The sequence below is a fragment of the Dasypus novemcinctus genome, chromosome 21 (assembly GCF_030445035.2).
Source record: "Dasypus novemcinctus isolate mDasNov1 chromosome 21, mDasNov1.1.hap2, whole genome shotgun sequence".
Lineage (NCBI taxonomy): Eukaryota > Metazoa > Chordata > Mammalia > Cingulata > Dasypodidae > Dasypus > Dasypus novemcinctus.
This window is the reverse complement of record NC_080693.1, coordinates 12454563-12598741: the sequence shown is the minus strand read 5'-3', so window position 1 is coordinate 12598741 and position 144179 is coordinate 12454563. Positions and strand designations below refer to the sequence as shown.

General features: G+C 41.4%; 1 long non-coding RNA gene across 11 annotated transcripts; it reads right to left on the bottom strand.

Annotated features, from left to right (window-relative positions):
- Window positions 1-32705: 32705 nt before the first annotated feature.
- Window positions 32706-100801, bottom strand: LOC139437120 (uncharacterized). Of its 11 annotated transcripts, none has more exons than XR_011646753.1 (8): window positions 100178-100796; window positions 98140-98237; window positions 53180-53397; window positions 52146-52523; window positions 49168-49336; window positions 48576-48666; window positions 48206-48301; window positions 32706-43437 (listed from the first exon to the last, which is right to left on the bottom strand). It is a non-coding gene; the product is annotated as an uncharacterized lncRNA (long non-coding RNA). The 11 variants fall into 11 exon arrangements; XR_011646755.1 differs by having other exon boundaries at window positions 32706-43421; XR_011646751.1 differs by lacking the exon at window positions 48206-48301 and having other exon boundaries at window positions 48576-49069; window positions 100178-100801.
- Window positions 100802-144179: the final 43378 nt, after the last annotated feature.

Genomic DNA, 144179 nt, shown 5'->3' with positions numbered 1-144179 from the left:
ATCTACAACATCCCCTTCAACCAAATTCAAACCAAGAGCAATGCCCTAACTCTCTTTGATTCTATGAAGGCTGAGGGGGGTGAGGAAGCTGCAGAAGAAAAGTTTGAAGGCAACAGGATGGTTCATGAGGTTTAAGGAAAGAAGCAGTCTCATAATATCAATGTGCTTGCACTTTGCAAGTGCAAGGTGAAGCAGCAGATGCTGTAAAAGCTGCAGCAAGTTATCTAGCTAGGATAATTGTTGAAGGTGGCGGCCCTTAAACAACAGAATTTCAGTGCAGACAAAACAGGCTTCTATTAGAAGGTGCTGCCCTCTGGGACTTTGACAGCGAGGGAGCAGTCGGTGTTTGGCTTCAAACACTGAAGGACAGGCTGAATCTCTAGTTAAGGGCTAATGCCAGGGGAGGTTTTAAGTTGTCCATTATGCAGGGATTATTTTATTGGACACTAGAGAATGTGATCTGTATGTCCCCGTAACTGATCACAAATAAATTGAGGAGAGTGCCCTGTGCTGAAAGTCCATAGAGGAGAGCGCAACAAGTGCTGTCCTCTCTGCATGCTTTGTGAATAGCCAGGGACATTGTCCTGCATGGCAAGCACCTGTAATGTGACTGAGGGACAGTACCACGCAAATCCATATCTGAATATGACTAAGTCTACTAATCACCTTCTGTGGCTGTTTGAGATTATTTTATGAATCCCAAAGACAGAAAGATTATGTTTGGAAACTCATCTATTCCTCTGGGTGTCATATCCTTTCATTGCCTTAAATTCAGTTGAGGGGCCTTTGATTGGATTACTAGATAGGTTTGGATTATGGCTTTATCATTAATTAATTTTTTATTTTTAAAGACGCTTTAGATTACATAAATGTTACATGAAAAATATAAGGAATTTCCGTATGCCCCCCTCTCTTCCCCTTCCGCACTTTCCCACATCAACAACACCCCTTATTATGTGGCATATTTGTTAAAATTGATGAGCACATATTGAAGCATTGCTACTAATTGTGGATTACAGTTTACATTAAAGTTTACACTCTGTCCAACACTATTTTGTAGGTTATGACAAAATATACAATGACCCATGTCTGTCACTACAATGTCATGCAGGACAACTCCAGTGTCCTCAAAATGCCCCATATTCCACCTATTCTTCCCTCTACCATCCTTCAGAGCCTCTGGTGACCACTGGCTTTATATCAATGATAAGAGTTCTTCCATTGCTAGAAGTCTATAGTAGAATAATAATAAGTCTACTCCAGTCCATTGTTCATTGCCCAGTCCTGAGGATTCTGGAATGGTGATACCCACTCTGCCTCCAATTGAGAGGGGGCTTAGGTCCCATGGGGCAGATGGATGGAACTATCTTGCTTGGAATTGCACTCTCTGTTCCTCAGGATGGGCATTGTCCATCATTATCTCCTTGTTAGTTGTCCTGGGTGAGTCCAATGAACTGAAGAGTAGGTGTTGCAACTCTGCTGAAATTCAGGGCTCAACTGGCACCTGGGCAGATCAAATATTTAAGTCTCTGGGACATATATTTATCAAGTATAGTGCTAATTATAGGCTCTAGTAAAAGGGGCAGAAGAGCCAGATGTAGAGAAACTATAAATGAGTCTAACTCTGTTACATGGTGGAGCATAAATTCCAAAGTAAGGCCCACTGACTGGGTGTTGAATTCCTCAGCTATCTTCCCTGTTTATAGTTTATGGATATCTCTAGAGCCCTCAGGAGCCCTGCTATATGAGGCACTGTTTGCTGTGGCAGTTAATGAGATCCTGCTGAGATGCACATAAGCATAACCTCTGGAATGACCTCCCGACTCACTTTGAAGTCTCTTAGCTATAAAAACTCATTTATATTTACCATTTCCCCCTTTTGGCCAAGATCTTTTTCCAGATGCATTGCTAGCTGGCACTTGGTAGTAATGCCTCAGTGCCAGGGAGGCTCACTCTGGGAGTCAGGTCCCATGCTGGCCCTGGCTGGGAGGTAATGAGTTTTATGCTGATTTTGGATTAGAGAGAGGTCACATTTGAGCAACAAGGAGGCTTTCAGGAGGTAACTCTTAGGCAGTATATAATACTAGGCTAAGGTTCAATTTCAGTAGAAAAGGTTCATAAATACAATCATCAATATCAAGGGCCTGGCATAACGGTCTCTCTTCCCTCATTAGGCACTGCCCTTGCATTCAGGGGATTCTTGCTGTCCTATTAGAGAATGTATTAGAATTCCCCAGGATGGGAATTCAATACTCTTTCAGTTATTGTGTGTATCTCCACCCACTGAGACAATGCCCCATGATCACTTGAACATATTCATATGCCTTTGAGGCATGTACTTTAGGGTTTTTTATTGGACTAAGTCAGTGAGGCATTTCTCAGGTTGAGTCCCTGCTCCCTTGCAGGGTCTGATGAAAATTGACTCATATGGATAGACAGACAGGGGGAAAAGGAAGCCATTGTGTATGATCCTGCTGTGTAAGGGTGGGGAGCACTTAAGCACAAAGCCACCAAGAGGCTGGGCCCACAGAGCAGCTTAAGAGGAGACCAGTCCTGCTATATGCCTGTTGGCTTGCAACTGAAATTAGGAAGAAAGCTGAGCAGCTGAGCCTGAGAGAAGACGCCTGGAGGGGAAAGAGAAACTTGGCCATTGATTGGCAGCCATCTTGCTTCACCACATGGCAACATGCCAAGATCAACAGTGAGAAAGTGTCTCTGATGGTGTCCCAGTTTGGATTGTTCATGGCCTTGGAACTGTAAGTTTTTACCCCAAATAAATCCCCTTCATAAAAGCCAACAGATTTCTGGTACTTTGCCTTGGCAGCCCTTTGGCAAACTAAGATAACTTCTTAGGTATTTTCTGCAATAGTCTGGGTTATTTTCCAATGTTAAGCTATACCATTGAGAGTATGTGAGTTCCGTAAATGTGATTCCATTTTAAAGAAACTTATTGTCTGGCATCCTTGCACCCTTACTTCAAGGCCAAATCCTGTATTTAGTTTTGGAATCAGATTTTTTATGGGATAAAATGTGTGCAAACAAGAAAATTGGCCATTTGTTATAAACAGGATTTGTACACAGAGCATAAAGCTTTCATTCCCTTTATGACTGAATGGAATACACATAAGAACCAGAGCCAAATTTGAAACCACTAGTTGATGATGAAAAATCTACAAAATATAAGGTAAATGGGTTCCTGAATCACTATCCAGGGGAAGAACAATAATTAAATTAACTTGGACATTGAAAGCCCTCATTGAAATGTTACAATAAAAAAAAAATAAATTTGTGTGATGTTCAAACAACTGATATTTCATGTTTTAATGTTATAGCAGCTAACTTTACCATAACTGGCAGAAGTCTGTAACAAAGATATATAATGCAGTAAATTTTCCAGAGAAACTTATGTTCAAAATCTGGAAAAAGCAAATACCTCCTGGAAATTTGAAAATAAATGGAAAAACAGAAATCATAAGTTTATATGGGTAATAAATATAAGCTGTGTCCTATTTATATTTTTTTGGGTACTTAAATATGCATGATATATTTGAAGTATATTCTTATGATTTTAGCTTCAGTTGTTGTTTTGCAGCAGGTATACCAATAGCAATGTGGTATACATTGCTTTCCTTTGGGTAACAAATTATAATATAATTGAATAGAAAGTGTCATGATTTTCACTTCCTTCAATTTTTTATTTCTTTGGGAGTTGTTGCTTGAGACAAAAGCATCCTTTAGTTGCTCCTCTGGCAATCCCCCAGGCACACCAGCTATAGCAGTTTGATATTGTTTATGAATTCCAAAAATAGATATTGGATTTAGAAGTTTCACTTTTACTTGATTAAATAATGATTAAGGCTTTGATTGGGCCTCGTCAGTAGAATGCTGAGTCCCCGCCCCCCTCAGTGGGCATGGACTTACAGAAAAACCCCACCACAGAGAAGGGAAGTTTTGAGCTGGAGCCCCAGGAAATAAATACACAGGAGAAGAACACAGAGAAGGTGATATGTGAGGAAACAGAGAAGGCTCCATTAGACACAGCAAAGTTCTGGGGAAGAGAGATGAGCCATTTGCCTGATGGTCTACAGCTGACCTTGTGGAGAGACGCAAGCCTGAGCCCAGAGAGAATTGAAACCCAGGAAGAGAGAGACCTCAAGAACCTATGGCCTACAGCAGATATTGGAGGAAGCTGGGACCACAGAGCCTTAAGAGGAAGAGGAAGGCAGAACGGCAGCCCTCTTGCTCCAACACTTGGCAATAGACTTTGGTCAGGGAAGTAACTTATGCCTTATGGCCTGGTAATTGTGAGCATTTACTCCAAATAAATACCAACAGATTTCTGATATTTTTGCATCAGCACCCCTTTGGCTAAGATACCAGCTCTATTCCTTCTGCCACAGATAGCAGCTGAGTTCCAGGAATTACCTCTAGACAGTTCTCAAATAGGGACAAGACTATTTGGATTCTCAGCTTTCATTTCTGCTCCAGATGTCTGTGACTGCGATGAAGACCAGGGCTTACTTGATCCAGGAGGATCCCATCCCAAAGCTGCACTGGTAGTCCTCTGTGCCCAGCATTTGGAAGGTTTGCTGGAGAAACTGATGGTGCAATTGTGTCTTCTGGACTTTGATCTCGTCCTTTCCAAGGAAACAGGGAAGCAGGAGGTATGGACGCAGCAGAACCAGCGGCGCCATCCCCACACAGGTGCATGCTGGAGAATTTCCGTGACTGCGCAGGCCCGTGGGAGTGGGCGCTCGTCCTCCAGGGAGCGCCAAGCGTGCTGCACTACGCCCGCCCCCGCGGCAGAGGGCGCACTCGCCGCCCTTCCTGCACGGTGGGAGCCGGCCAGCCTCCAGCCCCGCGGCCCGGGCGCCGCCAGTGCAGTGCGGACGGGAGCTGGGAGCCGGGCCTCGGGGCAGGGGCTCGCGGCCCTGGGCGCTGGGCGCTGGGCGCAGGCAGCGAGCAGCCAGGTTCCTGCTCGCGCTCTGCTGACCGCTGGCCTGGCCAGCGTGTCTCCCAGGGCGTTTTTCCCTTCAAGGACTAGCACAGAATCGTCATTTCTGGCCTGTTCCCGCGTCTTTCTTTACTTTTTCCTGTAATATTTTAGTAAGACTTATTTTGCGATAAAAGCTATTCATTGAGGAGTTTCATGGGTTGTTGCAGGAAATTTTACAGATTCAGGATGGTTCCTGGGGAAAATATTCCGGGAAGGGTTCAAAGAGCAACCGAATTGCTTCCAGGACCGAAATATACCAAATATTGGGACATGGTTTCCGCCCCACAAAACCACAACCACGGAGGGGAAAGAGGAATGTGAGCCCCCGAATATGTGCTTTTATTAAATTATTTAATCATTAAAATTTCCAACATTAAAGAAGGTGAAAAGATACCGGAAGAGTTAAGAATAGCTCTATTCTAACTCACAACATTATTTTAAATTTAAATGTTTTATTTATCCACGAACCAGAATTTATTATAATTTTATTTTCCTTCCTATGGAAGTTAACTTATCCATAGTATGTTAAAAATATAATTTTTAGCTTATCTCATTTTCAATCGAGAGACTTGCCATGTTTGCCATTTTATCGTGGCCCAGAGACGGTGTTAAACAACTTTTAATAAATTGCAGCTTACTGTAATTCCTTTTGCAGGACCCCAATGTTTATGGCATTGTTAAAATAAATAGGTACACGTGACTTCACATTTTTAAAAAATTTGTCTTTTTTTTTTTTTCAAGGTTACATTAAAAAAATATGAGGTTCCCATATACCCCCCCACCCCCTCACCCCACTCTTCCCACAACAACAACCTCCTCCAACGTCATGGGACATTCACTGCACTTGGTGAATACATCTCCAAGCACTGCTGCACCATATGACCAATGGTCCACACTATAGTCTACACTTCCCACCAGGCCATGGGAGGACATACAATGTCCAGTAACTGTCCCTGCAGTACCACCCCGGACAACTCCAAGTCCTGAAAATGCCCCCACATCACATCTCTTCTTCCCACTCCCCACCCTCAGCAGCTACCATGACCACTTTCTCCATCTCAATGCTACATTTACTTCCATTACTAATCACAATAGTTCCAAAATAGAATATTAGTAAGTCCACTCTGATCCATACTCTATTCCTCCATTCTGTGAACCCTGGGATGGTTATGTCCACTCCACCTGTGTATTGAGAGCTTAGATTCCACTTGGATGATGGATGCAGTTCTCCTGTTTGCAGCTGTAGGCACTCTTGGCTCCCCGGTGTGGTGGTTGACCTTCTTCACCTCCCTGTTTGCTGGCCGGGGCAAGTCCAACAAACCAGAGAGTAGGAGTTGCAAGTTTGTTGAGGCTCAGGGCCTGGCCATCACATGAACAGTCCAGAGATTCAGGTACCCTGAGTATACACTAAACCCCAGCACCAACCACAGGTCTGGTAAAAGTGATAGGAGAGGCCCATGAACAAAGATCACATCTGAGTCCAACTCAGTCACACTCAGGAACACAAACTCCAAAGTAGGGCCAAATGACATGGCACTGAAGTCCATCTGCCATGACCATAGAACCTGTGGGTCTCTGTAGCCCTCAGAAGAACTAATACCTGGGGTTGTATATACTTCAGCTGTCTCTGGGACTCTGCTGAGGTGTGCATTAAGGGCAACCCCTCTGATGATCTCCCGGCTCTTTTTTGGAGACTCATAGCCATATAAACTCATTTGTCCTTTCCATTTCCCCCTTTTATTCAAGGTCAAAAACCATTTTTAACTCCTGATATTACATGTAGGCTGAGATATTCTGCCGGTCTGAGTTGACCCTTTTATTCAAAGTCGTTCTCCAGTCACATCATCAGCTGGTACTTGGTAGTAATCCCTCGGTGCCAGGGAGGCTCATCTTTGGGAGTCATGTCCCACACTGGGAGGAAGGCAATGCATTTACATGCTGAGTTTGGCTTCAAGACTGGCCACATCTGAGCAACATGGAGGCTCCCAGGAGGTAATTCTTAGGCACCCTGCAGCTCCAGGCCTAGTTCTTATTTCAGGCACTCAGGTTCACAAGCATAATCATTAGCATAAAGGGCTCATTGTTGGGCCATCCTTCCTTATCGGTCTTAGCCATTGCACTTGGGGGATTGTTGCTGTTCCATTAGGGAATGCGACAGAGCTACCCGGGCTAGGAACTCAGCACTCCCCCAGCTGTAGTTCCCAACTGTAACCACTATGAAAATGTCCAAACTTTTTTATGCACTCTGCACATATGCCCTGGAGAACTCCCTCCCAACCATGCACCTCCCACCAGTAACACCCCACACCAGTATTCCTCCCCCACCACCATTGAACCCCTCTGTGGCCCAAAACCTCCCTGAAAATGAAGCCCAATATAATGCCAGGTTCCTTTAATAGTAAAATGGAATATTGAGATGGGTTTAAAGGTTAGGTATAGAATACATACTAATTTAGAAAAATTAAAGTAAAAATAAATTGGGGTATCAAAAATTAAAAAATGAAAAAGCTTTGTTTTTGATGTTTTGCCTTCCATGACTGCAATAAGCGTTGCCCTGTATGCACATTGGCAAGGCAACTTCTTCCATCTCTTCCTCAGTGTCTACGTACTTTCTTTTCCTTTTTTTTCTAATTATTAAGCTTGTCTTCACAAAAGTTTTAGACCACAGTAATTCATATATACAATATACAGTACTCCCACATATTCAACATCTGACACTTTGTCTCTTCCACAGCAATTATCTTTTTACATATTCATAGTATATTTACTACAAATGATGTATAGATATTGAGACAATAGCTTTCAAACAAGGTTACACTTGGGTTTACATTGTGGCTTATATTTTAGACTATACAATTTTCTAAAATTTTAGTTATCTTATGTTTTACATTATGATTTACAATTTAGCCTATAGGCCCCTATATATTTTTGGTGTAATTTAACATGTCCTATATCCATCCTTGCATAATCTTGTGGAATACTTCCATTGCCCTACAGTTATATTGATTCCATCTATTCAATACCTCTCTCCCCCTCCACTCAGGGCCCACAGTGACAATCACTCTTCATTGCTTGAAGGGCCATGTTCAGAGATACTTGCAACAATGTTGAGGGCTTGACATGCTCGACTGCCCTAATGCATTGGGAGCCACCATTTCTCTTGAGAGATACAATTCCCTCTATTTGAGAACTTCAGTCCTCCCCCGGTTGTGGGTATACCTTCACTCTCATTGTATGGGTGTCCATCCAATGATATAACCCACTATGACAAAATGAGTACTCATACACTCCCTAGAAGCCTGTCCTGTGTCAGATTCTCCCCTTCAAGCATCTTAAACAGGTAGCCTTCCTTATTATATTTTTGAAAAAGTTTTCTCAACATTATACTCTCCACCACATACCTGACAATCTCCTATATTCATATGTTCCCCCTCCCTCCCCCCAATTTCTTGGGTCATATTACCCATCCACCCATCCCTCAAGCCCACAAAGCCCCACCCAAAGGTAACCCTATGCCCCCATTTTATCCCTTCCCTGTACACATACTTACCTCCAGCTATCATAGATTTCACCCATGTAGATGTCAGCTTACATCCTTCCTCTACCCACTGATTTCCTGTAAGCCTATCATCCAGTTTCTAGCTCTCTGAGCAGCTTGGTTTACTTATTTCATATCATTGAGGTCATGTAGTATTTGTCCTTCAGTGCCTGGGTTGCTTCACTCAACATAAGGTTCTCAAGAAGATTCATCCATGTTATCACATGTGTTTGTAGTGTATTCGTTCTTAAAGCTGAGTGGTATTCCATTGTATGTATATACCACATTTAATTTATCCATTCATCTGTTGACGGGCATTTGGGTTGATTCCATCTTTTGGCAATAGTGAGCAATGTTGCTATGAACATTGGGATTTCACGTTTTTTTGTTACAAGATTGAAGCAAGCTGGGAAATGGATGTGGCTCAACCAATTGGGCTCCTGTCTACCATATAGGAGGTCCAGGGTTTGATGCTCAGGGCCTCCTGGTGAGGGCAAGCTGGCCCACACTGGCCCAGGTGGAGTGCCGGCCCACAATGGAATGCCTCCTTGTGCAGGAGTGCCCCCCTGTGTGAGAATGCCACCCAGTGTGGGAAAGCTGCTCTGTGCAGGAGTGCTGGCCAATGGGGAGAGCTGGCGCAGCAAGATGACTTTTTAAATATCAAGTATGGCATGCTGTGTAGAACCATTTCAGATGTAATGTCTACAGAACTTAAATTGTCAAGGCATGTAAGATCTGTGTCAGTGCGTGCCTTTTGTAAATCAGATGTGTTTATTAAAGTAAATTTTCTCTTAAGAAGTCAAAATCTGAAGACAGTTTAGATTTGCTTAGGGTTACTAGAATTGGAATTAGGAAGTCAACAATCTCTATTTTTTGGTAATATATCACTTTCCATTTATAATAGATACTTTCTATATATTGATTCAACATTTCCAATTCTTTATTTCTTTTTGGGGGGTTGTTTTTCAATGTAAAAATACATATCTATGCCTTGCTAACGTCTTAATTCCTCTAACATACTTTAAAAATCCCGTTCTGCATCAGGGTGGACACAATATGACTGGCCTTCTAATAAGCATTCTGTTTTACATATAGTAAAGCTATTCCATGAGAGTGCAAGAATCACTCATTGCACTTGGATCAAAATATTATTTCCATCCTTATGAGTTGCATAGAAAATTTGCATCTAATTGCACCTGAATATTACTGATGTCAGCATATTGTAGTTCCTCATTTGATATTATACCCATCAGTATTTGATATGTGTTGCAAATCTATGTGGGAAGTGGCCTGATTGCATTCGAAGCCCATCGGGGTTGTTAGCTCCCAGCGGGAAAGATCTGTGAACCTTGCTCCCAGACGTGGAGGCTGCTCTTCTCCACTCTGGAGGAGAGCCATGCAGTTCCAAGTCATTGCTAAGCTCATACTCTCATACACCCGCAGTTAATGTGTACGGCCAACACGGTCCCTCTGTAGCCGACGGGCTCTGCTGTGACCACAGACACATCCTGGCCCTCAGGACTGTTCTGGATTCTTGGGCTGGAGCATCCTCTACATCCTTGGAGACGGAACATGCGTATTGAGGGCTCGGCACTTTACGTGCGTGGAGGCAGTGCTGAGACGAGCGTGTGCGTTAAGAAGGGTGCCAGGTCTGTGTGCATCTCCACGTTCTTGTCAGACGTGTTGTAGCATTGGGGATGGGGGAAGGGAGATGGTTCCCTACCCATTCCGAGAGGAGGGGAGTGTGTGTTTTTGTGGTCCATGTGAGAAGCATTTGGAGTGAACCATTCTTGGAGTTATAGAAGGCACAGGTAAGTGGAGAGTAGAGGCAAGGGTCTCGTGTGTGGTGAAGGGCGTCTTTCTGAAGATATGGAAAACCTTCCTGAAAATATGCATCTCTGTGTTTTTGGCTGCATAAGTTGTGAGCTTATAACATGGCCTCTGTCATTAAACAGTCAAATATCTTCTTTCCTGAAATAGAGATCTTGCTACATCATCCACAGAAAGCCCATTTAATTTGAGAAGAAAAGAATACATAACAAATGTGTGAATTGACCAACAGGGTAAAACGGTAGGTTTTTGGGGGCCTTGGTCACATCAAACAAACAGTTCTTTAAGAATTGCCTGAACAGAAGGGGTTCACTGCCATGACAGATGGCCCTTCTTTGGAGCTGGTGTTTCTGCGTGATGGAAATGGACTCAGAGGGGATCTCTTTTCACAAGACTTGCATGCTACTTTATTGGAATTGTAGTTGGTGCTGGGTTTAAGATATATGTAGGGGATTTGAATCTCTGGACTGATAATATGACACCCAGGCCCAGAGCCTCAACAGACTTCAGCTCCTACACTTTGACTTATTGGACTTACTCCACTCAGCTAACATGGAGTTGAAGAAGGTCAACCACCACAACATGGAGCCTAGAGTGTCTACAACTAGAAGCGGGAAGAGTGCATCCAGTACCCATGTGGAATCTAAGCCCTCACTTGACATAGGTGTGCAATGGACACAACCAATCCAATGTCCACAGAGAAAATGTGGAATGGGTGTGGGAACGGTAGCCATGGGGGCTGCTGGGTGTGGGGAACGGGAGGAAGAGATGAGATGTGGAGGCGTTTTCGGGACGTGGAGTTGTCCTGGATAGTGCTTCACGGACAATTACGGGACACTGTAGATCCCCCCAGGGCCCACTGGATGGAACGTGAGAGAGTCTGGGCTATGATATGGACCATTGACTGTGGGGTGCAGTGATGCTCAGAGATGAACTTACCAGGTGCAATGGATGTATCACGATGATGGGAGAGAGTGTTGCTGTGGGGGGAGTGGGGGGCGGGGGCGGTGGGGTTGAATGGGACCTCATATATATTTTTTAATGTAATTAAAAATAATAAATAAATATTAAAATAAAATAAAATAAAATAAAATAAAATGACAAGGAAAAAAAAAAAGAATTGCCTGAAAATCAAGTGAATTGCTCAAGGAATTTTATGATAAAGAGAAATCCTGCAGGAAACTCAGAAACATTTATTTTTTAAATTTTTTTATTTTTTAAAAGATTTATTTATTTATTTATTTATTTATCTTCCCCCACCCCGGTTGTCTGTCTGTTCTCTGTGTTTATTTGCTGCATCGTCGTCTTTGTCCGCTTCTGTTGGTGTCAGCGGCACGGGAATCTGTGTTTCTTTTTGTTGCGTCATCTTGTGTGTCAGCTCTCTGTGTGCGCGGTGCCATTCCTGGGCAGGCTGCACTTTCTTTCGCGCTGGGCAGCTCTCCTTACCGGGTGCACTCCTTGCACGTGGGGCTCCCCTACACGGGAGACACCCCTGCGTGGCACAGCACTCCTTTGTGCGCATCAGCACTGCGCATGGGCCAGTTCCACACGAGTCAAGGAGGCCCGGGGTTTGAACCACGGACCTCCCATGTGGTAGGCGGATGCCCTAACCACTGGGCCAAGTCTGCCACCTCAGAAACATTTAGATTGGTAACTTTACAATGGCACCTCATATTAAATATTCTGTCATCTAGGGACAGATTTCCCTAGAGAGACACATGTCAAAATATATTTGTTAGGGAAAAGGAATCTTTACAGTAACAGGTCAACATTCAATCAAGGTATTAGAAGAGGGAAGTGGATGTGGCACAAGCAAATAGGGTCCCGTCTGCCATATAGGAGGTCCAGGGTTTGATGCCCAGGGCCTCCTGGTAAAGACACGCTGGCCTGTGCGGTGAACTGGCCCATGCAGAGTGCTGGCCTGCGTGGAGTGCTGCCCCGTGCAGGAGTGCTGGCCCAGGCAGAGAGCTGGCGCAGCAAGATGATGCAATAAAAATAGATGCAGAGGAGAGACAGTAAGAGATGCAGCAGACCAGGGAGCTGAGGTGGTGCAAGAGAATGATCACCTCTCTCCCATTCCAGAAGGTCCCAGGATCAGTTCCTGGAGCCACCTAATGAGAATAAAAGCAGACACAGAAGAACACACAGTGAATGGACACAGAAGGCAGACAATGGGGGGTGGGGGGTGGGAGAAATGAATAAAAAAAAATCTTTAAAAAAAAGTTATTGGAAGAGTAATGTGCCAAGCCCCAAGTTGCCAAAAGGAATAGGATTTTAGAATTTAAACAGAATTAAAATAAGTAAGTTCCATGTAACAAAAATAAAAAAACATAAGAGAAGCTGAAGATTAGAAAATACTCATATTTGAAACATCTTGTTAGCAGAACGCTCTGGGTTCTGGCCTGTAGGTCTCAGCTGCATTGTGTAGAAGAGTTTAAGGACACACCATAGGGTAGGCAAGGGAGTAAAGAGTTTGTTTTTTGTTTTTTGTTTTTACTTTTTCCCTTTATTTTATTTTTCAAATTCTACTCAATTTATTCATTTTTAAAAAAAATATTACATTAAAAAATATGAGGTACCCATTCACCCCCACCGCCCCCACCCCACCACTCCCCCCACAGTAACACTCTCCCCCATCATCATGACACATCCATTGCATCTGGTGAGTACATCTCTGGGCATCGCTGCACCCCATGTCCTGTGGTCCACACCATAGCCCACACTCTCCCACGTTCCATCCAGTGGGCCATGGGAGGACATACAATGTCCAGCAATTGTCTCTGCAGCACCACCCAGGACAACTCCAAGTCCCGAAAATGCCTCCACTTCTCTCTCTTCCTCCCATTCCCCGCACCCAGCATCCACCACAGCCACTTTTTCCACACCAATGCCACATTTTTTTGATTACTAGCCACAATAGTTCATAAATAGAATATCATTAAGTCCACTCTAATCCTTAGAGTATTCCTCCTTCCTGTGGACCTTGGCTTGGTTGTGTCCATTCCACATCTATGTCAAGAGGGGGCTTAGATTCCACATGGATACTGGATGAAATCCTCCTGCTTTCAGTTGTAGGCACTCTAGGCTCCAGGGTGTGGTGGTTGACATTCTTCAACTCCAAGTTAGCTGAGTGGGGTAAGTCCAATAAATCAGAGTGTAGGAGCTGAAGTCTGTTGAGGCTCAGGGCCTGGCTATCATATTGTCAGTCCAGAGATTCAAATCCCCTAGCTATATCTTAAACCCCAGCATCAACTACAATTCCAGTAAAGTAGCATGAAAGGCTTGTGAAAAGAGATCACATCTGAGTCCAGCTCTATCACATAGAAACACCAGCTCCAAAGAAGGGCCAACTGACATGGCAGTGAACTCCATCTGCCATGACCATAGAACCTGTGGGTCTCTTTAGCCCTCAAAAGAACCAATACCTGGGGTTGTATCTACTTTATCTATCTCTGAGACTCTGCTCAGGTGTGCATAAGGGCAATCCTTCTGACAACCTCCAGACACTTTTTTAGAGACTCATAGCCATATAAACTCATCTGTCCTTTTCCATTTCCACCTTTCTTTAGGTCAAACAGCATTTTTAACTCCTGTTATTATATGTAGACAGGGATATTCTGCTGGTCCACATTGAACCTTTAATTCAAGGTCATTTTCTAGTTACATCATCAGCCGGTACTTGGTAGTGATCCCTTGGTGCCAGGGAGGCTCATCCCCGGGTGTCATGTCCCACGCTGGGGGGAAGGCATTGCATTACATGCTGAGTTTGGCTTCGAGACTGACCATATTTGAGTAACATGGAGGCTGTCAGGAGGGAACTCTTAGGCACAGTGCTGCTCTAGGCCTTGTTCTTATTTCAGGTGTATAGGCTCACAAGCATAGTCATTAGTGTCAGGGGCTCACTGTTGGACCCTCATTCCTTCCTGGTCCTTGCCATTGCACCTGGGGGACTGCCGCTGCTCCCCTAGGGGCCATGACAGAGCCCCCCCTGGCCAGGAACCCAGTACCCCCCCAGCTGTTGTTTTTAATTGTTTCCCCTATGAGTATATCCAAACATTTCCATGCACCCTGGACACATGCCCTGTATAACTCCCTGTCAACCATATGTCCCCTGCAGTAACATCTCATACCAGTATTCCTCCGCTGCCATTGTTGAACCACTCTGTGATCCAAAACTTCCTGAACAGTGAAGCCCAATATAATGTCAGGTTCCCTTAATAGTAAAATGGAATATGGCGATGAGTTTAAAGGTTAGATGTAGAATACATATTGATTTGGAAAAATTCTACATCCTATCTTTTTCTTTTCTTTTTTCCTAATTATTGAGCTTCTCTTCACAAGAGCCCTAGATCACAGTAATTCATATATACAATATACAGTACTCTCACATTTCCATTATAAAACCTTTTCCCTTACACAGCGGTAATCTTTTAACTTATTCATATCATATTTACTGAAACTGATGTACAGATATTGAGACAATAGCTTTCAAACAAGGTAACGTTTGTGTTTACATTGTGGTTTATACTTTAGGCTATACAGTTTTCTAAATTTTTTAGTTATCCTATGTTTTACATTATGGCTTACATTATTAGTCTGTCATCCCCTATATGTTTTTGGTGTAATATTACATGTTTTATATCCATCCTTGTGTACTCTTATGAAACACTTCTTTTGCCCTCACATTTACTTTGGTTCCATCTATTCAATATCTATTTCCCCCTCCCCCTGGGGCCCACAGTGACAGTCAATCTTCATTTCTTGAGGAGTCATGTTCAGAGATACTTGGAACAGTGTTGAGGGCTTGACTTGCTCAACTGCCCTAATGCCCTGGGAGCCACCCTTTCTCTTGAGAGATACAGTTCCCTCTATTTGATGGCATTAGTCCTCCCCAGGATGTGGTCTACCTTCACTCTCATTATATGGGTCTCTACCCAATGGTATAACCCACTCTGGCAAATGAGCACTCAGATATTCCCTAGGAGTCTGTTCTGCATCAGATTATCCCCTTTGAGTATCTTAAACAGGTAACTTTCCTAATTATATTTTGAAAAGGTTTTCTCAGCATTATACTCTCAACCAACACCTGACAATCTCCTATGTTTCTATGTTGCCCCACCCTCCCCCCAATTTCTTGGGCAATGTTACCCATCCGCCCATCCCTAGCCCCCCTCAAACCTGCAAGGCCCCACCCAAAGGTAACTCTATGCCCCCATTTTATCCCTTCCTTGTACACATACTTACCTCCAGCTTATCATAGATTTCACCCATGTAGATGTCAGTTTACATCCTTCCTCTACCCCCTGATTTCCTGTAAACCTATCTTCCAGTCTCTAGCTCTCTGAGGCAGCTTATTTCATATCATTGAGGTCATGTAGTATTTATCCTTCAATGCCTGGGTTGCTTCACTCAACATAAGGTTCTCAAGATTCATCCATGTTATCATGTGTGTTTGTAGTGTATTTGTTCTTAAAGCCAAGTAGTATTACACTGTATGTATATACCACATTTTATTGATCCACTCATCTGTTGATGGGCATTTGGGTTGATTCCAACTTTTGGCGATAGTGAACAATGCTGCTATGAACATTGGTGTGCATATATCAGTTTGTGTCCTTGTTTTCAGTTCTGCTGGGTATATACCAAGCAGTGGAATTGCTGGGTCATATGGCAAATCTATGGTTAGTTTTTTGAGAAACCGCCAAACTGTCCTCCAGAATGGCTGGATCCTTCTTCATTCCCACCAGCAGTGGATGAGTGCTCCCATTTCTTCACATCCTCTCCAGCATTTGTATTCTTCTGTTTTTTTCATAGCTGCCAATCTTATGGGAGTAAGATGGTATCTCATTGTAGTTTTGATTTGCATTTCCCTGATAGCTAAATATTTGGAGCATTTTTTCATGTGCTTTTTAGCCATTTGTATTTCTTCTTTGGAAAAGTGTCTGTTTAAATCTTTTTCCCATTTTTAAAATGGGTTATCTTTTTATTTTCAAGATATAGGAGTTCTTTATATATGCAAGTTATAAGTCTCTTATCGGATATATGGTTGCCAAATATTTTCTCCCATTGTGTAGGCTCCCTTTTCACTTTCTTGTCAAACTCCTTTGAGGTGCAGAAGGCTTTAATTTTGAGGAAGTCCCATTTATCTATTTGTTCTTTTGCTGCTCGTGCTTTTGGTGTGATGTTCATGAAGCCATTTCCTATTACAAGGTCTTGTAGATATTTCCCTACACTGCTTTCCAAGGTCTTTATGGTCTTGGCTCTTATATTTAGGTCTTTGAACCATCTTGAGTTGATCTTTGTATAAGGTGTGAGATGGCAATCCTTTTTCATTCTTCTACATACGGCTATCCAGTTCTCCAGGCACCATTTGTTGAATAGGCCATTCTCTCCCAGTTGAGTGGGTTTGGTGGCTTTATTGAATATTATATGGCTATATATATGAGGTTCTATATCAGAACTTTCAATTTGATTCCATTGGTCTCTGTGTCTCTCCTTATGCCAATACCATGCTGCTTTCACTACTGTAGCTTTGTAGTATATTTTGAAGTCAGGTAGTGTGATTCCTCCAATTTCGTTTTTCTTTTTCATAATGTCTTTGGCTATTCGGGGCCTCTTTCCTTTCCAAATAAATTTCATAGTTAGTTTTTCTAGTTCCTTAAAGAAGGCTGTGTTGATTTTTATTGGGATTGCATTGAATGTGTAGATCAGTTTTGGTAGGCTAGACATCTTAATAATATTTAGTCTTCCTATCCATGAACAGGGAATATTCTTCCATTTATTTAGGTCTTCTTTGGTTTCCTTCAAGTCTTGTATAGTTCTCGGTGTATAAGTTTTTTTACATCTTTAGTTAAATTTATTCCTAAATATTTGATTTTTTAATTTACTATTGTGAATGGTATTTGTTTCTTGATTTCCTCCTGATCTTGCTCATTATTGGTGTACAAAAATGCTACTGATTTTTGCGCATTGATCTTATAACCTGCGACTTTACTAAACTCATTTATGAGTTCTAGAAGCTTTGTTGTAGGCCTCTCAGGGTTTTCTATGTATAGGATCATGTCACCTGCAAATAATGAAATTTTGACTTCTTCCTTTCCAATTTGAATGCCTTTTATATCTGGTTCTTGCCTCAGTGCTCGAGCAAGTACTTCTAAGACAATGTTAAATAGAAGGGGAGAGAGTGGGCATCCTTGTCTTGTTCCTGAGTTTAGAGGGAAGGATTTTAGGATTTCTCCATTGTAAACGATGTTGGCTGTAGGTTTTTCATATATACTCTTTTTCATGTTCAAAAAATTTCCTTGTATTCTGATCTTTTGGAGTGCTTTTATCAAGAAAGGGTGCTGTATTTTGTCAAATGCTTTTTCTGCATCTATAGATATAATCATGTGATTTTTTCCCTTCAATCTGTTTATATGGTGTGTTACCTTGATTGATTTTTTTATGTTGAACCATCCTTGCATACCTGGAATGAATCCCACTTGGTCATGGTGTATAATTCATTTAATGTGTTGTTCAATACGATTAGCAAGTATTTTGTTAGGTATTTTTGCATCTAGATTTATTAGAGAAATTGGTCTGTAATTTTCCTTTCTTGTGGTGTCTTTGTTTGGCTTTGGTACTAGGGTAATGTTGGCATCATAGAAGGAGTTCGGCAATGTTCCTTCTGTTTCGATTTTTTGGAATAGTTTCAGCAGGATTGGTGTTAGTTCTTTCTGGAATGTTTTGTAGAATTCACCTGTGAAGCCATCTGGCCCTGGGCTCTTCTTAGTTGGGAGGTTTTTAATGACTGAGTCTATCTCTTTACTTGTGATTGGTTTGTTGAGATCATCAATTTCTTCTTTCATCAATATAGGCTGCTTATGTGTTTCTAGGAATTTGTCCATTTCCTCTGAATTGTCATTTTTGTTGGAATCTAGTTTTTCAAAGTATCCTCTTATGATAGTCTTTATTTCTGTGGGGTCAGTGGTGATATCTCCTTTCTCATTTCTTATTTTGTGTATTTTCATCTTCTCTCTTTTTTTCTTTGTTAGTCTCACTAAAGGTTTGTCAATTTTATTGATCTTCTCAAAAAACCAGCTCTTGGTCTTGTTTATCTTTTCAAGTGCTTTCTTATTTTCTATTTCATTTAGTTCTGTTCTTATCTTTGTTATTTCCATCCTTCTTCTTCCTGTTGGATTACTTTGTTGTTTTTTTTCTAATTTCTCCAAATGTGCAGTTAGTTCTTCAATTTTTGGTCTTTCTTCTTTTTTGATGTATGTATTTATGGCTATAAATTTCCCTCTCAGTACTGCTTTTGCTGCATCCCATAAATTTTGGTATGTTGTGTTATCATTATCATTTGTTTCAAGGTAGTCATCAATTTCTTTTGAGATTTCCTCTTTGACCCACTGTTTAAGAGTGTGCTGTTTAATTTCCATATCTTGGTGTGAAATCTGGGCCTCTGGCCCTTGCAGATTTCCAGCTTCACTCCACTGTGGTCAGAGATATTATTTTGTATGATTTCGATCTTTCTGAATTCATTAAGCCTTTCTTTGTGGCCTAGCATATGGTCTATCTTGGAGAATGATCCATGTGCCCTTGAGAAAAATGTATATCCTGCTGTGTTTGGGTGTAATGATCTGTATATGTCTATTAGATCCAGCTCCTCTAATATACTGTTCAAATATTTTGTTTCTTTAGTGATTCTCTTTTGAGATGTTCTGTCAAGAGTTGATAGTGGTGTATTAAAATCCCCCACTATAATTGTAGATGCATCTATTCTTTCACTTAATTTTTCCAGCGTTTGCCTAACACATTTAGAGGCGCCCTTGTTTGAAGCATAAATATTTATGATTGTTCATTCTTCTTGAGAGATTGTCCCTTTCACTAATATGTAGTATCCTTCTTTGTCTCTCACAATTGTTTCACATTTAAAGTCTATTTTGTCTGATATTAATATAGCTACTCCTGCCTTTTTTTGGTTATTGTTTGCTTGTAAGATTGTTTTCCAACCATTCACTTTCAGCCTCCATGAATCTCTGGGTCTAAGATGTGTCTCTTGTAGACAGCATATAGATGGGTCATATTTCATTATCCAATATTCCAGTCTGAATCTTTTGATAGGTGAGTTTAATCCATTGACATTCAGTGTTATTTCTTTCAAGGAATTATTTGTGTTAGGCATTGTTAGGTATATATATATATTTTTTCTGTTGTACAATTTTTTTTTAAATTTATTTTTATTTATTTTTTATTTATTTTGTAAAAATATTACATTAAAAAAATATGAGGTCCCATTCGACCCCACTACCCCCACCGCACCCCTCCCCCCCCCAGCAACACTCACTCCCATCATCATGACACATCCATTGCATTTGGTAAGTACATCTCTGGGTATCTCTGCACCTCATGGTCATTGGTCCACATCATGGCTCACACTCTCCCCCATTCCATTGTGTTAGGCATATTTTGATTGGACTTGTGTTTGTCATATTTTGTTTGTTTTTTCTTCTCTTTTTGTCTTTTTTGTTGCTCTTACACTCTCCTCCAACTCTGCCCTCTCCTGTTTTTTCCTTTCTTCCTGCAGAACTCCCTTTAGAATTTTTTGACAAGGAAGTTTCTTGTTGGCATACTCTTTTCAATTTCTGTTTATCTGTGAATATTTTGAACTCTCCATCATTTTTTGAATGCTAGTTTAGCTGGATAGAGTATTCTTGGTTGGAAATTTTTTCCTTTAGTACCTTGACTATATCATACCACTGCCTTCTTGCCTCCATGGTTTCAGATGAGAAATCAGCTCTTAATCTTATGGAGCTTCTCTTGTATGTGATGGTTTTCTTTTCTCTTGCTGCTTTTAGAATTTTCTCTTTGTCTTGAGCATTGAATAATTTGACAAATATATGTCTTGGGGTGGGCCTGTTGGGGTTTATGATGTTTGGTGTGCATTGTGCTTCTTGGATATGTACATCTGTCTCTTTCAGTAGATTTGGGAAGTTTTCAGCCATTATTTCCTGCAACACTCCTTCTGACCTCTTTCCCTTCTCTTCTCCTTCTGGGATGTCTATAATACTTATGTTTGTGCCTTTTGCATTGTCATTCAGGTCCCTAAGTCCTAGCTGGATTTTTTCTATCTTTTTATTGATCAATTCTACTATCTGTTTGATTTCCGATGTACTGTCTTCCACATCGCTAATTCTCTGCTCTGCTTCTTCTAATCTGCTGCTATTTGCTGCGAGTGTATTTTTGATTTCTTTAACTGTGGTGTTCATTCCCATCATATCTGTTATCTTTTTGCGTATGTCTGCAATTTCCCTTCGAAGTGTTGTCTTCATATTGTTAACCTCTTCCTTTACTTCATTAAATTTGTCTGTGATATATGTTCTGAGATCTTTAATTATTTGTGTGAAGTTCTGCCCCCCTTCCTTGTTTTTAGTTTGTTCATTTGATTCAGCCATGTTTTCCTGATTATTGATTTGGTTTGTAGATTTTTGTTGCTGTCTGGTCATCATTGTATCTTGACAGGTTTAATCAGTTTCTTATCTTCTTTGTCTAGTCTTGGGGATTAATTAGCTGTTGTTCTTGCGTAAGTGCTATGTCTTCTCTTTGTCACTTTGTTCTTCTTATTCTAATTTCTTGTTGCTGGCTGAGTTCACTTTGAAGGAAAATATTAGGGCCAGGGAAAGGCAATTGTGTAAAAAAGGAAAATGTGTAAAGTAGTATTGGTAATAAATGTTTAACAGAGCAACAATATGAGATCTGGGAGGATGGATATTAGATTCATGTAAGTTGTGTAGAGTTATAGCAGTAAGTAGAGTACCTATAATGAGGTAGTCGACTGAATATGGGAGGAATATGGTATGAATTAAAAAGGTAGTGTTTCCATGAGAGAGGGAAAGAGAAAAGAAAGGCAATAGTTTCAAGAGTGGATAAAAGACAGAAAACAAAAAAGGTATTAGAAATTAAGAGTTAGACAATTTGGGGATCAAAGAAAGGGAGGTGGAATATAGGAGAGACAGTAGATGATGGAGGATATCAAGATGTGGGGGAAAGGGGATAGAGTAGGTAGCCAAAATCAATTCACACAGAAATGAGGCAATGGAGGATGAGGAAATCCAGAAATGTGAGGTGTTCCCTGTAGCACCTATTGTATAATTAAGATAAAATAAAATAAGAAGAAAATGAGGGACAAGAGAGAAAAAAAAAAGAGAGAAGGAAGAAAGAAAGAAAGAAAAAGAGGGGGTAAAGGGAGGGGAACAAGTAAGGAAAAGAAAAAAAGATATAGAACAACAACAACAGCAACAACAACAAAAAAAACCCTAAATTACTGGAAAAAAGAAAAAGACCTTGGGGGATACAATCAGACCTGGCAGCCTCAAATCTGGTTAACAGGGAGCCTGGGAGCACCGCAGTGCAACACAGCCTGCAGGGATCCCCGCAGCTGGGTGCCAGCCCTATGGGGGAGGTCACATCCACAAACTCTGACCTATGTGTCAGAACCCCACAATTCACCCTCTCACTAGGGTCTCTTCTATAGTTGTATCACCAATTCGACTTCAGGACACCTCCCACCCTGTAAGCCCCTGAAACAGCCATCTGGGGGCACCTACACTGCAGCCAATTTAATGACGCTGCAGATCAGCAGCCAGGCCCAGGGGGCGGGGCTCCAGTCGGAAGCGCCGATATCAGTGTCCGAACCCAAAATTCCCACGCTTCACAAAATATTCCCCTAATTGGCTTCCAGACGTCTCCCACCCTGCCAGCCCCTGAAACAACCTCCTGGTGACGTCTCTTTATTGGATTTAAGGCTGCCGCAGATCGGCAGCCGGCCTTGGGGGCGGGGCTTTAGTTGGAAGCGCTATTATTCGTGTCCGCAATCAAAAACTCCCCCCCTTGCACAAAACTCCTGTCTCCCCAAAGCCGTCTGTGAAGGCCTCCTGCCCTGTTAGCCCCCCAATAGCCCGCTCAGGGCTCATGAATTCCCCAGTACCGCAGAGCCTCCAGGAATCACAGCCCCGGTGCCCCTGCTGCGGTCTGCCCACCCAGCGAGGGAGCGTCCCGTGCGCAGCCCCCACCTCCGTGTAAGAGAGCCTCAATTTTATCTTATACATGAATTTTTTCTGTTACCTTCTCACCAAATCGATGTCCAGACACCTCCTGCCCTGCAAAATCCCGAAACAGCCTGGTCCCGAAGAATTTCCAATGCTGCTGAGCCGCTTCTTTGCAGGAGAGACTATAAGGTGCACTCACTCAGACACCATCTTGCCCCGCCCTCTCAAGAGTTTGTTAAGACACAAGAAAAGTAGAGAAGTACACAGTTGGAGACATGGGCTGTGGGCGTGGCACAGGTGAGTTGCACACCTGAGCCCCACGTTAGGCCTTCAAGACCCTTCCTCCTCCCCTTTCCTAATGTTGGGGAGGGGCCCAGCTGTGTGCTCTTCTGATTGGTTGCCTTATAGTCCCCACCTGTCAGCTCTCGGGAACAAGAGGAGGCCTGTTTTGAGGTATCCGAGGCTTCCCCTTAACCCTGGAAAGAGTTCCAAATGGGACCCCACGGCCAGGGTCTTGTGGGGTCTTTCTGGCTTTGTCCTTCAGCAGAAGGCTTCCCCTCAGGGTTCTGGGCGGGCTCTTGCAGCCGTGTGTGTTCTGCCAGCTGTGCTCTCTGCTGGGTCCCAGCTGTGACTCAGGTCTCAGGTGTGGCTTGTCTTCCCTCTTTCCTTATGCTAACCTGCCTCAATATCTCAGAAAACATGAACTGCTGGGAATGTTCGCATCCCAGAATGGAAGCAGGAAATTCTTGTGGACCACACAGTGTGGATATCATGTTATCATCCTATGAAAACTTGTGAGCCCTTGACACTTCCAGCCAGGAGCTGGATCTAAGTATATGTGAGACTAGATTTTATAAAGAATTTCAGTGTTTAACTTCATATAGAAGAGGATCGTTAATTTATGAGTTGCAGCTGTATCCAGTGATCGCTGAGGAAAAATCAATCATGATAACTCACGGCTCCTGCATCTTGAAGGGCCCATTGGGTTAAATATTTTAGTTTAAAAAAGCACATGAAAACTCATTTCCTAAAAAAAATAGTAAAACAAACTAAAGAAAACAGAATCCAAAGCAGACACAGCATGTGGATTTTCCGCAGTGTCGAATGTCTGTAAACACAAACTTTAAGCGTTCTAATAAATAGTCAAATTTCCCCCCCAAAAAGAAAAAAAGAGGTGCTCAAGGAAACACCTATTTATCTCTACGTGCATTGGCTACATCTGTATTTAGAGAGAGGAAAATGTCAACTTTCTGGGTAGCATGGAAATGCAGGCGTTTTAAAAAAGAGGAAATAATGAAAAAGTACCTGGCTTGAACTCCTGACAGTGATCAACGTTAGAAAGAAGGAGAAATCATAGTTGGCTGAATGATGAAAGAAGATGTATGTACTAGTCTTTGGAGGGGGTTGGAGATCTCAGATCAAGTGTCTCCACCACCATGGACTCTGACCCCTACGTGGATATGAGCATGTCCAGGTGTGTGAACCAAGCTCTGTAACAGCTGGTGAAGTCTGAAGAGCTGTGAAGATTCCTACCTTTGCAGCACATGTAAAGAAAGGGGTGTGTATCCAGAGCACTGACTTTCCACAATGCGCCATAGCCCCTGATCCACGTCCTGAAACGCTTCTCAGATGTCAAAGGCCACAAAATTGCATAGGACATGGAGCATGCAGAGTGCCTCAACATGCGGGCATGTACATCTCAGCCAGATGGCGCAGTGCTGGTGTGTGGTCTCTACGCCCTGCTGGTCCATGCCAGGCAGACTTGTCACATTGGGCGTTACCTCTGTTACATCAAAGCTGGGACAGCCAGTCACATCAGACGGATGACGCCATGGTTTCAGCCCACGATGTGTCTTCTACCCTGAGCCCGCAAGCCTCTGTCCTCCTTTACACCGAAAGAGGGAATTGCAAGGAGACAGTGAGCGTGTGCTGCTAGATGTGGAGCCCACAGCCCTTAGGGCAGGGGACGCAGGTGACGGAGTGATGCAAGCAGTGCCCACAGGTGACTTCTTGATCCAAGAATCTGCAGAGCAGTGGAATTTCCTCTAAGAATAAAAGTGACCAAAGCCTGAATAGAACCTCAGGAGTTCAAATCCCCCTTGCCTACCAATGCTGTGGGGATCCACGAGCCAGAACACAAAGCAGAGAGAGAAAACAGCTACCATGAACCGCAACGACCCAGGCAGGGGCAGGGCACGTTGGTGGCGACAGACTTTGGCAAAACCCCTTGCTCAGGGAGGAGCTGAGAAGTTGCAAGAAGAGAAAGAAGGAGGGCAAGATGGCACTCGACAGGTGGCGGTGGTCTCAGTAAAAATATTGTGACCCACTCGGACGTGCGTGTGCAAATGCGCACTCAGACACACACAGACGCACGCTCCGTGCGGTGATTCAAAGTCCGTTCGCGCTCTGCCGCTGCACCCAGCCCCTCCCCCTCCACCCATCGAGGGCTTGGAGGTGATTGGCAGCTCCCACTCCCTGGGAAGGGGTGCAGTGGCCCCCAAGTGGGCTAACGGGATTTGCAGGGCGGGAGGCCTTCACGAACCCCAGGACGCGCTCCTGGGCTGGGAGCGGGAGGCGCGCTGTGTGAAGAGGGGTGCTGGCGCACGCAGGGTCCCGGGCGCCCGGCCGGGAAGGCATGGGGGTCCGTCTAAGCGCACAGGACTCAGATCTGTGGCTGCAGGCCAAGGCGGGCAGCGCCCGGGGAACTGGCACCCAAGCCATCTTCCAGTCAGTGCAGCAAGACGGACCCAAGGGACCCGGTGAGGCGGGTCCGGTCTTTGTGGCCAGCAAGTGTCCGCCTCACATACTGGTGTCACCTGGAGCTCAGAAAAGCGAAAGGCCTGCGATGCGCCCTCAGGGGTGCCTGCCCAAGCCGCCGCGGGCAGCGGGATGCAGCTGCATCACGCCGGGCAAGGGCGCCCCTCCGCCCCGCGCTGGCCCAGCCTCATCCCCGCGCCCCTCAGACCACCCAGGGGAGGGCGGTTGGCGCGACGAGAAGGTGCCCTCCCCGGGGTTCCGCGGCTCTCCCGCCTGCTCACCGGGGGTCTTGAAATTTCCCTGAGGCACCCCCGGTGGCCCCATGAGGACTGTGCCGTGGCCAGGGGCGCCCTCTCCAAATCCTCCCGGGCCTGACTGGTCTTCAACCCTCAGTGGGACGAGGAAAGATTTGGGGCCTGAAGGTCCCACGCCTGAGGCCCAGGTGGGAATGTGGCCGGCACGGGGCGACCGTCGCCGCCCACCCGCGGCGGCCCAGGCTGGTGCTGGTGGGTGGAGGGGGACTGGGGCGTGCCATCCCCCCTGGAGACACAGCCAATGCCCCGGAGAGGGTCGCGCCGCGCCCCCGTGTACCTGCTGTCCCGCTCCTCAAGGAACGGCTTCGCGCTGATGCCTGGGGATGCCCAGACGCCGGTGCCCGGGCTGCCGGCCGTTGCAGAGCACCGGGTCCAGGGCAGGACTCCATCCAGGCGGCTGTGGCTGGAGAGCCGAGGGGGTTATACAAGCGCGGCTGCCTGCTGGGCCAGACAGCCGAGGCGCACTTCACGGGAAGGATCTGGATCGCGGGTGGCAAGGGCGCCCTGCACCAACAGAGGTGAACATAGAGATAGGTCCCAGCTTCCCTGCCCAGGACTGCCAGGGTGTCCTGGAAGGTTCCAGGCTGTCCTTTGTGATGCTGCCAAAGAGTGCCATCAGCTGGCAGACCAAGGAAGTGCATGTGAGAAAATTAAAAGTAAGTAAGAGAAGCTTTTTCTGGCCTTCACAGTCTATCTGGCCAAGGCCCTAGGAAGCAGGTCTGCAACTCATTACCGGGTCCAGAGACCAGTTTTGAACAGCTAACAGGAAGAAACCTAACAATCCAAATTGAACCAAGACTCAAGAGCAGCGGTAAAACACAGCCTCCTGCCACTAAATCCTTAAAAAGAGAGAGAAATTGAGCATCTGAGTAAACTACCATCCTAACCAGATGCCCAGACAACAGCAAAAAATTCCAATTCATACTAAGAAAATGGAAGGCAAGGTCCAAGAAAAGGAATATATCAACACTGCAGAAGAGATGTAGGATTTGAAAGAACAACTAATGAAATGCATACAAATTTCCAAAATCAAATGAATGAGTTGGCAGACAATATGGCTAAACAGATAAACAATATCAAAAGAAGACAATGAATGAGCACAAAGAAGAATTTGAAAAATCGGAATAGAAGAGTAGCAGAGCCTATAGGAATGAAAGACAAAATAGGTGAGATCAAAACACTTTAGAGGCATACAATAGCAGCCTCTGGAAGAAAGAAGAACAGCTGGAATTGAAGAGGGAAAAGAATGGGAAAAATTGAGCAGGGGCTCAGGGATTGAATGACAACATGAAACACAACAACATGTGTGTTATGGGAGTTCCAGAATGAGAAAAGAAGGAAAAAGGGGCAGAAAGTTTATTTGAGGAAATAATAGATGAAAATTTCCTAACTCTCATGAAAGAAATGAACTTACATGCCCAAGAAGCTCACTGTACCCCCATCAGAATAAATCCAAATAGACCTACCCCAAGACACATACGACTCAGAGTGTCAAATGTCAAAACTAAAGAGAAAATTCTGAAAGCAGCAAACCATCTATGGGACGCCCAGTAAGACTTAATGTGGATTTCTCATCAGAAACCATGGAGGCAAGAAGGCAGTGGTATGATACAATTACGATATCAAAGAGAAAAACTGCCAGAGATTATTTATCCAGTAAAAAATTTTTTTTAAATATGAAGGTGAGTTTAAGATATTCACAAACAAATAGAAACTAAGAGAGTTCATTAAAAAAGTATCCACCTTTGCAGGAAATATTAAAGGAAGCTTTAGAGCCTGGAGGAAAAAGAAAGGAGAGAGGGGCTTGTAAGAGAGTATAGAGGAAAGACTAGCAGAAAGGATAACCAAAATAATAAAAAGACAGATGAAAATATGATATAACATATGAAAACCAAGGAATAAAATGGTGGAAGTAAATAATACATTTACAGTTATATAACTGAATGTGAATGAATTAAACTCCCCTATCCAAGATATAGGCCCACAAAATGGATAAAAAAACATGAGCCTTCCATATGCTGCTTACAAGAGTCTCAACTTAAACCCAAGGATACAAACCAGATGAAAGTAGAAGGTTGGGAAAAGATACTCCACCCAAATAGTTACCAAAAAAAAGCAGGGGTAGCTACACTAATATCTAACAAAAATCTTAAATACCAAAAAAAGTTATAAGATAGAGAATGTCATTATATGTTAATAAAAGGGACAATCCACCAGGAAGATATAACAGTCATAAATGTCTATGCATCTAACTAAGGTGCCCCAAAATACATAAGGCAAACTCTGGCAAAACTGAAGGGAGAAATAGACATCTCTACAACAATCGTTGGAGATGTTAACACCTAACTCACATCATTGTATAGTACAATTAGATAGAAGATCAACAAGAAACAGAGTACTTGAACAATGTGATAAACAAGTTACACCTAACAGACATACAGAACGTTGCATCCAATGTTAGCAGGCTGTACATTCCTCTCAAGTGCCCATGGCTCTTTCTCCACGATAGGCCACATGTTAGAGCACAATGCAGTTCTCAATAAATACAAAAAGATTGAAATTATACACAGGACCTTTTCAGATCATGATAGAATAAAACTGAAAATCAATAATAGACAGGAAAGAGGTATTCATAAATGCATGGAAGCTAAAAAACATGTTCCTAAATAATCAGTGGGTGAAAGAAATAATTGCAAGTGAAAGCAATAATTATATTGAGACAAATGAAAACAAGAACACAACTTATCCAAATTGATGGGATACGGTGAAGGCAGTCTTGAGAGGGAAATTTTTAGCTCTAAATTCCTGTATTAAACAAGAAGAAAGAGCAAAACTCAAAGATTTAACTGAAATGGAGAAACTAGGGAAAAAACAAACAAACAAGAAAACAATCCCAAAGCAAGTGGAAGAAAAGAAATAATAAAGATTAGAGCAGGAATAAATCAAATTGAGAACAACAACAAAAAAACCCTGAAATCTAGTTCTTTGAGAAAGTCAATCAAATTGACAAATCCCTACCAGGATTAACAAAGAAAAAAGAGAGAAGATGCAAATAAATACAATCAGAAATGAAAGAGGGGAAGTTACGACTGACCCCACAGAAACAAAATGAATGATAAGAGGATATTATGAGATACTGTATGCCAATAAACTAAACAACTTATATGAAATGGACAAATTACTAGAAATGCACAAACAACCTACATTGATGTTACAAGAAATGCAAGAACTTAACAAACCAATCACATTTAAAGAGATCGAATCCATCATCCAAAATCTCCCAACAAAGAAAAGTCCAGGAGCAGATGGATTCATAAGTGAATTCTACCAAGCATTTTGAAAAGAATTAACACAAATCCTGTTTCAATTCTTCCAAACAATTGAAGAGGAGGTAAAATTACCCAACATATTTTATGAAGCCAAAATCATCCTGATACCAAAGCCCAGATGAAGACACTACAAGAAAAGAAAATTACAGACAAATCTCTCTAAAGAACATAGGTGCAAAAGTTCTCAACAAAATACTTGTAAACCAAATCCAACAGCATATGAAAAGACTTATACGTCATGGCCAAGTGGGATTTATTCCTACTATGCAAGTCGTTTCAACATAAGAAAATCAATCAAAATAATACACACATTAACAAATTGAAGTATAAAACCACATGATCATCTTAATCAATGCAGAAAAGGCATTCGACAAAATCCAGCATTCTTTGTTGATAAAAACTGTTTCAAAAAATAGTAATAGGAGGAAATTTCCCCAATAGGATAAAAGGTATACATGAAAAACCCACAGCCAAAGTTGTACTCAATGGAGAAAGGTCGAAAGCTTTCCCTCTAAAATCAGGAAAAAGACAAGGTTGCCCACTGTCACCCTTGTTTTTCAACATTGTATTAAAAGTTCATATCTTTTCATTAGATATGAAAAAAAAGTAAAGCATCCAAATAGAAAATGAGAACATAAAGCTCTCACTATTTACACATAACATGCTCTTATATTTAGAAAATTCTGAAATGTCTACAACAAAGCCACTTGAGCTTTGCAAAGTGGCAGTATACAAAAGAAACATCAAACAGTTTTTGCACACTAGTATTGAACAATCTGGGGAGGAATTCAGGGAAAAAATTCCATTTACAATAGCAACAAAAAGACTCAAATACCTAGGTGTCAATTTATCCAAAGAAGTACAGGGCCTATATACAGGAAACTACAAAACAATGCTAAAAGAAATCAGTGAAGACCTAAACAAATGGAGAGACATTCTGTGATCATGACATCATGAAGATGTCAACCCTACCCAAAATGATTTATTGATTCAGTGCAGCACCAATAAAAATTCCAACAGCCTATGTTACAGAAAGAAAAGGCAATTACTCAAAGTCATTTTGTAGAGAAAGTCCACCTGGATAGCCAAAAGCATCCTGAAAAAGAAGAGCAACATGGGAGGCATTTCACTGCCGAGCCTGAAACATATTACAAAGGTACAGTGGTCAAAACACCATGGTACTGGCACAAAGACAGACACATCAAGAGTGGAATAGAATTGAGAGTACAGAAATAAACCTCATCTCTATGGTCAACTGGCTTTTTTTTCTCTCTTCCCCTCTCCCTCCCCCTCTCCCTCCCCCTCCATTACCCTACTGTTTTTGCTGTCTGTGTCCATTTGCTGTGTGATCTTCTGTATCTGTTTCTCCTTTTGTCTTCTCTTCTCATCTTTCTCCTCTAGGATTCACTGGGATTTGATCCTGGGGATCTTGAATGTGGATAGAGGTTCCCTGTCAATTGCACCACCTCAGTTCCTGGTCTTTGTGGCACTTCACGTTGACTCTGCCCTTCCTCTCTTTCGTTGTGTTGTCACCTTGCTGCGTGACTCACTTGTGTGGGCACTGGTTTACCACATGGGCACTAAGCTCGCCACACGGGGACTGGCTCAGTACACGGGCACTCATGCAGGCCCTTGGCTCACCATGTGGGCAATGGTCACTGTGTGGGCACTGGCTCACCACATGGGCACTCCACATGGGCACTCGGCTCACCATGGGGGCACTTGGCTCACCACGTGGGCACTTGGCTCACCATGCAGGCACTTGTGTGGGCACTCGGCTCACAATGGGGGCACTCAGCTCACCACGTGGGCACTTGGCTCACCATGCAGGCACTTGTGTGGGCACTCGGCTCACAATGGGGGCACTCGGCTCACTGTGCAGGTACCCACATGGACACTCACTGTGAGGCACTCAGCTCACCAGGAGGGCACTTGGCTCACCATGGGGGCACTCAGCTCACCACGTGGGCACTTGGCTCACCATGGGGGCACTCAGCTCACCACGTGGGCACTTGGCTCACCATGGGGGCACTCAGCTCACCACGTGGGCACTTGGCTCACCATGGGGGCACTCAGCTCACCACGTGGGCACTTGGCTCACCATGGGGGCACTCAGCTCACCATGTGGGCACTTGGCTCACCATGCAGGCACTTGTGTGGGCACTCAGCTCACAATGGGGGCACTCGGCTCACTGTGCAGGTACCCACATGGACACTCACTGTGAGGCACTCAGCTCACCAGGAGGGCACTTGGCTCACCGTGTGGGCACTCAGCTCACCACGTGGCCACTGGCTTGCCATGAACACATGCGTTCTCTTCTTTTTCACCAGAAGCCCAGGCATCAAACCCGGGTCCTCCCATATGGTAGGCAGAGGCCTTATCACTTGAGCCACATGTTCTTCCCATGGTCAAATGATTCTTGACAAACCTACCAAGTCCATGTTCATGGGATAAAACAGTTTTTCCAAAAAATGGTGCTGAGAGAACTGGATATCTATACTCAAAAGAATGAAAGAGGGCCCCTATCTCACTCACTATACAAGAATCAACTCAAAAGTTAGTCAAAGACCCAAATAGATAAGCCAGGACCACAAAACTACTAGAAGAAAATGCAGGGAAACATCTTAAAGATCTTCCAGTAGGTCGTGATTTCTTGGACCTTCCACCCAAAATGCAAGTAACAGAAGAAAAAAAACAAATAATTGGACCTCCTTAAAATTAAATACTTTTGCACCTCATAGGACTTTGTCAAAAGGGTGAAAAGGCAGCTGATTCAGTGGGAGAAAGTATTTGGAAATTACATGTCTAATACAGGTTCAATAGCCATATATTTAAAGTGATGCTACAACTAAATAAAAAGACAAATGATTAAAAGATGGGCAAAAGATTTGAATAGAAATTTGCCCAAAGAAGAAATACAAATGGCAAAACAAAGAAAAAGAAAAAAGTTCAACATTATTAATGATTAGGAAACTGCCAATCAAAACTATAATGAGTTCACACCTATTGGATTGGCCAGTACTAAAAAGACAGACAACTACATGAGTTGGAGAGGATGTGGAGAGGTAGGGACACTTATTGACTGTTGGTGGGAATGCAAAGGGGCCCAGCCCCTGTGGTGGACTGTTTGGCAGTTCCTGAAGAAGTAGAATATAGATTTGCCATGAGACCCTGCAATACAACTACTGAGTATATGCTGAAAAGCCCTGGGAGCAGTGACACAGAGAGACACACCAATATTCATAGCAGAATTATTCATTATGCCCCTCATCCTTCAATGCTTCTGCCAGTTTCCCTCACTACTCAGATACCCACTCCTCAGAGCTTGCCTGTCTTCCACTTCATGAGTCCCCTTTTCTCCCAAAACTTCACCCCCCAGCTTCCCTACTTATGCTTCTCTATCACCCTTAACATTTCCTGACATGCCGTGTGTTCTCTTCATTTTCCTGTTGAATCTTCCATTCTTTCCTAAATTATCAGCTCCACAGTGACAAGGATTTACCTATCATCACTGATCCAGCCCCACAACAACCCCAGGTTTCTCTATTTTGGGGAGAAATAGAGAAAACTATTGGTTCGTTTATGTCATGTGGATGCCTCAAATGCTGAGTGTCACTTGCTGCTTTCCTCAGTAGTCATTATAAGCCTCCAGTTTTTGCTCACTGTCTCCCACAGCATGACTATATATGACTAGAATTATCACCTTAGGGATGCCAGCTGTTTCTCTGGGAAAGGAGATCCATGCTGCTCCCTCAGCGTTCCTTTGAGGTGTGTCATTTAAATGGAAAGCAGCAGTGAGAGATAGTTTGGGATGGGGAGTGGAGATTTTTTGATATTGTCCAAGAGGGATTTCTTCCTGCTCAGAGACTCATACTGCAGCACTCTCACATGGGAATAAAAACCTCTCCAAGTGAAGATATCACTTTTAAATTTTTATTCTTTATTCTTTTCAAATATACTATTGAATTATATAATATTCTTTGTAGGTATACTGTATATCTTCTTCCCAAGGAAGAAAATTCTTTTATTTTTATTTTACATCTATTAAAAATTTGAGTAAAATTTACATTTACTTATAACTTAGGTTTCTTGTTAAATACTCTTGTAAGTTTATATTGTTAAAAGAGTCATTACTGAACTACATATATGTTCAACTTATGTATATAGTAGATATTATATAAATGAGAAAAATAAAAGTTTATACTCATAACATCAACACAAAAATTATAATGTGAATATATGAACAGATTAATAAAGAAATAAATGAACATACATAAACATATACAGAAGTCCCTTAAGCAGTCTCTTAAGTATATTAACAATCTCATCAGTAGAGTAGCTTCTTTCATGTTAAGTTTCTGTCAAGAGAAAGTCCCATATTTCCTGTATCCCTCAAGTCCAAACTCTGCATGACTGAAGGAGGAATTGACTATGGAAGAAATCACTTGTATGTCTAGGAGGTAAATAGAGAAACTCCAGTCCATGGAGGAAGTTCCGTTGCTCCACTGCTCTCAAAAACTCTCTGACGGAAGAATTGGAGAGGGTCATTCCTGCCTGGTGGCTCTGCAGGCATGAGGGGAGCAGAAGCTCAGTGCTGCTTGAAGACCGACCCAGGCCCACTGCTGGAGGAGGGACCATCAGGGAGGGGAAGGGATCCCAAACACACTGAGTGTGGAAAAGCACCTGGTGCTCTGGTGGTCCTCAGGACCTCTTCTTGTGCCTTCAGTGTTTTCAGCAACTTCTTCATCTCTTCTTCTTGTCTGGAACATCTGGATCTCTCTTCCTGTAGTTCTAGGACCACTGAAGTTAATTCCTCCATCAACACTGCTGTCGTTCCCTTAGCCTTTCTGTAGGTGTCAATAAGGCTGGGCATTTTTAAAGTCACTTTCTGTAGCCTAGCTTCCTCTAAAGATGACTTAGTCTCTGCATATCTCCTGTTAGCAGCACTCATCTTATCAAGAAGTTGACATTTCTTGACCATCAGGGTAGCTAGTGTGTCCGCAAGCTGTTTTTCACGTTTTATGTAAAGTCGGCTTCTAACAGACTGCTCAAGTCTGAACAGGAGGAGACACACCAGAAGGCTGAAGAAGGATTGAAATGCCCCCGAGTCCCCCTGGAGGCTGTGGAATGTGAGGTGTGGAGTAGTGCCATTGCGCTCCATCACCACCTCTCCAAGCTTCCCTAGGATCGTCCAAAAGACAAGCTCCACAGAGCCTACAGGCCCTCTGGGGCACTGATGCCACCACAGGACTCTGGCCAGTAACCTTGTATCCACAACAACCCCAGAGAACTACCCAACATTCTGCCTGGAACCCACAAGCAACTGACAGCCCAACTGCTCATCAGTGAGTGGTCAGTGGGGGAAAGATACTGAAAACAAAATGTGCTTTTCTCCATTATATTATTTTAAGTATATTTTCTATTATCTTTCTTTTTTAAAAAGATACACAGATTACACACAATGTTACATTGAAAAAAATAAGAGGATGACAATTTTCCTCTTAGAGAACTGATATTACATATATGTTAAATCAGATTTATCTTCACTTATTTTTAAAAATCAAATGCAGCTTCTCACAATTTCTAAATTATAAACAAAATATTGAAAACAATAAGGGAAACAAAGTTTAAAAACAGACACATACAGTTTCCCTATAGTGGGAAGGTTGAGTAAAACATTGCCCCTCTGTGACTCATCTTAAAGAAAGACTTTTACTCAGAGGCAAGCACTTCTGATCAAGGAGTAAGTTTCCCACTGCCTCTGCAGGCCCAGATCTTCAAGTGTTTCTGGTCTCAATTGCAAAGTGAAGGAAAATGTCTACAAAACATCTACAATCTAAAATTCAAAATATGGCTAATTAAAATCAAATTTCGGTACCAGTTTAAATATATTCAGCTTCAGCTTTTTCCTTTTCTTAAAAGGATCATTTAAAAAAATACATTTTTTAAAAGATATATAAATCACACAAAATGTTACCATAAAAAATACCAGGTTTCCATATACCCCAATCCCCACACCCCCTACTCCTCCCACATCAACAACTTCTTTCATTAGTATTGTACATTGATTGCATTTGATGAATACATTTTGGAGCACTGCTACACAGCATAGATTATAGTTTACATTATACTGTACACTCTCGCCCAGTCCATTCAGTGGATGAGTAATGTCCTGCATCTGTTCCTGCAATATCATTCAGGACAACTCCAAGTCCCAATAATGCCCCCATACCACACCTCTTTTTCCCCCTCCCTGCCTTCAGCAGCTCTCATGGCCACTGTCTCCACATCGATGATATAATTTCTTGCATTGCAAGAGTCACAATAATTCTATTGTTGAATACCAGTAAATCCACTCTAATCCAAATTTAATTCTTCCCTCCTGAGGACCTAGGAATGGCAATGCCCACTCCACCTCTAAATTGAGAGGGGACTTAATCACGTATGGCTGGTGGATGGGATTTTCATGCTTGTACTTGTAGACTCTCTCTGTTCCTTTTTGTGGTGGTTGACCATCCTCACCTCCTTGTTAGCTGACCTGGATATATCAAACAGGAGAGTATGTTTTGCAACTCTGCTGAGGCTCAGGGCCCAGCTGGTACATGAAAATGCCAGAGATTCAAGTCTCCTGGGCATATACGAACTCCAATGCCAACCACAGGTTCAAAAAAAGGGACAGAATAGACATGTGTAGAGAAGTCACATCTGAGTCCAACTCCATCTCATGCAGGAGCACAAATTCCAATGTAGGGCCCACTGGCAAGGCACTGAACTCCACAGAAATCAGCCATGAATGTAGGATGTGGGTATCTTCAAAGCCTTTAGGAGCACCACTACTTGGAGTTGTATCTACTTTGGCTTTCTCTGAGATCCTGCTGAGATGTGCATAAGGGTGAGCCCTCTGATGACCTCCTGACTCGTAGCCATATAAACTCATCTGTCTTTACCATTCCCCCTTTTATTCAAGGTCTTTTTTCTGGCCGCATCACCAGCTGGTGCTTGGTAGTAATCCTTAGGCACCAATGAGGCTCATCTTCTGGAGTCATGTCCCATGCTGGGGGGAAGGTAATGCATTTGCATGCTGAGTTTGGCTTAGAGAGTGGCCACATTTGAGCAACATGGAGGCTCTCAGGAGGTAAGTCTTAGGCACCCTGCAGCTCTAGGCCAAGTTGAAATTTCAAGCACACAGATGCATAAGCATACTTATCAGTATCAAGAGCCCATCATTGGATCATCCTTCTTCACTGGTCTTTGCCCTTTCACTTGGAGGATTGTTCCTGTGCCATTGGGGAATGCAACAGAGCTCCCCAGGATGGAAACTCAGCACTCCCTCAGTTGTTGTGTGAAACTACTGACTATGTCAATACCCAACGAACATTGGAACATGTCTATATACCCTATATGCATGTCCTGGAGAACTACCTCCCACCCATGCATCTCCCATCAATGATACCCCACATCAGTGCTCCTCCCCTGCCATAGCTGAAACCCCTCTGTGATCCAAAACTTCTTTAAAAATGAAGTCTAATATATTGCAAATTCAATTAATAGGAAAATGAAATAGTAATGATAGGTTTAAAGACTAGAAGCAAAAAACATAATAATTTAGAAAAATTAAAATAAAGTGAAAAATAAATTGGGGTATTAAAAAAGTGAAAAATTTCATAAATTTTTTTTTGACGTTTTGCCTTTCATCACTATAATAGGTGTTCTCCTGTATGTACAATGACAGGGCAATCTCTTCCCTTCCTTCCTCAGTGCCTTTCACCTATTTATTTTTTATTTTATTTTTATATAATGTCTTCAAACAGTTTTAGATCACCGTAAAGTCACAAATACAATATAGGGGACTCCCATACACCCAACATTAAACCTACTTCCCCCTTCCCCAGCAAATATCTTTTTACATGTGGATGCTATATTTGCTACAGCTGATGTACAGATATTGAAACATAGATATGGACCACGGTTCCATTATGGTTTACATTGTATTTTACATTTTAGACTATACACTTTCATGAATTTTTGGTGAAATTTAACATGGCCTATATCCATCATTGCACAATCCTGTGGAACACTTCCACTGCCCCTCCCTTGTTACCCCCATTTCCATCTATTTTATTCCTCTCTCCTCCTCCCCTCAGGGCTCACAGTGACAACCAAGCTTCACTGCTTAAAGGACAAGATTCATAGATACTTGCAACAATGCTCACGGTTTGACACACTTCTGCCCTTCCCCACTGAGAGCCACCCATGCTCTTGAGACACACCCTCCCCTCTGTTTGAGAACATCAGACCTCCCCAAGATGGGGGTACAACTTATTGTATGGGTCTCCATCCACTGATATAACACCTATGACAAGATGAGCACTCACACCCTCCCTAGAAGCCTGCCCCAGGTGCACCCTGTGCCAGATGCCCTCTGTCAAACACCTTATGCAAGTAACCCTTCCTTATTATAATTTCTAAAGAGTTTTCTCAACATTATAATTTCAGCCATGACAATCTCCCATGTTCCTCTGCTCCCCCCCAAACCTGCCACCCAATTCCATGGACCATCTGACCCATCCTCTCAACCCTAGCCCCCTCAAGCCTGCAAAGTCCAACCAATGGTATCCCTATGCCCCTGTCTAGTACCTTCACTGTACAACTACTTACCTCCACTTTATCATAGATTTCGCCCATGTAGGCAACAGCTCACTACCTTCTTCTCCTCCTTATTTTCTGTAAGCCTATCTTCAAGTCTCTAGCTCTCTGAGGCAGCTTGATTTGCTTAATTCATATCAGAGAGGTCATGTAGCATTTGTCCTTTAATGCCTGACTTGCTTCACTCAAAATAAGGGCCTCAAGATTCATACATGTGATCCCATGTGTTAGTACTGTATTCCTTCTTACAGATGAGTAGTATTCCATTGTGTGTATATACCACATTTTGTTTATCCAGTGATCTGCTGATAGGCATTTGGGTTGATTCCAACTTTTGGCAATAGTGAATAATGCTGCTATGAACATTGGTGTGCGTATATCTCTTTGTGTCCTTGTTTACAGTTCTTCTGGGTATATACCCAGCAGTCGTATTGCTGGGTCATATGGGAAATCTATAGCTAGTTTGTTGAGGAACCACCAAACCATCCTCCACAAAGGCTGGATCCTTCTACATTTCCACCAGCAGTGGATTAGAGTTCCCATTCCTCCACATCCTCTCCAACACGGTAGTCCTCTGTTTTTTTAATAGATGCCAGTCTAATGGGTGAAAGATGGTATCTCATTGTAGTTTTGATTTGCATTTCCCTAATAGCTAGTGATGTTGAGCATCTTTTCATGTGCTTTCTAGCCAGTTTATTTCTTCTTTGGAGAAGGATCTGGTCAAATCTCTTTCTGACTTTTTAAATGAGTTGTTTGCCTCTTCATTTTTGAGATATAGGATTTCTTTATATATGCTGGATATTAGGCTCCTATCAGATAGATGGTTACCAAATATTTTCTCCCATTGGCGAGACTGTCTTTTCACTTTCTTGATAAATTCCTTTGAGGTGCAAAAGGTTTTAATTTTGAACAGGTGATTTACCTACTTTTTCTTTCACTGCTCATGCTTTGGGTATGAAGTTCCTGAAGCCATTTCCTATTACAAGGTCCTGTAGATGCTTCCCTACATTGTCTCCCAAGGTTCTTATGCAAGTTTGGGTTAATTCTTTCCAGAATGTTTGGTAGAATTCACCTGTGAAGCCATCTGGCCCTGGGCTCTTCTTAGTTGGGAGGTTTTTAATGACTGATTCTATCTCTTTGTTTGTGATTGGTTAGTTGAGATCATCAATTTCTTCTTTGGTCAATGTAGGCTGCTTATATATTTCTAGGAATTTGCCCATTTCCTCCAAATTGTCCTTGTTGGCATATAGTTTTTCAAAGTATCCTCTTACATTACTCTTTATTTCTGTGAGGTCAGTGGTGATATCCCCTTTCTCATTTCTTATTTTCTGTGTTTACATCTTCTCTCTTTTTTCCTTTGTTAGTCTAGGTAAGGTTTTGTCAATTTTATTGATATTCTCAAATAACCAGCTCTTTGTTTTATTTTTTCCAGTGCTTTCTTAGTATCTAGTTCATTCAGTTCTGAATTTATTTCTTTCTTCTTCCTTTGGGGTTAGTTTGTTGTTTTTTCACTAATTCCTCCAAGTGTGGAGTGTTAGGTCTTTGATTTTAGCTCTTTCTCCTTTTTTGATATATGAATTTATGGCTAGAATTTCCCACTCGGTACAGCTTTTGCTGCATCCCATAAATTTTGATACGTTGTGTTGTCATTTTCATTAGCTATAAGGCAGTTACTGATTTCTTTTGAGATTTCTTCCTTGGCTCACTGTATATCTATAAGTGTGTTGCTTAACTTCCATATCTTTGTGCATGATCTGGTTCTCTGGTCCTTGCAGATTTCCAGGTTCATTCCATTGTGGTCAGAGAAGTTGTTTTGTATGATTTCTGAGTCTTCCTGAATTCATTGAGACATTCTCTGTGGCCAAAAAGTTGTCTGAGTTGGAGAATGATCCATGTATGCTTGAGAAGAATGTATATCCTGCTGTATTTGGGTGTAGTGTTCTGTCTATGTCTATTAGGTCCAGATCCTCTAATATATTATTCAAAGTCTTTGTTTCTTCATTGATTCTCTGTTGAGATGTTCTGTCTAATGGTGATAATGGTGCATAAATGTCCCCCATTATAATTGTACAGGCATCTATTCCTCCTCTTAGTTTTTCCAGTGTTTGCCTCATATATTTGAGGTGCCCTGGTTAGGTGCATAAATGTTTATGATTGTTCTTTCTTCTTGAAAGATTACTTCTTTTACAAACATATAGTGTCCATCTTTGTCTCTCACAATCATTTTGCCTTTGAAGTCTATTTTGTCCAATATTAGTACAGCTACTCCTGCCCTTTTTTGTTATTGTTTGTTTGTGATATTGTTTTCTAGCCATTCACTTTCAACCTCCTTGAATCCTTGGGTCTAAGGAGGGATTCTTGTAGATAGCATATGGATGGGTCATATTTCCTTATCCATTTTGCAAATCTGTGTCTATTGACTGGTGAGTTTAATCCAGTAACGTTTAGTGTCATTACTCTCAAGAAATTACTTGCATTAGCCATATTTTCTTTGGATTTATGTCATATGTTCTTTTTATTTCTCTTATTGTCTTTTTAGTTGTCCTTATGCTCTCCTCCAACCCTGTCTCTACTATTTTTTTTCCTTTTAACCTGTAGATCTCCTTTTAATATTTCTTGAAGGGCAGGCTTCTTATTGGCATGTGCTCTTAGCTTCTGCTTATCTGTGAACACTTTGAACTCTCCATCATTTTTGAATGCCAGCTTTGCTGGATAGAGTATTCTTGGCTGGAAATTTTTTTCTGTTCATACCTTGACTATGTCATACCACTGCCTTCTTGCCTCTATGGTTTCAGATGAGAAATCAGCACTTAATCTTATTGAGCTAACCTTGTATGTGATGGTTCTCTTTTCTCTTGCAGACGTCCATATTTTCTCTTTGTCTTGAATACTGGATAATTTGACAAGTATATGTCTTGGAGTAGGCCTGTTGGGATTTATAATGTTTGGGATGTGCTGCACTTCCTGGACATGTACAACCATCTCCCTCAATAGGTTTGGGAAGTTTTCACCCATTGTTTCCTCCAATACCTCTTATGTCCCCTTTTCCTTTTCTTCTCCTTCTGGGATGCCTGTAATGCGTATGTTTGCTTGTTTAGTGTTGTCATTCAAATCACTAAATCCCTGTTAGATTTTTTCTATCTTTTTATCCATCAGTTCTGGTGTCTGTTTTGATTTCAGATTTTCTGTCTTCCACATCTCTAATTCTTTCCTCTGCCTCTTCAAATCTATTGTCTGCTGAGAGTATATTTTTGATTTCTTGGTTTGTGCCATTCATCACCATCCTATCTGTTATCTTTTATATATGTTTACAGTTTCTTCAGTATGCTCTCCAAGTGTTTTATTAAAATCCTTAATCTCTTCCATCACTTCATTAATTTGTTCCATGATATTTGTTTGGTCAGCTTTGATTAGTTGTTCAATGTTCTGCTCCTCTTCCTGGTTTTTAGTTTGTTCATTGGACTAGGCCATGTCCTCCTGATTATTGGTTATGTTTTTTAATTTTTTATTGCTGTCTGGTCATCATTTTATCTTGATGGGGTTGTTCAATTGGTCAGCTTTTCACTCTAGCCTTGGGTTTTATTTAGTTGCTATTTTTGTGTCTTTGTTAAGTTTTCTCTTTGACACTTTTTGTTCTTTTTCTATTTCCTTGTTGTTGTCTAAGTTCTCTCAAAGGAAACAGATTAGGGCCAGGAAAAGTAAAAGAGGTATTAAAGGAAAATGTATAATAGTAAAATTTAGCAAAATAACCATATAAAACCTAGGAGACTTAGTAGTAAACTCATGGAAGCATGTAGAGTTATAGGAATTAAAAGTGGAGTACCTATAATGAAATGGGAAAGTGAATAAGGAGAAGAATATAGTATAAATTATAAAGGCACCATGATGAGGAGAGAGGGAAAAAGAAAAGAAATGGTAAAAACAGAAAGTCCTTTTTCTGAACCCTGGGAGCCTGCAAGCCCCCTAAAAGAAGACAGAGAGATGGTGGAAAACCATGGTGTCTGCAGGTCCTGAGGCCAGAGGAAAGGGAGAGTAGGATGCCATCTAGGATTCCAGACCCACAAATGTCTGGGGTTTTTAAAGAATGGGACAGAAATAATGAAGGGCAGTTATTCCAAATATACTTGTGTATTCCACAACAGGAGCAGCTGCCTACACCATAATATACAGGGTACAGGGAATGTACATGAATGAGCATTAAAATGCCACTGCTCCTCTCAGAGCTGAGCCACTTGTGAGTTTGACCCAGTGACCAACTCTGTGGTCCTCCTCAAAGTATGAAGGCCCAGGACTGTTCTTGATAATTACACTTTAAAACCCATTTTACCGAGTATTAGGTAGAAATGACACTAAACAACTATGTGGGGAAAGTATATATATATTTATATTATGTGCATGTATATATGAGTGTATATATAGGTGTTTGTATTGTATATAAATAAATAAATAAGAGTATATGCATATATATGTGTGCCTTGTATGCACAAAGAGAGGGATAAAAATCCACAAAAAAGCTACTAGAATTGGGAAGTAGATTTGGCTTAGCTGATAGTGCACCCGCCTACCACATGGGAGGGCCAGGGTTCAAACCCCGGGCCTCCTGACCCGTGTGGAGCTGGCCCATGCGCAGTGCTGATGTGCACAAGGAGTGCCGTGCCACGCAGGGGTGTCCCCTGTGTAGGGGAGCCCCATGGAAGGAGTGCACCCTGTAAAGAGAGCCGCCCCATGCAAAAAAAGTGCAGCCTGCCCAGGAATGGCACCGCACACACAGGTGAGCTGACACAACAAGATGACGCAACAGAAAGACACAGATTCCCAGTGCCACTGACAAGAATGCAAGAAGACACAGAAGAACACACAGCAAATGGACACAGAGAACAGACAATGGAGGTAGGGGGGAAGGAGAGAGGAAAGAAAAACTACTATAATTAATAGACAAGTTATCAAAGTGGCGGCATGCAAGATTAATACGTGAAAATCACTAGCGTTTCTATACACTACTTATGGGCTATCTGAGGAGAAAACCAGAAAAAAATTTCATTTATTATAGCAACTAAAACCATCAAATATTTAGGAATAAACTTAACCAAGTACTCAGAAAACTACAAAACATTACTAAAAGAAACTGAAGAAGAATTAAATAAATGGCAGGGCATTCTGTATTCATGCCTTGGAAAACTAAATATCATTAGGGTGCCAATTCTACCCAAACTGATTTACAGATTCAACACAATCCCAATAAGAACCCCAAAACTCTTTTTTGAGGAAATCAAAAAGCCAATAAGTGAATTTATTTGGAAGGGCAAAGGGTCCAGAATAGCCAAAAATGTCTTAAAATGGACCAATTTTTATTGATCTCTTTCTCCTGGTTGTTCCTCCCAAGAATATCCTTTTCCCATTATTGCAATGTTCCACCTCACTCATTAGTAACTTCCTGGAAAAGACTATGGCTTTAGGCATTTTGTGGAATTACCCCATAAGAAATTTATTTGACCAAGGTGCCAGATATAAGACATGATATGTAAACTTGCTTGATTATGTTGTGCTGAAAAAAAAACAAGTTCATAAAGGGAGTGCAGAGCTAGCTACTGTATTAATGCAGGAGCAGCACCAAGAGGTTTCTGCTCAAAAGTTCGAGTTGTGGGAGCAGCTTATATGTCTGCTTGAGAAGAAGGGAAGGGATGGGGGGATGGGGAGAGATAAGGGGGCATGTTTACCTTGAATGTGCTGTCCATGCTTTCCATGCTCCCTGTACATTACAAGGCTGTGGGGCTCTTTGAATGGGGTGTCCTTGGGGCCGTGTGGTAATCAGCAGGCAGGATACTGAAGTAAGATTGTGGCCCTCTGGTGAGGATCAGCAGGCCTTGCTGGTGTCAGCTTGACTTCTCCTCAGGCTAGGGCTGGGGATTTTATCAGTACTGCAAAGGATTGTGGGTATGCCAGCTCACTTCAGTTAACCTCCATTTCTTCTTTATAACTCCCTGGATAAAATGGAGGCTCAATAAATCAAGATGGTTAGTAAAATCATTAATCGTGCCAATTTCACAATTATAAATTTATAGCATTGCTTTAACACTACCTGGAATTTCATGAAACCATTCAAACTGAATTTCATAGGTACATGGACATTATTGGCAGCAGAGGGAGCCAGGCTGGTTTGTAAGGGAATAAAAAGGCTTGCCCCAGAAAACTCTTACTCAGGGTCTACCCTAGAGAGTATTTCCTATACTTGGGTTTGGTGAAAATTGCAATACAATAGATATATACTAAGATGCGTTACCCTCAAGCACTTGCCCCCCAAATCCACACGAGTCAAAACTCTCCAGTGCCACAAATGAGCTGTCCTAATAGTCCCTCTGACACTAAGACCCTAGCATCACTGATCTGGGGATGAGTAATAGATGTATGGAATATTACATAGAAATGAAAAGAAAAACAGGTGGCCATGTCTAAGAATTATCCCAGTAAATTAAACAGAATGCCCAGGGACTGGATGTCGTGCCTGAATCCCCTTGCTGTTTAGAGGCCAGGGTGTTAGAGGATGCATAGCCCTAGATTATTATGGACTCTGAAGAAGGGTCTGTGGCTTCACTAACACATCCTGCTTTGTGTGGGGAGACAGCACTGATCAAGTTCATCTTGGTCTGGATCAGCAGGGACCATGGTGCCATTCTACTGACTAAACAGAGAGAGCAAATCAAAGTTTTCAGCTGTTCAAATTTGATTTTCCTTGCTTTTCCCATCCTAAAGGGGCAGACTTGCTGTGACTAGGATTGGGAATCCCAGTTTTATTTTTTCCATCCCTGCCTCCTAAAATCCTAGTTTTATACTGGATTCTTGGTTGGTAGAATGCTTTACACTTCACTGGCTCCAAACTCAGGAATTACAAAATAAGTACAACCTTGATCATAATACAGCAGGGAACCAAGGGATGCACAGTTGTAGAAATGGACAGAGAGGTCCCCGTGGATCCTGTGGTTTTACTTTTTCGCAGCAGAGAAGGACCATTGGTACAACGAGCCAGAACAGTATGAGAAACCTTCCCTCCCAGAGACAATAGAGTTGTCATTTCAGAAGAAAGTGCCTTTCCCTACTGGTCTGTGGCTGCATTGTCAAGAACTCAGGTGCCAGCTCTCTTACTTGGGTTCCACTGAGTTTGTTAATCCACTAGGCAGCAAAATATGAAGAAGAAAAACTAAGCCATGAAACCTCCTCTGATCCTCTCTTCATTCTACTTCCTGCCCTGCTGTTCCTCCTTTACAAACTGAAGTCCAGTTCCCATTCCTCATTTCCTTCTGTCTTTCCTGTACAAAATTCACCACTTTTACCCATAAATAAATCTTTTAACATCATTAATGAGCTCCCCATAAATATATTCAATGAGTGTGTTTGCCTTTATATGGAACTAAGAAGAACTGGACCTTGACTTCCTCTGAGGAACTTCTTCCAAGAATTCTCTGACATCTCAGTATTCAAGTAATTCTGATCACTTTTTCCCAAATTCTCCTAAAGGTACTTCTTAAATATATTTTTGAAACATCTCAGTAATCTGTTCTAAGCTTGTGACAGTTTGAAGCTTTTTTGTGAATCCCATGAAAGATTATGTTCTTGGAACTAATCCATTCCTGTGGGTGCAGAACCCTGTGATTGGACTGGATTCACTGGGGGGGGGGGGGGGGTCTTTGTTGTTGTTGTGTTAAGATTTATTTATTTATTTCCCCTTCCCTCCTCCCACAGTTGTCTGCTTTCTGTGTCCATTTGCCGTGTGTTCTTCTGTGTTTGCTTGTATTCTCATCAGCGCACTGGGAATCTGTGTCTCTTTTTTTGTTCCGTAATCTTGCTGCATTGACTTTCTGTGTGTGGCACCACTCCTGGGCAGGTTGCACTTTTTTCACATGGGGCAGCTCTCCATGCAGGGTACACTCCTTGTGGGAGTGGGGCTCCCACTATGCGGGGGACACTCCTGTGTGGCACGGCACTCCTTGTGCGCATCAGTACTGTGCATGGGCCAGCTCACCATGTGGGTCAGGAGGCCCTGGGTTTGAAACCTGGACCTCCCATGTGGTAGGTGGATGCTCTATCTGTTGAGCCAAATCCACTTTCCACTGGGGGGTCTTTGACTCTTCAGTGAGGCTTAACCAGGGTGCTTCTAGGCCCTCTTAGTGGAGTCTTTTATAAATGGGAGAAACATGCAGAGGCACACAGAGAAAAACATCTTCCATTTACTGTCATTTGACAGAGGACTCCAGGATTGCCTACAGCCCAGAAAGACAGAGAAACCACAAGAGTCTGAGAGAGAGGCTGAGGCTGGACTCAGTAGAGCAGCCCTGAGTGAAGAGCTGTAGCCCAGCAGAGATGACCCATATGCCTGGTTGCCCCAGCTGAGCTGGGGAGAACCTGAGCCTGGAGGAGAAAGCAGAGTCCAGTGGCCTTTAGCCCTGACACGTGGCAGGAGTACTGGATCTGCTAGCAGCCAACTTTTTGAGAGATGGCATCTCTGATGATGACTTGATCTGGATATTTTCACAGCACTGGAAATGTACGATTTTACCCTAATAAATTCCCATTACAAATGCCAAACCATTTCTGGTATTTTTGCATTGGCACCCATTAGCAAACTAAAGCAACATTTCCTATCTCCTCTTTTGATACACTTTACTACTCTCTGGCCCATTTTTTTCTACTGATGACATTTCCATCACTTCCATCTCTACAACTATCATCTGGAGTTTATTTCTCAAATTTTATCTCTGTGTGCCTGTATGTTATAAAAATACAAACTTAAACATAAGAAACTCTCTTCCTTTGAACATAAGGGAAGAAACTACCTTCAGACTCCCAGCTTAGTATTTACTTTAGAAAACCAACACTTGTAAGCAATGCCTCCTTCTTTGTCCTTTAGAAATGTATATAAAGCAGATTTCCCCACAACACAGGGTCTCCTCAAGGAAGGAAGCCATTTGAATAGAATGCAATCAAAATATCTCCCATTTTATGGTAAAGGAGGAGTATAAATCCTGGAGGTAGTGGTGGGGACTGTTCCTGTCTCCAAATTGTGAACCTACCTCTCACCTGAAGATAAAGAAATAGCTTGAGAATGTGTATGTAAATATGTATCTTCTTAGCTACACACAAACCATGAGGTTTCTTTCTGTCTTTGCAAATTCTTGTGGATTGACTGTGATGCATCCTGTTCTGGTTTAATGCTTTAATCAATAAATGCTTTATGCAATTTATTTAATGCTTTATTCAATAATAAAAGTGCTTTTCTTTCTCTTCTACTTTTGTGGACAGGTTTTCTGGGTTGAGAGATTATTTTATTTTTATTTCTTTTTCCCCAACAGTTACAGGCACCTAAATTAAAATATAACAATGAAAATGACCGATTTTCTCGGCATCCAGGAATTAATGTTTGAAATTCCCAGTCAGCACTGAAACTGCTTGACAGAGTCCTTTTGACCCGTGTGCATAATTCCAATGCAGTGACACGAGGATGTCAAGAAAATAGTTTACTAGCAAAGGCCAGCCCATTGCAGACCTGAGGACATTAATTTCCTCAAATCAGTCTCTGCAAGCTGAAAGCTGGGCTGAGCATTATGTGATTTTGTGGGGCTGGTTTAATATATTGAGGCTGATTAAGTGAGATTGGGTGAGGTAGGAGGAGGTCTTAGCTGAGCATATGCTGTTTAAAACATACTGAATTGGAGAATCTGTTAAAGTCGTTCATTGTATTAAATTAAGAAGAGAGTGTGAAAGCCTTTCATTCTGATAATGTTTTTTCCCCTATTTCTAAGTTTAATTTTCTCAGTGTTTTGTGTTTGCATTGGGAATATATTTATAGTCTCAAAATATATGTTATGATGTGATTTGAAATTATATAAAAAAAGAACATACTTGGTCATACATTGCATGTAAGAAAATGGAGGTGCAATGGTAGCTGTAAGTGTTTTTTACTATTTTAATGAAGGAAAGTTAACTTTTAGGTCAGGCTTCTCTTAAGTGCACATGTTCCTGCTGACAGAACCAGTTTATTCCAGTTATAAAGTGCAAGATAAAATCAAGGTATATTCTGGATCTTGGATTAGATCATCTAATCATCTCCTTACTATATATAAGATGAGAAAAGTTTCCTACCAATATACATAAAGGGGATGGTGTTTTTTTTTTTTAAGATTTATATATGTATTTATTTATTTCTCTCCCCGCCTCGCCCCTGGTTGTTTGTTCTCTGTGTCTATTTGCTGTGTTGTCTTCTTTGTCTGCTTCTGTTGTTAGTGGCATGGGAAACTGTGTTTCTTTTTGTTGCATCATCCTGTTGTATCAGCTCTCCGTGTGTGTGGCACCACTCCTGGGCAGGCTGCACTTTCTTTCGCATTGGGCGGCTCTCCTTACGGGGTGCACTCCTTGCGCGTGGGGTTCCCCTACGCGGGGGACACCCCTGCGTGGCAGGGCACTCCTTGCGCGCATCAGCACTGCGCGTGGGCCAGCTCCACACGGGTCAAGGAGGCCCGGGGTTTGAACCATGGACCTCCCATGTGGTAGACGGACACCCTAACCACTGGGGTAATTCCGCCGCCAGGGGATGGTGTTTTTAAACCAAGAAAAAAGAAACTTCCGTAGGAAATCAGTAGGAAAGGTTACTTCTGTCAGGACTTAGTCAAGCAATAGCTTCAGCACAACACAAACACAACTGAGCATCGTTATTCTCTCTGCACTGAGCACTATTATCGTCACTCACCACCTCCCAATCCCATGCACCACTTACTCATTTCCTGCAGTATCAGTTTAAACGTCAAATCTTCAGAATTCCTCTCTTCTCTGGCTCTCCCCTGACACTGTTAGTCTTCCCATGTCCATTCATCTGGTGATGACATTTCTCATCTATATTTATTTATATTTTTCCCAGTTTTCTCTCTCCCTCTTGGGACTCATTATAGCAAAACGGCCCTCAGAATCCTAATATAAGGCAGATTCCCATCCAACCATTACATATGGATTAAATTCCAGAGTAATTCCTTTTCTACAATAACCTCACTGGCTCCCTGATACCTGACCCCAAATATCTGCATTCAGGTCATTATTTACACAGTAAAGGAGGTTCATCACTCCTGAGGAAACTTCTTTCAGGTACTCACCAGAGCCAAAATGTAAGGAGAATCGAGGGATACTGGGTCCTTATTGAAGATGCTGTTGGAACATTCCAGGGCTCAAAGCTGCTTGCTTGTGCTAGAAAAATCAGTTGTGATGGTTACTATTTATGCTGCTAATAACCTCATTAAGCGTGTGAGACAGGACATATCCTGTGTCAGTGCCAATGAAGAAAAATGTAATCAAATTACGCCAGAAAACATGTATTTCCCTCTAATTATATAAAAGAGGTAGATACAGTTAATGAAAATAGGTTATGTTCTTTCATTCTGTAATTCATGTATGACCAAAGCAATATTCACGTCTCTATCCAGAGGTCTCAGTCTTGTGGATTCAAGGTTTGGGGCAGTGATGTGCAGTGCTTTCAGAAAGAAGATCTCTGCTGCTTTTTACTTCCAGGGAGATGAGTAAAACAACCAAGTCTCTCATGCTGGAGTGTCAGTGTTGCTCTTTATATGTATAATAGTTATGCTGCCAATACCTAGTCAATGCAAATATATTTTTTCATGCTTTTGTATGACATAGTTTACTAAACAAGAAAAATACCATACAATACATGTCTCTTCAATTCAGACTTACCTGATGTCCTAAAGGATGTACAATCCTATAAGCCGGCTGAGTAAAATAAAATGGCTGCCTTCATTGGACATTGCTGGGAATGGACCACCTTTCCCAGAAGGGTTTTCCAGAAGTCAAAAACAATTGTCCACCAGGGACTTTCCGAGAAAATGGAACACATCCTAAAGAGCTGCAGATAAGCAATACTTGGTGATAAAAATTCCTTTGGTCCCGTAGAGATAGCTTAGCAGAATAGACAAGCAAACCGTACTATTCAATGTATATCTGCTTCCCACATTTTAAGACACCCCCTATGTAAAACCGAAGCAACATCAGCCAAAAACAACATTGCTTCATTTGCTTCCACCTTCTCCTTATATGATTTTCCCTTTTCCACTTCCTCTCCAGAGCACCTTTCTGTTTTCTGAATCAAATGATCCTGATTCATGAACCATGTAATATAGTATATGTGATGGTTAGACTATTGTGTCAACTTATCAAAGTAATTGTGACCAGTTGTTTGGTCTAGCAAGCAGTGGGTTAACTGTAATGTAAGGGCATTTATGGACTTTAGTCACCATTGACTTTACTGCTCTAGTAAATCATAGATAGCTGTTTACAATTACATCAATCAGGCAGATTGCCATCAGCAATGAGTGACCCTTTATCCAATCACTTGAATACCTTAAAAGGGGAAGTGATGCCAGCATTGAGTGAGAATTTCCCAACTCATCTATGGACAGCTAACGACTCCCAGAACTCATCAAGAACCTTCAGTGGAAGAGAGGTTCAACTATGGCAGGAGAGAAACACTGGTGTGGGGTGTTATTAATGGGGGGCACATGGTTGAGAGGGAGTTCTCCAGGGCATGTATACAGGGAACATAAAAATGTCTGGATAGCAGTTACAAACGACAACTGAGGGAGTGCTGAGTTCCTAGCCAGGGGAGCTCTATCACATTCCCCAATGGAACAGCAACAATCCCCCAAGAGCAATGGCAAAGACCAACAAAGAAGGATTTTCCAACAATGAGCCCTTGATACTGATGACTATGCTTATGAGTCTGTGTGCCTGAAATATGAACTAGGCCTAGAGCTGCAGGGTGCCTAGGAGTTACCTCCTGAGAGCCTCCATGTTACTCAAATGTGGCCACTCTTTAAGCCAAACTCAGCATGTAAATGCATTACGTTCCACCCAGTGTGTGACATCACTCCTGGGGATGAACCTCCCTGGTGCTGAGGGATTACTACCAAGCACCAGCTGGTGCTATACATAGAAAAAGACTTTGAATGAAAGGGTCAACTCAGACCATCAGAATATCTCAACCCATATGTAGGATCATGTGTTAAAAATTGCTTTTTGACCTTAACTAAAACAGGGAAATGGCAAAGACAAATGAGTTTATATGGCACAGAGTCTTCAAAAAAGAGGAGGTCATCAGAGGGGTTATGATTACACACTCCTCAGGGACCCCAGAAACAACCAAAGTGGATACAACCCCAGGTACTGGTTCTGTGAGGGCTGCAGAGGCCCACAGGGATATGATCATGGCAGATAGCTCTGGAGCTCAGTACCATGTCAGTGGGCCCTACTTTGGAGTTTGTGTTCCTCAGTGTGATGGAGTTGGACTCAGATGTGACCTTTCTACACATGCCTCTTCTGTCTTTTACTCTTTTACTGAACCTTTGGTTGGTGCTAGGGTTGGTGTATGCTCAGGAGACTTGAATCTCTGGACTGTCCAAGTGCCAGCAGGGCCCTGGGCCTCAGCAGAGTTGCAATTCCTACTCTCTGGTTCATTGGACTAATGCAGGTCAGCTAACAGGGAGGTGAAGATGGTCAGTCACCACACCAGGGAACTGAGAATGCCTACACCTGCAAGCATGAGAATTGCATCCATCATCCATGTGGAATCTAAGCCCCCTCTCGGTGTAGAGGTGAAGTGGACATCACTATCCCAGGGCCCACAGAATGGAGGAATAAAATATGGATTAGAGTGGACTTACTGATATTCTACTATAAAACTTTTGTAACTACTATTAGAAGCAATTGTATCATTGGATGGGGACAAAGTGACCACAGTAGTTGCTGAGGGCAACTTCCCACTCCCTAGTGGGAAGAAGAGATGTGATGTGGGGACATATTTTTGGGACTTTGGAGTTGTCCTAAATGATATTGCAGGGTCAGATGCTGGGCATTATATATCCTGCCATAGCCCACTGAATGTACTGCGGGAGAGTGTGAACTACAGGGTAAACTATAATCCATGTGGTGCAGCAGTGCTCCAAAATGTGTTTGCTGAGTGCGATGAGTGTGCCAAAATAATGGAGGAGGTTGTTAGCGTGGGAGGAGTGGTGCAGGGGGATGGGGAGTATAGGGGAACCTCTTATGCTTTTTATCATGTAACCTTTTTTGGGATGTATGTATCTTCAAAAAAATACAATTTACAAAAATGATGGGGGTGGGGGATGGGGGTGGGTTATATGGGAACCTCATTTTTTTAAATGTAACATTCTATGCGATCTATTAACTTTAATAAATTAAAAAAAAAAATTTAGAATGAAAAACATGAAAAGAACCTTCAGTGGACTTTCATTGGAGCCCCTGGTTGCAGCCTGCCTGCAGAACCTGGACTTGTGCAATCCTACAATCACATGAGGGACTCTGATAAAATCTCTTACTATTGACAGATATCGCTTGTTGATTCTGTTCCCTAGAGAGCCCTGACAAATACAGTGTGAGACTGTAACTTTCAAGAAAAGATTTTTTTTATCAAGCCTAAAATATTAGAGGTGCCAGGAATTCTATATCTCCATTATTGATTTGACTACACATAGGATATATTTCAACTATTTTATATGAAACCAAACATTTGAATTTCTTTGGATATCTCCTGAGAGAAAGAAGAAAAATTATTTGTGAAGAAAACTCAAGCAAAATATTTTGATTTTCTGTAAAGTAATTATTTTCAAAAGGAATATTTTGACTTGCTTAATACTTACTTCTGAAATTAAGAATATATAATCTGGTGGTGGACTTGGCCCAGTGGTTAGGGCATCCATCTACAAGAATCCTAGATGGTTTAAATCTGGACCTGCAATCTGGTAGGTTCTGATACCAGCCATTAATCACCACAAGATTTGATGGGAATCTGGGATGGATTAAAGTTCAGACAGTGCCCACTCTCTCCTTATCACATTCTCCAATATTTTCTGAGATAAGACATGTTTCCCTTCAGTCAGGTGCTGGTCACAGGAGCACTTCCTGGCTCTTCATTAGCCACACTGGAGGGGTGGCTGGAGAAGGCATTCATGCCCATCAGTATATCCAGTGCTCCTGTACACACAGTCTGAGTGGGCGCAGTGCTTTTCGTGCCTGTTCTGTAAACACAGCTTCATGTCAGACAAATGTGCTGTACCCTGCCAGCCATCCCACCCAAATGTAGCTCTATCCCTGTGAGCCATGTCTTTGGGACTCCAGAGAGATTCTTTTATGTACATGCACACAATGTTACTCTCTGCAGGCAAAGATTTTGTCTTTTGTAACATCTTATCTCTAACTACTGAAATCATTTTGAAAAGTTCATTATGTTTCAAAGATTATGACTATGCTCCATCATTATGAAATTAACCTTTTTTTTCAGGTACTGGGGTGGAGGATTCCCCATATATGGGAAGCCAGCACTCAACCACTAAGCCACATCAGCTCCCCTGAGTTGGTCTTTTTATTTGTTTTTTTCTTGTTTTGTTTTATTTTTAGGAGGTCACGGGGACTGAACCTGGGACCTCCCATGTGGGAAGCAGGCACCGAACCTCTGGGGCCACATCTGCTCCCTGAAATTATCCTTTTATAAGACCTCAGATTATGGTTTTGAGGTCAGATTAATTTTTCACTAAATCAAAAATTTCCCAAAGCCTTTTGCTGGGGGAATGCTTAATCTCAACTTTAATTATACTCAGGTGGTTGTGTTGACCTCCTAACTTAACCTACCCTAGATTTGATATTGAATGACCAGGTTCATACAGCTGAGGCTTACCTTTCACAGGATGGTAGATGAATCCTTCCTGCAGGTATTTTGCATGGATATAATTTCTTCCTTTTTTTCCCTTCAAATCGGTTTTATTCTCACACCATCCAATCCATCCAAAGTGTATAATCAATGGTTCTCGCTATAATCACAGAGCTGTGATTTCATCCCCACGATCAATTTTAGAACATTTTGTAGCTCCAAAATGAATAAAAACTCCTGGAATCCTAGAAATTGGGGAAGTCAAGCTTTTGATGCTCTTTGAAATCCTCCTGTCTTATCTATGTCCTGACATAGCCTAAATCCCCTTCTTTTTTTTTTTTTATTGACTTTGTAATAATATTACATTAAAAATATATATGTGAGGTCCCATTCAACCCCACCCCCCCACCCCACCTCTCCCCCCCCCCCCCCCAACAACACTCGTTCCCATCATCATGACACATCCATTGGATTTGGTAAGTACATCTTTGGGCACCTCTGCACCTCATAGACAATGGTCCACATCATGGCCCATACTTTCCTCCATTCCATCCAGTGGGCCCTGGGAGGCTAAATCCCCTTCTGTAAGAATATTTCCTAAATCTTGTTGAAGACCCAGTGGGTCTTGCAAATATTTCAATCTTATTTAGATTTATAACCGTGATTACTCAGTTTTTTGCCAATTGATTTACAGAACTGCTGCTGAATGTCAGTATATCTAGATAGACAAAATTATTTTAAAAGAAAAAGAATGGAGAAAAAAATCCTCTCAAGCTAAAACAGCAGCTAAATAAGCCCCAACCTACCCTAGGGCACTAGATTTCAGGGCACTAATACTTGTGTTACTGTAAACAATCCGGACAACCCCAAAAATCACAGCACCCACCCACACTCTTCACCTCTAAGAAAGCAGTGTCTTTTCTTACACTGCATTTTAAGGAAATAGAAGTAATTCACTTAAGAAAAAATTTCTCTCCAAGCTCCCAATGAATTAAATTGTGTTTATAACTAATTCCAAGCATTTAACAAAACTGTAGAGGCAAAATATCCTCATAGATTTCAAAATTTATATAAAATTAAATCATATATGATACATTTTGGGGGAAACAGGGTAATACCTATTCATCTTTGCTAAATGATTGTATGTTACTGTTTCAAAGTGCTTTAACTAAGGCGTCTTAAGCATTTAATATTACTCTGTCAAGTTCAATTTTGGTACCTTAAGTATGTATTTTGATTAAGGAAAAAGAAAGTAGTTTTTCCTGAAGTAAAATGACTGATTGTTATGGAATGAGAAAGAAGAAAATGTAGGACAAAACCTCAATAGATATAGAAAGTGAAAGAAGGTTCATGGAATATGAAATTATGGTCAAAGATGGGAAAGATTTAATGGGTCTATGTTTAAAAATTTTAAAAACCTTACTATCAAATAATATACTGATGAAAAACTGAAACTTGGTTTTCTCTCTATTAAGGTGAAATTAGGGAAACGGACTTTGGCCCAGTGGTTAGGGCGTCCGTCTACCATATGGGAGGTCCGCGGTTCAAACCCCGGGCCTCCTTGACCCGTGTGGAGCTGGCCATGCGCAGTGCTGATGCGCGCAAGGAGTGCCGTGCCACGCAAGGGTGTCCCCGCATGGGGGAGCCCCACGCGCAAGGAGTGCGTCCGTGAGGAAAGCCGCCCAGCGTGAAAAGAGCAGCCTGCCCAGGAATGGTGCCGCCCACACTTCCCGTGCCGCTGATGACAAAAGAAGCGGACAAAGAAACAAGACGCAGCAAATAGACACCAAGAACAGACAACCAGGGGAGGGGGGGAAATTAAATAAATAAATAAATCTTTAAAAAAAAAAAAAAAGAAAGAAATTATTTGTTGGTTTATTGGTCTGTTTTTGTTTGTTTGAGTACTCAGGATTGGAACTGACACCCAGAGCTCCTATGTGGGAGGCTGGCGCTCAACCACTGAGCCACACCAGCTCCCCTGAGTTGGTTTTTTTTTCATTTGTTTGCTTGTTTGTTATGGTTGTGTTTTTGGAAGCTACCGGGGATCAAACGTGGGAACCCGTGCATGGGAAGCAGGTGCTCAACCACTTGAGCTACATCCGTTCCACTGTTGGTCTGTTTTAGGAAGACACTATAAAGACTTTTTTTCTGAATAATCAGTGTAAAAGGCAGAAAGTCTGTGTCTTATCAAAATAACTACTTTATGTTAATTTTTTCAGGTCCATGGTTAATAAAATAGTCTCATGTTTTAAAGAACTAAGTCTTTTCTTAACTTTAGTTAAGCAAAAAACCCAAGCATTTCTTCACAGTAACCCATTTTCCTCTTTAACATAATGTTTAAACCTGAAAACTTTTGACATTTTGCTTTTTCAATGTCAAACCCTATGGAATATCTTTTTATTTCAAACCATTGCAACTAATTTTTTTCTTTCACCTTCCAAAAAGTGAGGTGCTAAAAATAAAGTTCATTTAATAGGTTATGAATTACATGGGAGGTGTTTAGGAAGCATGACAAATTTTAAAATAGATTTTTAACCCTTGTTTGGTTAAATTTGTTAGGATAAAATATTTATATAAATAAAGTTTGTATAAAATTCCTAGAGAGTTAATAACGTTCTCACTGTTCATGCTATGTCATGATAATGATCTTCATGATACAAGACAAGAGTATGATATTGTTAGTCATGGTTTTTAGTTATTTTAAAGATATTATATGTCACAGAAAAAGAAAACAAATTTCTTTGTCAGTTACATTATTTTACTCTGATGTTTCTCTGACAGCACAAGCAGTCAGGTACATGTCAAAGATTCATCATCAACACAAAGTGAAAAGGTGAAACAGAACAAAACTTCTCCTATGGTCTGTAGTAGATGTCCTCAATACAAATTAATTGTCAAATGTTTTTATTTCTAAAAATAGCTTCATTTAGAAAATTCTCATAAGAGATTTAGAGCCAGAAGAAAAAGAAATAAATAGAATCCAAATTGAAAAGGAAGCAGTAAAACTTTCACTATTTGCAGATGATACCATCTTATATGTAGAAAGTGTCCCCAAAATATACAACAAAGCTTATAGAGTTGATAGATGAGTTCAGAAAAGTGGAAGGATATAAGATCAACATGCAAAAATTAGAATTTCTCTACAGTAATATTGAGCAGTCTGTGAATGAAAATATTCCACTTACAATAAAAACTAAAAGAATCAAATATCTAGCAATAAATTTAAGGATGTAAATGACTTGTACATGTTATTAAAAAAAGGAAATCAAAGAAGACCTAAATAAATGGAAGACTATTCTGTGTTCATGGATTGTAAGAATAAATATCATTATGATGTCTATCCCACCCAAACCGATTTACATATTTAACACAATGCCAATAAAAATTACAACTGCATTTTTTATTGAACTGGAAAAGCCAGTGATGAAATTTGTTTGGAAAGTCAAGTGGCCCCCAAAAGCCAAAAACATATAGAAAAAGAATGAAGCAAAATTGGAGGGATCACCCTAGATGACTTTAAAGCACACTATAAATCCACAGTGGTCAAAATTGCATGGCATCGGCACAAGGATAGACATCCTGACAACTGGAACCGAACTGAGAGTTCTGTTACAGACCCACAAATGTATGCCCAACTGATATTCAGCAAGACCACCCAGCCCACCCTACTGGTACAGAGTGATGCTGGGAGAAATGGATATCCATATCCAAAAGAATGAGAGAGGACCACTATGTCATGCCCTATACAAAAATTAATTCAAGATGGATGAAAGACCTAAATATAAGAGCCAAGAGCACAAAGCTCCTAGAAGATAATGTAGAGAAGCATCTAGAAGATCTTTACTAGGAAATGGTTTCACAAACTTCACACCCAAAACCAAGCAATGAAAGAAAAATAGGAACTCCTCAAAATTAAAGAGTTCTGTCCTTCAGAGGAGTTTGTGAAGAAAGTGAAAAGGCAGCCTACTCAATGGAAAAAATATTTGGGAACCACTTAGCTGATAATGATCTAATATCCAGCATATATAAAGAAATCCTACATCTTGAAAATAAACAGACAACCCATTTAAAAAATGGGCAAGAGACTTGAATAGACAGTTTACCAAAGAGGAAATACAAGTGGCTAAAAAGCACATGAAAAGATGCTCAGCATCACTAGCTATGAGGGAATTGCAAATCAAAACTACAACGAGATATGATCTTAAACCTATTAGACTGGCTGCTATTAAAAAAAACAACAACCCAAAATACATAAAACTACAATGATGGAGAGGATGTGGAGGAATGGGAACACCCATCCACTGCTGATGGGTAGAGTAGTGCAGGCATTGTGGAGGACAGCTTGGCAGTTTCTTAAGAAGCTAACTATAGATTTGGTATATGATGCAGCAATCAAACTACTAGGTATATACCCAGAAGAATTGAAAGCAGGGACATGAACAGATATATGTACAGTAATGTTTATAGCAGCATTATTCACTATTGCCAAAATTTGGAAGCAACCCAAGTGTAGCTAACAGATGGATGGATGAGAAAAATGTGGTATATACATACAATGGAATATTAATCAGCGGTAAGAAGGAAAGAAGTATTGACGCACACAACAACAAGAGTGAATATTGAAGGCATTATGTTGAGTTAAGTAAACTAGTCACTAAAGGACAAATATCCCATGACCTCACTGATATGACCAAACATATTGAACAGACTCTCGGAGATAGTCTGGAAGACAGATTACCAGGAGACATAAAGGGAGTAGAGAGTGGTGAGCCAACCCTCAATCTGGGAATAACCTATGATAAGGTGAAAGGTGGTGGTTTGGCAGTGGATGGGGGTGATGGTGGCACAGGAATTTGAGAGAGTGAGCATGACTGGAGGGGTGGGTTGGACTATAGTGGAACTTGGGGGAGGGCTTAGGAAGGAACGGTTGAACGCTGGGGAGGTGGAGATCTCTGGTTGAAAATACAATTGTAGGAATGTTCTGTTCCTGTTTCTTTGTAATTATTGCTTGAGTTACCTCTTGAAAACCTATTTCTTACTTAAATGTGGCTTCCCTCTAAACCAAACTGAGCAAATAAACACACTACCTTCTCCACCCTAGAATGGGACATGACTTCCATGGATGAGCATCCATGGCACCAAGGGATTAATACCAAGCACCAACCAGTGATGCATTTGGAAAAAGACCTTGAAAACAGGGAGAAACATCAAATACACAAGAGTTTTTTTGGCTAAGAGCTTTTATATTGAGTTGGGGGGTGTCATTCCAGTAGTTACACTCATGCATGTCTCAGGCAGACTGCACTAACTGCTACTGTAAACAAAGCCTCAAATAGGGGTGCTGCTGAGGGCTCTGGAGCCCTCTGGATAGTATAGGCAAGGACAGAATGTCTTGAAATCATTATCATGTTGTTGGGCCTTATCTTGGAATATGAGAACCTATTTCCCCAATGTAACAATGCTAGACTCATTTATAATTGTCCTAAGCAAGGTTCTTCTATCCATTTTATGTGAACCTGTAATTAGCACTCTACCCATTAAATATATGTCTCAGAGACTTAAATCTTTGATCTGTTCATATTCTAGTTGAGAACTGAAACTCAGTAGAATTGCAGCCAACACCTACTCTCCAGTCCATCAGATTCACCCAGGTCAACCCACAAAATGATAATGATGAACAACCCCCATCCCAGAAAAACAGTGACTATCTAGAACTGAAAGCAAAACAGTTCCTTCCATCTGCCTCATAAGATCTAAGCCTCCTCTCAATCTGTGGCAGAGCTGACATCATATCCCAAAGTCCTCAAGGTTAAGGAATGAACAAACATCAGGGGGAATGCAACCGTAAAAAAGTAAACTATTAATATTGTAGCTATAGAAGAACATGTAACATTGATATAAAGATAATGGTTACCAGAGGTTCTGAAGGGAGGGAGAGGGAGTAATAGATGGAACATAGAGCATTTTGGGGACATTGGAATTAACTTAAAACCACAATGTAAACTATAGACTTTGGTAAGTAGCCATGTATGATAGGCTAGTGTATGAAGTCAGCCAGGTAATGGTGCCGAGCTGTTTGGTCAAGCAAGCACTGGGGTAATTGTAAGAGAAGAACATTTCACGGACTTTAATCATAGTGAGTTGATTGCACAGATGGCTGGTTATATCTACCATCAATGAGTAGACTGCCATCAGCAGTGAGTGATGTGCCGTCAAATCAGTTGAAAACCTTGAAAGGGGAAGTGATTTCAGGATTTAGAGACAGAAATTCCATCTCTACTTCAGACAGTCAGTGTCTCCTGGAGAGCTCATCAAGGACTTCCACTCAGGCCCTGGTTTGCAGCCTGCCTTATGGAATTAGGATTTGTGCATTTCCACAGTCATGTGAGACAATATTATAAAATTTCATATTATTTACAGATATCTCCTGTCAGTTTTGTTTCCCTAGAGAACCCTGACTAATATACAATGCTTCAATATTTACTCATTAATTTTAATGAAACTATCACCGAATTGTAAGATATTTTAAATAGGGGAAGATGGGGAAGGGGACAGGGTAGGATATGTAGGAATCCCTTATACTTCTGATGTAACTTTTCTGTAATCTAAAGCCTCTTTTAAAATAAAGTTTATTATATTTTAAAAACACATAAATTAAAGCCTAGATTGTATTCTCTTACAGCAATCACATTTGTTTCTGGATTTTGTTATTTTCATATTCTGAGATGCTTTTGTTCTTCATGCATAATTCGAAGTTCCCTAAAACTTTAGTTGTCTGTGTGACACCTGAGACTCGGTGTTAAAATTATCTAGCTCTGAAGGTGCTGAAAAAGCAGCATTAATTCTCAAAAGTCAACTCCATACAACTCACTAAAGAAGCTACAGAAAGGATCCAAGTTCAATCAAAGAGGTGAATGGGGCTGATATGGTTAAAGTGAGTAAAAATCCAGTGTAAAAGGTCATACTATCTATATATTGGAACTCTAATTTCTATATGAGACCAAGGAGGGAAGAGCTATTTTATAAAAAATCTAAACTTTCTGTTGCACAAGATCTGATTTAACCCATCAAGTCAGTTTATTTAGACAACCTAACTAAACTTTATTTGACATAGAATCTAAAATAACAGATGAGATCTTAGTATTCTGTACAGGTTTCTATAATACCATGATGCATTTCAAAGTGTTTTAGGCATAAAATGAAAAAGAATTTGTGAATTCCCTTATGGAACTAGAAAGGGAAAGCATAGAACTGTAAACGTCCCCATCTGAGGAATTCCTGCTATTCTCTCAATCTTACTGAAACTGTAAGTTTAAAAAAAAAAACACCTTTACAAGAACCAAATCTAACATCCACTCCTGTTAGTAAGAAGATTATCCTCATTTAAACTTATAACAGGGAATCCCATGGGAAGAATATCTAATAGGGATGAACATTGCCTCATAAAAGAGAATGTGCTAATGAGCCAAGACCTCAGTCTTAAAGCTTGCAATTATAAACCTTATTTTTGGAAAGACAAAACTAAGTCTAGGGAGCAGGTGTAATTCAGTGGTTGAGCCCTGCTATCCAGGTACAAATCCTGGGTTCAATCTCTAGTACTGCCTTAAAAAACAAACAAAAAAACTAGGCTTAATTTTAATTGATGCCTAACAGATACAGCCAGGAAATCTCCTTGTTACTCAATATGGCTTAGCCCTAAGCCAAACTCTGCAGATAAACTCACTACCTTCTCTCCTATGTGGGACATGACTCCCAGGAATAAGCCTCCCTGGCACCTAGGGATCAGAAATGCTTTCAGAGAATGATCTTGATCAAAATGGAGAAAAGAAATAAAATAAAAAGTTTCTATAGCTAAGAGATTTCAAGTAGTGTCAAGAAGTCATTCTGGAGGTCTCAGTCAGATATAAATATCACAAACTGCCACAGTATGCAAAGCCTCAAACAGAAGTGCTCCTAAGGGCCCTTGGGACACCCAAACACCATGATCAAGCTACAAAATCATATGAAGTCAACACCCCCTCAGACCTGGTTATATTCACATATAAATCCCCGGCTCATAATCCTACTTTTTAATTTAAACCTCTATTTTTCAATTTACTTATTACTTCTCAGAGACTTAAAGCCTTGGATTATTCTTGTTCCAGCTGAGTCCTGAAACCCAGGGTTTCCAGTCCCTCCAAGAATGAGAACCTGCAACTCAGGAAGACACCCATCTGTAAGCAAAGCAGTTTCATTCCTCTAGCCCATAGTGTCGATGCCCCTTTTCAGCATGAAGAAGTTCAAGCATTCATTCCCCAGATATCCCTCAAGATTGAGGAATGGACAAAGAAAATGGGGGAATTGTAATCACAAGCTAAAAAATATTATAGTTGCTAAGTCATTATTTAAATGCTTTTTAACTTTCTGATATATTGTAATGTAGGCAGAAGAAATGATTTGGAACTGTTGTAACTCACTGAACTTTACCTCTTATGACTTGCTTCTTTGATGATGATTCTATGTTTTATAATTGCACAATCTTTTCCCTTTAATTAGAAAGTAATAGGATAACTTGTGACTGGCCCAGCATGTATGCCCTTATTTTTGTCTGCAACCCTCGAGTCTGATACTCCTGACTCAGACTTCAATATTTATTAATGAAGAAATACAATTCAGCCCAGAACTGACCAAGTGAGTTCTGATCAAAGTTGGCCTCTGCCTAATATATGCAATAGCCTGAACCTTAAACTTCAAATGAGCTAAGTATGCAATCATCCTGCACCTACTAGAGATTAAACTATCTCTAACCTTATTATCTAAATCTACCTGTCTGTTTTAATGTTATAAAACACTGAAGTTTTCTCCAGTTCAGAGAGATAGATTTGTGTTGGAGATTTGAACCCAGAGGGCATCGAGAATGAAAGAAAGAGAAAAGGGAGAAGGAAACAGAAAAAGAGAGCGAGAGAAAAAGAACGAGAGAGCTGGGATCAGAGGGTCTGCAAGTAATAACTTCTCAGACTACTTTATTGTTTACAAGGGGCTCTCTATATACCCCAGTGTACATGATGAGAAGCAGGAATACATAGCCTACTTGCCAATAAGCAGGAACACGTAGCCTACATACCAATAAGCAGTAACACATAGCGTATGTGACATCAAGCAGCATTACCCATAGTCTAAGGAGTTTGAAAAAATCTTATCTCAAGGTACAAAGTCTAAGTGTTCTATTCACTACAAAATGTATGTGCTCATCTTTTCTTGCAGCCTTGAACAGCTTCATCCCATTTGCTGGGAACTCTTAATTACCACATTCCTTAGGTTGCAAGCACAGCCACGGAGGCAGCACTAGCAGGGAGACAGCACGTCTCTCCTTGTGCGGCCACTATGCCTCAGTTTCCAACAGATTTGGGGACTGTCCTCCTGTCTTTGTTAAAGAACCTTTTTCTCTTCTTAGAAATCCCAGTGCCACTTAATTGATTCTCGTTCACACCACACAAGGACTCACTTTTGTGCAGCAACAGATAGAAACTGTAAATGCTGTTCTATGCAGAAGGTTGGCAGAAATGCATGAGAGATAAAGTAATGTATAATAGAAGTAGACAGTAATAAATTTAAAGACTTGAAATATTTTTTTGATTTTTTAAAAAATCTGGAAATTGACAGGACTTACAAAATGGGAACAGAGTTGAGCTGGCTCATAATAATTAGGTGGAAAAATAACCAGAACTGAAACCATAGGAGTGAAGCCAACTAGATTCCAAGGTAGGTTCCACAGGAAAGCAGCACTTGGCTTTTCTACTAAAGTCCTGTACTCTTCATCTTGTTCTTTTCTGGTTAAAAATCTCCTCTATTTGTCTTCCCTTTATACAGGGAGGAACAGTTCATAAACCTAATCAGAATTACATTTAAAGGGACACCCTGATTACACAGCTGCTAAAGCTGGCCAGGCTTCATTCTGTGGGACGCGCCCTGTTCACTTTGACTGAATTTATCATACATTTAAAAATTTAAAATCTCATAAAATTTTGCAAACATTTTGTATCCTTTATTAATTCAATACAGATTTTTTGACTAAATTCTTTGTACCAGGAAATTTCTGGATCCTCAAGATTAAGTAGGGACCCAGATGCACTGGATCTCTATGGACAAAAAGCTAGAATCCCCTGGAGGAAATATATAATTTTTTAAAAAGGGAGGGGGGAGTGGATGTGGCTCAAGTGATTGAGCACCTGCTTCCCACAAGGGAGATCCCAGGTTTGGTTCCTGGTGCCTCCAAAAAACAAAGACAAAGAACAAGCCTTGTGACTGAAGAAGATTCTTCATTTCATACATTAATTGGCCACTTGTTAATACACTTTTATGAAGGGCCTTTTCAAGTATTTTCTCCATCTTTCTACTGGGCTCTTTGCCTTTCTTATTAATTTGTAAAAGTTATTTCTATATTAAGGCCATGAGTCCTTTCTTGGATATATGGATTGCAAAAGCATTTTCCCACTAGTTGGCTTGACTTGTACTTTCTCCATGTTGTCTTTTGAAGACTAAAATTCCTTACTTTTTCTTTTATTTTAGCACTGTTTTAAACAAATCAATTTTATTGACACATATTAATAAGGTATAAATTGTTCCAAACTGATCGATGGTATTCCATTTAATCACATATTTGTGCATTCATTACATCAGTCATTTTAGAGCACTTTCATTATTCCAGTAATAATAATAATAATAAACAAACCAAAAAAACCTCATCCCCTCTAAGTCTCTCTATGTTTCCCCTGCTGTGCAAAGCTGCTATTCTTTTCCTTTCTCTCATAATAATAATAATAAACAAACCAAAAAAACCTCATCCCCTCTAAGTCTCTCCATGTTTCCCCTGCTGTACAAAGCTGCTATTCTTTTCCTTTCTCTCTAGTATATTTGTATTTTTATTTTGCAAAAACGGTCTTACACATGCAATATCACCCACATTCATGCTTTACATGAGGTTTCACTGTCTTATGAAGTCCCATGGTACAGTTTTTAGCTTTCCTTCTAGTAATGTACATGACCTTAGACTTGCCCTTTCAACCACTGTCATACCCATATAGAACTCAGCTAATTACAAACACCATGATGTGCTTCTATTCATTTCCAAAGATTTACAAATAACCTTTTTACCGGTTATGCATACATTAACCCGCAGCTTTCCATTCTGTACCCTCATTTTCTTTTCTGGTGACCTATATTCTAATTATTAACTTCATTAGTTTACATTTTATATTTACTTCATAATAGCACAATCATACAGTATTTGTCTTTTTGTGTCTGGCTTCAATTAACATAATGTCCTCTAGGTTCATCCATATTGTCATATGCTTCACAACTTCATTTCTTCTTACAGCTACATAATATTCCATTATGTGTATACACCACAGTTTGTTTATCCATTCATCAGTTGATGGACACCTGGATTGTTTCTAACTTTTGGCAATCATGAATAATGCCACTGTGAATTTCAATATCTGGATGCCTGTTGGTGTTCTGCTCTCAGTATTCCAAGCACATACATAGTCAAGATATTGCCAGGTAACATGCTATGTTGATATTCAACTTCCTTAGGAGGCGCCGGTCATTCCTCCACAATGGCTGTACCATTCTGTACTCCCACTAACAGTGAATAAGTGTTTCCATCTTTCCATATCCTCTCCAACATTTAGTTTTCCAACTTTAAGAGTGGCCGGTGTAATAGGTGTGAAATGATATCTCATGTAGTTCTGATTTGCATTTCCCTAACTGAAAATGAAAAACATTTTTTTTCATGTGTTTCTTCACTATTTGTATTTTTTCTTTGGACAATTGTCAAGTTTTTTGCCCATTTTTTAATTGGGAAGTTTGTCTTTTCACTATTGAGTTGTATATTTTCTTTATATATCTTGGATATTAAACCCTTACTGCATATGTGATTTATTTTTAAAGTGCCAGATTAGGATCTTTAATTTTTAAATCCACTCCTCCTTATGACAATAAAGGAAAAGAGAAACATTCTTGATTCACACATTGTAGGATCTGTTTTCCTAAATTACACCTAACGTTTAATAGAGGAGGATAACCAACAATTATTTAAATACAAAACTGGGCAACAACAGCCCAGCAGTTATTTTTAGCTTCTACATTGGTGGACTGGGTTTTAAATTCATATGATCCAACAGCCTCTAAGGAATGTTTAAGCAGGCATTTTAATTCTGAGTACTGGGTTTTCAATTGCCCACACTAATTTTGTTTAGCAGATATTAAGCAAACATCAATGATTATAAGACAAAAATTTAATGACAATTTGTTAGTGGGTATATAATAATCCATTGGGCTAAATCATTTACATGGGACTATATAGACATTTAAAACAGAAGCAGATGTAAATGTTACATATTACATCATCAGATTCATCTTCCTTCCTTCAAAGATTCCTTAGCATATTTCTCTGCTTCTTCCCTTATATCTTTTGGAACAATTTCATGTCTTCCTTTACTTAATTCATCAACCCAGCTGAGCTCTAGTTCAAATGCTTTATCTTTAATTTCATCATGTACTATGTAAATTATTTTTGCAACTTCTTTAACAACGTTATGGCAGGTCGTTTCTTTCATCTGAAGCTTTTCGATTTCTGTCTTTGCAGCTTGCCTGGCTTTACCAAGGGCACAGCCCCAACAACCATATGAAACACCCGATGGCTCAATCATGTGGAGCTGTGCACCATCCTTCACAACGTAAGACCCTAATGTGAAACTGCATCCAAAAGGTCTAACAGCACTGTACAGTGTACAGGCATGAACATCCATGGCCACTCTGTCTGCAAGATGTTTGAGTGGAATGTTACAGCCAAAGTTAGATCTAAAGTTGGAAGCCTCTTCTCTTGCTATGTCTGCTAAAGAACGAGCATCTGCCAACACACCTGCTACCACCATTCTCACATGCCGATCAACATTAAAAAGCCGTTTGTTGGAACCTTCTTCATAAAGTTTAGAAAGGACTAATTTTTCTACTCCAAAGACAACACCATCTATACATCTGATTCCAATAGCTGTACTACTATTTTCCACAGCCTTCATAGCATATTCAACTTGAAAACTCTCCCATCAGGAGGGAATGTAGAGGCTGACAGGTCATACCCAGTATGGATAGAGCTCGTTGTGTTAAAGCTACCAGGTGGTGTTGGGATTCCAGGCTCAAAATGCTTCCACTAGCCTGGATATGTGATTGACAAAGATTTTCTCCCATTGAATTGGCTGCCTTTTCACCCTTTTGACAAGATCCTTTGAGGTGCAAAAGTGTTTAACTTTGAGGCAGTCCCATTTATCTATTTTATCTTTTGTTGCTTGTGCTTTGGGTGTAAAGTTTAAGAACTACCACTGGTCACAACAGGTCAAAGATGTTTTCCTACATTTTCTATTAGCATTTTTATGGTTGTCTCTTTTATATTAGGTCTTGACCCATTTTGAATTTATTTTTGTGTAAGGTGTGAGACAGGCATCCTCTTTCTTTTGGCTGTGGATATCCAGTTCTCCCTGCACCAAGGGAGTAGACTGTTCTGGCCCAGCTGGGAAGGCTTGACAGGCTTGTCAAAAATACTTGACTATAGATGTGAGGGTCTATTTCTGAATTCTTAATTTGTTTCCTTTGGTTAATCTGTCTTTATGCCAGTACCATGCTGTTTTTACCACTGGCTCAGGATTATCCTTTATTTTTCTATTTTTAAAAAAGGTCTATTTATTTAATTATTTTTCCCATTTCCTGTTCTCTGTGTCATTTGCTGTGTGTTCTTCTGTGTCCACTTGCATTCTTGTGAGCGGCACTGGGAATCTGTGTCTCTTTTCATTGTGTCATCTTGCTGCATCAGCTCTCTGTGTGTGCTGTGTCAGTCCTGGGTGGACTGTGCTTTTTGTTCATGTGGGGCAGCTTTCCTTAGGGGGTGCACTCCTTGCACGTGGGACTTCCCTTCATGGGGCATACCCCTGCATGACCCGGCGCTCTTTAAGCACGGCAACACTGCATGTGGGCCAGCTCACTATATTCGTCAGGAGGCCCTGGGTTTGAACACTGGACCTCTCATATGGTAGGTGAACACTCTATCAGTTGAGCCAAATCTGCTCCCCTTGGTAATATACTTTAAAGTCCAAAAGTGAGAGTCCTCCAACTTTGTTCTTTTTTCAAGTCATTTTTTATCTATTCAGGGACACTTTCCCTTCCAAACAAATGTGATAAATGGTTTTTCCATCTCTGCAAAAAAAAACTTTTATTGGGATTGCACTGAATATGTAAATCTGTTTGGGTAGAATTGACATCTGAATGATATTTAGCCTTCCAGTCCAAGAACAAAGGCTGTCCGTTTATTTAAGCCTTCTTTGGTTTCTTTCAGCAATGTGTTGGAGTTTACTGAATATGGGCCCTTTATATCTTTGCTTAATTTTATTCCTAAATATTTTATTTTAGTTACTATTATAAATGGATTTTTTTTTCTGATTTCCTTCTCAGATTGCACACCAGTAATGTATAGAAGCGCTATTCATTTTTGCATGTTAATCTTGTATCCTGACACTTTGCTGAACTTGTCTATTAGGTCTAGTAGCTTTGTTATGGATTTTCCAGGAGATTCTAGGTATACAATCATATCCTCAGTGAATAGTGGAAGTTTTACTTCTTCCTTACTTATTTGGATGCCTTTTATTTCTCTATCTAGCCTAATAGTTCTAGCCTGAATTCATAGTACAATATTGAATAACAATAGTGACAGTGGGCATCCTTATCTTGTTCCTGATCTCAGCAGGAAAGCTTTCTACTGCTGCAATCAGCTCACAATAGGAAGCATCTGCAACATCTACAATAAGGTAACATTTACAATAACAGGAAGAAATTGCAACATCATCTATAATAACAGGAAGCAACAAATAGGTACACCAGTTTCCCATAACATTCTACCTTTCACCATTGAGTACCATGCTAGCTGTAGGGTTTTCTTATATGCATTTTACCATATTGGGAAAGATTCTTTCTATTCTTATCTTTTGGGAGTTTTTAATCAAGAAAAGGTGCTGTATTTTGACAAATGCCTTTTCTGCATCACTCGAGAAGATCATGTGATTTTTCCTCTTCAGTTTATCAATGTGGTTTATTACATTAATTGATTTTCTTGTGTTGAACCACCCTTGCATACCTGGGATAAAACCGACTTGCTTGTGGCGATAATTCTCTTAATGTGATTTTTTATTTGGTTTGCAAGTATTTCGTTGAAGACTTTTTGCACTTATATTCATTAGAGTATTGGACTATAATTTTCTTTTTTGTGGTATCTTTATCTGGTTTTGATATTCGGGTGGTGTTGACTTCGTAGAATCAGTTTGGTAGCATTTTTTCCTCTTCAATTTTTTTGGAAAGCTTGAGCAAGTTTGGTATTAGATCATCTTTGAATGACTGGAAGAATTCACATGTGAAGCCATCTGATCCTGAACTTTTCATCTTTGGGAGGTTTTTTTTTTTTTTTTTTTAAGATTTATTATTTATTTTCCACCCCTCCCCTCCCAGTTGTCTGCTCTCTGTGTCCATTCGCTGTGTATTCTTCTGTGTCTGCTTCTATTCTTGCCAGCGGCACCGGGAATCTGAGTCTCTTTTTGTTGTGGCATCTTGTTGTGTCAGCTCTCCATGTGTGCAACACCACTCCTGGGCAGGCTGTACTTTTCTGTACAGGCGTCTCTCGTGATGGGGTGTACTCCTTGTGAGTGGAGCTCCCCTATGCTGGGGACACCCTGTGTGGCATGGCACTCCTTGCACACATCAGCACTGCATGTGAGCCAGCTCACCTCATGGGTCAGGAGGCCCTGGGTTTGAACCCTTGGCCTCCCATGTGGTAGGCAGACGCTGTATCAGTTGAGCCAAATCCACATCCCTTTGGGAGGTTTTTGATGACTGTTTCAATCTTTTTACTTTTGATTGGTTTGTTGTGATCTCCTATTTTCTCTAGAGTCAGTGGAGGTCAGGGGTTCTTATCTTTTCTGTTCCACAGACCCCTTTGCCAGTCAGGTGAAAACCATGAATCTCAGAATGTAGCAGCAGAGTTTTTGACCCTTAACATGGGCATGTCTTTAAATTAAAATTTAGGGCAGTGGACTTGGCCCACTGGTTAGGGCATCCATCTACGACATGGGAGGTCCATTGTTCAAACCCCAGGCCTCCTTGACCCGTGTGGAGCTGGCCCATGTGCAGTGCTGATGCATGGAAGGAGTTCCCTGCCATGCAGGGGTGTCCCCCACGTAGGGGAGCCCCACGCGCAAGGAGTGCACCCCGTAAGGAGAGCCGCCCAGTGTGAAAGAAAGTGCAGCCTGCCCAGGAATGGTGCCACACACAAGGACAGCTGACACAACAAGATGATGCAACAAAAAGAAACACAGATTCCCGTGCTGCTGACAACAGTAGAAGCGGACAAAGAAGATGCAGCAAATAGACACAGAGAACAGAAAACTGGGATGGGGAGGAGGGGAGAGAAATAAATAAATAAATAAATACTCTTTAAAAAAATAAAAATAAAAATAAATTAAAATTTAGGATTATTCAAAATTCCTTCAAGCTTATCGAGCCCCTGTAATCCTCCCACGGACCCTTGCGGGAGTGTCGAACCCTTATTCAGAACCCCTAGTATAGGTTTGTATGTTTTCTAGGAATTTGCCCATCTCATCTACATTGTCTCATTTTTTGCACACGGTAGTTCATAGCATCCTTTTTTGGTCTCTCATTTCTGCAGGGTCCATGGTAATGTGTCCTTCTCATTTCTGATTTTATATATTTGCATCTGTTTTGATTATTGCTCTCCCTCAGGATTTGTCAAATTTGTTGAACTTCTCAAAGAACCAAGTTTTCATTTTTCTTTTTGTTGATTCTCCCTATTGCATTCATTCATTCATTCATTCATTCATTCATTCCATATCCCCCCCTTACAGGCTGCTTGCTGTCTGCTCTGTGTCCTTTCACTGTGTGGTCTTCTGTGTCTGTATTTATTTTTTATTTATTTCCTCCCCTCCCCGCCCCCCTTTGTGGCTTGCCTGTTTTCTGGTATCTGTGTCCATTCACTGTGTGCTCTTCTGTGTTTGTTTGTTTGTTTCTTGTCTCCCTTTTATGTTGTGTCACCTTGCTGTGTCAGGTCTCCGTGGCACTTGTGGGCAGCAGCACTCCACGGTGCTTGCAGGCTGGCAGCACTCTGCGGTGCCAGAGCCAGCGGCTCACCACAGAGTACGGGGGAGCCTGCCTTCATAAGGAGGCCCCAGGATGCGAACCCAGAGCCCCCATATGGTAGATGGGAGCCCAACTGACTGAACCACAGCTGCTTCCCATTCCCTATGGGTTTTTTGGTTCTTGATTTCATTTATTTCTGCTCTGATCTTTACTATTTCTTTTCTTTAGCTTGGTTTAGGATTAGGTTGCTGTTCTTTTTCTAGTTCCTCCAGATGTGTAGTCAGTTCAATTTTAGCTCTGATTTTTTGTTTGTTTGTTTTTAGGTACCAGAGCTGGAGATTGACGCCTGTACCCTGTATGTGGGAAGGGGGTGCACAACCACTTGAGCTTCAACTGCTTCCTTATTTCTTCTTTTTTAATATAAGCATTGCAGGCTGTAAATTTCTCTCTTAGCAGTGTCTTTGTGATGTCCCACAGGTTTTGATATGTTTTGTTCTCATTTTCATTCAACTTCCAAATATTTTCTTCCATTGTGCTGGCTGCTTTATTGACCAGGTCCTCTTAAGCACAAATGACTTGATTATGAGGATGTTCCCTTTACCTATTTTTAATTTCATTGCATGTGCTTTGAGTATGAGTCTAAGAAACAGTTGCCCAGAACAATATCGGAAGATCCTTCCCCAAGTTTTCTTCTGTGAGTTTTATGGTCCTGGTTCATATCTTCAGGTCTTTGTTCATTTTCAATTAATTTTTGTTTAAGGTGTTAGATAGGGGTAAGATTAGTAAGAAGGTGAAAAAGAAACCGACTGAAGGGAAAAAATTTTGGAAATCACATATCTAATAAAGGTTTAATATCCATGATATATAAAGAGATTCTACAGCTCCACACTAAAATGAAAATCACCCAAGTTAAAAATGGGTAAAAGACTTAATTTAACCAACTTAATAAAGATCCTACACACGTACAAAGTGTTGATAAAGGGAAGCAATTAGTTAAGATGTGAAGGATCTTTTGGGATTAAGCTTTCCTTCTATCACCCAGGAGAAAAAAAAGCATGTCCTGATATAAAGGACACATACATGGATGGTCATAATATCCCAAACTCGAAGGACCAAAATATCCACCAAGAGGAACATGAGTAAACCTTTTGTAATATAGTCATTCAAAGTCAAAGGACACAATGATAAAAAATGAGAGAACTGGAAACGGACTTTGGCCCAGTGGTTAGGGCGTCCGTCTACCACATGGGAGGTCCGCGGTTCAAGCCCCGGGCCTCCTTGACCCGTGTGGAGCTGGCCCATGCGCAGTGCTGATGCGCGCAAGGAGTGCAGTGCCACACAGTGGTGTCCCCCGCGTAGGGGAGCCCCACGCACAAGGAGTGCACCCATAAGGAGAGCCGCCCAGCGCGAAGGAGGGAGCAGCCTGCCGAGGAATGGCGCCGCCCACACTTCCCATGCCGCTGACGACAACAGAAGCGGACAAAGAAACAAGACGCAGCAAAAAGATACAGAAAACAGACAATTGGGGGAGGGGAGGGGAATTAAATAAATAAAAATAAAAAATCTTTAAAAAAAAAAAAAAAAAAATGAGAGAACTGCTGATCTACCAAACATGAATGATTCTGAAACAATGTTTTGGGCAAAAGATGCATGTGCCAAAATGTAAATTCCAATTTATTTCATTTTTATGACTTTGAAGATGTGGCAAACCTGATTTATGATAATAGAAAATCAGAACATGGGTGAATATGTTGGGGGGGTCGTAATGAGTGAAGGGCATAGGGATTATTTTTCAGATTAATGGAAATGATTCATACCTTGATAGGGTCATTAGTACTGTAGGGACAGGGGATGACACTTTTAAAAATATGACAAAGCATGCAATTAAGATCTGTGCATTTCACTATTTAAAATTTTTACATCAATTTTAAAAACCAGAGAGATAGAGAGAAAAATATTCATAAGAATATATAGAGTTACACTCATTTATGGGATCTCTACACATGGCTCTTCTGCCCCTTTACTGGAACCTGTATTTAGCACTATACTTGATAAATATAAGTCCAAGAGACTTAAACCTTTGGTCCATCCATGTGTCGGTTGAGCCCTGAATTACAGAAGCATTGCAACGCCTACTCTCCAATTCATTGGACTCACCCAGAACAACTAACCAGGAGGTGATGATGGATAATGTCCATCCCCATGAACAGAAAGTGTCTTTTGAATGGTCCTTGGGAATCTGTGAGAGGTGGGGAAGGAGCCCAATGACACTAGTCCAGACCTCACATTCCACAGCCTCCAGGGGAAACTGAGGCACGTGTCAATATTCACCAGCATTCTGTTGTGTTTCATATTTTTGTTCAGATTTGTGCAGTCTGTTATAAGCCAACTTTTTATAAGACATGAAGAGCAGCTTGCAGACAGACACAGTAGCTACACTGACTGACAAGCAAAGTCAACTTCTTGATAAGATGAGTGCTGCTCACAAGAGGTAAGCGGAGAGTAAGTGATCTTTAGGGGATGCTAGCCTAGACTAAGCGACTTTATTTATTTTTTAAAGGATGTATTTTATTTCTTTCTCTCCGCCCCCCCCATTGTCTGCTTTCTGTGTCCATTTGCTGCATGTTCTTCTGTGTCCACTTGCATTCTTGACAGGCAGCACCTGGAAACTGTGTCTCTTTTTTTTCCATCATCTTGCTGGGTCAGCTCTGCATGTGTGTGGTGCCACTCCTAGGCAGGCTGAACTTTCTTTGACACTGGGTGGCTCCCCTTATGGGGCCCACTCCTTGTGCATGGGGCTCCCCTACATGGTGGACACCCCTGCATGGCACTGCACTCCTTGTGTGCATCAGCACTGTGCATGGGGCAGCTCCACATGGATCAAGGAGACCCTGGGTTTGAACCATGGACCTCACATGTGGTAGGTGGATGCTCTATCCATTGAGCCAAGTCCGTTTCCCTAATTATTTTTTAAATTGGTTGTGTCACAGAAACAACCTCTCCATCTAGAAATCAAGAGACATGCTTTACAGATACAACCCCCAGATATTGGTTCCTTTGAGGGCTAAAGAGACCCATGGGAGTTATGGTCATGGCTGATGGGGTTAACTACCAGGGCAGATGGCCCCTCTTTGGAAATGGTGTTTATGTGTGATGAATCTGGACTCAGATGGGATCTCCCTTCATAAGACTTTCATGCTAATGTGCTGGAGGTGCAGTTAATGTTGGGGTTTAAGATATATTTAGGGGATTTGAATCTCTGGACTGACAATGTGATAGCCAGATCCTGAGCCTCAACAGACTCCAGCACCTACAATCTGATTTATTGGACTTACCACACTCAGCTAAGATGGAGGTGAAGAAGGACAACCACCACACCATGGAGCCTAGAGTGATTACAACTGAAAATGGGAGGATTGCATCCAGCATCCAGGTGGAATCTGAGCCTCCTCTTGACATAAAGGTGCAATGGACACAACCAATCCAGTGTCCACATAGAAGAGGTGGCATTGGATTGGGAAAAGTGGACATAATGGACAAAGGGTATGGGGAAAGGCAGGAAGAGATGAGAGGTGGAGGCATCTTCGGGACATGGAGCTGCCCTGGATGGTGCTTCAGAGGTAATCACCGGACATTGTAAATCCTCACAGGGCCTACATGATGGAATAGAGGAGAGTATGGGACATGATGTGAACCAATGTATATGAGGTGCAGAGGTGCCCAAAGATGTACTTACCAAATCCAATGGATGTGTCATGATGATGGGAACGAGTGTTGTTGGGGGGGGGGAGAGGGGGGGTGGGGGGGTGGGGTTGAATGGGACCTCACATATATATTTTTAATGTAATATTATTACAAAGTCAATAAAAAATAAAAAAATTAAAAAAAAAAAAAAAAAAAAAAGAGACATGCTTTAGCGCGTGTTCAACTGATTTGCCCCACCTCCACTAAAGAAGCAGCTCTATGGCTGCAGAAAAAGAAGAAAAAGAGTGACCTTTGAGGGCTGTCAAGGTTGGTGCATAACAGTAGATTATCATGAATTAAAGTAACGCCACTGCTGTCTGTAGCAGTCCTAAATATTCCAAGTGTGTTACAAAAATTAATATCGTTATGTCACCATCCCTTTGTTTAAGACTTGTTAAAGCTTCCTTTAGTATCTCCTTAGGCAAATCAATCCAGCCTGCATTCACCTGCATGTGAGAAGGTCAGCTGTGATTTTATAGTGCTTCCCCAAGGCTATGTGCATAGCCAAATCTGGTGGCAAAATTCTGGCTGTGTGAAAAAAAAACCCCAAAACCAGTGGCTGTAACCTTCTTGATGACATTATGCCAACCAGTAATCTTGTTTTTTTTTCAGAATTAAAAGAAACATCAAAGGCAATTTTATCTTAAATGATGTTTACTTAACTAAAACAAAAAACTGCACCCTCTGTTGTAACTGAAAAAGTAAATTTTCTTATATTGTTAAGGTTTATAATATTTTTGGGATCCTGAAAACCCTTCATCCCTCACTTAGCTCAGATATTAAAGGCTATCTTATGTGTTAATCAGAAAAGGTTGTGCTGGGAAATGAGAACCCCCTCCCCCACAGCCCCCAGCAGGCTGCTTTTAAAACAATAACACAGGCTCAAGCGGTAAGGGGGTAGGCTTAACTTGTCCTGTGTATTGGATGTAGCCAGGACCAATATTGGCTTTGGGTGGGGTGTGTGGAAGAGGCAACTTTCTAAACAAATACCACTTGAGTTTTAGTCACAATTCCTAGCAGACACCAAAGCGTGAGACAGGGACAATGCACTGCTGTGGGCTGCCCCCTGTGGGCAAGAGAAGTCTGTGGAGGAACATCTGGAACAACTGCCAGCAGTGAGAGGTAACAGTCTATCACGTCCCTGTACCCTCCTCTATCATCTCTCTTGGGACTGTTGAGGCAGATCCCCTCAAGAAGATCCAGAGCCATCCACCAAAAAAGCTCCACCAAAAAAGCAAACACCGTGGATACCAGACCTGGTGGTGCCTAGGCCAGCAGTTCCAACTGCCTGTCACTCACCAGCAGCTCAGGAACATCACCCTCAAGTGCCCATCGTGCTCACCCAATGACTGGCCATTACCTCACTGGACGAGACACACTGGCCAAGCAGAGACTCCAGGAGCACGATGGCAAGTGGATTACATCGGCCCCTCCCTCTCTCAGAAGGAGCAAGGTATGCTATCAGTGCTGCAGACACTGAAACCGGACTCTTGTAACTTTGTACCTGGATCCTAACAGCAAAGGACTAAGTCTAAATTATAAGTTAAAGTGCCAGCTGCCCCAAGCCCAAAAGGGCAAGTAATAAGACATTGTTTTTCCCTATGCTTCAAACTCTCTAAACTGGGAAAATGTGGTCATTTTGATCACTGTCCTGGTCTATGCAGCTCTGCTGGCTGGGAATCTTAAATCCATGAACAATAAAAAAATCACTCGAAAACGCTTTTGAAACCACTGTTAGTAATCTAAAGTCTCCTATGACAGCACTAGGCCCCATCTCTAGCCACCATAACAGCTACGACTTGCAGAAGCTCCAAGTTTATTATTAACCTGCCCTACCGTGGAAGTGGGAAGTTTCCTCAGAAGGAGCCATGTCTCAAGAAATAGAACAGACCCCCATCCTGAGCCGACGTGCCCTGATACAGTTCATTTCCTCACAAGAATGCAGAGAAGCCACGTGACCCCACCAACCCCTCCCATACCCCTAGAATTCACTGCCCCTTGCCCACCACCCCTAGCCAACCTATACGCCCTCAGGTCTTACCTAAGCCCAAACCCACTCCCACTGTCTAAGCACGCTCCCGCCTATAGATGTACTGGATAAATTCATGACCGCCTCTGCCAGGGGCGGGCTGAAGTTTATTCTTCAGACCCCCTCTATTGGGAGAGTTTCCCAACAAATCCTTGCCTGCAATCGCTGGTCTCTGCATCCCAACTGTGTCACCCCAACATCTAACATATGTTGCCGGAAACCCAGGATCCGGGAAGAGGAGACCCCCGCCACCACACCTTGCAACCTGGGAAGCAGTGGGCAGCGGCAGCTCACCCGGGGTTACTCCTTATTCTGATCATGCAACTCTGAGTGCTCTCCTCCTTTTCACCCTCTCCTGGAACTCCTCAGAGTGAACCTCAGAGACAGAGCAAGCCCCAGAGACACTTGGGATTTGTTGAGACCAGCTGATTGGTGACAACTACCCTTGCTGCTGCTGTAGCTTCATCCAACACTGGACTCCCATCACCAGCTGGGTGAGTTAAGGGAATTCTCCTCTGGAGGATCCTGCTCTTTCTCCTATTGTTTAGACAACTCCACAGATCCTGGCCTAGGTCAGTGATCCTCTTTGTTTCTGGGGACCACGGCAGATGCCCGACCTGCATCCCCAGAATCCCTCAGGAGTCAGAGATATCTGGTCCTGGGTGTGGGCTTCCTGCTGCTAAGGTTCTCTGACTACCTTGGGGACGCCTGAGGTGCTCAGTCAACCCTGGAGAGTCCCTGACCTCATCCCAGCTTCCAAAAATGGGAAAACTCCTTCAGATCCTCTCTATTACTCCACTACAATCTGGCCTCAGGACAAATTAGAACATGAAAGTCAGTGGCTGGAACACGGTACCTTTGACACACAGATCCTCAGAGATCTGGAAAACTTCATCCAGCGCAATGCCCAGTGCTTAGAGGTCCTTACGTTCAGGTCTCCCTATTTCTCTGAAACCGTCTTTCTCTCTGTCCATCGTGTTCCTCTTACCAAATCCTATTGCTCCATCAGAAACTTCCATCTCCCTTTCACCCACCTCCCAAATCTCCTGAAAATCTCAACGTAGATCGACAAGCCAAGTTCCTCCTGCACCCCTCCTTGTGCACCTCCAACTTTGCCTCCATCCTCGTCCTCGCCACCACCTTCCACCCCTCAGCACTCTGCTGCGCCCTCTTCTGCCCCTCCATTCTCCCCTCCTCATACTGGTTCATGAGGACTACATCCTCCCTGCTCCCTACTATCCACCTCCACCTCTGTAAGCACAAAGGTTAACCCCCTCCACCTCTTAATTCCACACAAATACCAACACTCCTCTCAGAAAAACAAAGTTAAAATACACATTCCCTTCTCGCTCTACACATATTATGTCATAACAACTTCTTCTACCAGCCCCGTGGAAAACAGCAGCATTTGGGCTGCAGCCACTGCCTTTGCCGATTCCCTACACACACAGGGCCCCCCTTGATGCGCCTCTGGCGCTGATGCAGTTCCCACAGCCTCCCTCCGTGGGAATATCAGGCAGCCTCCAGAGATTTAGATAGTGTGGCTCACTTCCTAACCTGCATAATAGAAGGCATGAAAAAGGCAGCCCTCAAAGCAGTAAATTATGACAAAATCAAAGAAAATTCCCCCAAATCAGATGAAAACCTGCTGCCTCTATGAATAGATTAAATGAATCACTCCTCAAATATACTAATTTTGACCCGGATTCTTTTTCTTTTCTTTTTTTTTTATTAATTTAATTTTTAAAAAAATATTACATTAAAAAAATATGAGGTCCCATTCAACCCCACCGCTCCCACTCCCCACTCCCCCCACAGCAACACTCTCTCCCATCATCATGACACATCCATTGCACCTGGTAAGTACATCTCTGAGCATCACTGCACTCCATAGTCAATGGTCCACATCATAGCACACACTCTCCCACGTTCCATCCAGTGGGCCCTGGGGGGATCTACAATGTCTGGTAATTGTCCCTGAAGCACCACCCAGGCCAATTCCACGTCCCGAAAACGCCTCCCCATCTCATCTCTTCCTCCCATTCCCTGCACCCAGCAGCCACCATGGCCACCCTTCCCACACCAATGCCACATTTTCTCTGTGGACATTGGATTGATTGTGTCCATTGCACATCTATGTCAAGTGGGGGCTTAGATTCCACATGGATACTGGATGCACTCCTCCTGCTTTCAGTTGTAGACACTCTAGGCTCCATGGTGTGGTGGCTGACCTTCTTCAACTCCATGTTAGTTGAGTGGGGTAAGTCCATTAAATCAGAGTGTAGGAGCTGAAGTCTGTTGAGGCTCTGGGCCTGGGTATCATATTGTCAGTCCAGAGATTCAAATCCCCTAAATATATCTTAAACCCCAGCACCAACTACAATTCCAGTAAAGTAGCATGCAAGTCTTGTGAAAAGAGATCCCCTCTGAGTCCAGTTCCATCATGCAGAAACACCAGCTCCAAAGAAGGGCCATTTGATATGGCAGTGAACCCCATCTGCCATGACCATAGAGCCCGTGGGTCTCTTTATCCCTCAAAAGAACCAATACCTGGGGTTGTATCTACTTTATCTGTCTCTTAGACTCTGCTCAGTTGTGCATAAGGGCATTCCTTCTGACCACCTCCAGACTCTTTTTTAAAGACTCGTAGCCTTATAAACTCATTTCTCCTTTCCATTTCCCCCTTACATTAGGTCAAACAGCATTTTGAAGTCATGTTATTATATGTAGACATGGATATTCTGCTGCTCTGCATTGAACCTTTAATTCAAGATCATTTTCTAGTTCCATCTTCAGCTGGTATGTGGTAGTGATCCCTCGGTGCCAGGGAGGCTCATCCCCGGGTGTCATGTCCCACGCTGGGGGGAATGCACTGCATCTACATGCTGAGTTTGGCTTTGAGAGTGGCCACATTTGAGTAACATGAAGGCTGTCAGGAGGAAACTCCCAGGCACAATGCTACTCTAGGCCTTGTTCTTACTGCAGGTGTATAGGCTCACAAGCATAGCCATTAGTATCAGGTGCCCACTGTTGGGCCCTCATTCCTTCCTGGTTCTTACCGTTACACTGCTCCCCCAGGGACCACGACAGAGACCCCCCGGCCAGGAACCCAGTAACCCCCCAGCTGTTGTTTTTAATTGTTTCCACTATGAGTATATCTAAACATTACCATGTACCCTGGACATATGCCCTGTATAACTCCCTGTCAACCATATAGAGCCTGTCAATAACATCCCATATCAGTATTCCTCCGCCGCCATTGTTGAACCACTCTGTGATCCAAAACTTCCTGTAAAGTGAATCCCAACATAATGTCAGTTTCCCTTCTAGTAAAATGGAATATAGCCATGAGTTTAAAGGTTAGATCTAGAGTACATATTGATTTGGATAAATTTCTACATCCTATCTTTTCCTTTTCTTTTTTTTTTTCTAATTATTGAGCTTCTCTTCACAAGAGTCTTAGATCACAGTAATTCATATATACAATATACAGTACTCTCACAGATCCACCATAAAACCTTTTCCCTTCCACAGCGATAATCTTTTAACTTATTCATATCATATTTCCTGAAACTGATATACAATAGCTTTCCGAAATAGATTCTGAAACAATAGCTTTCAAACAAGGTGACATCTGTGCTTACAATGTGGTCCATACTTTAGGATGTACAGTTTTCTAAATTTTTTAGTTATCCTATGTTTTGCATTATGGTTTACATTATTAGTCTGTTGTCCCCTATATGTTTTTGGTGTAATATTACATGTTTTATATTCATCCTCGTGTACTTTCATGAAACTCCTCTCTTGCCCCCACATTTACCTTGGTTCCATCCATTCCACATCCATTTTCCCCTCCCCTTGGGGCCCACAGCGCCAGCCAATCTCCATTTCCTGAGAAGCCACGTCCAGAGATACTTGCAGCAGTGTTCAGGGCCTGACTTCTCAACTACTCTAATGCCCTGGGAGCCACCCTTTCTCACGAGAAATACAGTTCTCTCTATTTGATGGCATTAGTCCTCCCCAGGATGTGGGTACACCCCAACTCTCACTTCTTGGGTCTCTACCCAATGGTACAACCCACCCTGGTAAAATGAGCCTTCACCTATTCCCTCGGAGTCCGTCCTGCATCAGACCATCCCCCCTGAGCATCCTAAACAGGTAACCATCCTAATTATATTTTGATACGATTTCCTCAACATTTTACTCTCAACCAACACCTGACACTCTCCTATGTTCGTATGTTGCCCCTCACTCCCCCCAATTTTGGGGCAATATTACCCCTCCGCCCATCCCCAGCCCCCCTCAAACCCGCAAAGCCCCACCCGAAGGCAACCCCCTGCTCCCATTTTGTCCCTTCTTTGTGCTCATACTTACCGCCAGCTCATCATATATTCCACCCCTGCAGTTGTTGGCTCACATCCTTCCTCCACCCCCCGATTTCCTGTAAGCCTCTTTTCCAGTCTCTAGCTCTCTGAGGCAGGCTGCTTATTTCATATCATTGAGGTCATGTAGTATTTGTCCTTCAATGCCTGGGTTGCTTCACTCAACATAAGGTTCTCAAGATTCATCCATGTTATCACGTGTGTTTGTAGTGTATTTGTTCTAACAGCCGAGTAGTATTCCATTGTGTGTATATACCACATTTTATTGATCCACTCGTCTGTTGATAGGCATTTGGATTGATTCCAACTATTGGCGATAGTGAACAATGCTGCTATGAACACTGGTGTACATATATCGGTTTGTGTCCTTGTTTTCAGTTCTGCTGGGTATATACCCAGCAGTGGTATTGCTGTTGACCCGGATTCTGAATCCAGACGACTACACTCACATAGCCACTTTATCACTAAGACATACCCAGATATCAGAAAAAAAAAAAAAAAAAAAAAGGCAGAAATTACAGGAGGCCCCTCAAACCCCTCAGAAAGACCTAATTAAAGCAGCCTTCAAGGTCTTTAACAATAGAGAGGAGGAAGCCAAATTAGAAAAACATAAACGAGATCCCTCCTTGCTGCTGCCCTCAGAGTCGATTTCCAAAAACCCCATCCCTCTTCTTCCCTGTGGCCACCACCTGGACCCTGCGTTAGGTATGGGAGGGAAGGACACTGGGCTCATGCACACCCCAATCTAGGACCCTGCCGGGGCTTGTCCAGTGTGCTGACTTAGAGACCACTGGAAGTCGGATTGTCCCAAAAACCCAGTTTCTGGGAAAGCCCCTTCAACACGCCTTGCTGGCCTGGATCATCCTCCCTTCCTGACCTACTCAGAATAACAGCAGAAGACTGACAGGTCTGGGTTTGGAGAGGCCCCTCATCTCCATCAGTAAGTGGGAACTGAGGGTTATCATCAAGGTTGGAGGTAAGCTGAGCTCCTTTTTAACTGACATAGGGGCCACGTACTTGGTCGTTTCAGAACATTCAGGATATTTAACATCTTCCTCAACTTCTACTGTGGGAGTTGAGGGTATTCTTTCCTCTCACTTGATTACACACCCCCTCCCTTGCACTACAGAAAATATCACATTCTCACACCAATTCCTAGTTATACCATCATGCCCCTCCCCCACTCTTAGGAGGAGACATTCTATCCAAACTGCACTCCTCTAGCTCCTTTTCACTACCTTCCCCCCAAGCTAGCTTCCTTCTCCTTTTGTCCCCAGCCCCAGCCTTGACTCCTACTTCCCCTCCTACTGACATCCCTTTTTATCTTACAACAGAAAGTAAACCCTCCAGTCTGGAACACTAACTCTCCCTCAATAGCCTCACACCTCTCCCCTGTAACAATCACCCTAAAAGACAGCCCTCCTTTCATCAACATTCCCCAATATCCTCTCTCCTGCAGTGCCAAATGTGGACTTAAACCCACCATTGACAAACTGTGCCACAGTGCTGTTACGCCCACCAACTCTCCACTCAATACACCTATCCTAGTTGTTTAAAAACCTAATGGCAGTTATTGTCTAGTCCAAGACATGAGAGCTGTCAACCAAGCAACTCAGCCTATAGTCCCCTGAGTCCCCAACCCCTATAGCCTATCACATATCCCTCCCCAAACCACACATTACACAGTAATAGACCTCAAAGATGCCTTTTTCACAATCTCCCTAGATGGAAACTCTCAAAACATTTTTGCTTTTACACGGCTCTCATATTTTTCTTCATCTTTAATGCTATACTAATACCCCACTAATAATTATTCTCCTTCTCATGTGTGGCTCTTATCTTCTACAGCTTCTCGCCTGACTCATCCAAGTTGTTCAAACCACCCAAGAATATGTAAATGAAACCTTCCTATTACAAGAACAGTCAATAACCACCCCACAATGCAAAACCCACCAGCTACATGAGAGGAGAACCCCTTACGCCCCCTAACAGCAGAAAGGAGCCAGAATGAGTCGATACCCCCTTTCCTCCACTCATGACTGCCTCTGCCAGAGCTGGGCTGAAGTTTATTCTTCAGACCCCCTCTGTTGTGAAAGCTTCCCAATATATCTTTGCCTGCAATCGCCCTTTCTTTCTGCCCAGTATTCCCATTACTTAGGTCCTTCATCATATACATATAATCTAAGAGGAATGTTAGAGCTACAAGTTTGCACTGATTAACAGGTCATAAGGCTGTGACTCCACTCCTATTCATTGAGCAAAGCTGCTTACTGCAGAGGACAGCACAATGGAAATGCAGCCAATAAGGACCCATCCCTTCCAGGGCCCTGCATTTCAAGAATACCCTGCCTCCTAGCCCACTACCCCAAGCCCTGCATGAGAATAATTCACTTTTACAGCCCCTTATTAACCAGAGGCTGTACTCAGAGTCTAACACTCTCTCCTCGAACTAATGCTTTACTGACTATTGATGTACTGTATAAATTCACATCTGCACCTTCCATCCTTCCATGAGCGAGCTTAAGCCTCATCTTCAGACCCCTCCACTGGGAGAGCTTCCCAATAAACTGCCTGCCTGCAATCCTCAGTCTCCATATCCCAGTGAGCGCCATTTTTTCTCTAACATAGACAACAGTATAGTGTTATTGGTCACAATTTCACAGAAGCAACCAAATCTTCTCAATTGCATTATTGTTGTAATGAACTTTCACCAGAACTTTCACTTTTATAAATCAGTAATAAGTTAACTGGGCAGTTTTCAGTGTTTTGTTATCAATGGACAATTTCAATTCTGAAGCTTCACAGAAAACACATGCAATCAGCTACAGGCCACAGTGCATCACATTAAACAAAATGGACTGTCTCAGAAACCCACGGAAAGGAAAGCTGTGCCAGGTACTGTGGGGCACAGCTTTCTAAGGACATTGCTTAAATAACTTTGGAGAAAACACCACTGGGCTGAGTCAAGATTCCAGAATTCTAGTGAAGAAGCCAATGGGCTCATGAAATTGAGAGGAACAAGGTCTAATTTTGCTTAAAAGAATGAGTCACACACCAAAGATAACAAGAGAACACTGAAATTTGGAAGAGAGAAGTACCATGTCATGTACAAGGGAGCCCCAATAACACTAAGTGCCAGTTTCTGATAAGAAATGTTGGAGGCAAGAAGGCAGTGGGAAGAAATATTTATAGAGTACTGAAAGAAAATCATTAGAACCAAAAGATTTTATATCCAGAGAAGCTCTATTTCAAAACTGAGGGGGAGATTAAGGCATTCGCAGATAAACAAAAGCTGAGTGTTCCGCACCCTATTACCAGATTTTATTTAGGTTCTTGGCTATGCTGCAGAAATACATTTCAAGAGCAGGCTGGGTGAATTAGGCCAGTAATTTATTCAGGCAGGGAGGGAAGAGAAATGGGAGAAAATAACAGCATTGTCCCAGGTAGAGAGGAAGGGGCTGAAAAGTGATAAAGAGGGCTGATTTATCGGCTACAATTTCCCATTATAGGTTATAAATGCCCAGCTTTTACTTGCACTGTGATTCAAGCAGGGAGGTAGGCAGCTGCATTCCAGGTCCAGAGGCAAGAGAGCACACTAGAGCATGCTTAGGCCCCATGCCTGCCTGCCTTTTGACCTGTTAATTATCCCACCCCTTTGTTAATGGCAAGGAAGGAGTTCCAGCTGTTGACTGTTTTGATTGCCTTATTTCCTCCATCCATCTCCCAAGAGGGCCAAATGATAAAGTCCTTGGGGAATATCCGGGGCTTCTCCTGGGTTCTGGAGGAAGTCTTCTTCTGAGTGGCAGAATCTTGGGAAGAGTCTTCCAGCAGCATATTGGGGTTGCTGATGTCCACATGGACTTCTTACCAGGTTCCAGATCCAGCTACTGATTTTCTATCTTACTAGCCTGGTTCAACCCCTTGACCTGACCCACAAGAAAAACTAAAGGATGTTTATCAGATGGGAAAAAAAGGTCAAAGCAGCATTGAAAAATGAAGATCTCCAGTAAAGGTAATTACCTGGGAAATTATAAATGCCAGTACTATTTTATTGTACTTTTTGGTATGTAACTCGACATACAGAATATACCATGTCAATGACTTAATAATGATAAATGTATGGTTTGGAACTCAAAACAAATCTGGATGTAATCTGTGACAACAACTTCATGAAGAGGGGAGGCTGGAGGAGTACCTGAACACAGTTGGTGGATGATATTCAAGTTAGGTAGGTATCAAATCTAAAGATACTGTTACAGATTCAGGTGTTAAATTAACCCCCATGGTAATCACAAAGAAAATATCAAAAAACTATGCAAAAGAGGAAATGAGAAGTGATTCAAATCGGTTTACAACCAAAGAGCAACTAAATACAAACGGAGGCAGTAAAGAATGAAATGACAAAATGTGAAGTGGCCTGTATCCGTTATTGAAGATCATGCTGAGCAATTCCAATGCCCTAAAAATGCCCGACATTCCATCCATTCTATTCTTTCCTCCCCTTCCCCTCAGCACCTATGGTAACCACGAAGTTTCAATTTTTGAAGAATAACATTCATAGTTCTTGCAATAATATTGAGGGCTTGACATACTGTCTGTTTTATTAGGCACTGCCTATGTTCTCAAGGAATTCTTGTCCCTCTAACTGAGAACACAGCCGGATGCCCCAGGATGGGAGTTTCCATTTTCTTAATTATTGTGTGGGTCTCCACACACTGCTATTACACACTATGACAAAATGAACACTTACATATTCCATAGACGCCTGCCCCAGGTGTCTCCTGTCCCATGCACCCCCATACCCAAAACCTGACGCCAGTAACCCTTCCCTGCCATATCTGCCAAAAGAACATTGCCAACAACGCAGTTTTGACCACAGACCTGCAAATCCCCAGAGTCCACATGCTCCTTCCCCTGACCGTCCCATTTCCACAGACAGTCCAACCAAACCCCCCCCTCCACTACTCCTCAGACAAGCACCACTGAACCCAATCACATCACTGGACCACTGTCACCATCACCCACTGCACAGCCACACCCTTCCAACTTATCACAGATTTTGCCTGTGTGGGCATCGGTTCACAACCCTCTACTCCCTTTCATCAAAACCTATAAAAGTGTACAATCCAAAATGCAAACCATAATGTAAACAATTGACAATAATTAATAGCAATGCTTCAATGTTTGTACATCAATTGCAACAAATGTACCATCTGCATATAAAAGGTTATTAATAGGGGAGAGGAGAAAAGGGGAAGGGTGATGGGTATATGGGAATCACCTGCATTCTCCATGTGACTTTTCAGTATCCTAAAGCTTCTTTGAAGAAAAAATGAAAAAAATTAAACACTGCGGGAATATATAGAAGAAAATATCACTTTACACACAAGACAACGTATCTTACACTGACGAAAGAAAAATATCTAAAATTTTTTTATTATTTAAATTTTTTTTTGTATTTTATTGGTTATTTTTAAACTTCTAATTATTATTTCATTTTCTTATTGATTTTATGTGGTTGTTTTCTTGGCTTCATTCTTGGAGAGGTAGGTTTTGGTTCACAGAAGGGTCTCAACAGTGGTGGGGAGGATCAGTGGTGTGGGGTATCAGTGATGGGTATGCATGGGAAGGGTTCAACTGTGGCATGCCTCTAAAGCATATATGCTCAAGTGTTCATGTGGCATTGTCTCGGTGGGTGGAGATACACACAATAACTGAGAGAATATTGAATTCCCATCCTGTAGAGTTCTGCTACATTCTCTAATATATCAGCAAGAATCCTCCAAGTACAAGGGCAGCGCCTAGTGAATGAAGACAGACCATCATGCCAGGTCCTTGATATTGATGACTCTACTTATGAACCTTTTCTTTTGAAATTGAAACTTAGCCTAATATTAGAGATTGCCTAAGAATTACCTCCTGAAAGCCTCCTTGTTACTCTCATGTGGCCTCTCTCTAACCCAAAAATGCAATACTTGCCCCCAATGTGGGACGTGACATCCAAGGACGGGTTCCTTCACACTGAGGGATTATTACTAAGCGCCAACTAGCAATGCAGTTGGAAAAAAAGCATGACCAAAAAGGGGAAACAGTACATGCAAATGAGTTTTCTGGGCTAAGAGATTTCAAAGTGAGTTCGGAGTTCATTCCAGAGTCACAGCAGGATTTCACTGACTGCCACAGTAAACAAATGCTTCAAATACTGGGACTTCTGAGGCTCTAGAGACATCCTTAAACTATAAGACAGCTCAAGAATTCAGAACCCTGTCAGTGGCTATTACTTTGGAATTTAAGCTCCCAGTGTCATGGAATTGAACTCATTTGTGGTTTCCCTACACATGGCTCTTTTGCCCCTTCCTTTAGTTAGTATTATACTTCACAGGTGTATGTCAAGAGACTTGAATCTTTGGTTCATCCACGTGCCAGGTAAGCCCTGAATCTCAGAATTGCAATGCCTACTCTCTAGTTCACTGGACTCACCCAGGACAACTAACAAGGAGATGATGATAGACAATGTCCATCCCAAGGAACAGAGAATGTCTACAGCTGCAAGCAAGGTAGTTTCATCCATCTGCCCCATAGGATCTAAGACCCCACTAACTTATAAGCAGAATGGGCATCACCATCTCAAAATCCTCAAGCCTGGGGAATCAACAATGGACTAAAGTAGAATAACTATCATCATAGTATAGACTTATTATTCTTCTAGCAATGGAAGAAATCCTATCAGTAATGTAAAGGCAGTGGCCACCAGAGGTTCTCAAGGATGGGAGAGGGAAGATTAGGTGTAATATGGGGACATTGTTGGGATATTGGATTTGTTTTGCCTAACACTGCAATGATGGATATAGACCATTGTGTATTTTGTCAAAACTTACAAAATTGTGTGGAACAAAGTGTAAACTGTAGTCCATGGATAGTAGCAATGCTCCAATATATGTTCATCAATTGAAACAAATGTACCACGCTAATGAAGTATGTTGTTAATGTGGGGAAGTGGGAGGGGATGGGAGGAGGGCATATGGAAATCGCTTATTTTTTCATATAATATTTATGTATCTAAAGAATTTTTAAAAATAAATAAATTAATTAATTAAAAGAAAAATAAATTGAAGTACAAAAAAAGTATGACCGAAAAACCAAATGGCAAAATGGCAGAAATCCTGCATTGCCAGGAGTTTTATTTAAAGTAAGCAGCCTGCCGAGGAATGGCACCGCCCACACTTCCCGTGCCGCTGACGACAACAGAAGCGGACAAAGAAACAAGACGCAGCAAAAAGACACAGAAAAACAGACAACCGGGGGAGGGGAGGGGAGGGGAATTAAATAAAAAGAAATCTTTAAAAAAAATAAATAAATAAAGTAAATGGCTTATAAACTCAGCACGTAAATGCATTAACTTCCCACCAGCATGGGACATGACTCCCAGGGATAAGCCTCCCTGGCACAGAGGGATTACTACCAAGCACCAACTGATGATGTAACTAGAAAAAGACCTTGAATAAAAGGATCAACTCAGACCAGCAGAATATCTCAGCCTACATGTAATATCAGGTGTTAAAATCTGCTTTTTGAACTTGAAAAAAAGGATGAAATGGAAAGGACAAATGAGTTTATATGGCTATGAGTCTCCAAAAAATAGTCAGGAGGTCATCAGAAGGGTTGCACTAAGGCATGCCTCAGCAGGGTCCCAGAGACAGACAAAGTAGATACAACCCCAGGTACTGGTTCTCTTGAGGGCTACGGAGACCTACAGGTTCTATGGTCATGGCAGATGGCTCCAGAATTCAGTGTCATGTCAGTTGGCCCTACTTTGGAGTTTGTGTTCCTGAGTGTGATGGAGTTGGACTTAGATGTGACACATGCCTCTTCTGCCACTGTTACTGAACCTGTGGTTGGTGCTGGGGTTGATGTATACTCAGGAGACCTGAATCTCTGGACTGTCCATGTGACAGCCAGGCCCTGAGCCTCAGCAGACTTGGAACTCCTACACTCTGGTTTATTGGAGTTAACCAGACCAGCTAACAGGGAGGTGAAGAAGGTCAACCACCACACCAGGGAGCCAAGAGTGCCTACAACTGCAAGCAGGAGAACTGCATCCATCGTCCATGTGGAATCTAAGCTCCCCTCTCAATATAGAGGTGGAGTGGACATAACCATCCCAGGGTCCACAGGATGGAGGAATAGAGTATGGATTAGAGTGGACTTACTGATATTCTACTATGGAACTATTGTGTTTAGTAATGGAAGAAATTGTAGCACTGATGTGGAGAAAGTGGCCACAGTAGCTGCTGAGGGCAGAAGAGATATGATGTGGGGGCATTTTCAGGTCTTGGAGTTGTCCTGGGTGATACTGTAGGGACAGATGCTGGACATGGTATGTCCTGCCATGGCCCACTGGGTGGACTGGGGGAGAGTGTAAACTACAATGTAAACCATTACCATGTGGTGCAGCAGTGCTTCAAAATGTATTCATCAAATGTGATGAATGTCCCATGATGATGAAAGAGGTTGTTGATGTGGGAGGAGTAGGATGAGGGGGGTGGGGGTATATGGGGATCTCTTATACTTTTTGAATGTAACATTTAAAAAAACGAGAGAAAAAAAAATTAAAAAAAAATAAAGTAAATGGCTTAAATATCCCAGTCAAAAGGCAGAAATCAGAACAATATATAAAAAAGCATGACAACTATATTCTGCTTACAAGAGACACATCTTAAATTCAGACATGAGGAGGTTAAATGTGAAAAAAATGGAAACTATTCCATGAATATATTAAGCAAAACAGAGTGAGAATGGTTAAATTATCATCAAACAAAACGAACAAAGTCAAATACTTCTAGAAGGAACAATGGAAGACCCTATATACTGAAAAAAGAGTCAATTATAAAAATATATGTACATAATCTTGAGGCACAAAATATATGAAGCAAACATTCACAGATTTGATGTGAGAAATAGGTAGGGCTGTATTAATAGCAGTAGATTTCAATATACCACTTTCAATATTGGCTAGCATTTTCAAACTGAAGGTGAAAAAGGAAATGGAGGACTGGAATGACTCTATGTACCAACTAGTTCTAGCAGTCCTATATAGATGTTTATAACAGAAAGAGAGAGGATGTATGTGCAAGAAATATGTAACACATCTGTTTGAAAGCAATAGAGTACAAATACTTCTCAAGTGCACAAGGATTATATCCCAGATTAGGTTATACATTATATCACAAAACAAGTCTCAATAAATTTTGAAAGATCAAAATCATATAAAATATTGTATCTAACCACAGTGAAATGCCATTAAACTTCAGTAACTAGAGAACTAGAAAATTCACAAATATGGGGGAGTTAAGCAATACACTCTTCAAGACCCAATGGGTCAAAGAAGTCATGAGGAAATCTGGAAATATCTAGAGATGAATGAAAATGAAAAGACAAAATGTCCAAACTTATGACAAATATTAGATAAGCTGACAAAAAAGGAGAGGATGCAAATAATAAAAATCATTTGCATTGAAAAGGGGGAATATTACTGCTGAACTTACAGAAATAAAAAGGATTAGAAGAGCATATGAAAATCACTGTAGGGGAAGTGGACTTGGCCCAATGGTTAGGGCGTCCGCCTACCACATTATTCAGCTGTAAGAAATTCTCGATCCATGTGACATGATGATCATTGAAGACATTATGTTGAATGAAACAAAGACAGATGCAAAAGGACAAATATTAAATAATCTCACTAATAGGAATTAAATATGATGGGCAAACTCATGAAGTTAATGGCTAGAATATAGGTCACCAGAAGATAAACTGAGGTTTAAATGTGCAGGATTTATAATATGGCTGATTGTTAATGTTTGAAAATGGAGAGGTGATGATAGCACATTATAGTGATTATAAGTCACAGTCCTAACACGTGGGTCAGTGTGACGGTGATTGAAAGGGAAAGTTTAGGTTCGTGTATACCACTAGAAGGAAAGCTAGAAGATGAAGTATGAGACTGTATAAGCAAAGTGAATCCTGTGTGTAGATAATGTGTGTGATCAATAGTATAAATAAAAGGGTATTCTTCCCTGAATCAAAACAAATGTATGTTAATATCAAAAGATGTTAAAAAATAGGGTGGTAATTGGGTGGAAATACACCTAAAGCAACTTCAACTGTAGAGAATAGTAATACATTAATATTTTTTCCCATCAATGGCTAAAAATAAATTAAGCTAAGTGAAAGAAATCAGACACAAAGTACTTTATATCGTTAGACTCCACTCATATAAAATGTGAATACAGGGAAGCGGACTTGGCCCAATGCATAGGGCGTCCGTCTACCACATGGGAAGTCCATGGTTCAAACCCCGGGCCACCTTGACCTGTGTGGAGCTGGCCCATGCGCAGTGCTGATGCACGCAAGGGGTGCCCTGCCACACAGGGGTGTCCCCACATAGGGAAGTCCCATGCACAAGGAGTGCCCCCGTAAGGAGAGCCGCCCAGTGCAAAAGAAAGTTCAGCCTGCCCAGGAATGGTGCTGCAAACATAGAGCGCTGACACAGCAAGATGATGCAACAAAAAGAGACACAGATTCTCATGCCCCTGACAACAACAGAAGCAGACAAAAGAAGAACACGCAGCAAATGGACACAGAGAACAGACAACTGGGGTGGGGGTGCGGGAAGGGGAGATAAATAAATAAAAAACAAACCTTTTTAAAAATATATAAATAGGTTTATAGAGATGGAATTAGATTAATAGTTACATATGGTGGGGAAGGCAGAGGAATTGAGTGGTGACTGCTAAGGGGTAGGGTTTGTTTTTTTTTGAGTAATGAAAATGCTCTAAAATTGACTACAGAGATAAATGCACAATGCTGGGATTATACAAAAAGTCATTTATGTACACTTTAGTTGGACTGGATAGTATGTGAATTTATCTTAATAAACTTGCTTAGAGAAAAAAACAAAACACTTCCCAATGCAGTCAAGTCTAAGACAGTAAGGCTTCAGTCATGATTTGAGTGGAATTTCTCAAGAAGATATACACATAGCCAACAGCACATGAAAAGATACACATCATCACTGGTTATCCGAGAAATGCACATCAAAACCACATGAGATACCAATTAACATCCACTGATTTTGTTAGCTAAGAAAAAAAGTAAATGTTGGTGAAGATACACAGAAATAGGAATCCTAATATTACTAGAGACATTGTAAAATGGTGCAGACACTGTGGAAACACAGCTTGGCAGTTCCACAAAAAGTTAAACAGAATTACAGATGACCCAGGAATCCCACTTCTTGGTGTATACTCAAAAGAACTGAATGCAGAGACTCAGATAGTTATTGGTACACCAATATTTACAGCAGCATTGTTCAAAGTAGACAAATGGTAGAAGCAACACAAGTGTCCATTAGCAGGTGAATCAATAAACAAAAAGTGGTATGCACACATTGGAATAATATTCAGTCATAAAAGTGGAGGATGTCACAATGCATACTACAACATCCACGAACCTTGAAGACATAATGTTTTGGAAAATAACCCAGACACAAAATGACAAATATTGTCTAACCTTTGTTTATATGAAATAATGAGAAGAAGGACATTTCATGGAGGCAGGTAGATTTTATGTTATCCAAGGCTGGAGGGGAGGAGAGAGAGGTGGTACTGTTTAATGGGTACAGAGTTTCTGTTTGAGGTAATGAACAATTTGGGGTACTGGATACTGGTGGTTAGCACAACATCATGAACATAATTCAGCTCACTGAATTGTCCCCTTGAAAGAGCTGAAATGGGAAATTATGAGTAATATATATGGAACCACAAGTACAAGTTTAAAAAAAAAGAGAAATATTAGTAGCTTACACTCATGAGAATGGATATTAAAAATAAATAACGGCAAAGATGGAGAAAATCAGAGAGCCCTGTACATTGCTAAAGGGAATGAAAAATGATGCTACATACACCGTGGAAAACAGTTTGGAGGAAACAGCATTGTCACATGACCTGGCATATACCCGAAAGAATGGAAGAGCAGGAACTCGAACAGATAGTTTTACACCACTGCTCACAGCAGCATTTTCATAATAGCCAAAAGATGGACGGAACCCAAGTATCCATTCACAGGTAAGTGGATAAAAAATGTGATACATACATACAATGGGATCCTATTCAGTTGTAAAAAGAATGTAGTCCTGATCCATGCTACAACATGAATGAACTAGAAGACATCACACTGAGTGAAATGTCAGACACAGAGACATATTGCATAAGCTCACTCATTTGAAACAAATGAAATGGGCAAAGTTCAGAGACAAAGTATTACAGCTTACCTGGTGCAGTACAGAGGGGCAAGAAGAGTTAACACAGAATGGATACAGGGTTTCTGTTTAGGGTGATAGGAAAGTTCTGGTAATGGATGGTGGTGACCTTAGCACAGGGTCAGTGTAATTAATCCCACTGAATGCTATGCGTGGGATTGGTTGAGATAGTTAAGTATACATTGTATATGTTTCCACAATTTAAGAAAAGAGCAACTAAAGTCATGGACAATTCAGTGCAATATATGATCCTAAACGAGATCAATAATGGAGGAAAAAAGACTCAGAGACATTACTGGGACATATTAAAAAATTGGAATAGAGACTTATAGCAATATTGCCTTATAGCAATATTAAACATTTTAAATTTAACTGTACATAAGGCAGTTACATTAGTGAAGATTCTAGTTCTGAGGAAATGTACATGGAATATTGTGTTCAAGGAGCAAGGTGTATCTACCTACCCTTAAATGCATAGGAGGGAGGGAGGGAGAAGGAAGGAAGAAGAAAGGAACTGCAAATATGGCAAAATATTAAAAACGGTGGATCTATGTATGAGAAGCAGGAATGTATGTCGGTATTCTTTATTTCTGCAATCTTCCTATAAGTTAGAAATTATTTGGATAATGTTTAAAATAGAGAAAAACAGAAATGAGAAGGGAATTAAAATGGTCCACTACAAAATTTCATTTAAAAACATTGACCAAAAATACATGTAAAATACAAGTGTCAATTTTAATTCTTTTGCTGTAAGTAATTTGATATATTGTGGCAGTCTCTGCTGTATTTAGTTAATACTTTTTCTGTAATTACTTCAATGAAGCAAAGTTTGGCATATATAAACAATGATACAACCATGTATTGCCTGTAAGAGACCCACCTGACTTTTTTTAGGAGGTACTGGGGATTGAACCTGGGACTTCATACACGGGAAGCAGGTGCTCAAACACTAAGCCACGCCCACTCCCCAAGACTCATTTTATTTTTTTTTTAACATACTTTTATTTTTAAAAGATATGTAGGTCACACAAAATGTTACATTAAAAAATACAGGAGCTTCCTACATGCCCCACTCCCCACAACCCCCACTCCTCCCACATCAACAACTTCTTTCATTAGTGTGGCACGTTCATTTCATTTGATGAATACATCTTGGAGCACTGCTACGCAGCATGGATTATAGTTTACATTGTAGTTTACACTCTCTCCCAGTCCATTCAGTGGGTTATGTCAGGATAATGTCCCGCTTTGTCCCAGTAATATCATTCAAGACGACTCCAAGTCCCAAAAATGCCCCCATATCACAACTCCTTTAACCTCGCTCTGCGTTCAGCAACTCCAGTGGCCATTGTCTCCACATCAATGATACAATTTAGTCCATTTTTAGAGTCTCAATAATTTTATAGTAAAATACAGTGTCTACTCTAATCCATATTTTACTCCTCCATCCTGAGGACCTTGGGAAGGTGATGCCCATTCCACCTCTCAATTGAGAAGGGGCTTCGATCCCATGTGGCTGCTGGATAGGACTCTTGTGCCCACAGCTGTAGATTTTCTTGGTTCCCTGGTGTGGTGGTTGTCCATCCTCACTTCCCTGTCAGCTGACCTGGGTAAATCCAATGAATTGGAGAGGAGGTGTTGCAACACCTCTGAGGCTCAGGACCCAGCTTGCACATAGACAGCCCAAAGATTCAAGTCTCCTGGGCATACACCAACCCCAGCACCAACCAGAGGTTCAATATAAGGGACAGAAGAGGCACGTGCGGAGAAGTCGCATCTGAATCCAACTTCATAACACTCAGGAGCACAAATTCCAAAGATGGGCCCATAGGCAAGGTACTGAACTCCGGAGCCACCTGCCAGGACCATAGGACCTGGGTGTTCCGTAGTCCTGAAAGCACCACCACCTGAGTTTGTATTTACTTTGGCTGTCTCTGAGACCCTGCTGAGACATGTGTAAGCACGACCCCTCTGATGACCTCCCAACACATTTAAGTCTCTTAAGATTATGAACTCATTTGTCTTTATCATTTCCCCCTTTTATTCAAGGTCTTTTTCTAGTAGGTTCACAAGCCATGCTTGGTACTAATCCCTCAGTGCCAGGGAGGCTCATCGCCGTGAGTCATGTCCCACGCTGGGACATGAGTTTGGCTGAGTTTGGCTTAGAGAGTGGCCACATTTGAGCAACATGGAGGCTCTCAGGAGGTAGCTCTTAGGCACCCTGCAAAACCAGGCCAAGTTGAAATTACAAGCACAATAGGCTCATTAAGCATAGTCATCAGTATTGAGGGCTCATCACTGGGCTATCCTTCTTCACTGGTCATTGCCCTCACACTTGGTTGCTTTCCCATTGCGGAATGTGACAGAGCTCCCCAGGAAGGGAACCCTACACTCCCTCAGTTGTGTGAATCTCTACCCACTGTGTCAATACCCAATGAACATCCAAACATATCTATATACCCTATACGCACGCCCAGGTGAACTCCCTTCCATGCATCCCCCATCAATGACACCCCACAACAATGCTCCTCCCCTGCCATAGTTCAATCCTGTTGTGATCCAACACTTTTTAAAACATTAAGCCTAATATATTGCCAAATTCAATAACAGAAAAATGAGGTAGTAATGACAGGTTTAAATATTAGAAATAAAATACATAATTTATAAAAACTAAAGTAAAAAACCACTGAAGTACACCTGGTCCCCAGAGCCACTTTAGAACCAAAGGCCCAGAGAGGTTGAACGTGAGAAAGTTGGCAACAGTACTGAAATACGGCATGCAGATAATAACGAAAAGAAAGTTAGGCTCACTTTAGTAATAGCAAACAAAATTAAAGCAACCATGTCTACAAAAGACAAAGTATCTATATATTCATAAAAGGGTCAATATCAAGAACATACAATAACTAAAAACATACATACATGGAGCAACAGAGCACTTAAATACAGAGAGGAAAAAATGATGTATTTTAAGTGAGAAATAGATCTATCATAATAGTTGGAGAATTTAATTTTCCACTTTCACAAATGGATAGAAAAACTAGACAAACAATCATTAAGGATAGAGAGGACTCGAACAACTCTATAAGCCAACTAGATCCCACAGAATATATTCTTCTCAAGTTCACATGGAATATTTTTAGAATAGACCATATGTTACCCCACAACATATATAAAAACACTGAAACATGAAGTTATCTTCTTTTACCAAAGTAGAATGAAACTAGAAATCAAAAATAGAAGGTAAATTAGAAAGTTTCACAACTATGTGGAAACTCAATAGCACACATGAATCTATGGTTCACAAATGAAATCATGAGAGGAATTAGACAACACCTTGAGAGAAACAGAAATGAATACACAACATATCAAATCTTAAAAGATGCACTGAAAACATTAACAGAGAAATTTATAGCAAAAAGCAACTTTATTTAGAAAGAATAACGATCTCAAATCAATAACATAATTTTATTTCTTAAGGAAATACACAAAGAAGAGCAAACTAAATCCAAAGCTGGAAATAAAGATTAGAGCGGAGATGAATGAAACAATAGAAAAACAATAGAATCAACACAACTAAAAGTTAGTTCTGCGAAAAGATCAACAAATAAGAAAATCCTTGAGGCAGATGGGTTGAGAATAAAAGAAAAGAACAATCTATTCACTAAAATGAGTAATCAGAGTGGTGACATTTCTAAAATGGGTTTTAAGAGTACACTACAAGCAATTGTGCCTGAACAGATATCTTTGACAACATGGACCAATTCCTAGAAACGCATCTTACCGTCTTCGTAATATTTGCTCTTAAAAATTCACTGCTCTGAAAAAAATACTTTTGGGGCATATGTTTTAAAACATACTTTAGGTAATCATGTATTGTAGTTTTTAAATAACCCCTATTTTTATGTTACCCTTTTTCTTTCCATCTGGCCATTTCGCAACATTCTTAAGGGAGGATGTTGGGTATATGGACCATGACCTAAACCTTCTTTGAAGACATAATGAAAAAAAAGACACTGAGGAAGAAATGTAAGAAATTACCACTGTACATACAGGACAACAGTTATTACAGTGATGAAAGGGAAAACATTACAAATAAATTATTTTTAATATTTTTCATTTTAATACCCCAATTTTTTTTACATTTAGTTTTAGTTTTGCTAAATGATTACACATTTTATTTATGTTTAAACCTATCATTACTACCTCATTTTCCTATTAATCTAATTGGCAATACAGTTGGTTTCATTTTTTAAGAGGTTTTGGATCACAGAAGGATTACAACTATGGCAAGGGAGGAGCACTGGTGTGGGTTGTTCAGTGATGCGAGATAAATGACAGGAAGTTCACCTGGGCTTACATATAAGGTGTATTAATATGTTCAAATGTTCATGGGGGATTACCACAGTGGGTAGAGATGCACACGGAAGAATACTGAACTCCCATCCTGGGGATTTCTGCCACATTCTCTAATGGAACAGCAACAATCCCCCAAATACAGGGCCAATGACTACTGAAAAAGGATGGTCCCTTTCAAACTGAAAGTAAAGAGAAAATTAAGGAATTTGAAAAAGACTCATCATGATTGCAAATATTATTACACCCCACCCACTTGGTAGGTGCCACGGCAGCCACCAGTAAGGAACTGGGAGAGGATGGTGGCTTGCGAGGCTGGTCGGCTTGGGTTTAGGTCTCCTTGCAGTTCTCAGAAATCAAGCTGGTTGCCAAGTGTGGGAGAAGCAGCAGAGGCAGAGGCTCTGCTGCATCACTCTCCTCTCCCTTACCTTGGACTGGGGAAGGCCAGATGACCCAGGTGGCTGGAGGGGAGTATGCTGCCCCAGAATGGGAATTCTCTACACCAGGATATGGAGGCTGTTCAATGACCAGGAGCACAAAATTATCATTGCTGGACTGGATAATGCAGAGAAAACTACCATCCTTTATCAATTTTCTATGAATGAAACTGGGCATACTTCCCCTACAAGAGGAAGTGTAGGAAGCAATATAGAAGACATAGTGCATTAGGACCTAAAAAAAGCTTGTTTGCTGATTTTTACTAATAAACAAGATGTTAAAGAATGTATGACTAAAGCAGAAATCTCCCAGTTTTTGAAACTAACTTCTATTAAGGGTCACTAATGACATATCTAAGCATGCTGTGCTGTTACTGGCTAGGGATTGTGCCACGGACCTGAATGTATGATGTCAAAATTTAAGATTAGATGATCTCTACCAACCTCTTTTCATAGACTTTACTTGAAGGCTGTAAAAATTAATGGCTTAGATACATTTATAATACACTCATTGAAACTTTTTCAATACAAAAACAAAGATGAAATCTTACCTTCCAATTTGCTTTCTCCTTAATTCCTTTCAAAGTAAGGTCTTAAAACTGTGACTGACACTTTTCTCACAATGAATCCTCTCAGGACACTGGGTAGCCTGTGGTAAGTATAAAGAGAAAGGAAGGCCACTAACTTGAAGAACTTTACTATCAGTAAAAACCTCCCTAATTGCATGTTCTCTTGTTCTAAGACAAGATACAAATCAGCACACTCAGTTTCCAATATTTTAAAAGTGTGATGTTTCTTACGAAAAGTATTTTTCATAAGGTTGTATATGTATTGGGCATATATCTCAAGTTCACGTTAATGGCTTTGATTTACGTTCTAAACAAAAGTGATTAAGAAGCACAAGAATTAGTAATATCCTTAGTTGTAACCATATACTGGCATTGGTGTTAAGGGCCATTTTGTACTTTTCTCCTTAGGCTCTTGGTATTATACTAACCAACGCCCAAATCACTGAGTTGCTCTTAAAAAAAAAAAAAAAAAAAGGAAGAAAGAAAAAGGAAAATATCTTGACATTGTGTTAATATTTTAGTGTTGGTCAAATCATGTGGAAATGTACCACAACTGAACAAGTCATATATCAGATTCCTGGCTTCGGTTTTACCACAGGGTAGAATTACGCAGCAATAATTATAAAATCATTCCTTGCATAGGTCTGTATGTCACCTATATTACTGAATGACTGAATAAATAAAATAAAGTCACTCATTCATTGTGATTTAAATTATCAAGTATTTTTTTCAACATTAATTGCAAACTGTGGTGTGAAACCTGTCTATTCAAGAAGTAATTATCTGTGTGCATTTCAAGTAAATTTGAGAAGAAAAGTGAAGTACCTTTTCAAAGCAACAACAGTAATTTCTTAAATGGAGTACATTGAGATTTTCAAATTCCTATTAGTTGTCTGTATCTTGTTCTACCACATGAATACACTGTTTGGCAATTTAAAAAACACAGATATTTTTACAGATACATGCCTACAAAAGATACGCATGTACAAAATGAGATTGTAGGCATACTGATTTCACCTTACCATGGAAATATACAAAATTAAAGTCAGATTTTGTATTTTCTACAGGAGAAATTTACCTCCGCTGAATACATATGACTTACAAAACAACAGTTTCTGACGCAGCTCTTAAATAAAGTGATAATTTAAGTCCTGGACATATTTCAATTTAGGTACTTTTCGGCAGTATGCAATAGTAGGTACTGAAAATCACAACTGGGTCTTGAACTTCAAAAACTGGTTTCTGTTGATGCATAAATTTTACTTAGTGCAACTTACTACAACTGGAAGGCGAAGTATCTTGTAAAATCTTCATAACAAACAGCTAACCAATTTAAAGGGTATAATCCCGGGACATTTACTACATTCTCATGGTGTGCAGGTATCACCTCTAGGTATTTTTTAAACAGTAACAGTCACACTGCAAAAAAGGACATGTCAGCAAGCTAAACTTGAAGTAAGAGAAAATTCTGACTTTTTCATGAGAAATTGTGCAACATGGCAGTTTTGTCCTTGAAAACAAGATAAATTAAAAGTAACATTAATGAACTTAGGGCGCTCATATGGGCCCAGGGGTTGAGCGCCCGCTTCCTACATGTGAGGTCCCAGTTCGGTTCCGGTGCCTCCTTAAAACAAAACAAACAAAAAACCACCATTGGGGAACCAGAGTGGCTCAGTGGTGTACTGCCAGCTTCCCACACACAAGGTCCCGAATTCACTCCCCGGCCTTGTTACCTTAAATAAAAAATTTACTCAAAAGTTTGCTTTAATTAAAGTCAGAAATATAAAATTATCATGAATGTTGGAGTGTGGGTTACTGACGCTTAAAGGTAACGCTGGGAGCCGCACTGCCCGTACTTGTAAGTCTGTCAACGTTTCTTTCGCCTCTGTCAGCGGTGCAGGAACAGCCGCCCCTCTGTGACCGCCGAGGGCGCCGCGCCGAGGAGCGCCCCTTCCCTCAGCCCAGGGCTGGGCCACGCCCGCCCCCGACCTCTCCCCTGGAAGCCGCAGTACTCTCCTACCCTTTCAGGCTGCAGACGTCCTTCCTCTCTGAAGCTCCGTCAGGACTGTCTCCAGCAAGCGTCCTGAACCCGCACACGCCCGACAGCACGCCCGGCTCGAGCTGGCGGCCTCAGTGAGCGGGGGCTCTGGGCGAACACGCCTCCTGCGCGTCCCCTGAGGAGACGATGAACTAACGGGGGCGGCGCAGGAACCCGAGTCCTCCGCTCACGTTAGGGAAGAAAGCGCTCCAAGCACCGCCACGCAGCCCCGCGCCCCCGCGGGAAGAGGGGCTCTCTCCTCACGCCCACCGCCGAGCAGCCCCGTCCTGGCAGCTCCCCGCGGCCGCGCGGGAACGAGACCTTCCACCTCCGCCGCGGCTGTTCCTCCCGCAGGAACGCGGGGGCGTTTCCGGGGTTTCCTCAGGAGAGGCGGCAGCGCGCCCCCTGCAGGCGGGCGGCCACAGCGCGGGAAGCGCCGGCCCAGCTGGGTGGTGGAAACGTGCCCCTCACCTGCCCGCCCCGCGCCTTCATCTCTAAGACGGCGTTGGGAGCGTTCAGGGCCAGTCTGCGGAGCCTGGTGACGTGGACTCCTCAGCGCAGTGACCCTGAAGCTTCAGGGGGAAGGGCCCAGAAGGAGCAGGATCCAGGAGCCTCCAGCCCAAGCCCAGACTCCGGGGCCACTGCTGTCCTGGACCCAGACTTTATCCCCGCCCCGTGGGGGATCACAGGAGAAAGCTCCTGGTGCAGCACAAAGCCTGCATGTGACTCCCCACATCACTCCGCTTAGCAGAGTCCTCCTGCCTCCGTGGCACCAGCCCCTGGCCTCTCCAGTCAGGAGATGGCCACAGTGTGCTGGCCCAGGAGCTCACTGCCACCTGGAGGCTTGGCAGGCCCAGAACAGTGCACCAGCCCCGGGTGCAGGGAGATGTGGGAGCACAGAAGCCCAGCGGGGCCTGCCCGGGGTTTACTACCTTCCTTCCGAACTCAGAAGTTTCCTGGGGAATATCCAACATAAAACCTGTCTCAGCAGGTAAGTCACCCATATGTTGAAGTAAAAATCCCTCTGTATTATTTTTTTCTTCTGCATTCATCACTCCAATCATTATTAGAGCTTTTTCATTATTTCAATAATAATAAAAAAGCAAACAAGAAAATTCTTCACTTCTCAGTCTCTTTTTCTCTTCCTGTACCTAGCTGCAATTTCTGGCTGTTCTTCAACAATTATTTATTTATTAAGCAGTTTTATTGAGATATATTCACGTACCATATGATCTATCTAAAGTGTATAATCAATGACTTTTAGTAGAATCACAATATTGTGCAATCATCATCATAAAAAATTTTAGATTTATTTCATTACTCCAAGGAGAAAAACTCCGCACACCTTAGTATGCCTTCCCTAGCCCCAATTAACCACTAATCTAATTGCATCTTTGAGTTTCTATTAGTCTATTTAAGAGGAATCTTAAAATATGTTCCACAATATATGTAGTTCATAGTAATGAAACTGTACAGTATTTGTCCTTTTGTGTCTGGCCTGCTTCACTCAGCATAATGTCCTTGATATTCACACTTCTTCTTCTTACAGCTGCGTGATATTCCATCATGTGCATCCACCACAGTTTGTTGATCCATTCATTGGTTGATGTACACCTGGGTCGTTTCCATCTTTTTGCAATCCTGAATAACGCTGCTTTGAACATGGTGTGCAGATGTTTGTTTGCATCACTACTTTCAGTCCTTCTAGGTATATACTCAGTGGTGATATTGCAGAGTCACGTGGCAAATCTTTATGCAAATTCTTTTAGGAATTTCCAAACAGTCCTCCACAGTGGCTGTACCTTCTGCGTTCCCACCAACAGTGAATAACTGTTTCCATCTGTTCACATCCTCTCCAACACTTAAATTTGTCTGTCTCTTTAATAGTGGCAATTCTCATAAGTGTGAAATGATATCTCATTGTAGTTTTTTTAAAAATTTCTCTTCCCTTCCCCAACCACTCCCCCACCCCCCAATTGTCTGCTCTCTGTGTCCATTCACTGTGAGTTCTTCTGTGTCTGTGCGGATTCTTGTCAGTGGCACCCAGAAACTGTGTCTCTTTTTGTTGCATCATCTTGCTGCATCAGCTCTCCGTGTGTGCGGTGCCATTCCTGGGCAGGCTGCACTTTTTATGCACTGGGCGGCTCTCCTTATGGGTGCACTCCTTGGGCATGGGGCTTCCCTACATGGGGAAGCCCCCTGCGTGGCACGGCACTCCTTGTGTGCATCAGTGCTGCTAGTGTGCCAGCTCATCACATGGGTCAGGAGGCCCTAGGTTTGAACTTTAGACCTCCCATGTGGTATGTCGACGCCCTATCCGTTGGGCCAAAACCACTTCCCTCATTGTAGTTTTAATTTGCAATTCCCTAATCATTTGTTATGTTGAATATTTTTCACATGTTCTTTTGCCATTTTTATTTCTTCTTTGCACAAATGTCTATTCAAATCTTTTGCCTGTTTTTAAATTGGGTCGTTTGGCTTTTTTTTGTTGAGTTGTAACTTCTCTTCGTATATCATGGATATTAAACACTTCTCAGATAGTGATTTCAAAATAATTTCTCCCATTGAGTTGGCTGCTATTTCAACCTTTTGACAAAGTCCTATTTGATGCAAAAGTGTTTAGTTATGGGGAGGTCTCATTTATTTATTTTTGTTCTTGTTGTTGTATATGTTTTCAGTGTAAGGTCCAAGAAACCACCACATACCACAATGTCTTTAAGATGTTTTTGTATATTTTCTCCTAGAAATTTTATGGTCTTGCCTTTCCTATTTATTTATTTATTTATTTAAGTTTTTTAAAAAAATTTATACCTCTCTCCTTCCCCATCCGTTGTCTGCTCTTCGTATCCATGTGCTGTGTGTGCTTCTGTGTCTGCTTGTATTCTTGTCAGCAGCACTGGGAGTCTGTGTCTCTTTTTGTTGCACCATCTTGCTGTGTCAGCTCTGTGTGTGTGATGCCACTCCTGGGTAGGCTACACTTTTTTTGCATGGAGCAGCTGTCCATGTGGGGTGCACTCCTTGTGTGTGGGGCTCCCCTTGCAAAAAAGGTGCAGCCCGCCCAGGAGTGCTGCCGCACACACGGAGAGCTGACGCAGCAAGATGAGGCAACAGAAAAAGACACAGAATGGCGGTGATGCTGAGAATGCAAGTGGACACAGAAGAACACACAGTGAATGGACACAAGAGAGCAGACAATGGGGGGGCAGGGGAATGGGAGAGAAATAAAATAAATCTTTAAAAAAATCAGTTGACTGTAGAGGTGAAGGTTTATTTCGGGACTCAATTCTATTCTACTGATCAACTGGTCTATCTTTATGTCTGTAGTCAGTACTGTGCTGTTTTGACCACTGTAGCTTTGGTAATATGTTTCAAGGTCGGGCAGTGAAATTCCTCCCCTGTTGCTCTTCTTTTTTAGCATGGTTTTGCTATCCAGGTGCACTTTCCTTTCCAAATGAGTTTGGCAATTGCCTTTTCTATTTTAGAAAAGTAGGCTGTTGGAATTTTGATTGGCATTGCACTGAATCTATAAATCTGTTTGGGTAGGGTTGACATCATCAGATATTTAGTCCTCCAATCCATGAACACAGAATGTCTTTCCATTTGTTGAGGTCTTCATTGATTTCTTTTAGCATTGTTTTGTAGTTTTGTCCAAATAGGTTCTGTACTTCTTCGGGCAAATTGATTCCTAGATATTTGAGTCATTTTGTTACTTTCATAAATGGAATTTTTTCCCTAATTTCCTTCTCAGATTTTTCAATGCTAGAGTACAAAAACCTTACAGAATTTTTACAGCGATCTTGTATCCTGCCACGTTGCTGAACTCATTTATTTGCTCAAGTAGCTTTTCCTAGACCTTTCACAATTTTCTAAATATAGGATCATGAAATCAGCAGAGAGTGAGAGTTTTACTTGCTCTTTTCCTATTTCGGTGCTGTAGCAGTTTGATATGGTTATGAATCCCAAAAATTGATATTAGATTATGTTTGTAATCTGATCTATACCTGGGCATGATTAAGTTATGATAAGGGCTTTGATTGGGCCACATCGTTAGAGCATTAGTCCCCACCCCTTGGTGGGTGGGGACTGAGAGATAGAAGGCATGGCAAAGGACAGAGTTGGGGGTTTCTGATGTTGGAATTTTGATGTTGGGGTTTGATGCTGAAGTCAAATACACAGAAGTAAGCACACAGGAAAGAGAAGTAAGCCCCAGGAAGAGAGGAACCTTGAGCCAGGAGAGGAACACAAAGGACTAGGGATGGCTCCTTAGACATGGCAGAAACCCCAGAGAGAGAGACAGAGCCATTCACCTGATAGCTACAGCTGACCTTGTGGAGAAAACAGGGGAACTGAGCCCAGAGGAACCCAGGGAGCCTGAACCCTTGGAGACGTCAGCAGCCATCTTGCTCCAACGCATGGAAATAGACTTTGGTGAGGGAAGCAACTTATGCCTTATGGCCTGGTACCTGTAAGCTCCTACCCCAAATAAATGTCCTTTATGAAAGCCAACCAATTTCTGGTATTTTGCTTCAGCACCCCTTTGGCTGACTAAATATAATTTGTACCAAGGAGTAAGGAAGTGCTTTTGTAATTACTGAAATGCTGGAACAGTTTTAAAAATAAGTAAGGGGCATTTCTTGGAGGAATTGTGAAATGGCTTGGAAGAAAAGGTCTACAATGCTTTGAAGAGAGTGTTGATAGGAATGTGGCTGCTAAAGAAACTTTTTATGATGCCTTCAAAGTAAATGATGAAAGTATTACTGGAAACTGGAAGAAAGGCAATCCATGTTTTAAAGTTGCAGAGAACTTAGCAAGATTAACTCCTTGTGTTTCATGGAAGGAAGAATTTGAAAATGATGAGCCTGGGCATTTAGCTGAAGAAATTTTCAAAGCAAACCCAGAGAATGCATCTTGGCTTCTGCTTGCAGCTTATAGCAAAATGGTAGATGACAGAGATACGCTGAGGACCGAACTTTTGGGCACAAAGAAAACAGAAAGTGATTCTGGAAATTCCAATCCTCTGAAAAACAAGCTCCCAGATGAAAGTGCCACATTGGAGGACTTAACTAAACTTAGAACTTGTAAATCAGGATTGAAGATGCAGTTATCTCAAAAGTCTTACTGTCTGATGACTTGGACCCCTGCTTCTTGCATGCTAAAGCAACAAGGTTTTTGAGAGAACTGTATGAACAAAACCACTGTCAGTTTGGACTAAAAGGGACATAGAAATGAGAGAATGAAGGAGAAACACCTTTAAGAGGAAAACCATGGAAGCTGAGATCTGGAATTAAGACATCACCTTGGGCCAAGAGAGGAACCCCACCCGTGTATACAGAGAGGGTGAGTTTGCCCCAGCATTGAAGAGGGTGGATGTTTCTGCCTGATATTGTGGGAGAGTTTTGCAGCCCCAGGGTACAGAGAGGGTGGAGCACATTCCCCAAGAATTAGGATGGTAAGGTCGGCATCCCATAGATCTATGAGGGGTGTACCTGTCCCCCAAAGGTTAGGGAAGACGAGGTGGTCAACTCATTGCTCTCAGAGGGTTGAGCCTGTATGTCAAATGTTAGGGGGAATGTTGTCTTCGCATCACTGTACTAGGGGGGTTAAGACTCTAACCCAAAGATTGGATAAGGTGTGGCAATCACCCCAACACTCTGGGAGGGAGAGCTCTGGAGCTTGGTCGACACCCAGATGCTTGATGAGGGTGGAATCAAGAAAATGGCCTTTGGGCAAGCCTGTGGAAAGGGTGGGTTCCCACAAGGCACCAAGGAGTAGAGACCATCATCTTAAGAATGACTCTCAGGCTGAAATGGAATGGAGGATGCCCTGCAGGTTTACTGAACTATAGAGGACCCGTGAGGCATGTTTCACCCCCAATTTCTCCTTCTTATAAGGAAAATGTTTATCCATTGTCTGTCCATTTGTGTATTGGAAATAGATAAATTTTTTTGTAAGTTTCAGGGGTCTATAGCAGACAGGACTTTGCCCCAAGACAAACTGTATTTCTTAAAATTGATTGTGATATGATTTAGTACTTGCATTGTTGTTGATTTAAGGTTTATTTGAATATTGTAATGTGTTTTTGGAATTCAGATTGTGGAGTGTAGCGGTTTGATATGGTTATGAATTCCAAAAATAATACAGATGCCTTTAATTTTTTTCTTGTCTCTTTGCTTTACCTAGAACTTCTAATACGATGTTCAATAACAATGGCAACAGTGGGCATCTTTGTCTTGTTCCTGATCTTAGAGGGAAAGCTTTCAAACTTTTCCCATTGAGTACAATGATGGCTGTGGGTTGTCATATATGTCTTTTACCATATTGAAGCATTTTCCTCCTATTCCTATCTTTTGAAGTCTTTTTATCAAGAAAGGATACTGGATTTTGTCAAATGCCCTATCTGCATTGATTGAGATGTTCTTGTGGGGTTTTCCTTCCATTCGTTAACATGGTGTATTATGTTGATTGATTTTCTTATGTTGAACCAGTCTCTCATTCCAGGAATAAATCCCACTTGGTCGTGCTGTATGTCTTTTGATATACTGTTGCATTTGATTTACAGCTATTTTCTTGATAATTTTTGCAACTATGATCATTAGAATGATTGTTCTGTAATTTTCCTTTCTTATAGTGTGTGTATGTGGCTTTGCTATTAGGGTGATGGTGTCATAAGATGTGTTGGGTAATTTTCCCTCCTCTTCAGTGTTTTGGAAAACTTTAAACAGGTTTGGTGTTGATTCTTTTTGAAATTCTTGGTAGAATTCACCTATGAAGCCATCTGGCCCTAGAGTTTTCCTTGTTGGGATATTATTGATGACTGATTCAATCTCTTTAAATGTGATTGGTGGGAAGCAGATGTGGCTGAACCAGTTGAGCATCCCCCTACCACATGGGAGGTCCTGGGTTTGGGTCCTGGTGCCTCTTAAAAAAGACAATCAGATGCCCACACCCACTGAACAAGAGCTAGATGCCCACACCTGCTGCAATGAGAGTTGGACCCCACACTTGCAGCTACAAGAACTAGATGTTGCACCTTGCTGCAATGAGCAGACTTCTAATCCAGCAGATGACACAGGTCAGCAGATACCACAGCCCATGGGAAATGGGTGGGCATTCATCTCCCGTGTGAGAAATCCCTGGTTTGGTTCCTGGTGCCTCCTGGAGAAGGTGAGCAAACAATGAGCAGACAAACAGAAACATTAGGGAAGGGGGATAAATTTAAATACATACATACATATATACATAAATGTAATTGGTTTAATTTCTTGAATTTCTAGTAGCGTCAGTGTAGGTTGTGCATTTCCTGGAATGTGTCCATTTCATCTAAGTTGCCTAGTTTGTTGGCATACAGTTCCTCATAATAGCCTCTTATGATCCTTTATATTTCTGTGGGGTCAGTCATAACCTTCCCCTTTCATTTCACATTGTATTTATTTGCATCTCCTGTCTTTTTTTCTAAATGGGGTTTTGCCAATTATATTGATTTTCTCTAAGAACCGCCTTTTGGTGTTTTTTTTTTTTATGTTGTTGTTGTTTTGTGTTTTGTTTTTTTTTTTAGGTGCTGGGACCGAGGATTGAACACAGTACCTCATATGTGGGAAGCTGGAGCTAAACCACTGAGCCACATCAGCTCCCCTGAGTTGGTTTTTTTTGTTTGTTTGCTTGTTGTATTTTGTTTGTTTTTAGGAGGTACTGGGAACCGAAACTTGGACCCCCCATGTGCAAAGCAGGCAGTCAACTTCTTGAGCCACATCTGCTCCCCCAACGTTTTGATTTTGATTTTATTCATTTTTTTTTGTCCTCAATGTCATTTATTTCTCCTCTAATCTTTATTATTTCTTTCCCTCTGCTTGCTTTGGGATGGGTTTGCTGTTCTTTTCCTTGCTTCCCAGTTTTTCAGTTAAATCTTTTTTTCTTTTTGAAGTACAGAGGGCCAGGGAGTGAATCCATGACCTTGTATGTGGGAAGCTGATGCACAATCACTGAGCCATATCAGTTTCCTATAGTTGGTTTTTTATTGGTTTTGCTTGTTGTTTTGTTTTGTTTCGTTTTGTTTTTTCAGGAGGCACTGAGAACTGAATCCAAGACTTCCCATATGGGAGCCTGGAGCTCAACCGCTTGAGCCACATCTGGTCATTCAGTTAAATCTTAGAGTTTAGTTCTTTCTTCTTTTTTACTATAGATGTCAGTGCTATAAATTTCCCTCTCAAGATTCCCTTTGCTGCATTCCATAAGTTTTGTATCTGTGTTCTTGTTTTCATTTGTCTCAAAATATTTGCTGATTTCACTTGCCATTTCTTCTTTGACCCACTGATTATTTGGTGGTGTGGTGTTTAACCTCCACACATTTCTGAATTTATCAATTTCCTGCCTATCACTGATTTCTAGTTTCATTCCATTATGATAGGAGAAGTTGCTTTGTATAAATTCAATCTTTTTACACTTACTGAGAGCTGCATTGGCCCTAACATGTGGTCTTTCCTGGAAAATGATCCATGGACCCTTGAGAAGAATGCAAAACCCACAGAGTTTGGATGCAACATTCTGTATATGTCTGTTAGGTCTAACATGTTTATCTTATTGTTCAAGGTCTCTGTTTCCTTACTCATCTTCTGTCTAGTTTTTCTATCTAATGATGTGAGTGGTGTGTTGAAGTCTCCAAAGGTTACTATAAAGATTTCTATTTCTCTTTTCCAGATTCTCATGTATTTTTGGTCACCCTGGTTTGATGCATAGATATTTGTGACTACTCTATCTTCCTGATGGATTGTCCCTTTTAGTAATATATACTGGACTTCTGTATCTCATAACATTTTTGCATTTAAAGTCTGTTTTATCTGACATTAGTGTACCTGCACCTGCTCTTTTTTGGTTACAGTTTGCATGGCCTATCTTCTTCCAACCTTTTACTTTCAGCCAGTTTGTATCCCTGGGTCTAAGGTGAGTCTCTTGTAAGCAGAATATGGATGGCTCATGTATTTTTATTTATTCAGCCAGCCTGTATATTTTGATTGGGGAATTTAATCCATTCACATTCAATGATATTACTGTAAATGCATTATTTATTTCCACCACTTTATTCTTTGGTTTTCATATGTCACATTATATTTTCATCTAACTTTTTAATCTTTTGGATATCCTTTCTACTATTCTTTCTTCTATAGTCTCCTCCATGCCCCTCTCTCCTGTCTTTTTCTTTCAGTCTCTAAGGCTTCCTTTAATATTTGCTGCAAAGTGGATTCTTTTTTACCAACTTTCTTAGTTTCTGTTTGTTTGTGAATATTTTATACTCACGTCAATATTTGAAGGACAATGTATTAGTAAGCAAAAGGGGTGCTGATGTAAAATACCAGAAGTCTTTTGGCTCTCCTAAGGGGTATATATTTGGGGTAGGAACTTACAGATGTCAGGTCATAAAGTGTAAGTTAATTCCCTCACCAAAGTCTATTTTCACGTGTTGGTGGAAGATGACTGGTGATGTCTGTGAGGGTTCAGGCTTTCTGGGTTACTGTCTTCCTGGGTCTTGCTTCTTTCCAGGCATAGGGTTCTTCTCTTCTCATAGCTTGCTTCTCTCCGGGCTCAGGGTTCCTCTCTTCCTAAGGCTTGCTTCTCTTTCCTCTGTGTGCTTACTTCCCTGGGCTCCAGCTTAAGACTTCAGCAGCAAACTCCAACATCAGAACTTCAACGTCAAAAACTTCCAGCATCATAAAGCACCAACTCTGTCCTTTGCCATGCCTTTTATCTGTAGGTCTACACCTACCAAGGGCAGGGACTCAAAACCCTACTGATATGGCCCAGTCAAAGCCCTAATCATAATGTAATCATGCCCAGGTGCAGACCAGTTTACAAACATAATCCAATATCTGTTTTTCGAATTCAAAACTGTATCAAACTGCTAGAGACAATTTTGCTGGATAAAGCATTGTCAGCTGGCAGGTATTCTCTTTCAATATCCTAAGTGTATCATACCACTGTCTTCTCACCTCCATGGTTTCTGCTGAGATATCCACAGTTAAGTTTTATTGGGCATCCCTTGTCTGTGAAGGTTTGCTTCTCCCTTGCTGCTCTCAGAATTTTCTTTTTATGTTTAATGTTTTACATTCTGAGTAGTATGTTTCTTGGAGCAGGTCTATGCAGGTTTATTTTGATTGAGGCACAGTGTGCTTCTTGGACATACAAGTTCATTCTTTCATGAGAGTTCCATTTTCTTAGTATTGCTCATAATTTATTGCTGATGTTTAGACATTTGTGATGGTTAGACTAATGTGTTAACTGGGCCAGGTAATTGTGCCCAGTTGTTTGGTCAAGCAAGCACTGGGCTAACTGTAATACAAGGGCATTTATGGACTTTAGTTACCACTGACTTTACTACAGTGGTAAATCATAGATAGCTGATTACAATTACATCAATCAGGGAGACTGCCATCAGCAATGAGTGACGCTTTATCCAATCAGTTGAATGCCTCAAAAGGTGAAGTGATTCCAACATTGAGAGAGAATTTCCCAGCTCATCTTTGGGCAGACAGCATCTCCCAGAACTCATCAAGGACCTTCATTGGACTTTCGTTGGAGCCCCTGGTTGCAGCCTGCCTGTGGAACCTGGACTTGTGCATCCCCACAGTTGTGTGAGAGACTGATAAAATCTCTTACTATTGACAGATACCTCTTATTTGTTCTATTTTCATAGAGAATCCTGACTAATACAACTTCAGGTTTTGATGGTAGTTTACACAGATGCTTAATTTCTTTGTCTTTCATAGAGATTTAGTGGCGAGAGGTTGTGTGTTACTGCTACTCTCTGATTCTCAGTTCAACCTGGATCATTAGGATTGTCCCTAATGTTAACTGCTCAAAACTGGTCGCTGGACCCAGTAATGGGTTGCAGACTCCCTTCCTAGGGACTTGGGGAGAAAGGATATAAAAGTCAGAAAAAGCCTTTCTTATTTATTTACTTTTTAAAAATTGTACTTTTTTACTTTTTTAAAAGAAACTTAGATTACATAAATTTTACATAAAAAATACAGGGGATTCTCATATGCCCCACTCCCTAGCCCTCCCATATTTTCCCACATCAACATTTTTCATTAGTGTGGTACATTTGCCACAATTGATGAACACATCTTGGAGCACTGCCGTTAAGCATGGATTATAGTTTACATTGTAGTTCACCCTCTCTCCCACACAGTTTTGGAAGTTGTTCCAAATGGCCATACCATGGCCTGTAACTGTCATTGCAATGTCATTCAGGACAATTCCCCAGGCCTGATAATGCCCCCGTATTACACCTGTTTTTCCCTTTCCCTCCCGTCAGAACCTCCAGTGATCACTGCCTCCACGTCATTGACAAGAATTCCTCCATTATTAGGATGAAAATAAGACTACAGTAGAATAAAAGTAAGTCTACTCTAGTCCATCTTTCATTTCCAAATCCCGACGCTTCTGGGAAGGTAATGCCCACTCTGCCTCTAGTCGAGAGAGGGCTTAGATCCCATGGGGCTATCTTGCTTGCAGTTGCAGACTTTCTCTGTTCCTTGAGATGGTTGTTGTCAGTCTTCATCTTGTTAGTTGTCCTGGTTGAGACCAATGAACTGGAGTGTACGCATTGTAATGCTGTTGAGTTTCAGGGCACAACTGGAAAATGGAGAGCCCAGAGTTTTAAGTCTCTTGTGAAGCAGGCTAGTAAGATAGGGAATTAATAGACAGATCTGGAATCTTGCAGAGAGTCCACATGGACATAACAACCCCCACCGTGGCTGCTGGAAGGCCCCCACCCCCAGGATTCTGCTCTCCAGAACAAAGACTTCTTCTGGATGCAAGGAAAAGCCCTCGATGTTCCCTAGGGACTTTATCATTGGGTCCTCACTAAGGGGTTGATGGGTGGGGTGATCAATCAAACAGCAAACAGCTGGCACCCCTCCCCTGCCATTAGCAAAGGGGTGGGTTAGTTAATAGTTGGTAAAGCAGACCAGGAGGCCTGAGAGCTCGAGCCCTGCTCTCTTCCCTCTGGGCACGTTCCTGCCCTCTGCAAGCTGATCTCGCCATTTTTCCTCTGCATGTGGCCATGCAAGTAAACCTGGGGATTATAATCTGTAATGGGTAATTGTAGCTTGTAAATCGGCCCCCTTTATCCCTTTTCACGCCTTTCTGCTCTACCTGGGACCACAGCTCTGTTATTTTCTCCATTTTTCTTCCCTCCCTACCTTAATAAATTACTGACCTAACTCATCTGGCATGCTCTTGAAATTTATTTCTGCAGCATAGCCAAGAACCTAGATAAAATCCAGTAACACTTGGACACACACCTATCAATTCTAGTACTAATTATAGGTTCAAATAGAAGGGGCAGAAGAGCCATGTGTAGGAAACCACAATGGATTCCAGCTGTCACACTGGGGAGCATAAATTCCAAAGTAGTGCCCAGTGGCAGGACACCAAACTCCTGAGCTGTCTGCCCTGCCTACAGTGTCTGGATGTCTCCAGAGCCCTCAGGAGCCCTGCTCTTCATTTGAGGGAATATTGACTTTGGCAATGATTTTCACATGCACTGACTTTATCTACCAGGAGATGGCAATCTTTGCAGTCCTGGCAGTTCAAAGCCAGGTCAAAGAGTGTTTGCTGTTCACTTGGACCACTGTGTTTAGAGGTTCCTGCCTGAAGGCTAAGAGCCTTGTAACTCAAACTTTCTCAGAGACAGCTCTCCAGCCTTTGCTGGAAGCCCCCTTACTTTTCCAGGGTAGGAAATAGTTCCACTCCCCTCTGTGTCCTCAACAACCATTCCCAGTTAGCAGAGGAGATTGGGAGGGTGGGCTCCTTTAGTCCAGGATCTCTTTTGTCCTGAGCTTGCTCTCAAGGCAAACAATGGCACAGCCACACCTGGCCTGCAAGGGCTTGTGGGACAGAGCAGACCAGATTTGTGGGTCAAAGGTTGTTCATCTTAGGCTGTGTCCCTCTCTCTGCCCTTTAAGGGGTGGTGAGTCCTCCACAGTCAGACCCATTTAGTAGAGAGGGAGATTGAGAGAGTCACATCTCTTTAGTCCCAGATCTCTTTAGTCCCTAGTTGGCTCCCAAGGCAAAGGATGGTGCAGCCCCACTCAGTCTGGAAGGTTTTTTGGGCCCAACAGTCCAAATTTGCGGGTCAAAAGCTGAGTCAGCCTTAGGCTGTGTCCCTCTCTCTCCCCTTTCCTGGGGAGGTGGACCCCTGGAGCCTCCTTTGTCTGGAGCAGCCCTGAGGCGTGAGAATTCTGAAGTGTCTTTAGTGAGGGCAGGGTGCCCGCAGGAGCAGCTGCTGGTTTTAACTCTCAGTTTTGCCATCCCGATTCTTTTCCTTGTCCCTGTCTCCTCTGGGTGGTGTCTAGCCTTTGCCTGGTGTCCTAAACTCTAGAAGACTTTTTCCAGGCCATTTCAGCCAGTCCTCTAGCTATCCTTCTGGGAGAGAAGAGAGTCCCATGTCTTTCTGGTCCACCATATTCCCAGAAGTCCTACCGCTATATTTCTTTGTGTCTGCTTTTCTCTCTTGCGTCCGCTTTACTCTGTGTACTACTGCAAATGCATTTTCTGCATGTGTATTCTTTTACTCTATATCTTTCCACTCTGACTTTGAGATATGAGGCTGAGGAAGGAGGTGGGGATTTGAGAGGTGTGGAGAATGTATTCTGATCCCTGGGAGCCTGCAGGCCCCAGAAAGAAGCCAGAGAGATAGTGGAAAACCATGGTGTCTGCAGGTCCCTAGGCCAGAGGAAAGGGAGAGCAGGATGCCAGCTAGGATTCCAGACCCACAAATGTCAGGAGTGCTTGGAATGGGACAATGATGAAGGGGGGCAGGTTATTCCAAAAAATACTTGTGTTTTCCACAACAGGAGCAGCTGCCTACACCATAATGTACAGGGTACAGTGAATGTACATGAATTAACATGAAAATGCCCCTGCTCCTCTCAGAGCTGAGCCACTTGTGAGGTTGACCCAGTGACCAACTCTGTGGTCCTCCTCAAAGTATGAAGGCTCAGGACTGTTCTTGAAATTTACACTTTAAAACCCATTTTACAGTGGAACTGGCACTGAACAACTATGTAGGGAAATTACATATATATTTATATTATGGGTGTATGTATATAGGTGCTTGTATTGTATATAAATAAATATTCACATATTTTTGTGTGCCTTGTATGCACAAAGAGAGGGATGAAAATCCACAACAAAACTACTAGAATTATTGGATGAGTTCAGCAAAGTGGTGGGATACAATATTAATAAGCAAGAGTCAAGAGCATTTCTATACACTACCAATGTGCAATCTGAGGAGAAAATCAGGAAAAAAATTTCATATATAAAAGCAACTAAAACATCCAAATATTTAGGAAAAAATTTAACCAAGTACATAAAGGACATGTACTCAGAAAACTACAAAACGTTACTAAAAGAAACCGAAGAGGACGTAAATAAATGACAGGGCATTCCATGTTCATGGATTGGAAGACTATCATTAAGATATCAATTCTACCCAAACTGATTTACAGATTCAACACAATCCCAATAAAAATCCCAACAGCATTTTTTGCAGAAATAAAAAAATCCATAATCAAATTTATTTGGAAGTGTAGGCGAGGGGGCCCAGAATAGCCACAAATGTCTTACAATGTACCAGTTTTTGTGAAAAGATGTTTCTCTCTTGGTTGTTCCTCCCAAGAGTATCTTTTTCCCATGTTATGGTAAAATGAAACACAGAGACTTAAAAAGGGAGTGCAGGGGAAGTTTACTGAGCTAAAGTTGCATTAATGCAGGGGCAGCACCAAAAAAGAGGTTTCTGCTCAAAGGTTTGAGCAGGGGGAGCAGTTTGTATGGCTGCCTGAGACAAAGGAGAGTTGTAGGGGAATGGTAAGAGATAAAGGGGACACTATTTGTGGTTAGTACCTGTGTTCTGTGAGATACGTGGACACGGGGGTGTTTGGGCAGGGTGTCCTCGAGGCCAGTTTGTTCATCAGCAAGCAGGATGTGGATGTAGGATTGTAGCCATCTGGTGAAGTCGGCCTTGCAGGTGTCAGCTTGAATCCTTTGTCATGGTTTCTCCTCTCAGGCTGTGCCAAGGGGCTTTATCACCCCTGCAAAGGATTGTTGGTATGTCAGTTTACCTCAGTTAGCCTCCATTTCTTCTTTATATGTCCTGGGATAAAATGAAAGCTCCAGCAAATCAAGATAGTTAGTAAAATCATTTACCATTCCATTTTCACACCCGTTATTGCAATGTTCCATCTCATTCAGCAGTAACTTCATGAAAAAAGACCATGGCTTTTAGGCAGTTTGTGGGATTATCCCTTAAGAAATTTATTTGATGCCCAATATAAGACATGATATATAAGCTTGCTTGATTATGTTGTGCTAAAAATGAAACAGATTTATACAGGGAGTGCAGAGCTAGTTACTGAGCTAAAGTTGTATTAATGCGGAAAAGCATTAAACTCTCTACTCAAAAGTTTGAGTTGTGGGAGCAGCTTACATGGCTGCTCAAGAAAAAGGGAAGGTGTAGGGGAATGGGGAGAGATAAGGGGACACGATTTACTCTTCTATGTGCTGTGCATGCCTTCCATGCTTTCCGTCCATTACAAGGCTGTGGGGCTCTTTGAACAGGGTGTCCTTGGGGCCCAGTTTGATAATCAGCCAGCAGGATGCTGAAGTAAGGTCGAGGCTCTCTGGTGAAGATCAGCAGGCCTTGCTGGTGTCAGCTCGACTGTTACATTTCTTCTCCTCATGCTGGGGCTGGGGGTTTTGTCAGCGCTGAAAGGATTATTGGTAGGTCTGCTCACTTGAGTTAATCTCTGTTTCTTCTTTATAACTCCCTGGATAAAATGGAAGCTCAAGCAAATCTAGATGGTTAGTAAAATCATTTATCTTTCCAATTTCACAATTGTACGTTTACGTCATCCCTTAAAACTAAACCATCCAAACTGAATTTTATAGGTACAGAGAGAATACGGGCAGCAGAGAGAGCCCGGCTGGCTTATAAGGGAATGAAAATGCTTTCCCCATGAATGTCTTACCCAACCCCTACTCTGGACAATATTTCCTATATTTGGATTTGGTGAAAATTACAATAGGTATTTACTCAGATGCAGAACCCTCAAGCACTTGCCCCCACAATCCACACTGGCTGCAGCTCTCCAGTGCCACAAATGAGCTGTCAGAATTGTTCCTCTGGTACTAAGACCCTAGCATCACTGATTTTGGGACAGAATGAGTAATAGATGTACAAAATATTACATTGAAATTAAAAGAAAAAGAGTTGGTCATGTCTAAGAATTATCCCAATAGATTAAACAGAATACCCAGGGACTGGATGTTTTGCCTGAATCCCATTGCCATGTGGAGGTCAGGGTGTTAGATGATGCGTAGCCCTAGATTACTTATTGGACTCCAAAAGAAGGGCCTATGGCATCACTAACACATCTTGCTTCATGTGGGAAGAGAACAATGATCAAGTTATCTTGATCTTGTTCTGCAGGGACCATGGTGCCACTGTATTGACTAAAGATTTTGAGCAAGTCAAAATTTTCATCTTTTTAAATTATGTTCTCCTGGCTTTCCCCTTACTAAAGGGACACTTCAAGAAAGTACAGGGCCTATATACAAAACTACAAAACAATGCTAAAAGAAATCAGTGAGGACCTAAACAAATGGAGAGACATTCTGTGATCATGGATAGGAAGAAAATATCATGAAGATGTCAATCCTACCCAAAACGATTTATAGATTCAGTGAAACACCAATCAAAATTCCAACTGCCTATGTTACAGAAAGAAAAGGCAATTACTCAAATTCATTTCATAGGGAAAGTGCACCCGGATAGCCGAAAGCATCCTGAAAAAGAAGAGCAACATGGGAGGCATTTCACTGCTGAGCCTGAAACATATTAGAAAGGTAGAGTGGTCAAAACACCATGGTACTGGCATAAAGACAGAAATATCTATCAGTGGAATAGAATTGAGAGTACAGAAATAAACCTCATCTCTATGGTCAACTGGTTCTTTTTTTTTCCTTCTCTCCTCCCCCTCCCCCCTGCTGTTTTTGCTGTCTGTGTCCATTTGCTGTGTGATCTTCTGTATCTGTGTCTCCTTTTGTCTTCTCTTCTCATCTTTCTCCTCTAAGATTCACTAAGATTCGATTCTGGGGACCCCTGATGTGGAGAGAGGTTCCCTGTCAATTGCGCCATCTCACTTCCTGGTCTTTGGTGCACTTCACGTTGACTCTCCCCTTCCTCTCTTCCGTTGTGTTGTCACCTTGCTGCGTGACTCGCTTGTGTGGGCACTGGTTCACCACATGGGCGCTCAGCTCACCACATGGGGACTGGCTCAGTACACGGGCACTCATGCAGGCCCTCGACTCACCATGCAGGCACTCGCACAGGCACTCGGTTCACCGTGTGGGCACTGGCACAGGCACTTGGCTCACCACATGGGCACTCACATGGGCACTTGGCTTACCATGGGGGCACTCAGCTCACCACGTGGGCACTTGGCTCACCATGCAGGCACTTATGTGGGCACTCAGCTCACAATGTGGGCACTCAGCTCACTGTGCAGGTACCCACATGGACACTCAGCTCACTGTGAGGCACTCAGCTCACCAGGAGGGCACTTGGCTCACCGTGTGGGCACTCAGCTCACCAGGTGGGCACTGGTTTGCCATGCAAGCATGCATTCTCTTCTTTTTCACCAGAAGCCCAGGCATCAAACCTGGGCCCTCCCATATGGTAGACAGAGGCCTTATCACTTGAGCCACATGTTCTTCCCATGGTCAAATGATTCTTGACAAACCTACCAAGTCCATGTTCATAGGATAAAACAGTTTTTCCAACAAATGGTGCTGAGAGAACTGGATATATATAACCAAAAAAAAAAGAAAAAGGGCCCCTATCTCACTCACTATACAAGAATCAACTCAAAATTGGTCAAAGACCCAAATAGATAAGCCAGGACCATAAAACTACTAGAAGAAAATGCAGGGAAACATCTTAAAGATCTTGTGGTAGGTTGTGGTTTCTTGGACCTTACACCCAAAACACAAGCCACAGAAGAAAAACAGATAAATGAGGCCTCCTCAAAATTAAACACTTTTACACCTTACAAGACTTTGTCAAAAGGGTGAAAAGGCAGCTGACTCAGTGGGAGGAAATATTTGGAAATTACATGTCTAATACAGGTTCAATAGCCATGATATTTAAAGTGATGTCACAACTCAACAATAAAAAGACAAATGATTAAAAGATGGGCAAAAGATCTGAATAGACATTTGCCCAAAGAAGAAATACAAATGGCAAAACAAAGAAAAAGAAAAAAGTTCAACATTATTAATGATTAGGAAACTGCCAGTCAAAGCTATAATGAGATATCAGTTGACACCTATTGGATTGGCCAGTACTTAAAAGACAGAGAACTACATGAGTTGGAGAGGATGTGAGAGGTAGGGACACTTATTCACTGTTGGTGGGAATGCAGAGTGGCCCAGCCCCTGTGGTGGACTGTTTGGCAGTTCCTGAAGAAGTAGAATATAGATTTGCCATGTGAGCCCGCAATACAACTACTGAGTATATGCCGAAAAGCCCTGGGAGCAGTGACACAGAGAGACACACCATGTTCATAGCAGAATTATTCATTATGCCCCTCATCCTTCAATGCTTCTGCCAGTTTCCCTCACTACTCAGATACCTGCTTCTCAGAGCTTGCCTGTCTTCCACTTCATGAGCCCCCTTTTCTCCCAAAAATTCACACCCCAGCTTCCCTACTTATGCTTCTCTATCACCCTTAAGATTTCCTGACATGCCGTGTATTCTCTTCAGTTTCCTGTTGAATCTTCCATTCTTTCCTAAATTATCAGCTCCACAGTGACAAGGATTTACCTATCATCACTGATCCAGCTCCACAACAACCCCAGGTTTCTCTATTTTGGGGAGAAATAGAGAAAACTATTGGTTCGTTTATGTCATGTGGATGCCTCAAATGCTGAGTGTCACTTGCTTCTTTCCTCAGTAGTCATTATAAGCCTCCAGTTTTTGCTCACTGTCTCCCACAGCATGACTATACATGACTAGAATTATCACCTTAGGGATGCCAGCTGTTTCTCTGGGAAAGGAGATCCATGCTGCTCCCTCAGCATTCCTTTGAGGTGTGTCATTTAAATGGAAAGCAGGAGTGAGAGATAGTTTGGGATGGGGAGTGGAGATTTTTTGATATTGTCCAAGAGGGATTTCTTCCTGCTCAGAGACTCATACTGCAGCACTCTCACATGGGAATAAAAACCTCTCCAAGTGAAGATATCACTTTTAAATTTTTATTATTTATTATTTTCAAATATATTATTATATAACACTCTTTGTAAGTATATTGTATATCTTCTTCCCAAGGAAGAAAATGCTTTTATTTTTATTTTACATCTATTAAAAATTTAAGTAAATTTTACATTTACTTATAACTTAGGTTTTTTGTTAAATACTCTTGTAAGTTTATATTGTTAAAAGAGTCATTACTGAACTACATATATGTTCAACTTATGTATATAGTAGATATTATGTAGATGAGAAAAATAAAGTTTTTTTACTCATAAGATCAACACAAAAATTATAATGTAAATATATGAACAGATTAATAAAGAAATAAATGAACATACATAAACATATACAGAAGTCTCTTAAGCAGTCTCTTGTATATTAACAATCTCATCAGTAGAGTAGCTTCTCTCATGTTGAGTTTCTGTCAAGAGAAAGTCCCATATTTCTTGTACTCCTCAAGTCCAAACTCTGCATGACTGAAGGAGGAATTGACTATGGAAGAAATCACTTGTGTGTCTAGGAGGTAAATAGAGAAACTCCAGTCCATGGAGGAAGTTCCGTTGCTCCACTGCCCTCAAAACTTCTCTGACGGAAGAATTGGAGAGGGTCATTCCTGCCTGGTGGCTCTGCAGGTCTGAGAGGAGCAGAAGCTCAGTGCTGCTTTAAGACCGACCCAGGCCCACTGCTGGAGGAGGGACCATCAGGGAGGGGGAGGGATCCCAAACACACTGAGTGTGGAAAAGCACCTGGTGCTCTGGTGGTCCTCAGGACCTCTTCTTGTGCCTTCAGTGTTTTCAGCAACTTCTTCATCTCTTCTTCTTGTTTGGAACATCTGAATCTTTCTTCTTGTAATTCTTGGACCACTGAAGTTAATTCCTCCATCAACATTGCTGTTGTTCCCTTAGCCTTTCTGTAGGTGTCAATGAGGCTGGGCATTTTTAAAGTCACTTTCTGTAGCCTAGCTTCCTCTAAAGATGACTTAGTCTCTGCATGCCTCCTGTTAGCAGCACTCATCTTATCAAGAAGTTAACATTTCTTGACCATCAGTGTAGCTAGTGTGTCCGCAAGCTGTTTTTCATGTTTTATATAAAGTCGGCTTCTAACAGACTGCTCAAGTCTGAACAGGAGGAGACACACCAGAAGGCTGAAGAAGGATTGAAATGCCCCTGAGTCCTCCAGGAGGCTGTGGAATGTGAGGTATGGAGTAGTGCCATTGCCCTCCATCACCACCTCTCAAAGCTTCCCTAGGATCATCCAAAAGATAAGCTCCACAGAGCCTACAGGCCCTCCGTGGCACTGATGCCACCACAGGACTCTGTCCAGTAACCCTGTATCCACACTAACCCCAGAGAACTCCCCAACATTCTGCCTGGAACCCACAAGCAACTGACAGCCCAACTGCTCATCAGTGAGTGGTCAGTGGGGAAAAGATACTGAAAATAAAATGTGCTTATCTCTATCATATTATTTTTTAAGTATATTTTCTATTATCTTTCTTTTTAAAAAAGATACATAGATCACACACAATGTTACACGAAAAAAATAAGAGGATGACACTTAACCTCTTAGAGAACTGACATTACATACATGTTAAATCAGATTTATCTTCACTTATTTTTAAAAATGAAATAGAGCTTCTCACAATTTCTAAGTAATAAAGAAAATATTGAAAACAATATGGGAAACAAAGTTTAAAAACAAAGACATGCTGTTTCCCTATAGTGGTAATGTTGAGTAAAACATTGCCCCTCTGTGACTCATCTCAAAGAAAGACTTTTACTCAGAGGCAAGCACTTCTGATCAAGGAGTAAGTTTCCCACTGTCTCTGCAGGCCCAGATCTTCAAGTATTTCTGGTCTCAATTGCAAAGTGAAGGAAAATGTCTGCAAAACTTCTACAATCTAAAATTCAGAACATGGCTAATTAAAATCAAATTTCTGTACCAGTTTAAATATATTATCTTCAGCTTCTGCTTTTTCTTTTTCTTAAGAGGATCAATTTTAAAATTATCTTTTTTTAAAGATACATAAATCACACAATATGTTGCCAGAAAAATATGAGGTTTCCATATATCCCAATCCCCACATTCCCCACTCCTCCCACATCAGCAACTTCTTTCATTAGTGTGGTACATTGATTACATTTGATGAATACATTTTAGAGCACTGCTACACAGCATAGATTATAGTTTACATTGTAGTGTACTGTCTCGCCCAGTCCATTCAGGCGATAAGTAATGTCCTGCATCTGTTCCTGCATTATCATTCAGAACAACTCCAAGTCCCAAAACTGCCCCCATACCACACTCTATTTCCATCTCCCTGCCTTCAGCAACTCCCATGGTCACTGTCTCCACATCAGTGATTTAATTTCTTGCATTGCTAGAGTCACAATAATTCCATAGTTGAATACCAGTAAGTCCACTCTAATCCAAATTTAATTCTTCCCTCCTGAGAACCTAGGGATGGCAATGCCCACTCCATCTCTAAATTGAGAGGGGACTTAATCCCACATGGCCAGTGGATGGGATTTTCCTGCTTGCACTTGGTATGGTGGTTGACCATCCTCACCTCCTTGTTAGCTGACCTGGGTATATCCAACAAATTGTTTTGCAACTCTGCTGAGGCTTAGGGCCCAGGTGGCAAAGGGAAATCCAGAGATTCAAGTCTCCTGGGCATATACCAACTCCAGTGCCAACCACAGGTTCAGTAAAAGTAACAGAAGAGGCATGTATAGAGAAGTCACGTCTGAGTCCAACTCCATCACACGCAGGAGCACAAATTCCAAAGTAGGGCACACTGGCAAGGCACTGAACTCCAGAGCCATCAGCCATGACTGTAGGATGTGGGTGTCTCCAAAGCCTTTAGTAGCACCACTATTTGGAGTTGTATCTACTTTGGCTTTCTCTGAGATCCTGTGAGATGTGCATAAGGGTAAGCCCTCTGATGACCTCCTGACTCTTAGCCATATAAATTCATCTGTCTTTACCATTCCCCCTTTTATTCAAGGTCTTTTTTCTAGTTGCATCATCAGCTGGTGCTTGGTAGTAATCCCTAGAGAGGCTCATCTCCTGGAGTCATGTCCCATGCTGGGGGGAAGGTAATGCATTTGTATGCTGAGTTTGGCTTAGAGAGTGGCCACATTTGAGCAACATGGAGGCTCTTGGGAGGTAACTCTTAGGCACCCTGCAGCTCTAGGCCAAGTTGAAATTTCAAGTGCACAGACACATAAGCACACTTATTAGTATCGAAAGCCCATCTTTGGATCATCCTTCTTCACTGTTCTTTGCCCTTCCACTTGGAGTATTGTTCCTGTGCCATTGGGGAATGCAACAGAGCTCCCCAGGATGGAAACTCAGCACTCCCTCAGTTGTTGTGTGAAACTACCCATTACGTCAATACCCAACAAACATCCGAACATGTCTATATACCTATATGCATGTCCTGGAGAACTTGAATCTCTGGACTGGCCATGTTCCAGCTGGGCTCTGAGCCTCAGCAGTGTTGAAACTCCTATTCTTTGGTTTGTTGGACTTACCCAGGTCAGCTAACAGGGAGGTGAAGATGCTCAACCACCACCACAGGGAACCAAGAGTGCCTACAACTCCAAACAGGAGAATCACATTCATCAAGCATGCAGTATGTTTTAACATCAGGTAGTGTGATTCCTATGATTTCATTTTCCCTTTCAATATGTCTTTGGCTATTTGGGGAACCTTTCCCTTCCAAAGAAATTTCATACTTACTCTTTCCAGTTCATTTAAAAAATGCTGTGATTTTATTGGGATAGCATTAAAATATGTAGGTCAGTTTTTTGTAGGATAGACATCTTAATGATATTTAGTCTTCCTATCCATGAATAGGGAGTATTCTTCCATTTATTTAAGCCTTCTTTAATTTCCTTTAAAAGTTTGGTATAGTTTTCCGTGTATAAGTCTTTTACATCTTTAGTTAAATTTATTCCTAGGTGTTTGGTTTTTTACTTACTATTGTAAATGTTTTTTTCTCCTTGAATTCCTCCTCAGCTTGTGGACATTATTGGTGTACATAAGTGCTCCCAATTTTTGTATATTGATCTTATAACCTGCGACTTTACTGAACACATTTATAAATTCTAAAAGCTTTGTTGTAAATTTCTCAGGGCTTTCTATGTATAGGATCATGTCATCTGCAAATAATGAAATTTTGACTTCTTTCTTTCCAAATTGGATGCCTTTTATATCAGTTTCTTGCCTCAGTGCTCGAGCAAGTACTTCTAACACAATGTTAAACAGAAGGGGTGATAGTGGGCCTCCTTGTCTTGTTCCTGATCTTAGAGGGAAAGTTTTAGGATTTCACCATTGTATGTGATGCTAGCAGTGGGTTTTTCATATATGCCCTTTATCATGTTCAGAAAGTTTCCTTGTATTCCTACCTTTTGAAGAGTTTTTATCAGGAAAGGGTGCTGTATTTTCTCAAATGCTTTTTCTGCATCTATAGATATGATCATGTGATTTTTTTTTTCTTTCGATCTGTGTATGTGGTGTATTACATTGATTGGTTTTCTTATGTTGAACCATCCTTGCATACCAGGGATGAAACCCACTTGGTCATGGTGTATCTATGTCATTTGATGTGTTGTTGAATACAATTAGCAAATATTTTGTTGAGGATTTAGCATCTAGGGTCATTAGAGAGATTAGACTGTAATGTTCTTTTCTTGTGGTGTCTTTGTTTGGCTTTGGTATCAGGGTAATGTTGGCATCATAGAATCAGTTAGGCAATGTTCCTTCTACTTCAATTTTTTGGAAGAGTTTAAGCAAGTTTGGGTTAATTCTTTCCAGACTGTTTGGTAGAATTCACCTGTGAAGTCATCTGGCCCTGAGGTCTTCTTATTTGGGAGGTTTTTAATGACTGATTCTATCTCTTTATTTGTGATTGGTTAGTTGAGATCATCAATTTCTTCTTTGGTCAATGTAGGCTGCTTATATGTTTCTAGGAATTTGTCTACTTCCTCCAAATTGTCCTTCTTGTTGGCATATAGTTTTTCAAAGTATCCTCTTAGGATACTCTTTATTTCTGTGAGGTCAGTGGTGATATCCCCTTTCTCATTTCTTATTTTCTGTGTTTACATCTTCTCTCTTTTTTCCTTTGTTAGTCTAGCTAAAGGTTTGTCAAATTTATTGATCTTCTCAAAGAACCACCTCTTTGTTTTATTTTTTCTAGAGCTTTCTTATTTAGTTCATTTAGTTCTGCTCTGATCTTTGTTATTTCTTTCTTTCTTCTTACTTTGGGGTTAGTTTGTTGGTTTTTTTGTTTTTTGTTTTTTGTTTTTTTCCACTAATTCCTCCAACTGTGAATTTAGGTCTTTCATTTAACTCTTTCTCCTTTTTTGATATATGAATTTATGGCTAGAATTTCCCACTAGGTACATCTTTTACTGCATCCCATAAATTTTGATATGTTATGTTGTCATTTTCATTATTTGTAAGGTAGTTACTGATTTCTTTAGAGATTTCCTCCTTGGCTCACTGTATATCTAAGAGTGTGTTGCTTAACTTCTATATCTTTGTGCATGATCTGGTTCTCTGGTCCTTGCAGATGTCCAGGTTCATTCCATTGTGGTCAGAGAAGTTGTTTTGTGTGATTTCAGGTTGTCTGAATTCATTGAGACATTCTCTGTGGCCAACAAGTTGTCTGAGTTTGAGAATGATCCATGTGTTCTTGAGAAGAATGTACTTGGGTATAGTGTTCTGTATATATCTATTAGGTCCAGATCCTCTAATATATTATTCAAAGTCTTTGTTTCTTGATTGATTCTCTGTTAATATGTTCTGTCTAATGGTGATAATGGTGTATAAAAGTCCCCCATTATAATTGTACAGGCATGTATTCCTCCCCTTACTTTTTCCAGTGTTTGTCTCATGTATTTTGAGGCACCCTGGTTAGGTGCATAAATGTTTATGATTGTTCTTTCTTCTTGAAAGATTATCCCTTTTACTAATATACAGTTTCCATCTTTGTCTCTCACAATCATTTTGCCTTTGAAGTCTATTTTGTCCAATATTAGTATAGCTACTCCTGCCCTTTTTTGTTATTGTTTGCTTGTGAGATTGTTTTCCAGCTATTCACTTTCAACCTCCTTGAATCCTTGGGTCTAAGGAGGGATTCTCATAGACAGCAATATGGATGGCTATATTTCCTTATCCATTTTGCAAATCTGTGTCTATTGACTGGTGAGTTTAATCCAGTAACATTTAATGTTATTACTCTCAAGTAATTACTTACATTAGCCATATTTTCTTTGGATTTATGTCATATGTTCTTTTTATTTCTCTTTTTGTCTTTTCAGTTGTTCTTACACTCTCTTCCAACCCTGTCTCTACTATTTTTTTTTCTTTTAACCTGTAGATATCCTTTCAATATTTCTTGAAGGGCAGCTTCTTATTGGCGTGCTCTCTTAGCTTCTGCTTATCTGTGAACACTTTGAACTCTCCATCATTTTTGAATGCTGGCTTTGCTGGATAGAGTATTCTTGGCTGGAAATTTTTTCCTGTTTGTACCTTGACTATGTCATACCACTGCCTTCTTGCCTCCATGGTGTCAGATGAGAAATCAACACTTAATCTTATTGAGCTAACCTTGTATATGATGGTTCTCTTTTCTCTTGTGGATGTCAGTATTTTCTCTTTGTCTTGATTATTGGATAATTTGACAAGTATATGTCTTGAAGTAGGCCTGTTGGGATTTATAATGTTTGGGGTGTGCTGCACTTCCTGGACAGGTACATCCATCTCCCTCAATAGCTTTGGGAGGTTTTCACCGATTGTCTCCTCCAACACCCCTTATGTACCCTTTTCCTTTTCTTCTTCTGGGATGCCTATAATGCGTATGTTTGAGTGTTATGTGTTGTCATTCAAATCCCTAAATCCCTGCTGGATTTTTTCTATCTTTTTATCTATCAATTCTGGTATCTGTTTGATTTCAGATTTATTGTCTTCCACATCACTAATTCTTTCCTCTGCCTCTTCAAATCTATTGTCTGCTGAGAGTGTATTTTTGATTCCTTGGATTGTGCCATTCATCGCCATCATATCTGTTCTCTTTTGTGTGTGTTCAGAGTTTCTTTAGTATGCTCTCCAAGTGATTTCTTAATATCCTTAATCTCTTCCTTCACTTCATTAATTTGGTCCATGATATTTGTTTGGTCAGCTTTGATTAGTTGTTCAATGTTCTGCTCCTCTTCCTGGTTTTTAGTTTGCTCATTGGACTGGGCCATGTCTTCCTAATTATTGGTTATGTTTTGTAATTTTTTGCTGCTGTCTGGTCATCATTTTATCTTGATGGGGTTGTTCAGTTGATTAGCTTTTCACCCTAGTCTTGGGTTTTAATTAGTTGCTATTTTTGTGTCTTTGTTAAGTTTCTCTTTGACACTTTGTTGTTCTTTTTCTATTTCCTTGTTGTTGTCTAAATTCTCTCAAAGGACACAGATTAGGGCCAGGGAAAGTAAAAGAGGTAAGAAAGGAAAATGTATAATGGTAATATTGATAGTAAAATTTAGCAGAATAACCATGTAAAACCTAGGAGACTTAATAGTAAACTCATGTAAGCATGTAGAGTTATAGGAATTAAAAGTGGAGTACCTATAATGTAATGGAAATATGAATATGGAGAAGAATATAGTATGAATTATAAAGCCACCATGATGAGGAGAGAGGGGAAAAGAAAAGAAAGGGCAAAAACAGAAAGTCCTTTTTCTGAACCCTGGGAGCCTGCAAGCCCCCTAAAAGAAGCCAGAGAGATGGTGGAGAACCATGGTGTCTGCAGGTCTCCAGGCCAGAGGAAAGGGAGAGCAGGATGCCAGCTAGGATTCCAGACCCACAAATGTCTGGGGTTTTTAAAGAATGGGACAGAAATAAAGAAGGGCAGGTTATTCCAAATATACTTGTGTATTCCACAACAGGAGCAGCTGCCTACACCATAATATACAGGGTACAGGGAATGTACATGAATGAGCATTAAAATGCCACTGCTCCTCTCAGAGCTGAGCCACTTGTGAGTTTGACCCAGTGACCACCTCTGTGGTCCTCCTCAAAGTATGAAGGCCCAGGACTGTTCTTGATAATTACACTTTAAAACCCATTCTACAGAGTATTATGTAGAAATGACACTAAACAACTATGTGGGGAAAGTACATATATATCTATATTATGTGCATGTATATATGAGTGTATATAGGTGTTTGTATTGTATATAAATAAATAAATAAGAGTATATGCATATATATGTGTGCCTTGTATGCACAAAGAGAGGGATAAAAATCCACAAAAAAGCTACTACAATTGGGAAGTAGATTTGACTCAGCTGATAGTGCATCTGCCGACCACATGGGAGGTCCAGGGTTCAAACCCAGGGCCTCCTGACCTGAGGAACTGGCCCACGTGCAGTGCTGATGCATGTAAGGAGTGCCGTGCCATGCAGGGCTGTCCCCCATGTAGGGTAGCCCCATGCAGAAGGAGTGCACCCTGTAAGGAGAGCCGCCCCACGTGAAAAAAGTGCAGCATGCCCAGGAATGGCACCACACACACGGAGAGCTGACGCAGCAAGATAATGTGACAAAAAGAGACACAGATTCCCAGTGCCCCTGGCAAGAATGCAAGCAGACACAGAAGAACACACAGGTAATTGACAGAGAGAGCAGGCATTGAGGGGAGGGGGGAAGGGGAGAGAAAAAAAAGCTACTATAATTAATAGACAAGTTATCAAAGTGGTGGTACACAAGATTAATATGTGAAGATCAAAAGCATTTCTACACAATACTTATGTGCTATCTGACGAGAAAAGCAGAAAAAAAAATTTCATTTATTATAGCAACTAAAACAATCAAATATTTAGGAATAAACTTAGCCAAGTACTCAGAAAACTACAAAACATTACTAAAAGTACCCGAAGAAGAATTAAATAAATGGCAGGACATTTGGTATTCATGGCTTGGAAGACTAAATATCATTAGGGTGTCAATTTTACCCAAAATGATTTATGGATTCAACACAATCCCAATAAGAATCCCAACACCCTTTTTGAGGAAATAAAAAAGCCAATAAACGAATTTATTTGGAAGGGCAAGGGGTCCAGAATACCCAAAAATGTCTTACAATGGACCAGTTTTTATTGATCTTTTTCTCCTGGTTGTTCCTCCCAAGAATATCCTTTTCCCATTATTGCAATGTTCCACCTCACTCATTAGTAACTTCCTGGAAAAAGACCATGGCTTTAGGCATTTTGTGGAATTACCCCATAAGAAATTTATTTGACCAAGGTGCCAGATATAAGACATATATGTAAACTTGCTTGATTATGTTGTGCTGAAAAAAAAAAACAAGTTCATAAAGGGAATGCAGAGCTAGTTATTATATTAATGCAGGAGCAGCACCAAGAGGTTTCTGCTCAAAAGTTCGAGTTGTGAGTGCAGCTTATATGTCTGCTTGAGAAAAAGGGAAGATATGGGGGGAATGGGGAGAGATAATGGGACACGATTTATCCTTGCTATGTGCTGTCCATGCTTTCCTTGCTTCCTGTACATTACAAGGCTGTGGGGCTCTTTGAACGGGGTGTCCTTGGGGCCGTGTGATAATCAGCAAGCAGGATACTGAAGTAAGATTGTGGCCCTCTGGTGAGGATCAGCAGGCCTTGCTGGTGTCAGCTTGACTTCTCCTCAGGCTAGGGCTGGGGATTTTATCAGTACTGCAAAGGATTGTTGGTATGCCAGCTCACTTCAGCTAACCTCCATTTCTTCTTTATAACTCCCTGGATAAAATTTAAGCTCAATAAATCAAGATGGTTAGTAAAATCATTAATCGTGCCAATTTCACAATTATAAATTTATAGCATTGCTTTAACACTACCTGGAATTTCATTAAACCATTCAAACTGAATTTCATAGGTACATGGACATTATTGGCAGCAGAGGGAGCCAGGCTGGTTTGTAAGGGAATAAAACGGGTTGCCCCAGAAAACTCTTACTCAGGTTCTACCCTAGAGAGTATTTCCTACACTTGGGTTTGGTGAAAATTGCAATACAATAGATATATACTAAGATGCGTTACCCTCAAGCACTTGCCCCCCAAATCCACACTAGTCAAAACTCTCCAGTGCCACAAATGAGCTGTCCTAATAGTCCCTCTGACACTAAGACCCTAACATCACTGATCTGGGGATGAGTAATAGATGTATGGAATATTACATAGAAATGAAAAGAAAAACTGGTGGCCATGTCTAAGAATTATCCCAGTAAATTAAACAGAATGCCCAGGGACTGGATGTCGTGCCTGAATCCCCTTGCTGTTTAGAGGCCAGGGTGTTAGAGGATGCATAGCCCTAGATTATTATGGACTCTGAAGAAGGGTCTGTGGCTTCACTAACACATCCTGCTTTGTGTGGGGAGACAGCACTGATCAAGTTCATCTTGGTCTGGATCAGCAGGGACCATGGTGCCATTCTACTGACTAAACAGAGAGAGCAAATCAAAGTTTTCAGCTGTTTAAATTTTATTTTCCTTGCTTTTCCCATCCTAAAGGGGAAGACTGGCTGTGAATAGGATTGGGAATCCCAGTTTTATTTTTTCCATCCCTGCCTCCTAAAATCCTAGTTTTATACTGGATTCTTGGTTGGTAGAATGCTTTACACTTCACTGGCTCCAAACTCAGGAATTACAAAATAAGTACAACCTTGATCATAATACAACAGGGAACCAAGGGATGCACAGTTGTAGAAATGGACAGAGAGGTCCCCTGTGGATCCTGTGGTTTTACTTTTTCCCAGCAGAGAAGGACCATTGGCACAACGAGCCAGAACAGTATGAGAAAACTTCCCTGCCAGAGACAATAGAGTTGTCATTTCAGAAGAAAGTGCCTTTCCCTACTGGTCTGTGGCTGCATTATCAAGAACTCAGGTGCCAGATCTCTTACTTGGGTTCCACTGAGTTTGTTAATCCACTAGGCAGCAAAATATGAAGAAGAAAAACTAAGCCATGAAACCTCCTCTGATCCTCTCTTCATTCTACTTCCTGCCCTGCTGTTCCTCCTTCACAAACTGAAGTCCAGTTCCCATTCCTCATTTCCTCCTGTCTTTCCTGTACAAAATTCACCACTTTTACCCATAAATAAATCTTTTAACATTAATGAGCTCCCATAAATATATTCAGTGAGTGTGTTTGCTTTTATATGGAACTAAGAAGAATTGGACCTTGACTTCCTTTGAGGAACTTTTTCCAAGAATTCTCTGACATCTCAGTATTCAAGTAATTCTGATCACTTTTTCCCAAATTCTCCTAAAGGTACTTCTTAAATATATTTTTGAAACATCTCAATAATCTGTTTAAGCTTGTGACAGTTTGAAGTTTTATGTGAGTCGCATAAAAGATTATGTTCTTGGAACTAATCCATCCCTGTGGGTGCAGAACCCTGTGATTGGACTGGATTCACCAGGGGTGGGGTGTCTTTGTTGTTGTTGTATTAAGATTTATTTATTTCCCCTTCCCTCCCGCCACAGTTGTCTGCTTTCTGTGTCCATTTGCCATGTGTTCTTCTGTGTTTGCTTGTATTCTCATCAGCGCACTGGCAATCTGTGTCTCTTTTTTTGTCCCGTAATCTTGCTGCATTGACTTTCTGTGTGTGGCACCACTCCTGAGCAGGCTACACTTTTTTCGCATGGGGCAGCTCTCCATGCAGGACACACTCCTTGTGGGAGTGGGGCTCCCACTATGCGGGGGACACTCCTGTGTGGCATGGCACTCCTTGTGCACATCAGTACTGTGCATGGGCCAGCTCGCCACGTGGGTCAGGAGGCCCTGGGTTTGAACCCTGGACCTCCCATGTGGTAGGTGGATGCTCTATCTGTTAAGCCAAATCCACTTTCCACTGGGGGGTCTTTGACTGGAGTTCTTCAGTGAGGCTTAAACAGGGTGCATCTAGGCCCTCTTGGTGGAGTATTTTATAAATGGGAGAAACATGCAGAGGCACACAGAGAAAAACATCTTCCATTTACTGTCATGTGACAGAGGACTCCAGGATCTCCTAAGCCCAGAAAGACAGAGAAACCACAAGAGTCTGAAAGAGAGGCTGAGGCTGGACTCAGTAGAGCAGCCCTGAGTGAAGAGCTGTAGCCCAGCAGAGATGACCCATATGCCTGGTTGCCCCAGCTGAGCTGGGGAGAACCTGAGCCTAGAGGAGAAAGCAGAGTCCAGTGGCCTTTAGCCCTGACACGTGGCAGGAGTACTGGATCTGCTAGCAGCCAACTTTTTGAGAGATGGCATCTCTGATGATTACTTGATCTGGACATTTTCACAGCACTGGAAATGTAAGATTTTACCTTAATAAATTCCCATTACAAATGCCAAACCATTTCTGGTATTTTTGCATTGGCACCCATTAGCAAACTAAAGCAACATTTCCTATCTCCTCTTTTGATACACTTCACTGCTCTCTGGCCCATTTTTTTCTATTGATGACATTTCCGTCACTTCCATCTCTACAACTATCATCTGGAGTTTATTTCTGAAATTTTATCTCTGTGTGACTGTATGTTATAAAAATACAAACTTAAACATAAGAAACTCTCCTCCTTTGAACATAAGGGAAGAAACTACCTTCAGACTCCCATCTTAGTATTTACTTTAGAAAACAACACTTGTAAGCAAAGCCTCCTTCTTTGTCCTTTAGAAATGTATATAAAGCAAATTTCACCACAACACAGGGTCTCCTCAAGGAAGGAAGCCTTTTGAATAAAATGCAATCAAAATATCTCCCATTTTATGGTAAAGGAGGAGTATAAATCCTGGAGGTAGTAGTGGGGACTGTTCCTGTCTCCAAATTGTGAACCTACCTCTCATCTGAAGATAAAGAGATACCTTGAGAATGTGTATGTAATGGGTTGTGTCTGCTTAGCTACACACAAACCATGAGGTTTCTTTCTGTTTCTGCAAACTCTTGTGGATTGCCTGCGATGCATCCTGTTCTGGTTTAATGCTTTATTCAATAGATGCTTTATTCAATTTATGTAATGCTTTATTCAATAATAAAAGTGTTTTTCTTTCTCTTCTACTTTTGTGGACAGGTTTTCTGGGTTGAGAGATTATTTTATTTTTATTTCTTTTTCCCCAACAGTTACAGGCACCTAAATTAAAATATAACAATGAAAATGACCGATTTTCTTGGCATCCAGGAATTAATGTTTGAAATTCCCTGTGTATACTGAAACTGCTTGACAGAGTCCTTTTGACCCGTGTGCATAATTCCAATTCAGTGACACGAGGATGTTGAGAAAATAGTTTATTAGCAAAGGCCAGCCCATTGCAGACCTGAGGACATTAATTTCCTCAAATCAGTCACCCCAAGCTGAAAGCTGGGCTGAGCATTATGTGATTTTGTGGGGCTGGTTTAGTATATTGAGGCTGATTAAGTGAGATTGGGTGAGGTAGGAGGAGGTCTTAGCTGAGCATATGCTATTTAAAACATACTGAATTGGAAAATCTGTTAAAGTCGTTCATTGTATTAAATTAAGAAGAGAGTGTGAAAGCCTTTCATTCTGATAATGTTTTTTCCCCTATTTCTAAGTTTAATTTTCTCAGTGTTTTGTGTTTGCATTGGGAATATATTTATATTCTCAAAATATATGTTATGATGTGATTTGAAATTATATAAAAGAAGAACATACTTGGTCATACGTTGCATGTAAGAAAATGGAGGTGCAATGGTAGCTGTATGTGTTCTTTACTATTTTAATGAAGGAAAGTTAACTTTTAGGTCAGGCTTCTCTTAAGTGCACATGTTCCTACTGACAGAACCAGTTTATTCCAGTTATAAAGTGCAAGACCAAATCAAGCTATATTCTGGATCTTGGATTAGATCATCTAATCATCTCCTTACTATATATAAGATGAGAAAAGTTTCCTACCAATATGCATAAAGGGGATGGTTTTTTTTTTTTAAGATTTATATATTTATTTATTCCCCACCCCCGTTTGTCTGTTCTCTGTGTCTATTTGCTGCGTTGTCTTCTTTGTCCGTTTCTGTTGTTAGCAGCTCGGGAATCTGTGTTTCCTTTTGTTGCATCATCTTGTTGTGTCAGTTCTCCATGTGTGCGGCACCATTCCTGGGCAGGCTGCACTTTCTGTCGCATTGGGCGGCTCTCCTTATGTGGCGCACTCCTCGCACGTGGGGCTCCCCTACGCAGGGGACACCTGTGTGGCACAGCACTCCTTGCATGCATCAGCACTGCGCATGGGCCAGCTCCACACTGGTCAAGGAGGCCCGGGGTTTGAACCGCGGACCTCCCATGTGGTAGGCGGACGCCCTAACCACTGGGCCAAGTCCGCCGCCGGGGGATGTTGTTTTTAAACCAAGAAAAAAGAAACTTCTGTAGGAAATCAGTAGGAAAGGTTGATTCTGTCAGGACTTAGTCAAGCAATAGCTTCAGCACCACACCAACACAATTGAGCATTGTTATTCTCTCTGCACTGAGCACTATTATCCTCACTCACCACCTCCCAACCCCATCCACCACTTACTCATTTTCCTTCAGTGTCAGTTTAAATGTTAAACCTTCAGAATTCCTCTCTTCCCCCTGGTACTATGTTAGTCTTCCCATGTCCATACATCTGGTGATGACATTTCTCATCTATATTTATTTGTGTTTTTCCCGATGTTTTCTCTCTCCCTCTTGGGACTGACTCATTGCAGCAAAATGGACCTCAGAATCCTAATATAAGGCAGATTCCCATCCAACCATTACATATGACTTAAATTCCAGACTAATTCCTTTTCTACAATAACCTCACTGGCTCCCTGATAGCCTGACTCCAAATATCTGCATTCAGATCATTATTTACACAGTAAAGGAGGTCCATCACTCCTGAGGAAACTTCTTTCAGGTACTCACCAGAGGCAAAATATAAAGAGAATCGAGGGACACTGGGTCCTTATTGAAGATGCTGTCAGTACATTCCAGGGCTCAAAACTGCTTTCTTGCTCTAGAAAAATCAGTTGGGATGGTTACTATTTATGCTGCTAATAACCTCATTAATCATGTGAGACAGGCCATATCCTGTGTCAGTGCCAATGAAGAAAAATGTAATCAAATTACACCAAAAAACACATATTTCCCTCTAATTATATAAAAGAGGTAATACAGTTAATGAAAATAGGTTATGTCCTTTCATTCTGTAATTCATATATGACCAAAGCAATATTCACGTCTCTATCCAGAGGTCTCAGTCTTTTGGATTCAGGGTTTGGGGCAGTGATGTGCAGTGCTTTCAGAAAGAAAAGCAGTGCTGCTTTTTATTTCCAGGGAGATGAGTAAAACAACCAAGTCTCTCATGCTGGAGTGTCAGTATTGCTCTTTATAAGTATGATAGTTATGTGCCAATACCAATATATTGGTCAATTCAAATATATTTTTCATGCTTTTATATGACAGTTTACTAAACAAGGAAAATACCACACAATATGTGTCTCTTCAATTCAGACTTACCTGATGTCCTAAAGGATGTACAATCCTATAAGCTGGTTGAGTAAAATAAAATGGCTGCCTTCATTGGGCATTGCTGGGAATGGACCGCCATTCCCAGAAGGGTTTTCCAGAAGTCAAAAACAATTGTTCTCCAGGGACTTTATGAGAAAATGGAACACATCCTAAAGAGCTGCAGATAATCAATACTTGGTGATAAAAATTCCTTTGGTCCCATAGAGATAGCTTAGCAGAACAGACAAGCAAACCATACTATTCAATGTATATCTGCTCCCCACATTGTAAGACACCCCCTATGTAAAACTGAAGCAACATCAGCCAAAAACAACATTGCTTCATTTGCTTCCACCTTCTCCTTATATGATTTTCCCTTTTCCACTTCCTCTCCAGAGCACCTTTCTGTTTTCTGAATCAAATGATCCTGATTCATGAACCATGTAATATAGTATATGTGATGGTTAGACTATTGTATCAACTTAGCGAAGTAATTGTGACCAGTTGTTTGGTCTAGCAAGCAGTGGGTTAACTGTAATGTAAGGGCATTTATGGACTTTAGTCACCATTGACTTTACTACTCTAGTAAATCATAGATAGCTGTTTACAATTACATCAATCAGGCAGATTGCCATCAGCAATGAGTGACCCTTTATCCAATCAGTTGAATACCTTAAAAGGGGAAGTGATGCCAGCATTGAGTGAGAATTTCCCAACTCATCTATGGACAGCTAACGACTCCCAGAACTCATCAAGAACCTTCAGTGGAAGAGAGGTTCAACTATGGCAGGAGAGGAACACTGGTGTGGGGTGTTATTAATGGGGGGCACATGGTTGAGAGGGAGTTCTCCAGGGCATGTATACAGGGAACATAAAAATGTCTGGATAGCAGTTACGAACGACAACTGAGGGAGTGCTGAGTTCCTAGCCAGGGGAGCTCTATCACATTCCCCAATGGAACAGCAACAATCCCCCAAGTGCAATGGCAAAGACCAACAAAGAAGGATTTTCCAACAATGAGCCCTTGATACTGATGACAATGCTTATGAGTCTGTGTGCCTGAAGTAGGAACTAGGCCTAGAGCTGCAGGGTGCCTAGGAGTTACCTCCTGAGAGCCTCCATGTTACTCAAATGTGGCCACTCTCTAAGCCAAACTCAGCGTGTAAATGCATTAAATTGTGCCCAGTGTGGGACATCACTCCTGGGGATGAACCTCCCTGGTGCTGAGGTATTACTACCAAGCACCAGCTGGTGCTATACATAGAAAGAGACCTTGAATGAAAGGGTCAACTCAGACCAGCAGAATATCTCAGCCCATATGTAGGATCATGTGTTAAAAACTGCTTTTTGACCTTGAATAAAATGGGGAAATGGCAAAGACAAATGAGTTTATATGGCTAAGAGTCTTCAAAAAAGAGTCAGGGGGTCATCAGAGGGGTTATGATTATGTACTCCTCAGGGACCCCAGAAACAGCCAAAGTGGATACAACCCCAGGTACAGGTTCTCCTGAGGGCTGCAGAGGCCCACAGGGATATGATCATGGCAGATAGCTCTGGAGCTCAGTACCATGTCAGTGGGCCCTACTTTGGAGTTTGTGTTCCTCAGTGTGATGGAGTTGGACTCAGATGTGACCTTTCTACACATGCCTCTTCTGTCTTTTACTCTTTTACTGAACCTTTGGTTGGTGCTAGGGTTGGTGTATGCTCAGGAGACTTGAATCTCTGGACTGTCCAAGTGCCAGCAGGGCCCTGGGCCTCAGCAGAGTTGCAATTCCTACTCTCTGGTTCATTGGACTTATGCAGGTCGGCTAACAGGGAGGTGAAGATGGTCAGTCACCACACCAGGGAACTGAGAATGCCTACACCTGCAAGCATGAGAATTGCATCCATCATCCATGTGGAATCTAAGCCCCCTCTCAGTATAGAGGGGGAGGGGACATCACTATCCCAGGGTCCACAGAATGGAGGAGTAAAATATGGATTGAGTGGACTTACTGATATTCTACTATAAAACTTTTGTGACTACTATTAGAAGAAATTGTATCATTGATGGGGACAAAGTGACCACAGTAGTTGCTGAGGGCAACTTCCCACTCCCTAGAGGGAAGAAGAGATGTGATGAGGGGACATATTTTTGGGACTTTGGAGTTGTCCTAAATGATATTGCAGGGTCAGATGCTGGGCATTATATATCCTGCCATAACCCACTGAATGTACTGCGGGAGAGTGTGAACTACAGGGTAAACTATTATCCACGTGGTGCAGCAGTGCCCCAGAATGTGTTTGCTGAGTATGATGAGTGTGCCAAAATGATGGGGGAGGTTGTTAGTGTGGGAGGAGTGGTGGGGGGGATGGGGAGTATAGGGGAACCTCTTATGCTCTTTATCATGTAACCTTTTTTGTGATGTATATATCTTCAAAAAAATACAATTTACAGAAATGATGGGGGTGGGGGGCTGGGGGTGTTGGGAAATGGGGGTAGGTTATATGAGAATCTCATTTTTTAAAATGTAACATTCTATGTGCTCTATTAACTTTAATAAATTTAAAAAAAATTTAGAATAAAAAAATGAAAAGAACCTTCAGTGGACTTTCATTGGAGCCCCTGGTTGTAGCCTGCCTGCAGAACCTGGACTTGTGCAACCCCACAGTCACGTGAGGGACTCTGATAAAATCTCTTACTATTGACAGATATCTCTTGTTGATTCTGTTCCCTAGAGAGCCCTGACAAATAGTGTGAGACCCTAACTTTCAAGAAAAGATTTTTTTAATCAAGCCTAAAATATTAAAGGTGCCAGGAATTGTTTATCTCCCTTATTGATTTGACTATACATAGGGTATGTTTCAACTATTTTTATATAAAATCAAACATTTGAATTTCTTTGGATATCTCCTGAGAGAAAGAAAAAAAATTATTTGTGAAGAAAACTCAGGCAAAATATTTTGATTTTCTATAAAGTAATTATTTCCAAAAGGAATATTTTGACTTGCTTAATACTTACTTCTGAAATTAAGAGTATATACTCTGGCGGTGGACTTGGCCCAGTGGTTAGGGCATCCGTCTACCACATGGGAGGTCCGCGGTTCAAACCCCAGGCCTCCTTGACCCGTGTGGAGCTGGCCCATGCGCAGTGCTGGTGAGTGCAAGGAGTGCCCTGCCATGCGGGGTATCCCCACATAGGGGAGCCCCATGCACAAGGAGTGCACCCCATAAGGAGAGCTGCCCAGCATGAAAGAAAGTGCAGCCTGCCCAGGAATGATGCCAATACACGGAGAGCTGACACAACAAGATGACGCAAGAAGAAAAGAAACAGATTCCTGGTGCTTCCTGACAACAACAGAAGCCGATGAAGAAGATGCTGCCAATGGACACAGAGAACAGACAACTGGGGTGGGGTGGGGGGGAGAGAAATAAATAAATAAATAGATCTTTAAAAAAAAAGAATGTATACTCTTCGTTATTTTTGAAGCAAACATTTTTCATAATCAAATATTCAATTTTAGGCTTCTTTATATGTTTCTATACTTTTACACCTAGTTACACTGCAACAATCTAAAGGCAAGTGTGGTACTCTTTTTGTCATAAGTGAATGTTGGTTGCATGAGTACTAGGATTCAGACTTGGGCCAGGGAGGGGAATTACACTGGCAAAACAGATCATCTGCCCATGTGACACATGCGGTTTAGTTTGAAAGAGATAATTTAAAGAAAAATGAGTGATATACTTTAGATATCTAGCCATATATACTTAATTTGTGGTGATAAAGTCTTCTTGGAAATTTAAGAAATTTTGACCATAAAGCTTTCACAGGGGAAAGTTCTAAAATTTTTGGTGGAAGTAATAATAGTTTTAGAGGTTGTTGTTTTTTTCATTCTGAGGGAACATGTGTGAAATCCTGAAACACCTGAGAAGCTGCTGTGCCCGAGGAACTGAGAGCACGTGGCTGGCAGCTGAGTGTGATAGCCTGGCCTGGAGAGGAGGGGAGGCTGGCTGGCTACAAGCCTGAAGACCATGGTGAGCCCAATGGTCCTAGTCTGATTACTGGAAAATATTGAAGTATTAAAGTGATGGAGTGACCTGATTAGATATGTGTGTGCATGTGTGCGGAGAGCCTTTTGCTGCAGAAGGTAAAAAAGAAATTAAAAAGACTATTAGTGAATTTCAAAATTAGAACTTTATCTGGTATAGACTGTCAGTAGTTACACTGTTGAAAAAAATTGCAAATTAAATGATTTCATGACTCAATGCATCTCTGTCAAATGTTAAATTATCTTCTGCTGGACTCAGAGCTTTGTTTTCTGTTTTTCCTTCAGCATAATTTTTTAGTTGTTAATCAGGGGCCATACAACTGTCACCCTGGTGTGTTTGTTGTTTCTGTGAGAAGATTAGAGGCTATATCCTCTGAGAACTTTGCTTTGATGCTTTGGTTTTGCTCAAGGTAAGCAGGAAAGGGTGATACTGATGAGCCAAATGCTCATGTGATCTTGACCCCTATTCCCAACTCCAGCTCACGGCCATTATCTACAGTCCTCACTCTGAAAGCATCCTTGTCTACTTATGCTTCCTTCCAGAAGTGTTGCCTGGTGAAAAAGAAAAGATGCGCATGATAGGCTGAGTGTAGTGCTGGAAGGGGACAGGGAAAATAAGAAGATGAGTGAGAGAGTGAGAGACACAATAAATGAAAAGTGAGGTCCCAGATCTCTGAGGGAGGATTCCAGGTCCAAGACCATTGTGAAACTAGAACTCTCCTTCCTCCTCCTCCTCCTCCTCCTCCAGCCCATTCCCCACTTTCCAGTCCGGCACAGCCTGGCTGCCCCTGTTCCTTCTCCAGGTGCTGAGCCTGGATCCACAACCCCATATGATAACCAGAGCACAGAGCTCCTTCCTCCAGTCCCTGCTGTTTCTTCTATTTATTTAAAATTTTACTTGTCTTTTGTTTTAAAGATACATAGATCACAAAAAAATGTTACATTCAAAAATATAAGCAGTTCCCATATACCCCACTCCTCCCACATCAACAACCTCTGTCATCATCAGCAACCTCTTTCATCAGTGTGACACATTCACTGCATTTGGTGAATACATTCTGGAGCGCTGCTGCACTGCATGGATTATAGTTGACATTGTTCTTTGCTGCTTCACACTGCATTGGCCAACTTTCAAGCTCTTGCTTTCTGCCCAAGCCCAACACACATCCCTTTGGTACAGCAATGGATTTGGGGAGGTTACCCCAATGCTTAATTCACAGGTGTGGCCCAGTGTCCACGCAATGCCAGTATGAAGGCTTGTACAGGTGAAGAGGAGAAAAAGTGCTTTGTGGGTACTGCACATCCAGGCATCTCGATCTGCTCCTGGAGGAATCCCCCTCCTTCTCAGTCTATTCCCAGGGTCAGAGCATCCCACCTCCCAGCCACCCACCAATCTTGCTAGACTCCTAGATGGTTTAAATCTAGACCTGCATCCTGGTATGTTCTGATACCAGCCATTAATCACCACACGATTTGATGGGAATCTGGGATGGATTAAAGTTCTGACAGTGCCCACTCTCTCCTTATCACATTCTCCAATAGTTTCTGAGATAAAACATGTTTCCCTTCAGTCAGGTGCTGGTCACAGGAGCACTTCCTTGCTCTTCATTAGCCACGCTGTAGGGGTGGTTGGGAGAAGGCATTCATGCCCATCAGTATATCCAGTGCTCCTGTACACACAGTCTGAGTGGGCGCAGTGCTTTTCATGCCTGCTCTGTAACCACAGCTTCATGTCAGACAAACGTGCTGTACCCTGCCAGCCATCCCACCCAATGTCGCTCTTTCCCCATGAGCCATGTCTGTGGGATAGGTGCCTACCGAAGGTCAGAGGAAAGCCATTTTCCCTCAGAGGAGTATCAGGCCCAGCCCCTTTCTCTCCTGCCCTCATACTCAACTTGTGTGCCCCTGCAACTGTAAGATGACCTCAGTCTCAGGGCAGGAGTCAAGACAAAGCTCACCCTCTAAGAACACAAATGGCGGATGACTCCCATCTCAAAGCTTATATCCCAGGGTTTGCTGCTGAGTGTGAGGAGCTGGAAGCACGTTGCTACATAAGGTGGCCCTGTATGTCTCCTCGGACCTGCCTTCTGCACCAGGGATGGCCTAGGAAGAATCAGGCTTCCTTGCCCACCCCTTTGGCTTTGCTCCCCTATTGCATCTATCTGGAAGGTCTACTTACCTTGTGATAGAGGATGAAGTTGGAGCCTCAATACCTATGACATGAGCATTGGCATAAATGGGGTACTGGCTTCTACTCATAGAATGGTCAACACATTGTTGGGAATTCTGTATCACATTGATTACATTGACATTGGATTACACTCATCTGAGGATTCTTTCATTTGTTTGAAGGTTAGAGTTGAGGCTGGAGAATCTTCCATATTTGTAACATTTTTAGTGTGAATTTTATCTTGTCATCTAAGGGCAATTTATTGACGGAATGCTTTCACACATACATGACGTTCGTATGGTTTCTCTCTATTGTCATCTAAGGTTAGAACAATTACAGAGTGTTTTCTCTTATCTGGCATTCAAATTTTTTCTTTCCAATGTGAGTTCTCATGTTATTTAACATAGAAGGATGAGTGAAAGTTCCCCACATAGATGATATTCATGGGTTTCTCTCAAGTGTGAATTCTCTCAGGTTCCTGAGTAGATTGGAAGGTTGGCTGAATGCCTTCCCACATAGATGGCAGGCATAAATTCTCTCCAGTGTGAATTCTCTAATTTTATCTAAGGGCACAAGTTCTTCTGAAGGTTTCCTCACAAAGACAATAGTCATAAAATTGAACTGTCATGTGAGTTTGCTTTTACGTTCATTACAGGATCACTGGTCACTGAGGGTTTTTTAACTTGGAGTTGTCCCAAATGATATTGCAGGGACAGATGCTGGACATTATATATCCTGCCATAATCCATTGAATGGACTGGGGGAGAGTGTAAACTATGTTGTAAACTATAATCCGTGCTGTGCGGCAGTGCTCCAAATGCAATGAAGGTGCCACAATGATGAAAGAGGTTGATGGAGGAGTGGGGTGGGGTGAGGGGTGGGGTATATGGTAACCTCTTTTATTTTTTAATGTAACATTCTTTGTGATCCATGTCATCCAAAAAATACAGTTAAATTTTTTTAAAAAAATTAAGTTCACTGTCTGGGACTTTGAAAAAAAAGAACTGGGCTGACACAGGGCTTCTTTACCATGTGCGTTGGTACATATTGAGTCAGTCTGAAGTTGTGATGGCAACCTTCTCCCAAGTCATTGATTAAAATGGATGCTCTCCAATGAGAAAAATCTGTTGTTGGGAAGGAGAAGAGACACAATAAAATATTTGCTTGAATATATTCATTAATTCAATTCTCTATATGGAATTGTAGACTAATCATTCAGTGGGACTCCAGAGAGATTCTTTTATGTACATGCACACAATGTTACTCTCTGCATGCAAAGATTGATTTTGTCTTTTGTATCATCTTATCTCTAACTACTGAAATGATTTTGAAAAGTTCATTATGTTTCAAAGGTTATGACTATGATCCATCTTTATGAAATTAACCTTTTTTTTCAGGTACTGGGGTGGCCAACACTCAACCACTGAGTCACATCAGCTTCCCTGAGTTGGTCTTTTTATTTGTTTTTTTTTTTATTTTTTATTTTTTTTTATTTTAGGAGGCACCAGGGACTGAACCTGGGACCTCCCATGTGGGAAGCAGGCACCGAACCTCTGGGACCACATCTACTCCCTGAAATTATCCTTTTATAAGACCTCAGGTTATGGTTTTGAGGTCAGATTAATTTTTCACTAAATCAAAAATTTCCCAAAGCCTTTTGCTGGGGGAATGCTTAATCTCAACTTTAATTATACTCAGGTGGTTGTGTTGACCTCCTAACTTAACCTATCCTAGATTTGATATTGAATGACCATTCATACAGCTGAGGCCTACCTTTCACAGGATGGTAGATGAATCCTTCCTGCAGGTATTTTGCATGGATATAATTTCTTCCTTTTTTTCCCTTCAAATCGGTTTTATTCACACACCGTCCAATCCATCCAAAGTGTATAATCAATGGTTCTCACTATAATCACAGAGCTGTGATTTCATCCCCACAATCAATTTTAAAACATTTTTATAGCTCCAAAATGAATACAAACTCCTGGAATCCTAGAAATTGGGGAAGTCAAGCTTTTGATGCTCTTTGAAATCCTCCTGTCTTATCTCTCTGTGTCCTGACATAGCCTAAATCCCCTTCTGTAATAATATTTCCTAAATCTTGTTCAAGACCCAGTGGGTCTTGCAAATATTTCAATCTTATTTAGATTTATAAGCGTGATTACTCAGATTTTTGCCAATTGATTTACAGAACTGCTGGTGAATGTCAGTATATCTAGATAGACAAAATTATTTTAAAAGAAAAAGAATGGAGAAAAAAATCCTCTCAAGCTAAAACAGCAGCTAAATAAGCCCCAACATACCCTAGGGCACTAGATTTCAGGGCACTAATACTTGTGTTATGTAAACAACCCGGACAACCCCAAAAATCACAGCACCCACCCACACTCTTCACCTCTAAGAAAGCAGTGTCTTTTCTTACACTGCATTTTAAGGAAATAGAAGTAATTCATTTAAGAGAAAATTTCTCTCCAAGCTTCCAATGAATTAAATTGTATTTATAACTAATTCCAAGCATTTAACAAAACTGTAGAGGCAAAATATCCTCATAGATTTCAAAATTTATATAAAATTAAATCATATATGATACATTTTGGGGGGAAGAGTGTAATACCTATTCATCTTTGCTAAATGATTGTATGTTACTGTTTCAAAGTGCTTTAACTAAGGTGTCTTAAGCATTTAATATTAGTCTGTCAAGTTCAATTTTGGTACCTTAAGTATGTATTTTGATTAAGGAAAAAGAAAGTAGTTTTTCCGGAAGTAAAATGACTGGTGTTATGGAATGAGAAAGAAGAAAATGTAGGACAAAACCTCAATAGATATAGAAAGTGACAGAAGGTTCATGGAATATGAAATTATGGTCAAAGATGGGAAAGATTTAATGGGCCTATTTATAAACATTTTAAAAACCTTACTATCAAATAATATACTGATGAAAAACTGAAACTTGGTTTTCTCTCTATTAAGGTGA